Source organism: Hippichthys cyanospilos, chromosome 17 (assembly GCF_059441005.1).
Source record: "Hippichthys cyanospilos isolate Australia breed blue-spotted pipefish chromosome 17, RoL_Hcya_1.0, whole genome shotgun sequence".
Lineage (NCBI taxonomy): Eukaryota > Metazoa > Chordata > Actinopteri > Syngnathiformes > Syngnathidae > Hippichthys > Hippichthys cyanospilos.
The window spans coordinates 3,679,804-3,823,982 of NC_142385.1; the positions used below are offsets into that span (position 1 = coordinate 3,679,804).

Sequence of the window (144,179 nt, forward strand, 5' to 3'; positions counted from 1 at the left end):
CTAGAGGATGGTGACCTAGAGGACAGCTTCCCGCTTACCAGCTGGACCTGATGTCCGTACACACACAGGAAAACACACAAACAATTACAACACACAAAAGCAAACACACAAGTTGTATAGATAGATAGATAGCCTTTATTGTCATTACACCTGCACAAGTACAAGGCAACAAAATGTTGACTTAAGCTCAAATCGTTTACGAAACATACAATACCATGAGGGTGCACCACGCAGGGGCGCTTCAAGGCTTAGAAGAGAAGGTGGAAAGGGGGCATGAGGGTGAGGGAGGAGAAAGAAAACTGTCTTTGGCCATGCCCCAAATAAAGGCATGGCACATGCCTGGAAAAAAAAACCCTCGCACATGCGACAACAAAAAGACAATACCACATATCTCAACATGTAGATGGGTTAGGGGACGAACGGTGGGGGAAGAGTGACCATGACGCAGCAGCCAGGTCCCAGCACTTCCACAACGGCAGTCACATCATGTAGGTGGAAACTAAAAACACTGGGGACGATGAAGGTAGGGGGTTGTGTATGTATAATAACTGTGGATCTGTGTGTGTTCCAGTCCTTGAATGTCCTTGAGCTGCCACTCCAGGCCACCCAACAGTCTTAAGGCCACCTCATTGATGGAAGGGAGAGGAAAGATTTTCGAATCTTGGCAACTTCTTGTCTGGGGGAAAAGAGTCTAGATGGTTGTTTTGGGAGAGGGCCGACAACAATATGATTCATCTTGAGTCCATAGCATGAGACTCTGAATTAGCCAAATTAGCAATAAACTCTTCGATGCTAAATGTCAACTTTTCCATGATGACAACTGTTTTGCTTAAGGATTCAAGAACCGTATCCAGTTTGGAGTTCAGCTCCCTTGCAGCATGAATCTGAGTGTTGATCACTTGCACAATGCCTTCCCAGAAGACTAGTAACCCCCTCTCCAATACGGTGCACCCATCTGGCCAATTTGTCAATACATCAGATATCCACCAAGCCCAATAAGCCTGTTATCAAAATTCCAATAATTTAGATGTCTTCTACATCCTCTATGGATAATATCAACAGACAGACCATCTCCCTTTTGTTCCATAGATCCATTGTTTATCCACCGGCATATGACACGGAAGGGCTAGAAGGCTCCCCCCTGCTTTCTCTTCTCGTTGAGAAAATGTTGTCGAATGAGTCGAGAGCCCAGCTGACCAATTCCTTGGTTAGATTTAAGAGACAAAAAACACTGCAGTTAGGACAGTTTGGACAAAAGACAGCATGGGACAGAGGGCAGAAAAGCAGGGAGATAAGGGTTGTAAGAAGAGCAAAACCTGTCCGCCGGAAGACTGGTTACCAGGATTACTTCACATGTAGAGGTCAGGGATTCTATCCTATTTTTTGCCTTCCTGTGTGGCGTTTGCATGTTTTCCCTGTGCGTGTGGGTTTTCTCGGGGTACTCAGGTTTCTTCCCGAATTTATTTTTTTTCTTATTCTTATAAACACTTTATAAACACTCTAAATTGTCCTTACCTGTGAATGGTTGTTTGTCTTTGTGTACCCCGCGATTGGTTGTCAACCAGCTCAGAATGTAACCCACCTGTTACCCGAAGACTACTGGGATCAGCTCCATTATGCCCATGACCCTCGTGAAGATAAGTGGTTAACCACAGGATTAAGGTTGGATGGATATTCCAAAGTGACTCAGTAACTAAAATCCACCAAGAGCAAGAAAAATCATAACTCAAACAATTTAAACTAATGTGAGGTCATTAAATATTTTTATTTAATAACGTTTTTATCTCATAATTCCTGCACTATAATAACATGCAGTAAGGTAATAAAAATTTACGTCAACAAATGGCAAATCAGAGCACTGAAAGCCATCTCGCATCATGAGTAATTCATTGCTGCCACCAAGTGGTTGGTGAAAAAACACGTCTAGTACAACGATCATTTTAAAAGGTTACAGCAAGGTGTCCAAACTTTTTGCAAAAGGGGCCAGATTTGGTGTGTTAAAAAATGTAGGGGGGCCAACCTTGGCGGGCGTTCTTTACATATAACAGCAATTAATTTAAATACATTTCAGCGAGCCGTTCTGTGTTTCACATTTGCTTTATTTTAATTTCAGCTATCTTAAGCATGTGTTTAAGCATGTGTTTTGGTCAAAATTGAATCGACATTAAATATTGAAATTGAATATTCACTTCAGTTTAACACTTTATGTCATGGTTTGTTGGATTTTGGGTTGTAGGTTAATTTTAGGGTTAACTCGTTTGTAACATTGAACAAAAGTAATTGTACCCTTGGGTGCCAATTACATTTGAAACAAAAAATCTCACCATGGCAGGTTAATATTTATAAAAATTGTGAATACAATAACAAAGAAACGAACAAGTAATAGTCATATCAACAAGTGCAGGGCTCATTTAAAATATGACGTAACTATAAATGTTGGTTATTAATCTGGAGTGAAAGGTTAAAAAAAAAAAAGTTTTCAGACTGATCGCAAATGAAAAATGAGTCGTCCGCATGAATGTGCTGGGTGAAACAGATCTGGAGTGCAGGACAAAGGCCAGCTGTGGCTCTGTGGCAGTAGTATGGATGCGCAAGATGTCTTGTAAGTGGCTCTTTAAGTTCATAACCGAGAATGTCTTCTCACACAAATACGTCGACACAAACAAGCTTAGCATTTTCTTACCAAATGCTCGAATCTCTCGGACTTGTCCTTATCTGTCGGTAAAAGTTGTAAAATATTGTTGCTGTGAGATTGAACTAGCTTCAAGATGTTTGTTCCTCGCTGCGTTCATTACCTGTGATCTTGTCATATAGGTCAGCATGTTTTGTTTGGTAATGTCGCTTCACATTGAAAACTTTAAAAACAGCCACTGTGTCTTTACAAATGAAGCAGACCCAGTTGTTCCGTATTTCAGTGAAGAAATAGTCCAATTTCCACTCATCCTTGAACCGTCGGCCCCCACAGTCAACTTTCGTCTTTTTGATTGATTGAAACTTACCTTAAGGGCTGTGTAAATTCAGTTTCAGGATTTTTGGGTGAAATATATATATATATATATATATATATATATATATATATATATATATATATATAATCTAACCAGAAAGTGTTCAGTGAATTTAAATTTAAAAAAAAAAAAAAAAAAAAATTGGCATTTTTGTTTAACGTGCAATTTTGTCAATAACTATTATGTCCGACATATGCTTGGTTTTGTCAAAACATGTCATGTGTCTTTCAATTTGTTTTGATAAACACAACATTTGACCAACACCTTTTATTTAATTTATTTGTATTTATTTATAGGGGAATCGATTAAGTGTTAAATGTAGTACAGTACTGCAATGTCCAATTAACAGGAAATTGTATGTATGGAAACCATGTGTCCTGTCTTTCCTATACCCACAATCAACTGAACATTAGGGGGGAAAAAAAAAAAATCCTAACAGATGTTCATTCTGTCATTTTCTTCGCCTTTTCGATCACTGCATCTGCTCAGCCAAAACAGAATCCTTCACTCCAGCACTCAGAACAGCAAAGAGGAAAGAGGGTAGGAAAGATCTGAGGTAAAGTGCCACCCTGGGAATGGGGTGTGCCAACAAAACCTCCTTTCGCTTCCTGTTCACCGTACGCATAATCTCATTGGCCAGGACTGCAGGACGGACCCCATGGGTCAGCTGGCTAGCAACATCTATGGAGCAAACACATTAATATCCACGTTCAATTTGGAAGTAATGCAAGTAAAACAATTTGCTGCACAACCATCAACTATGAAATCATTCCTGTTACAGTAGAAATGAAAAAAAAAAAAAAAAACACTTTGCATTTTGATTTTAGACCTACTTGAATGTCCAATACCAATCTCTCTGCCACTGATGTTGTGATGTACTGTAATATTGGGCTACTCTATATAAATTATGAGGTGGTCTCTTTGGGTAAAATGAAAGAAAATGATAAACGGCAACTCTCAGCCACCCAAAAAAAAAAAAAAAATTCTGCCCTTTGTAACAGATGGTCAGTCCTGCTTTGAGTTACAGTGGAACCTCTAAAGTCAGATAACCCCAATTGTAGCTTTCAGCAATTTTTGCTTTAAATAAATCAATACGCAAATGTTCCTAAACCCTTTAAATGAATATTGTTAAATTATAAAAATGCATCAAAAACTGTAACAAATACATATTGGAATTACATTAGTGCATGATCGTCAAAATATATCATGTACAGAACAAAAAATAATTTTAAAAAATTGTTTCTAAACCATTTAAATTAAACAATTGTACTAGTTGACGATATGAATGCAGTTCACTTATTTGCCTTGAGATGGTGCTGGTGTTTTAGTGACATTCAATTTTTACGCTTTAAGTTTACATTTCCAGTGATCCAGGAAGCATTTACAAGTCCACAGGAGCAATAATATTTATTTTGGGGATTATTTTGAGCATGTAAATTTACTTAAGTTTACTTTGGAGTCATGCAAAGAGCTTCCTGTGATGTCATTGTTAAAGCGCTAACAACGTGAACGTCACACGTAACAGGCCTAAGTGAAATGTTACATGTGTTTTTACGTGAATATATACAATGTTGTAGCTAATGTCAATTTTATGTCTGTTAGTTCTACTGCGTAAAGTGTTGGTGGGAAGTGTGGATTTAATGAGTAAAGATTAAAAGTGGTAGACCGTAGTAAACATCAATACAAAAAAAATATTGTCTTGTTTGTGGGCAAGCCGGCATATTAATAAATTATAAAAATGAATCACAAACTAACACATACAGCAGACATCACGGGGATCTAGTTTCATATGCCAACGATGTCGCCTTTTGTATCTTGAATTTTCTTTCATTACCAGAGACAATTTTTCAGCCAAGGCATTTCAAAAACTGAATTTTTCGTTCGTAAGTAAAGGTACCACTGCATTTTGGAAGCTCGACTTGACTATTGCCACTCAGTACCCAGGTTTGGTACTCACATGCAGCCAAGCTGTTTGGTTTCAAGGCAGGCTCCCGGGAAGATGGTGAAACAGTGTCATCAATGAAACAGTGACTGATGGTGCTCACGATGATTCCATACTCCTCCACCTCAGCCCGGAGGCAGTCAAAGAAGGCTTGTACAGCATGCTTAGAGGCGGCATCTTGATTAATGCAAAGAGAAATGACAATGATGATGATTATAATCAGTATAACATTTTTCTTGGTTGTGTTCCTTTGAGTATACATTAACTTAATTTGTCCAATCAGATTTTAGCCTCAAAGTGCGGTCATGCCTGTCTACTCTGTCAAGCCCTTATAGAATCATTAGGGTTGGTAAATATCACTTCAATTACAGTATTATATACAGTATTAGCAATGAGACAATTTGTTGAATTCATCAGATTTCGTTGTTTTCATTACAGTCACGGAGCGCTGGCCCTTGATGGTATCAGGCTCTTTTTGTCTTCTGATTAGGTAAGAGAAAAAACTAACAGCTAATAATATTCATAGCTTTGAGTAAGGTGAATCAATCCCTTAGATTAAATAGATAATTATGTTAATTCTGACTGCACAAGATGATATACAGTATGTGGCATCTGCCATTGTGTACCCCAAATCCACTGCCATACAAATTATGTGAAATGATTTGATTTGCGCATCAATGGCATTTAAAGCATTAGTTTTGTATTGGATATTTGCATCTCCTAGCCAGGTTTGGTTGAAGCAATGCAAGAAGAGATGTTGGATGTCATAGATGTGATTGATACTTGAGTCATCTACATTATGAAGACAGATTAATTGAATTATTTGGTAGTAAAAATGTTTATCAAAACAGAATACGTTCTGAACATTCTTCTTTTGTCTCGATAACTGCTTTGTACAGCTTGGTATTTTCTCAGTAATGTGAGATTATTCCAAACATTTGACTGGTGCTACGTTCATCGCATAATTAATACATGCGTGATGTGTTGCCTTCCTTTTTTTTAGCCTCTCTGCAAGATGCCTGATTAACTGCTTCAAGATGTGTATTACTATTTAATGATGTAGAATTAGTAAGATTGTGATACATCCAACAGGCATCTCATATCATTTCTAACTCACAGGAACTCCTGAATGGGACAGCAAGTCTGCCTTGGATGCTATTGACCAAAATAATTTGTCCTGATCTTCTTGGAATCATCGTGGGAAGAATTCCTGTAACAATTAATTACAATGAATTGAGAGAGCCAATTGAGAACAGCCTCTGTAGTGATAATGAGTTGACGATTTGGTATTAAAATTCTTGAGGAACATGTACCCCACCTTTGGCCAAGGTTGTTGGGCCAAAGTAGTTGACCTCCATGATGTTTCTGTCAAGTTCAGGGGAGATGCTCTGCACTGGAGCCTTGAGCTTAATGCTGCTGTTACAAATCAACACGTCCACACATCCGTAACAGTCCACCACTTCAGCAATCACGTCTTCCATGCTCTCCATATCACTAAAGTCCAGAATTACAAGTTTAGGGGTAAAGGTCTGTGAAGAAACACAATTTGGTTACTTGATATACTGTATCCAAGAAAAAATGATGATCTACTCACCTATTTGTTTTCATTTGTCCATTGAATATTGTCTGTTTTTATCTTGGTGTACTGTTTTTTCCCTGTATTGTTTTTTTCTTAATTTTATTTTGCCTGGTGGACTTTAAGCTTTTCTGTATGATCGCTGTCAAAAAGACATACATGTTTAACCATTCGTATCCTTAATAGTTAAAGCTTGTGAGTACAAGTCTAAAATGTGTGGTATATTTTTTTCTTGTGGGTACAACTCTAAATCTTGTGGGTAAAAAATGTTCCTTGTGACTACAAGTCAAAAGTCTGTCTCAATATTTTCCTTGTGACGAGGAGCAACGAGGAGCCACAATTTCCTTTGAAAAACATTTGGTTTTGATTCACACATAAAAGCTGAATTTGTACACTATTAAAGTCTTTCATGTGTTTGTGTATGTCTTTGTACATTTGAGGGGAGTAAATGTGTTCAATTAAGGTTTGTTCAACTGGTTGTGTATAATCTTAAAATCTGGGCATGGAACCGGTGGATTTCTATAATGCTTTTCAAGATCAAGACATCAATCAATTACATTTTTTTTTCTGTAGAGGATCATATGTTTTGTGCATCAACACGCAGGCCAAAATGTTGTACACTTGTTGGGCCTGGCAAAAAGTGATATGTCAAGAGTTGCCACAAAAAAAAAAGAAAAAAAAAAAAGGTGACTCTGCAACCCCACCTACCTAGAGTAAAAACTAAAACCATCTCGGTACATATGACCGAGAACTACGAAGATTTTTAGGCATATACAGCTTAAGACATCCAAAAAAAGTCTATTGCAGCCATGTACTAAGATGTACAGAACAAGTACCGGTAATTATAAAATTTTAATGTACAATTTTGGCCCATTTTTGGATATTTGCAAGGCTTGTGCTTTTGCCTCCTTGTCCTAGACGGTTATTCCAATCCACTTCAAATTTGGTTTTAGGGCTTGGGGCAAAAATCTTGATGATCCAAAAAAATAAATATGACGGGGGCGGAGCATTGTATTATGAGTTGCTTCGCAACGAGTAACAAAATGCCTAATAAAAGCTTCAAATGCTTCAAAAAAATATATGACAGATACAATCATTTTCCGCATTACTTATAGCATCACATACTGTTAGACAAAAATGTCTTTTTAACAATTTTATGTACTGTGCTAAGCCTTTTAAATCCTGTGTTGAGCCAACATTTGTTTTCTCACATTGGGCTCACTAGATCTAGCATATTGTTCAGAAGGATAGTAGGACGATAATGATTTCAAAACAAGAAGTCGCGTTTTTTCATAAAACGCCACTGCTGTGGTAAAAATATCTAGTACAATACCCCCCCCCCCAAAAAAAAAAAAAACCCTGAACTTTTTCATTTTCAAAAACATATAGTTCTAATGTACAGTTATCCGAACATTGTAGTAACCCAATGTGCCTGGGGCTGTGAGGGCCCTTTATAGCTGCTTGGAGCTCTAGTTTTGAGATTTGAAAGACTACAAAGTGGCTGGATATCTGACCCAACAGGCCATGCCCAGCTAGCGGCGCATTACGAAGTTTGGAAATCCTTTGTTTAAGTGCAAAGATGGTGAAGAACCATTAAAGGAAGACATGCTTATGTCACTCAATCAAAAGTTGTCACGTTAAACCTATCACTGCAGGATATGTGGCTGTTACTCTAAGAAACTGGGCGTATTCCTCCAGGGTCAAATGCAGAGATTTTTAATTGATCAGAAAAGAAAACGAGAACATTGATTTACTTGTCATAAAACATGGAACATACAAAAAGATTGACAAAAAACTACAGTAGATGAATTAATTATAGATATTTTAAAATATGGAGATACATTTCAATCACCTGTTATGTGGACTTCTACCTCAGTCTTTTGGACCTTATGTCTTGCTATTCTAATATTTTCTTTTCTGGCACACTCAATTTGTTTTATTTCTTGTGCTATTTTGTATTTCAGCATTTTGTCACCACTGTGAAAAGTCTTTGTCAATAATATCTATTGTGGCCTGTGTAATCCCATATAAAAAGAAAGCACTGTACTGTATATAGAGGACAACTTGCTATCACACGGGATGTCCTGCCATTGTGTTATTCAGAGTAGGAAGTAGTGATTGGGGAAATGGGGACAGCCGAGAAGATAATGATGAAAACAAGGACATAAGCTCATGTTAATATTGTGCTAATTTTACCTCTGTCTAAAGCCTTGATTTGATATCCTTACAGCTGAAAGTCATTGTATTTCCCAAACGTTCAACAATAGATGCCATTCATTGGATCAGTTCAGAGGTTGGTCAACAACTCACCTCACTGGGGTCAGCGTCATTTGTCAAAGAGTCATAGAGAGACTCTAGTTTATCCCAGTTAGCGCCACACAGGATGAGCCTCGCTCCACCCTTATGGAACAGATGAGCACATTCTGAAAAAAAACAGGTAGTAGTTTTTAAGGAGGTTATTTGAAGAGATTGGTTTAGCTATTTCCATCAGTTAAGTTAAGTTAACATTTAGTTAGGGTTAGTAATTAATTAGTAGTTAATCTAAATGTCACATGATCAGTCAAAGCAAACAGGTGAGTTATGGTCATTACTTGAGCCCTGAGCACACTTTGTGGCACTCAATAGACAAGTTGCAAATTGTGTTTTTTAAGGTATTATTTCTTCATGAAAAATATTAGATATCACACTGAATACAGACAAAAGGAAGAATGTTTTACTACTGAAAGAGGCAAAAGAAGAAACGTGTATCCATTTTATAGTCAGTGGTTAATGATGGTAACAGTCAAGCAGCCGAAGCAAAAAGGCACTCACAGGATTTATTGCTCTTAGTGTGAGATTTCTATGTACATACAGTATGAGACTATTTGAAGCATTAACTTTAAGATGGCGCAAAAGACACTTTATTTTCTGTGTAAAATACACAGTGTATTGTAAATAGAACATAGGGAAAATATGCACTAAAATACAATTCCAAACTGTGCATTTGTCTGAAAGTGTTATTCCATAAGCCTTAAACATGAATAAACTTTAAAGTAAACCTTGAAAATGTCAGTCTAAAAGCAGCTAATTTACCATTTCCCACACCAGACACCGCGTCAGTGATCACCACCACTTTGTTTCGCACTAAAGACTTGGCCATGTATTGCATGACCTCATTGTAGATGTAGTAGACCCCTGCTGCCATGACGATCAGCAAGGGCAAGACCATCACTGAAGGGAGGACCATATTCTGTAGAAAAGAGGAAAGGCACCACTGTGAGAACAAAACATTAGCAACTTGAGAGCACTCCTAATGCCGTGTAGGTTTCTGAATGAGATCCCACTACCTGTGTTTTTAAACCTTTTTTGAGCCAAGGCACATTTTTTTCTCATACCTTAACCCTAATCTCAAGACACACCACCAGACAAAAATGTCACGTCGTGGCATGGCGGCGTGAGGACGCAGAGGGAATGGGGACTCAAAAACGCAGGAGGACGGAGAGGCTGAGCTCAAACAAAAATGCTCTTAATAATAAAACAAGGCAGGAAAAGCAGTAGACAAAAACATGACAAAGTAGCAGAATAAATGAGGAACGGAATATAACTCACGAGACTTAATTTGGATGACGGGGAAGAATGGAGAGCGAGTAGAAGGGAAAAAACACAGGGGACACGAATTGACGAGACCAATGGGGCGAGAAGTACATTAATCCGACGAAGGCAACAGAGGGACGGTGGTTTAAATACATGAAAACTAATTACAGAAAACACACTACAGCTGGACGGGGACAAGAGGCAAGGGAACCGGATTGGCTAACACGTGAGGAGCGGGGGGCACACGGACAACAGGTGGACGAGATAAAACTAACAAGACTGAGAAAAAGGCAGACGCAGGGAAACCAACACGAATGAGTCAAACGAAATAACCAAAAACTACTTAAACTAAATCCAAAAACCCGAAGAACCCAGACAGAACGTGACAAAAAACAATTAAAATGTGAAACTCTGTTGCCTATATTAACAATATAATACAATCATTTTCAACATAATTTTATCAGCAGGAATCTAATAAACACTGTTTAATACGATGTTAAAATCAAGGATATCGTGAGCCCGTGGGTGTTCCACCCCGAGCTTGTCTCAAAGTACTGTGCTGCTATCTGTTGGCAGAAAGTGTTTATGGCATGATTACGCTGCAACACATACCCTCAACGACGTCACACACGTTACCAAAAATAATAAATAAATAAATAAATAAATAAATAAATAAATAAATAAATAAAGACAAGAAGAAAAATTGAATAATTTTATTTTGTTTTCATTTTTCTCAAATTTTCCTTAGGTTTGATTGGGTGCCTGAATGTTAGTTCGTCTCTATGTGCCCTACAAAAAGCTGGCAACCAGTTCAGCGTGTCCACTGCCTACTGCCCATAGACAGCTAAGATAGGCACCAGCCAGCTTGCGACCCTAGTGAGGCAAAGCAGCTCGAGACAATGGATGAATAAAGGTCAAGCGATTAAAAAAGGTGATCTGACTAATTTAAACAACATGGCTTTACATGTGTCACATATATAAATATATATACTGTATACGTGTAAACATATACAGTATATACAAAAGACACACATCTGTCTGTCCATCCATCCATCCATCCATCCATCCATCCATCCATCCATCCATCCATCCCTCTAGTTAACCTGAAAAAGGATTCTGTAGCTCTAGTCAAGCTGAAGGACTCCTATTAGGCCTTTTTGGCATGTGAGGCTTCAGAGACAGTAGGTGCTATCTGTGCAAATGGAATGCAGCTTGCGCGCTGCTGACTTCAACTAAGGATGTTGTGAGCTGGTGAGCAGAATACTTTGAAGACCTCCTCAAAAAGGCCCCTGGGAGGGGGGGTTAAATCCACCCGGAGTTCCTAGAGGCTCTGAATGTTATGGGGCTGTCCTTGAGGATACTCATTTGCAACATTGCATGGACATTGGGGACAGTGCCTCTGGATTGACCGACTGGGGTCATCGTCCCCTTTTTAAGAAGGCGGAACGGAGGGAGTGCTCCAAATATTTAGGGATCACATTCAGCCTCCTCAGTAAGGTCTATTCAGGGGTACTGCAGAGGAAGTTCCATCAGGAAATCAAATCGCAGATTCAGGAGTAGCAGTTTGGTTTTTGTGTCGTCCGTGCAAGAGTGGACAAACACAGCAGGATTTGAGGGTGCACAGAAGTTCACCCAACCAGCCTACATGTGTTTTGTGGACATGAAGAAGCCGTTTCACTGCGTCCACAAAACACATGCATCTTGTTAAATCTATTGCTGCTAATAGTGGAACAGTAAGCTATTAAATGTGAGGGTTCAATTACTTAATTGCTCCCCTTTTTTCATTGTTTGCATGTTATTCTCAATAAAAATATGAAAACCTTTAAATGTTTGGGTAGTTTTAGATAATGCAGACACCGTTTTTACATCTGTGATTTTAGAAACGATTAGGTCACATTTAGTGGTGACTTTATGCAGAAATGTGAGAAATTGCAAAAGGTTCAGATAACTTTTCATGTCACTGTATAGGTTTACAACTAGAAATTGTCTGTGATATGGTATATGATTTGTTAAACAACATTGTATCAATCTAATGTTTTCTTTCAAGGTTTGTGACCTGTAAATCTTATTTTTAAAATTAAGATACACTTGAGTTATTACAGTGTCTTTTTCATGTTATGCCCTTTTGGACGTTCAACCCCCAAATATCCGAACATTACATTTTTTCATGTCAGCCAAGATTTTTAATGTCAGCCATTTTCAAATAATGCCAGTAGACCAGTACTGTTACCATTTAAAGTGAGTTTAAGAAGAACATCTAAATATATTCTGGAGAAGCTCGTGCCCAAGAACGCCCTGCCCTGTGACACCTCCTAAATACTGTCATTGGACTGTCATTGGATAGCAATTTTCTAAAAGCTGGATTAATGCAGTTGTTTTAATTTACTTAATAAACATTGATTTTTTTTTCTTTTTTTTACACATATTAATAGAATATTCATGATGACCTCTGACCATCCATAGTTGGACTGACACATGGTTGGATCCCTGATGAGTTAGACAACTTGTCAAATATATTCATAAGCACCCCAGAGGGGGGGAAAACACATATGCACACAACACACACGCACACACCTGTAATCCTTGTTATTCTCGGTACAGTCACAACTCAGCGGAAGGAGCTAATCCCTCAGTAGGACTGGCTGCAGTTTTGTCCAGCTTTAGTTAGGTAACAGTGGCCCTTCTCTCGCCATGTCCACCATCCATCCGAGTCGTTTGTCTTTCTGACCCACTGGTGTCCAGTAGAGCCTGTTGCTTATAATAGCTACTGCTGTCAGTCATGAATACTCGCATATGTTGCACAGTTATCTAAACTATGTTCCCTTGCTGCCAGTTAGTTCCCCTCCCTAAAAAGAGAACGTGAATTGAACGGAGCTGATTTTAAGTGATCAAGTTATGTTATTTGGATGATAAGATGTTCATTCATTCATTCATGAATACTTACTCTGCTGTAATATTATGTAATATATCCATTCATCCATTATCTTAACTGCTTATCCTCACCAACAGATGTGGCTGCGTTGGAGCCTATCGCAGTTGTCTTTGGGCAGGAGGGCAGGCAACAAATATGACTACTTGCTAGCCAATTGAAGGACACGCAAAGATGGATACCCATGCATGTTAGTGAAGCCCACACAAGGACATGCAACTCACATCTGACCTTCCTGTGTGGTTTTTGCATGGTCTCCCTGAGCCTGCACGGGTTCTTTCCGAGCACTCAGGCTTTCTCCCACACTCCAAAAACATGCAAGGCAAGTGTACAGGACATACTAAAATGTCCTTAGGTGTTATTGGGTGCGTGAATGGTTGTTCGTCTCTGTGTACCCTGCAATTGGCTGGCAACCAGTTCAGGGTGTCCCCCGTCTACTGCCCAAAGGGATAGGCACCGGCGAGCCTGCGTCCCTTGTGAGGATAGGGAGCTCTAAAAAATAATATAATATAATATAATATAATATAATATAATATAATATAATATAATATAATATAATATAATATAATATAATTCTTTGGTGTGATTAGTTCGTCCCTGTGCTCCCTGCTATTTGCTGGCAATCAGTTCAGAGTGTCCCCCGCTGGGCTAGGCACCGACAGGCCAGCGACCCTGGCCGAGGATAAGGGGCTATAGAAAATGGATCTATAACATTATGTATAATGCATAATATAAACTATCATTCTTGATCACGCTGAAAAGACTGTACACTTGCGTCTCTGGATGGCGGCATGGAGCATATCTCGCGAGATTTCCTAGCATTCCAGGCTTTTGAGCCAAGTCGCTCCTCGTCAACCCCCTCCTCTCTGTTTGGGAAAGAAAATAAACCAAGTGCAGCTAGCCAAGCTAGTCATGGAGGCAGACCTTATACACCTATTTTACGACCAATGACTCTTTTTTGGGTGCTCTCTTTGCATGCCGAAGTTTTTTTTATCTTACGGAAAAAGGCAACTGGAGGCTTTGGGATTTTTTGTACGTTGTTTGCCCCCCCCTCCCTTTTTTTTCAAGCTAAGTGAATACGCCTTACGGGACGGAATTTCTTTAGCATTAGCGTATCTGCGAGCTAGCAGGCTGGCTAACAGTTAGCCTGTGTGGAACTTCGCATGGACCAACGCCTGCGACTGGGATAATGTCCTGCTGTCTGACATCCTAAATGCCTTTTATTGTTTTTATTTCACTTCTTTACGTGGGAGTTAGTTGTCGCTTGTGAGAAATTATCACGTCGAAGTTTGATGGTCATAAGGTTGGTTCTAAGTTTGTTTTTGTGGCTTACGCCATCACGGTATTGATTTTTGGAGAGACCCACTGGCGAGCTAACAGGATATTAGCCTCTTGCTCGCTTTGTGAACCATTGACTGAGAAGCATTCATCACTCATTGAGCGATGAGCAGGGTGGTGACTTGATGGAAGCTAATTATTTCTTGGGGGAACGAATTGGATAAAAGCAACCAGATAGAGAATTGTGTGAGAACAACTCATAGTTCAAGTGGAACCCGGTTTTGGTAATTGTTTTTGGAAAATGCATTGGAGCGCCGCGTCGTTTCTAAAGTTGGAGTAGGAGAGACAAGTAAACAGCAGGATTACAATTCCACTGCTGATTTAAGTCACCCAAGACAACATCGGACTGGACGTCTTGAACAAGGTGAAAGACGATGTCTACCGCTAAAGAAAATTCCTGTCGGAAATTCCAAGCGAACTTTTTCAACAAAAGCAAATGTCAAAATTGCTTCAAACCTCGAGAGTTGCATCTGTTGACGGATCAGGATTTAACACAGGTAAGAATTTTTTAACTTTTCGCACCAACTATTATTGTGTGAATGACTTTTTCTTTCAATTAAAATATATTTGTCGCTTCTCTGATCAACATTGGAAAATTATCAGTTACGTAAACCATAATTGAATAACTTAAATGTATCGTTTATCCTTCAGACTATTTCCACACCACATTTTATTAACAATGAGTCCATTTTTAATGGTGTTTATAATAGAAAGGCATGTAGCGAAGTCCTTATTTTTGAACTGCTACCTGGATCTATGGACCAATGTTGCCAAATTAACTAAGGATGGATGAGTTGCACAATCAGCAGTATATCTCTAATTCTCTGTCGATCTCTGTTTCTATTTCTTTTCCATTTGACTCATCAAGGTTTTAACTGGCTTATATTATATTGTAATTTGTGTTGTCAGCGTTGTTGTTCCCAGGGCTTGCAGTATTTATCACCGTCACTGCACATGATCAACTGCCAAAGTTAAATTTGATTCATGGATGATAAAGATTGTAGTTGGATTAGTACTGTGAGTGATTGGGGCGTGATTTGAGCTGGTCTTTTACTCTCTGGTCATTAGTTTAGTCTTTGGATGTGTCTTGTAATTGATCCCAGATGATGAAGCCATACAGGATGAGCTCTTGAAGAAGCTTTAAGAGCTAAAAAGTAATGTTAGCACCCTCTTTTATGTCCAAATGTAAAGCTTGTTCTACGTACAGGAGCAAACACAGTTTATTGCTGTTTAGCATTTTTACATGCCATGTGCTAAATACTTGTTAGAAAGAGGTGGGTTATTTTCATTAGGATTCTTTGAAGTGCATTTCAAAACGTTATCTCATTCTGAGAACGCCTTAAATGAGTCTGTTTTGTCATGGGCGGGGCGTACTCTCATCGCTAATGCTTTTGGTCCATTTTTAGACTTATAAACTGATTGGAAGAGATGATGGTTTGCAAATTTTGTCTTTGTTATGAAAGAATATGGTTCCTGTAAAGGTGTACTTGAGGCAAAGCATATTATTATTTTGTTATTATTTTTTTTTGCAATAATATATTGCAAAAAATGTGACTCACTGGCCTATAGGTTAATATCATATTCAAACCCATATTGCATTCCTGGAGTAGGAATTGAGCATACCCACTCATTCCTTGCTATTGGTGATTATAGATGTCAAAAATTAATTAATGACTCGTAATCATATACATGAAACAAAAACATGAAGTCATGACATCACGTCAAACACATTGGCGCTATTTTCTAACTGCTGAGCTGCAAAAGTACATTTTAAACGAAATATAAGACTGATTGTTTATAATAAAACAGGGTATTATAATCCTTGGGAATCTCTTCAGGATGATTTTTACCTGCGCTGAGCAGTAGCGCGACAAAGCTAAATGCTAATTCAAGTGCTCCACTTTGTCAGTGAAGCATGTCAACTGGCCACTTCAGCTTATAAATTGCAGTGCTTGTCTTCACAATCCTTGTAAAAATATGAATTTTTGCATATTGTTGCGTTCGTTGCTACACAAGGAAGCCCGCGGAAGGACGACTGAGCCGTTATCAAGTACTAACATGAGTAGCAGCTGACAGCATCTTGCGATGACACGCTTGTTAACCGTTTTTATCTATTATGTAAGTTAGTGTTGACCTTTGCATTGCTTACAAAAGTAAGATTTTTTTTTGCATATTGTAACATTCATTGTTAAGGCATGAGAGAAATGCAGATGAAAGACTGTTGGAAATACATTTCATGTAGGATGTAAATGTAGGTCTGTTCTGATGCAATGCCATTACCTAATTGTGTGGCATGAATTGGAGTTACTTTTTTGTGGTCCCTCTTATGCAACAATTTTTTGGACCAACTGGGGATGCTTGACTCAGGACTGTCTGCTACCAAAATAAAGTGCATGACAGTAATCAAGTGGTCTTGCACTAACGGCTTTTTGAGCTAAGATTGCAGCAATTAATATTTATTTTGAACTATCATACTGTAAAATGAAGTAAATTTGTGATCAGATGAGTTTGAGAAACTGGAAGATAAAGGCTCCTAAAAGTTTTATCAGAGTTGATTACACGAAAGGTACTGCTGGTTTGTGTGGCTTCAAAATGTAATGCCTGAGCACATGCAACATCTGGAGTCCAAAAGTTTTCTCTCATATTAACATTGCCTCTCGTTCTCCCATTTCCCTTAGCTTGCACATGCTTACCAATTTTGAATTATTCCCTGATTTTGTCTTCTTTTTTTTTCCCTCTGCTTTCTTTATGTACAGGCTAAACCGATTTATGGTGGATGGTTGTGCTTGGCTCCTGAGGGAACTGATTTTGACAATCCTATGCAGCGATCACGGGTAAGGGCATGCACTGACTGTATCAGATACTAATATATATATATATATATATATATATATATATATATATATATATATATATATATATGTATATATGTATGTGTGTGTGTGTGTGTGTGCCAGGTGTTGGCAATCCAAAATGTCGAAAGAGACTTATTGAACCAAAAAATCTGTGCGGAACTGCGAAGAAAAGTGCCTATATTAGCTATATTATCCTACTATCAAAATTACTAAAGTCAGCTACAATAAAAAGCCTTCATGAATAATCGATTATTTTCTTTGAAGTGCATTTGAGAGAATGACACACCACATAACTGCTATACGATGGTGCTTTAACATTTGACTTCCATTACAATATTAATGTATTGTTTTGTTGCATTGATGAAATCATATAAATACTGTATTTTTCAGACCCAAGCTCAGTGTGACTTATTGCAGATTTTGTATTTATTTATTTATTTATTTAAGTTAGCGTGAATCTGTCACAGTGTAAATCAATTGCTTTGCTCGAAAAGAATTTTAAAAATATAGTATTAAAATATTTTAAAAAATGGATAAATAGAATACGATCTTGTAATAAAGTTTGTGTAAATTTGTGGACAGTACATACGATCGTATAAATGTGTGATTGTTAGGCATGGCACGAGATACAAATCCCACGAGATGAGGTATCTCACAAGACGGAGTCCACGAGAAGAAAATATGATGCGATTTTTGCAAAATTTTCAAAATAAGAAAATGATTCCTAATATAAACTTTCCAATTTCAAAATTAGATATTTTTATTGAGCAGGCTGCAATAAACTCTCCAAAGTTTTTCCATATGCTGCTGCAATAACAAATGATGCAGCTGAACTCTCAGACTACTGTAGTTAAACATGAACCAAAATACAGTGGGCCCCCGTGTTATGAGATTAATCTGTTCCGCGGTTGGCCTTGTAAGGCGAATTCACCATAGGGCAATCCACACCTATGTTAAATAGCTAATGCATTTAGAACCCCTGGGAAAAACATCAAAATTGTACATACATAGTAAAAATTGGGACCAAAATAGTATAGTAAGTGCTATGTATATATAATATACATGAATACCATCAGAAAACATCATAAATCAAAAGTATAGAAAGGATTTATTTACCTTTGAGTAGCACTTGTTATGCCCATATTCCCTGGTAAGGGTAGCCTAGGCTAGGCTAGCTTTGTATTTCTTGATTATCTCCAGCATCATTTCCATATAAATCATCTTCTTACTTCTCTCTTTAACATCACTAGCAATTTTGGGACCCATGGCTAACCATTCAAGTTTGAATTAAGCAGCAAAATGCACTATAAATACGGTTTTGTAACCACTCATAATAGAAAAAAGCTTTACCGTTCCTCCATTTTGAAACGAGTGAGGCCAGCCAATAGCAGACCTGCACTGTAGTGATGCGTTGCATGGAGGCATTGACAGCAACTGAAAATAAGTGCATTTACCTAAAAACACCTGCAGATGGAGACAAAGCAACACAAATACAGCCAAGCCCCTAGGGTCATAAGTTTTTTTTGTCCCAAAGCCAGGAAAATAGCGTAAAGAGGGTACGAAAATAACTCAGTATTCCACATCGCAACATGAAGAAAACGTAAGCCAAGAATGCTGTAACACGGGGGTCCACTGTACAGTGGGCCCCAGCTAAGGATGCTGTTACACGGGGGTCCACTGTACAGTGGGCACCCGTGTTACGATATTAATCTGTTCCGCGGTTGGGGTCCTAAGTCGAATTCGCCGTATGACGGGCAATCCAAACCTATGTTAAATAGCTAATGCATTTAGAACTCCAGGCAAAAACATCAAAATCGTGCATACATACCGAAATTGGTACCATAATAGTATAGTACTTGCCACGTATTTATAATATACATGTATACAATGTGAAAACATCATAAATAAAAAATATAGAAAGGATTAATTTACCTTTGAGTGCCGCTTGTTATCCCAATATTCCCTGATAAGGGTTATCTTAACCCTTTCATCTTTGAATTAAGCCGTAAGATGCACTATAAATACGGTTCTGTAACCATTCACAATCGAACAAAGCTTTACCGTTTTGCCATTTTGAAACAAGTGAGGCTGACCAATAGCAGACCCCCATCTCCGTGAGGAGACGCCGACAAATAGCAGACCTAAAAACGCCTATAGATGGAGACAAAATAACACAAATACAGCCAAGCCCCCAAGGTCATGAGTTGTTTTGGCGCCAATCCGGGAAAATGTCCTAAAGGGCGGATGAAAAAACTCAGTATTCCAGGTCGCAACAGGATAATAATGCAAGTCAGGGACGTTGTAACACGGGGGTCCACTGTACTTCCTTTTCACACGCTGCTTCAAGAAATGTTGGATCTGAGTTCTTTCATCGTTGAACATGAAAAAAAAAAAATGTTTTAAGTGCCAAACATTAAACAAAAAAACAATGCAGGAGTGTCAAACATATGGCCTTGAAATGTGTTTAATCCGGCTTGCAAGATGATTTCTTAAATCATAAAAATGAGCTGGATTTTTTTAATAAATGAAAAACTTTGTTTTATGATTATTAGTAATGTTAATGTTTAATGCAGCTACAGATGGAAAAAAATGTGTGCATCATTTATGGGGAGGTAACGCAGTAGCAATGAACTGTCACTCAATCAATCAAATTTTATTTGTATAGCCCTAAATCACCAAAGTCTCAAAGGGCTTCACAGATAAACAGAGGTCATGTCGAGACTTCTTTCGAAAAAAGAAGTCATACCGAGACATCTTTTCGGTGTAAGGTAAACAACAGCATCCCCTCTCAAACCTCCCAGAAGGGGAAGGAAAAACTCAAAAACCGCAATTAGGGGAAAATCAGAAACCTCCAGAAGGGACCACAGGTGGGAGGAGCCCCTTTCCAGGCACACAGGTTAAAGTGGATGCTGCATGTACCAAATACAGACAAATAGATAAACATTTCAGACAAGTACAGGTAAAAAATATAGATTACATGTCTATATGAATTATGTGCAATGTGCTTATATGTTCACTAAAATAATCAAAGTTATGGTAAAAATATTCCTCATCCATCTTGTATAAATATGATGGTGCTAAACATGCAGGCATTTGGTCTCAAACTCCAGTCCTCGAGGGCCGCAATCCTGCATGTTTTTGATGCTTCTGTCATTAACTCACCTGAATCAAATTGTTAGCTTATCATCAAGCTCTGCAGGAGCTTGAAAATGATGCTAATCATTTGAATCAGGTGTGTTTAAGAGAGCAGTATGGAAAACATGTAGGTTTGCGGCCCTTGAGGACTGGCGTTTGAGACCAACAAAATTGAAAAAAAGTTTTAGATTGAAAAAAAAAAACCACACACACAACTTCCATAATCCAGTGCTCCTTATACGTGATCAAATGATGTTTGTTCAGTCTGCTCGCTTCTTTTACATACTTTCCACCTTCATTTTTTTAGGGGAAAAAACAGTTTTTTTTTGTAAAACAAATGTACCGTGTGTGTGTGTGTGTGTGTATATATATATATATATATATATATATATATATATATATATATATATATATATATATATATAAATTTGTTACATAAAATGCCTTGTAAATTTTTCGTTTTCAAAACATTTTCTTTTTGCTGAGAAAACAGCAACAAAATCAAGGATAAAATGTGCAAATTTAGATTTAAAAGAAGAGCCAGGCTTTTTTTCCAGCTATAGCTGAGCTCTTTCCTAATACTGAATCTTTTCACTCTTTCAGTGCCATGGACAAGGATTTTCGTCATGTAAAATACTTCGTTTGTGTGCCAGTGACAAGAATACAACTACATGTTTTTGTTCTTTTAACGAATGGATAGATGGGACTTGTGGCCAGCCCTCCACTTAATATTAAGCCAATCAAGCACTGTAATAGTGTAGTTATACTTATAGACCAATGGCAGTCCGTGTGTTTCACACTCACGCCTTCAGTGGTGTTCAAATAAATACCCTTCAGAAGCACGCGTACATATTACTGGGTTACACAGGCTATTTTCCGGAGGGAGCATTTAAACGTCAATAAACCCGCATCAGCAATTAAAACTTATCATTATACATGATGCTGCCAAAACATATAATAAGTAATAGTAATTAAAATTATTTTTCCACAAAGTTTTATGAAGTCCACCTAGAGCAGGCAGGCTATAACAAGATCGTACGCTATATTACACATCGGTTTAATATAAGATCATCATTTTATTTCTTGACCATTAATTGAAGATGAATGAAATAAAAATACAAAAACATATTAAAAATGAAAAAAAAAAAAATTAAATGCCTGCACTCACCAAAACAACTGGCCCCCACTTATTTCAATACAAAATCCATTCTTTCTTTCCTCGGTAGGACTTCAATTACTTGCCTGTAGAGTTTCTGTCCGTTTTCATTTTCAATAATAAATCCTTTTCTATTGACATGGAGGTCAATGCTGAAAGTCACGTCTGTGCAATCTACATTTTGCTCTTCTTCAGCTATTGTGGGTTATAAAAAGCATGTAGATTTGATGTATATGCTAAATGTCCACGGGTCGAGATTCGCTGTACCATAAAACATCTTTTCACACCCATTTTCTTCTTTAGTCCTAATGAGTTTAGTGTCACTCTAATGACTTATTTTCAAACAATGGTTACGAAAGAACAGAATAAGGTAAAATCTTAGTTCCTTTTTCTCTGTAAAGAATTGAATCCAATCTTTATACCACCTATGTCTACATAGTCATAACAAGCAATATTTTGTCGACCTTGAAAGATCCATCAAAATGCTCAAAATCGACTGGCACTCTAGGGGTTGCCTTTTCAGATAATGCTTGGCTAAATGCATACAGTTCCTCCTGTTAGATGTTGTGTGTGGTCTTAGATTAAAGCAGAAATTCTTGTCAATCATATAATTTTGAGATAGAAATGGTTTTGAATCGAAAATCGAACCATAAGATAGTCGAAGATTTCCTCCGCTAGTGTTGAAGAAAAACAGTGTTAGCCAACAAAAGCTGACAAACAAAGTATTTTATTGGATACGAAAAGCTGAAGTCATAATCACTAGCAACAAGTTCTAAGAGCATGGGCTTGTTTAGTTAAAATAAACTCCTGATCCAATTTGTATATTAATAAGAATGTAGCTCATATACTTATGTCAACATTTTGATAATCTTTTTTTTTTCTTCCAACAGAAATGGCAACGGAGGTTTTTTGTTTTGTACGAACATGGATGTCTACGCTTTGCCCTGGACGAATCGGTAACTACTAAAACACTCAACTATATAGAGCGCCAAAGAAACATGTTTGACATTTTGTTAATGGAACTGTGGAAAAGGTGGCATAGGTTGCTGCATACTGGCTTCAGGCTTAAGTGTAAGCACTGGGAGCTCACTTTTTTTTGTAAAATAAACACATTTTAAATGTCTAGACTTACCCCTGCAAATAGACCCTGCTAAACAGTTGTCAAGTGTTTAGGAGATTGACTGTGTTTAAAATGAAGACACAGCTTCTTAATAATCAGAATAAACAAATAGGGCTAAGGGCTAATTCTGTTATTCAGTCACATTTGCATGCAGTTGACTACAGTAGTGCATGTCCTGTAAGTTTCCACTGTTTCCAGCGATACCCAGGCTTGTGTGCAATTGTGTTTTCCTCTCATTGTAACAATAATTCCAAAACTAGCAGCGTCATTGTCCTCAAGTCTTTTCATCTATTCCACAAGGCAGGAAAACTGGGTCAGGAAAATGGCTGCTTAGTGTTCTGGACCCCTAAGATAGGAACTATCCAAATCTTCAGCACTCATGTTTAATGGTTTATTTGTTATCAGGGTCATCCGTGATACGCTATGACTCTATGGTCTCTATTCAGGGTAGCTGTGATTGCTTATACCACACCCATTCTCACATAGTGACAAAGTAAGATATATAAAACAAATTTCAATAAATAGACATTATTGACCAAACATGATGAATAATCATGATTAATAATTGTGTTTTCCATATTGACCAAAATAATCGTGTTTATTATTTTGGATATAATCGTGGACATAAAATTGCAGTAATAATATAAATCCTGATGTTTCCTTACCATTACATGGATTTAATATTAATTTTTTCAGGTGTTTAGGTTTATTTTCTAAAGTACATATTTCATATACTGCAGCATATGGGAAAAAATGGAAAAGGAATATTAACGATCATGAAATATCCATCCATTCAGCCATCCATTTTCTGGATTGGTCTATCCTCACTATCGTCCCTTTCACACCAAAAAAGCCTAGGAACTATTGGGCTGTTTGCGTGAACACATTCCCAATTCCAGCAAGTGCTTTGTGACTAGAAGCCAGCTAAAAGTACAGGATGAAAAGGTCCATCTGCTCTAAAGCAATCAGTGGCAGTGGCTCTGTGTTCTTTTCGGGAGCTTCCATCGTGGAGAGGACGCTCGGCGAGATGGGCATGCCAGCTGGAGCGATTTCTGTGTGTTCCGCTTTGAGATGCAGAGCTTTGATAGTGCATGCCGCGGACTCAGCTACAGCTGTCTGCTGTCATCAGTCTGCCTCAGTGTATTCCTGCTGCGTGATTCGGGTTTTTCGTGATCCAACGGCAGTTTGCTTCAACATCGAGAAGTAGAAGGGGGGAAAAGTCGTTTTGGCGACGTGTTTGCCGAAGCCTGCTTTCGGCTAGTGTTTCAGCGTCACTTGGCATGTTCTTTATGACAAAAAGCTACACAAAAGAATATACACGGACTGAGCACTAAATGTTGCGGATTTCTGATCCAGGTCGCCGGGACGTAAATCTCTTTCAGTTGATGCTCTATCCATGTGTTTTTGTTTTGTTTTTTTAAAGCTCCGTGCATCACAATCGCCCTAGCTCATGATGGACATTCAAGTCAGCGACTTGTCTTTTCTTGTAGTTGAAGCAAATTGGAGATGGATGTTGTCTTCTCCATCAATACGCAGTAGAGTCTTTTCCAGCGCACCCATCCAACTATCAATTTTCTCTCGTTCCACGATTTCAAAATATTAAACTGGCCCCAGTGTAAACGAAGCGTAATGGTGGTGATACTGAAACAACACACCACCGAGTTCAACCAACCAATCAACGTTAGTTAGCGCAGCTCGCCCCCCTCGAGCTACTCGGGTAGCTTGCCGAAGACCCTAGTTGCAACTAGGAGCTGAAATGGTTCAGGGTAGAGGCTTAATGGAATCTTCCCTACCCTGGACGATTTTTGATGTGAAGGGAAAGGGGAAGTAAAGCTACCCGGGTAACGCGGAAGAGTTCCTGTGGTGTGAAAGGGGCTTATAGTTCGTGGTTTTGCTAATGCATTTCCCAACTTCTGCGAGGAGTAGGTGGGGGACACCATGAACTGGTTCCCAGCTGTGATGCGGACACTGCACCGGTATGTCGTGGTGAATAGAGAGCTGAGCCGAAAGCCGAAGCTTTCTGTTTACCGGTTGATCTAAGTTCCGGACCTTTACCTATGGTCATGAGCTGTGGGTCGTGACCAAAAGAACAAGATCCCGGGTACAAGCGGCCGAAATTAGTTTCTTCTGCAGGGTTTCCGGGCTCTCCCTTAGAGATATGGTGAGAAGTTTGGTCATCCGGGAGGGACTCTGTGTCGAGCCGCTGCTCCTCTACGTTGAGAGGAGCCAGTTGAGGTGGCTCGGGAATCTGATTTGGGATGCTGAGGGAGGTTTTCCGCGCATGTGTCACTGGGCGGAGGCCTGGGGGATAAATCAGGACACACTGGAGAGACTATGTCTCTTGGCTGGTCCGGGAATGCTTGGGGATCATGCCAGAGGAGCTGGCAAGAATTTAAATCGGTGCGAGACATTGCATTGCTTATCCAGTAGTAGTGTGAATAAAGAAACTTTCAGAGTTTGAGTTTTCGGCATAATTTACTCTAAGCATGGGACGATAATCAAATTGGCGATATATCACGGTTTTAGATTTCACGGTTATTACAAACAATCTGTCCAAGCTGGTATGTTTATGATTTTATTTTATTTATTTTCCTTCTCTCTTGTCATCTACCTTAATGGGTTGCTGGAAATGTAGCTCTTGTTGTGTATCATACATAAGTCCTCCTCTGCTGCAGCAGGTAATTTTCTTCTTTTGTCAGCTACAGCTAACTATCACAGGTAAAGGGCATCAATTAATAGTAAAATGTGACTCTGTCAATTTGCGTTGACTATTTCCCACCTATGCATGCATGCACGCACATACAAACAAACAAACAAGCTCACACATGCTTTCCTGTAGCGGTCAGTATTCGGAGTTAGAGGTGGAGTCATTGGAGATGACAATCATGGTGTTTTTATTGACATTCCAACTCATATCTCAAAACCAGCAACGGGCACTTAAAAGCATGCCATCACTGCTCCTCTACTCAGTCCCTTCAAACTACCGTAACTTTCCCTCTGGAACTCCAGACTGTTGGAAATCTCTTACCTAGTTTTCTTTTATATCATGTTTGATTATGTTCAGATTAGACTTTAATGCAACATCCGGGCTACCGCTGCTTGTATGACCACAGCTGCGTGAGAGTTCAAAGGAAAGGGGGAACTGTTCACTTACTGTACATTGTATAAGGTTTAATCATTTAAGATTTAAGTACACATGTACTGCAGTAGTTCTACATCCAAGGAGTGCAAGTGCATTTATAGTTACCTTGTCTGTCTGGCATGCAAGAAGCCGTCACAGCTGTCTCTCCGGAATACAGTAGAGCTTTTTATTATTTTTTCTCCCCTAAAAATCCGCCAAAGACTGAGGGCGCCAAAATCAAACCGCAAAGTAGCAAGGGATCACTTTAAACAAATGGCGGTCAGTGCATATCACACTTAGGCCTTCAGTGATCAGACCACTCATGCATATACGTACACATTACTGGGCTTTGCAAGTTTTTTTTCAGAGCATTTAAACATCAATAGGCACGCATCATCAATTAAAACTTATCATTCTACGTGCCAAAACTTAGAATAAGTAATAATAATTTCAAATTATTTTTCCACAAAGTTTAATGAAGTCCATGAAAAGCAGGCAAGCTTTAACAAGATTGTACACTAAATTACAAATGGAAATTTAAAATAAGTGTCTCGCCTGGGCATGGTGAGTTGAGAGGACGGAAGGGGACCCAAAAAATGCAAAAAAAAACTGAGAAATATGTGGCTCAAAAAAGGAAGTTTTAACAAGGAAATGAGGCAGGATCAAACCGGGAGCGAAACTGGACAAAGTATTTCCAGACAGATGGACCAAATCAAACGAAAGCGCAGACAATAAAGGCAGATGCGAGTGGAATAGAAACATGAACAAAACTCCACAAACCCATAACAACCAAACCCAACCAAACATGACAATTGAATATGACAAAAACATTAACTCACACAAAACGGCTGTCCAGAAGTTATTTCAGTACAAGATACATTCTTTTTTCCTCAGACTTTCATGACTTGTGTTGCATTTACAATAATAAATCATTTTGTATTGACATGGACGCCAGTGCTCAAGTTGCATCGGTCCATTTTCCGTTTTGCTATTCTTCAGCCATTTTGGGTTTAAAAGAAATAAAGCGTCCGTGGGTCTGGCGTCGATGTACGCTAACGTTAGTTAGTTGAGCAGCATGTTTCTTTTTCTTTAATTCAACTCCTTTCACCGTTAAACATGGTGGCTCAAAATAGCACCGCCTTCCTGCAGTGAGCGTCCAGTTACAGCACGTTCAACATAAGGCTATACGGTTTGTATACGGAGGCTTACAAGTTGCAATTTTTATTTTGTAAAGCTTCAGTATAGCTGAAAAGTAACAAATCTACTTGTCAAATTGAACATTTTGCTGAATAATAAGGGCACTTTTGTCTCAATTTTGTTTTGTTTTGTAAAATGATAAAATTATAAAATGGTAAAATGAACTCAAACCGTATCGCGAGGAAAAGGAAAATACAAACAAAATTTGACCCTAAAATTAAGGGTGAGACTTATATTTGGGAAATTATGGTACCTATTTTTTAGTCAGAAAAAAAGTTTAGTCGTCACTCAAATGGGGGTGTGGTTGCGTTTGGAACCATAGTGATCTGTTACTGTTGTTTCCTCTTAATAAGCACAGACACCTACTAGAGACCGATGGAGAGAAAAGTATTACGCTTATATGCTTTAATTGATCATAGCTTGTTTTACTCATCGTCAGGTTGGAGGAGTGACTAGTTTTCCTTGTCTATTGTTTCAAAATCTTTATCATTTTGTATGTTAAAGGTCATAAAAGTCAATCACATCACCTATTTTTATTTTATACCCAGTTGATAGCAGGATGTGAACCGAAGCAATGGCCTTTTCAAAAACTAGTTCTTTTTTTTCCACCGCGAATGGAAGGAAAGATGCTCTCCTGTTGAAAGCAGCATTCCTCTCCCAATGCCCTTATTTGGTAACCATAGTAAGCCAATGGCCCCGAGATCAGAGTGAGCGAAAAAGGGGTTAGCAGTCTAGCCCCTAGAAACCACAGTAGAAAATGTTAGATATGCCTCAGACGCATTCCACACATGGCCTGCCACAGCAAGCAACTCAGCTGATGATGAAATGTTAATAATACCCTAAGTGTAGCTTATTTACAAATTCAGATAATAAAATGGCCATAAATGGTCTCACAGTTAAAAGCCCCTTTCACACCAAAAAAAGCACAGGAACTATGACTTCCTGGTTGCAGGGTTCCGGGTCGGAGGTTCCTGGTTTTCGGCCCATTGGTTTGCTTTCATACCAAGGGATAGCAGAGGGGGTAGGTTATTGAAATTAGACTGATGACGTGGCAGGAGGGGGTGGGGGTCAAAAAGGTTGACTGACAAGCAGGATGATGAACTAAAGAAGCTGCCAAACTGCATGAGAATGGACCCTAATTAGCTTTTTCTTTATTTGCAGCTGTTGATACTAAGAAATTCATTAACATTATTCGAACTGTGCAATCTGTAAACTTGAGAAGGGGAAGGAGGAAGCGTCTTGGATTCCCTCAGGGTAAAACTGTGATGCCTATTTCTGCTGTCTTCCTACTAAATACCACAAAAAGAGAGGACCAATGCGCATTCAAGTCTTATATTTTTTTCACTCTTTCACGTCAGTCTCGCTCGGCGACTCCACTCCCTCTCTTGCTCGCACGTAACTCAAATGCATTTACTAAGAACACATCTATTCAAAACAGAAAACAAATGTAAATAAATGAAAACACCACACATATTAAATAACATGTTGCACAATCTATCAAGATTACGAGTTGCTGTTGGAGCGAATTCCAGCGGGTGCTTTGTGACTAGAAGCCAGCTAAAAGTACACGATGAAAAGCACCATTTGCACTAGAACAATCGGCGGCGGTGGCTGTGTCTTCTTTTTGGGAGCTTCCATCGAGAATAAGACGCTCGGCGAGACGGGCACCGCCAGCGGGAGCGATTTCCATGTGTTCCCCTGTGAGATGCAGAGCTTTCGGGATAGTGTATGCCGCGCACTCGGCTACAGCTGTGTGCTGTCATACTGTTAAGTTTCCTTCAGTGTATTCCTGCTGCGTGATTCTGGTTTTCCGTGAATCAACGGCAGTTTGCTTCAAAATCGAGAAGTAGAAGGGGGGGGATAAGTCATTTTGCCGACGCGTTTGCCGACGCCCGCTTTCGGCTGGTGTTTCAGCGTCTCTCGGCATGATGTTTATGACTAAGTTATTCAAAAGAATACACGGAACCAGCACTAAATGTAGCGGATTTCTGAACCAGGTCGCCAGGAAGTAATCTCATTCAGTCGATGTTCCGTTTGTGTCTGTGTGTTTTTGTTTGTTGTTGTTTTTTTTTAAAGCTCTGCGCGCCACAAACGTGCTAGCTCATGATGGACATTCTAGTCAGCGACTTGCCTTTTAAAGAAGCAAATTGGAGTTGGATGTCATCTTCACCGTCAATACGCAGTAGAATTAGTTATAGACCATCAATTGTACAATTCATTATTTGGTCACTCTTATCTTTTTGGGGGGCCCTAACTCTATACTTTAGGGAAAGCTACTATCAGTTTGCTGTACAGTACTTTGTCCACTGCATCAGATAAAATATGCAAAGGTTTTCACTACATACTAATTTTGAAGGTTTTTGAGATTTGCCTTTGGCACAGCTGTAAATGTTTCCTGCTGGATTTATCATATATAGAGTTGATACACACTTGAGTTTGAGGGATGCTTGCCTTTTAGTTCATACAAAAAGTGTGGTTGAAAACAAGAAGTGTGGTTGAATAAAAGAAGTGTGGTTGGCTCCCAGATTGACCATTGAGGGCTGGAATGGATTACAAACTCCAGTCCTCATTTATCGATATCGCAATCAGAGCCAATCACATGTCCTGTAGGAATGTCCATCGCCTTTTCAGGACAACTAACTTGTTAGTCTCTGTAATGCAGGGAAACCTTCACAGCGCATCTTTCCGCAATGTAGTTTTATTTTGCCCCCCCCCCTTTCCCCCCCCCAAAAAAAAACACGTAAAACCCTGAAAGACCGAAAGATGAAGCGGCAAGGTGGCGAGGGAAAACTATAAATTGTTTATGAACTTGACTTTGAAACCTAAAAGTGTCCAAATAATCTGAATTACAGCCTATTCAACAGTAAATATTCTCAGATTTGCTTCATCATCCATGAAAGCAGATTCATTATCGTGATGAACGTAAGACATTTACAAACATATGCTTTTAATTTGGAAAGTTGATGATCAATGTTTTAGCCAATTCCATGACATGTTACTGACCAAACAAGTAAATGAGTCATAAAAAGGTATGAGCATTTCCTGCACCATCAATTTGAAAAAAGTTGTTTTTAAAGAGTTAGAAATTCAAACATTATTTAAAATATGATTCATCGATTAGTTAACAAATTAATCTAATATTGAAATAATCACTGGGTCCCGCCATTGTTATCAATATGCTGAGTTTGGTGTTGGTCTGTTGCAAGCATTCAAGAATTTTTTCTATTATGTGGTCTATTGTGAATCGAAGCAACATGGGGGTGACCCCTAAATTTCTCCCAATAGATGTGCTTTCTATTGAGGCTTAATTTCTATAAGGGTATGTTTATCAATAATTTACATGTAGTTGATCCCCAAAAAGTGGATAACATTGCCAATTGGCTATTTGTAATTTATTCATAAGATCAGTGGTACTGTAATTCTTTATGTGGAATGGGACTTCTTTTACAATACTTCCATTACTTTAGTACTTTAGTACAATACTTTAGTAATAACAGCTACTTTTACTTGTAAGTTTGCATCTCAGTGTTTTTGAAATTTAATCTGTGAAAAGGGTGGAACCTAATCCCAAAATGACAGAGCATGCTATTCAGATTGAGTACTACCACACTGTAGCTGGAGACTTAGTTTTACCACACTGAGGGTTTCCATACACATGACAGCCACTGCTACTTATTTTCAGGCTTGACTGTTCCTTTCAAGTGCAGGAAATTCTTCCATACGATCTTTTCAAAAGAGGCGGTGTTTAATTGCCATATTTAGCAGCCCCCGGGGGGTTTCAGGCAGATCTTAAAAAGCTTGATCTGCTTTCAGTGTCCTTAAAAGGAGCTGAAAAGCAACCCAGCACCTGTTTTACATCTGTAGCAACCACAAGCCAACAAAGCCTCATAACAGAGCCACAGGACTTAATGCAGACCCAAAGAAAGTTTGTGGCGGATTGCTGCTATCATCAAAAATATTATTGATATTAACCTATTCTACAAAACATAAATGTGTGAAAACTGTTCACAAATCGGTTTACTGTATCTTTTTGCCAAATATTAAGGATTCTGTGCTGTAGAATGGTTAAAAACAGACTGAAATGAGCTGATGCTCACGTTCACAAAGCAGTTTTATTTTGGCATCCCAGCTTTATTTTCCCTCTTTATTTGCACTGCAGTTTAAATGAATGGTGTGGTTGTCGCGGTAATATGTTGATAAGAGCCACAGATGTGATGTAGCATGACAGCTGCTTATGAAAATGAAAAGACTGATGAAAGCTGTTTTCTGTGATACATTCCCTGACACTGAAGCATGCTTTATTTAAGATCTCACTGTATTTTGTCTAATCACTATTTTCTTGGCCAGTCACCCACTCTTGGCCTATTCTTTCAGCTATTTCTAATTTTGTTCATGTTTTCTTTCATTTTTAGATTATGTAGTAATATATTACTAGCTGTCATTATTATTGGCTTACCCAAACAGTGAACATTTGCACGTCTGTTCTCCTTTAGCCAAGTACACTGCCTCAGGGGACAGTGAACATGAACCTATGCGTGGATGTCGTCGATGCAGAACCGAAGACTGGCCAGAAGAACTCCTTGTGTATAATCACCCCAGAACAGGAGTATTTCATCAGAGGAGAGAATAAAGAGATCATTAATGGGTATGCTATATTTGTTTCTCTGTTAAGAGATGAGGTTTGAAATCACACTGGCCAACCTCCTTTCAGGTGGACTGATCAGCTGATTGTATATCCCCGCACCAACAAACAGAACCAGAAGAAGAAACGAAAGGTGGAGCCAACAACATCTCAGGTAGGCATCCTTACTCTTTATTAGCCTTGATCAATAAATAATTTTTTCGATTTTGATATTTGTTTTTGTTGCGTATGATTAAAAAAATACTAAAATCAATATTTTATATTATATATATATATATATATATATATATATATATATATATTATATATGTATGTATGTATATATATATGTATATATATATATATATATATATATATATATTTATATGTATATATGTGTATATATGTGTGTCTTGCAAAGTAGACTGAAATTGTGTGATTATTCTTTGCACAGCAATAGATTGAAGCAGAAATAATTTTTCAAAGTCAAGTTTATTGTCAATTTCTTCACATGTGCTTAACGTACAAAGGAATCGAAATTGCGTTTCTCACTATCCTCTGCGTTTTACATGTACAATAAGGTGCAAGTGCGCAAGACGAGACGATCCTAAAAACTAGATTCTTATCTATAGTAATGTAATGTGCAGTATGTTAGATCTCCTTTGCCTAGTGTTGCTAAACTAGTAAGTAAAACTAAAAAAAAAATACAAAAATTGATAAAATTAAATAAATTTGAATCAAAAGTCAATTCGGAATTGAATCGGACACCTCAAAATTGAAATCGAATCATGATAAAGATTCCCGCTCCTAATGTTGTCCTTTTTCTGTGCAATTTTTCTGGACTCCATACATTTCTATCAGGACCCTTTATGAATAAATATTTGGTTTTATTTATATATATATATATATATATATATATATAGATATATATATATATATAGATATATATATATATATATATATATATATATATATATATATATATATATATATATATATATATATATAGATAGAAAATTGTAGAAAAGTTCCACACAATGACCATAGATCACACATGGCTTAACCATTTTTCTTTTTTTATTTGACATGTCTCAATACAGGAGCCAGGGCCAGCCAAGGTAGCCGTGACTGGCTCCGGTATCCCAGAGTCAGAGAAAGGTCCAGATTCCAGTTCTATTGTCTGGCAGGAAGAGCTAAACCAAAGAGAAGCTGAAGCGGCTACAGTATGGGGCTCTGCTGAGCTGCCATTAGGATCACCACTGCCACACTCAACAGGCAAAAATAACACCTTTTAAAATGTTGCATGTAATAATGTCCTCTGGCCTAAAGTGGATGACATTTTCACCATTGTTGTATTTGTCAGGGTTGTGTGTTATTAACAGGATTGCTCAAAAATCACATTAATGTCCATAAAACGTCAGATTTCCCACAATGTGAGTGGTCAGTGAACGCTGTGCCCGTGTAACGTTGAATCTGTGCGAAGTAGTTGTTTTGCCTTTTTCTCGTAACGTAGCTCGAGTTCATTTTTCCCTTAAATACCCAAAGTTGCACATCATCCGTGTTCCACCAAGTTTATCATTGTGTGTAGAGTATATGCCAAAGACCACAATGAATAAAATATTCAAATGAAATACCTTTCGGTGTTCTCTCACCACACACAGCTCAATACTTTGGCACTCTTACTTGAATCAGCTGGAGACATCATAACCTTCACATGATCCTCTCCATTTTAGTAATATTCCTGTGTGTGAACGAGGATGGACTCTGACGTTGGTTCCCTTCTTCCATTGAAAATAATTCGATAAGAACCTGCTCAAACACGAGCTGCTGTTAGCTGCAACAGGCACTGGTTGCTAACATCCCATTGACTTCATCTGCCCTCTAGCTCATCCTCTTCCAGTAATCATTGTTAGTAAGAATACAACCGATATAAAAATGTGTGCCGAAACTCGACTTTTGTAGCTGATGGATCAATCTTCCTCGAATGGTGTCAAAAAAAAAAAGGTCATCTTTAAGTTGCCGTTTATAGGACACACCCATGCATTTGGCCTTCATTGGGGAAAAGAAGTGTGTCTTATATTTGAAGAATTACGGTATTTACCTTGATATGAAAGTGTTTTTTTGTTCAAGAACAGTCAGGCATTAGTGTGAATTTTTTTTTATTTGTCCTCTCAGATCTTGCACATTGCAGTATTTTGCACATTGCAGTCTTAGCAGAAGCTGTAGTGATGGCCATGCTTTCTGTGGGTGATGCATGTATAAAGACAGGGCTCATACAATTGTGGTTACAATTGAATTTTGGAATACAAATATCGATGTGTCACTGAATTACACCCATCATGTTACAAAGAGCTTCCAGTTTTTAACACACAACATTTTATTTTTACATTAGGTGTAAAAAAAAATGTTATCAGTGACAAGATTATGGAAAAGATGTATTTTTCTGTTTTCTAGATGAAGGTACATCTGTCAGACAGAGGTCTAATGCTGGCTCGGTGAATGGCGATGAAGTGGATCAGGGAAGCTTGGCCATGCACGGTTCTGTGCTGCAGCCACCCAGCGACCTCCTTTCCCCTACAGGCTCCTGTTCCAGCCTTGGCGGCATACCCCGCTGCTTCTCTCCAGCTCCCAGTGACCCCTTCCCTTCCGGCAGCTCAATGCTGTCTAATGGCTCTCACATCAGTGGCTCTGTCAGCTCTCTGGATTCGGATGCCAGTGGCAGCACAGTTACCAGCACTGAAAGCCACCCAGCCACCCAGAAAGGAAACCACTCATACAATCACCATGACACGCCTCGATCTCGAAGGCTGGAAGCAGAGGCAAGGAAAGCAGAGAAGAGAAGCCGGTTTAGGAGCCCTGACAGGCATGAGGAGGAGGCTGTTCTCAGCCCTGAGAGGAGGTCAGTATCTTCTTTTTCTGTTGGCACCTTTTTATCTGCAGGAACTTTGGGCAACTCGCTAGAAGGAGCGAATATCCCATCCGTCTTTTCTCCATTGCAACACTCAGTTGAATTCAATTGAATGATTGAACAGTTTAAACACAATTTAGAATTTGGTAGGCGTATGGATCAGTAACACTTTGTCTAATTTATTTCAAGTTTTATCACAATTTTTGTATAGTTATGTCCTAAAACACAATCTAATCCCTGTGGCCCTACAAAATTTCCTACAGAGGCTGTTCCGTGTTTTAACTTACTGCATGGCTATTGATTAAACTGTATAATCACAAATAATGAAACTCTTGGCAATGTACTGTAGCGTTTAAAACATTTGTTCCTCAGGTTTCCACTTTTTCCATTGTGGTTAATGCTCATTGCATTTTTTTATCATCTCAAACCAATAGTTCAAACAGTCCTATACTGTAGTTAGTTATGTTATTTTTCTAAATATTTTTGCAATGTTGTTTTGGCATTTTTGAGTCTTGAAGGGGTCTGATATACTGAAAAAAGTATACAACAGCCATTACTGGTTCCCTGTGTGTGTGTGTGTGTTTTCTTTTTTTTTTTTTAATTCAAATATTTCAAACGCATCAGTTTGTTCCGGTCAAGTGAACTTTGTAATTTATATTCCCGGTTGAATGTATTTTTTTACGTTGCTCAAGCTCATCTCTCCAAATGTCATTTGGACCAAAGATGATTATTTTTTTAAATTGTGTTGTTTTTCTCATGTGCAACACTTTAAATTGTCAGGTGCAGCTGTCTCTACACCATTATAGATTTTTGGAGTTGGGGTAGAAGTTTATAGTAGGGGGGGGGGCTTTAAGTTGTGTATTTTGCCTTGTATTTCATAAAAACTACATATGTATGGATAGAGCTCATGCCACTGAACATTGAGTGGTTTAAAGAAAAAAAAAATCATTAAAAATGTTAGTTATCTCGCCCTCAAAAGCAGGTACCACGTTGCTGCAAAAAACGCGAGAAAAAATGCACAAGGGTTAATAACCTTAGTCGCTTTAGCTTATAATCAAGCCTGTCTTTGACTAGACGTAATTTCTAGCCCTCAAATGTGACGTACAGAAGAAGGTACGAAGAAGATCTCCGGTCATATCAGGTCATGGTAGCCGACGTTGGCAGTGACACTACCTGAACGGGATGGGCAGCCACAAAAGGTAGGCTTACTGTATATATTTCTGGTAGACAAATCAGAAAGTTTACATAAAACATTGTTAAATAGTGGCAGTAGAACCCGGTGCCTTGTGTGATCGTGTGTGTGCGTGTGTGTGTGTGTGTGTGTGTGTGTGTGTGTGTACAAAACATTGAAGTTGGCTGCCATGTAGCTGAAAGAGAGCTAAACGTAAGGTAGCAAGCTAGCTTTGGCCCAGTGTTCCCAGTCTGCAGTAATTTAGCTGTGAACAATGTCTCAGAATAGTATATAGAGTATATAGAGTATATAGAGTCTGCTAATGTGTTTTGTCAGAAAACAGCTTGTGTTTGCTAATATTATCTCTTGACAGTCCTTTTATTTGTGACTTGGAAATTTATGGCTAAATTGCTATCAAAAGAAAGAGTAAGTCTATAGTTGCATTTGTCATTTGTCCAGAAGTACAAACAGTTGTTAAGTTTTTGACCCCCTGTCTTCTTGCTTTCAGAGCGCCAGTAATAATTCTATTTGATTTTTGTGCACTTACAGGCCGAGAAAATGGAACACATAACCATGGCGGTGTTTTGTCATTGGGAGAGAAGATTCCTTGCGCTGACCTTAAAGACATTAAAATAGTCACCTAAGGAGCACTTATACACAGTTTCCCTTCGGTTGAAAACTATGTATGCTGATTATTGCACTGACAATAAAACAGGATGTCTTGAGATATTTATATATATATATATATATATATATATATATATATATATATATATATATATATATATATATATATATATATGCTTTTAATCGTTGTACTTATTATGCACTGTGCAAATAAAGTTGCCTTGTCTATCATTCCAAATGTTATCCATTTTTTAAATTCAGCATTATGACCATTTTCAATCTTCAAGATTATTAAAATACAGTAAATACTTTGTTCCAATGGTTTACATAAAATCTTTTTTTTTGTAAGTTAAACTGAAAGAATTATTTCTATTTTGTAATGAATCCAATTTAGTTTAAATTAGGACAAGCAACAATAATGAATTTGCTTTGACTCAGTAACATACCTGAAGGTACAACTTTCAGGTTACGCAATTTTTTTTAAGTTACCATAATATATATATATATATATTTTTTTATCTAATGTTATCTTTTTTTCCAATGTATTATCTGTTGTGGCCACCTGTGGCCTTCTGGTTTTTGTTAAACTGAGTGGAAAATTGGTGTCTTTCATGAAAAATGTAACGTAATCTGGTTTGCTGACATTAAGAAGCGTGTATTTTAGTTTCCCCCCCCTTCAATTTGCCTTTACTAACCGTTGTCTAATGATTCATTTCAACTGAGCCACATTTTGAAACAGCTTAATTTTCCATGAATTGCATGCTGACAGTACATATACCGAGCAAGGAGTAGAGTCTAGACACAAACTATTAAGGTTCACTTAGACCGGAATATAAATGACTGTATGGTTGTTTCTAGTACGTTAAAGTGTAGTACAAGTGTTTTGAACATCTTTTACGTGTGTTTCTCCACACATTTTTGCAGCCTATTCTTTTATCAGCAATTGTGTCATTTACTGTAAGCATGGAATATAAATTCTACCCTGTTTGCTTTCCATTCAGTAATCTGCCTCGCGGCCCCCATACTGTAAGTGGAAAGGTTAAATGTCGCACACCCACGTACACACATTAGACAGCAGCTTTTTAAACAAACCAAAAAGGGGCTTGGGGATCATCATTTACTTCCCTGAGTCAGCTTCCTGCTCAGTTTAACCCATGCTTGGTGAGGTCAGCTCAATTTCGTATATGTCATTTCCCGCAAGCCTTCTTAAAAAAAAAAAAAACAAAAAAAAACACAAAAAACGTAATCAACACCCGAAAACCAATGGGCAGACATAACCCCCGTGTTATTTCTTAACATTCATTTTTTATTTTATATGACAAAACCACCACTCATGATATCGTTAAAAACGTGCTATGTAAATGACAATATGCACACCAGCAAGCCAGCAACTATAGTGAGTACAAGCAGTTACAGAAAAATGGGTAGATGCTTGGATGCCTTCATTTTTCTTTTTAGAAGGTTAGGCTTGTAGTCATATGTACTTTACCAGCATATTTTAGCAAAAGCATGATCATACCTCATCATAGTTCCTGTATAGTTTGCGATTTACATGTAAAGTACATTTTCTTTCACACACAATACACCACACCAAAAATAGTTCATCTTCTATCATTTTTGTGGACCCATCAGTGTTACTTAAATAACTATGTGATGTTATTTTTCCTTGACCCTTTTGAAACTTCTCATATGAATGTTGATTCACAGTCGCTCTGGTGTTATTGAGAAGTTGGAAGCCCTGGAGCTTGAAAATCCAGAGAAAATGGAGGTGGAAGAGTCAGATAGGAGTGGAGCAAGACAAGGCCGCAGTGAGCACAGACGTTTCCAGAGAGAGGTATCATTCTTTGTCCGTATGCGCGTTGTTTGGGCACTAACACTGCTGACATTTTGTGTGTGTGTTTGGGGGGTCAATACTAATACATCTAATATACACCATTTTATTTTCCTATGGTATTTTTTGCCTGTTCTCAACTTGTCTTTTTTGTTTGTGGTTCAAAGATCACCCGCATGTGCTGTATTCATTTCCAGTTTCCATTCTGTGGCAGGATTCCCCTGGTGATTTTGCTTCCTCTTCCCGCCATGGCCCCCTCATGCAACTATACTGTTTTTGATACCTTTGAATAGGTGTCTTTTGTTCTGCCAGATGTTTTCTTCTCATGCACCTAATAGTGTGTGCAGACAAATGTGCTAGGACAGCATGCGCAGATCTGTTATTAATAGTAACAATCTACCTTTGACTTTCTTCTTTTTATGACAATGTTGTAGAGCTGCACAAATAATCAAATTCTAATCGCAATCACAATATTGTCTGCCACAATTAATTTCTCAGCGATATTAACATATGAAAAGCCGGCTGTTGTATGTATGTCAAATCAAGCACTTTGCCTATCAAAAGCCTCTGCTTCGTCACCCTAGTATACAGTATTATTTACCAGTGTGAAATGGAGTTGTTTCCCACCTGTTTCCTAATATACAGTATATAGTGCTAGCTGTCAATTGACTCATTTTGGAAAATCTGATTTGCAAAAGAAAAATTTGAATACATTAGGTTTGAAATGACCAAAAATGACATTTTGACTACTAATGAATAGCAACTTGCTTAAAAGTTGTGCTTTGTTCTAAGGCTTCATTTTTTTCATTGGTTTGCACTTGCCAAGAAAGGTAGATGTGCTGCCCTGTGTTTTTGTAATGTCCTGGGTGAATTTTAAAAATTTTTTTCTTTATTTATTTCAGATTATTATTTGTAAGTATCAAGCCTTGAAACCATGTTTATTTACTGCTTGTTTAAAAAAAGATTCAAGAGTTTTATTGTCATATGCATAGCAATATGACAACGAAGTTCTTATTCTTTTCACTTCCTCGACCAAACAAAAGGGCAATAACTAGACATGTTTGACCAAACAAGATGATTAAATGTGATTTCACTATTGACCAAAATAATCGTATTTATAATATTACTTATACTTTTTGAAATGAACAATTTTTTGCAAATTTACAGGAGTCCCATTTATATTGTATTTATATTTATATTTACATCTTAAGGAAATGCAAGGTATCACATATTTTGAATGTATTGACCTGACAACTTATGTCGTTTGTGCATTTGTACATGCATTGTCCTCAGGGTCAAGGTCTGGATTTCCCCTCTTCGCTGCCGCCTCTTAGGAGAGCCAAGTCCCTTGACCGACGGACTACTGATTCAGTCATGACAGTGAGTGATATCTCTTATTTGTATAGCCCTGAATCACCAAAGTCTCAAAGGGCTTCACAGATGAAAAGAGGTCATGTCGAGACTTCTTTCGAAAAAAGAAGTCATACAGAGACATTTTTTTGGTGTAAGGTACACAACAGCATCCCCTATCAAAGCTCCCAGAAGGGGAAGGAAACTCAAAAAACCCAATTTGAGGAAAATCAGAAACCTTTAGAAGGGACCACAGGTGGGAGGAGCCCCCTTCCAGGCCCACAGGTTGAAGTGGATGCTGCATGTACCAAATACAGACAAATAGGTACACAATATAGATTACAGAAAACATATTGTGCTATATAGTGCAATAATGACTTGACAGCAGGTAAAGCCATTGGGCAGGAACCTTCCCACAGTCCAAACAAGTAGACCGCAGACAGTCGATCTCTTAATCCGCGGTGGTCGATCAGAGCAGGGCCAGATGGGGGCGGTCAAGTCAACCTTCACCATCTAGGTAGCCCCCTCTCTGAGCCGGGAGAAGGGGGCAGGAAAAAGAAGAATAAAGCTGCAGACAGGCCCATTAACTAAATGCTTTCGAGTATAAATGTGTTTTTAGTCTTCCCATTGATTGTGTAAACTAGTCTTCCTAAGATCCCCCCGACCTCTGATTGGCTCTGATTGGCTGGTTTTGTGGCACAAAGGTAACGAGTGAGCAGAACTGAGCGAGCGCAGAGGACGACTCGAGCGAGCGAGAGCTCGATGTTGAGCAAACGCGATGTTGAGCGAGGGAGGGAGGAGTATCGCGAACGAGAGCGAGATGTTGAGCGCGATAATGCTATTGCGAGCGAGCAAAAAGGAATTTTGAGCGAGAAACTTCTTTTCAAGAACTTTTTTTCTGCGCTCAAAATCTGTTTTCGCTCGCTCAGTTTTATTTTCAACGCTCAAATTTTTTTTCCGCGCGTGCGTAATTGTGGCACAAATATAACGCCATAATTTTTAACAAAGTATTGAAAATTGACTGACTGATTCATAATTGTTCCAGGTGTTCCTTGTACAGAGATGGAATGCAAAAAAAAGAAAAGAAAAACAAAGACATTGAATTGCTCAAGACTCCAAATATTCATGGAACTGATTGCATGGCAAAATTTATACAATAGTTTAAACACTAAAAAGCACAGATCTGTGTGAGTTATTAATTTTAGGCCTCTATGCTCAATTCTCCCTTGACAACTATTTAGATGTCTAACTGCCCAAAGCTGTTAATATTTGAGGTTTATACATTCGGGTAATTTTAACTTTCGGTTGACTGCTTAGGAAAGCAAGGGGTGAACATTTGTAACACCGGCTCAACCAGTGTTTTTATCGTCTTTACAACAATTTAGCACTGCAATGTTGATTCACGTAACTCGCATACACACTGGCAGGGAGTAAATGCTTTTGTTCTGAGCAGCAAAATGTTTTGGTATAAACCCCAAGTAAAATATGTGTATGATGCCAAGAACATACTAGCTTGATAAAAAGTATTAAGATAATGAGACTGAGATGAGAGAAATGCAATCAGTAAACAAACATGGATGGACTTTTGTTTTGTGATTACCCACTACTCAAATGTGGCAACTAATTCTAAAAGCCATGTACTTCTGTGTTTCTGTGGTCTTCAGACAAAGCTACTCTTGTTCTGGTAAGCCTTAGGTTTCAGGGTCAAAATAAGTTACTGGCTTTGAGCCATTTTGAAAACACACTTTTTCTTTTTGATTAGGTAACTTTAAATGATTTTGGTGGAAATGTTCTTTGTGGACTTCCTCAGACTACATTGAAACCTTCGCGACACAATACAAAGAAATGACTCATAAAAGCAACAAAATTTGTCCTATGTTGACACTTTTCTTGGGATGAGCTGATGGTTATATTATTTCTATTCCTGTAGTTTATTTCCTTTCTCCTCAAGACTAGTGTTGCTCTGATGTGATGATGGCATGAGGGTATTGCCAAGCGTCCGTCTCTCCCCCTCTTCAGGTTACATGCTCATTCCGCCTCTTCTGTTGCAGATTTTGCTTGTTGTGTATTTTCAATGCTCTCAATTCGTGTGTGTGCTTGCGTGTGCTGTTGGCTGCAGTACCCATAATTGTGTGTGTGTGTATCAGTGTTAAAAGCTACCACATACTTTTCCCCCTGAAACATGTTCTCTTCTTGCTATTAAAGGCATGCAATTGAGAAAATTGAACAACCGGAGGCATAACTTAATATAATAGAACCTTAAATGACAAAATGGCATGCTCCAGGAAGTTGTTTAAACTATTATTTTCTGTTGATAGCAAATAGCCTCTGATGTGGATAGAAATGGGTGGATTGTGATGCTTAATTCATATTTCACAAATTCTATATTAATCAAAATGCCGTCTTCAGATTACTGGGGTTGCATCGAACACTATTGTAAATAATATTTTTTTGACTCGACTTTCCCGTTAAAATCTTGGAAGTGCCATGAATCTGACACTTACTATGGTTTTCAACTTTAAATTTGTGTGTGTGAGGGGGGATAGCGGTCCTTTGTCAATATGTACGTGCATGTGCGTGCGTGTATTTTTAACGTGTTTACCGCATCAGCTTTTGGTGGTCAACAATCACATCTTTGTTGTCTTCCACTGCATACAAACACAGCAGTTTACTCCAGTATCAAGCATTGGATTCTGCATCCCTAGCTGGGCTCTCACAGAGAAAAAACTAATGAGGTAGAAGTTGTACCTGACCATCGGTCCGCGCTGTTTGAGACCACAGGTTTATCCTATTACCCAAAATCAAACAATTGGTCATGTCAACTTCTCCCCCAGCTCAAGTGTGATCTGACTGAGCATGTCTTACCTTCTTTCTTTTTTTTTAATTTAGATACTTCTGAAAAAAGTGCACATTTTAAAATAAGGTTGTTTGTGTATATTTTTGTTTGATTCTTTTTTTTTTTAATGCCCACCTACCTGCAACTGTACATTACAAATGTGTTCACATATGTGTATAATTTCATACCTCAGTTCATTAATAATTGTTATTTTCAATTCTAGCCAGATTTACTGAATTTCAAGAAAGGATGGATGGTCAAGCTGGATGAACAAGGACAGGTAGTTGATTCCCTTGTTTTCATACACATTCAAATAATACACAATAATACATTAAGATCTCTTTTTACAGCCATCTTGAAAACAGTTGGCATTCTGCGGCATTGTTAATGTGTCAGTGTTCCACCCACGAGGTGCGCCCACAAAAGAAGGCTCTGTGTTAACGTGACAATTGGGGTGAAGCTGTTTGAGCCTCGCGTGTACTTTAATTTTCAGTCCTCTTTCCACTGTCCACTTTGTATTGTATTTGTATTGTAGTTTGTAAATTAAACATAATTATTTTAACTGTAAATTCAATATATACACCCCCCTGTGTTTGACCACATAATTACACAATAGCCTGGCCAACATCTTTTTTTTTTGTTTGTTTTCTTGTATCTGCTGTAGTGGAAGAAATCCTGGTTTGTGCTGACAGATCACAGCCTGCGGTACTACAAGGATTCTATAGCAGAGGAGGTGATTATTTTTTTGTTATTCAATTTGCTTTATCCATCTATCTATCTATCTGGGGGTATAATATCTGATATTGATCTCATTTAGGCTTCTGACCTGGACGGCGAGATAGATCTATCAACTTGCTACAATGTCACGGAATGCCAGGCTCAACGAAATTATGGGTTTCAAATACAAGTAAGCTGATTGTCTATATCAAGAATATTGACTCTTTATTCATGTACAGGAATGGTGTTTGTTGTTTTATATTGTTTTTCTAACCTTAAATGTTTTGTTAAAAACTTTTATACTGTAGTTGAATATTTATGCCGTTCCTCATTTACTTTTCATATGTGTACTTGTTTTAAAATGTTTAGACACAGGAGGGGGTTTACATCCTTTCGGCCATGACAGCAGGTATACGTAGAAATTGGATCCAGGCAGTTATGAAGAATGTTAGACCATCTACTGCTCCTGATGTTGCGAGGTGAGTTAATTCCAATTAGTATCATTTATAAATTGAGTTTAAGCATTCTAATGTCTTGTAATGCACATATGGGAGAATTTGATTTATTATGGGCACTCTAAATTAAAGTACATTCTCAATATGTTTTTACTGTTCTTCAGCTCAACAGATGACCATGGTTCTTTTCCTTTGGAGGGGCTGGTGAGACCTGACGTGACCCATGACTCTCCATCATCTGAAACCTCCTCTGTTGAAAGAGAGTCCACTCCCAGAATCATAAAGAGTCGAACACGTGAGCGTAGGCGAGAGGGCCGATCGAAGACATTTGATTGGGCTGAGTTCAGACCTATCGCCCAAGCCCTCGCTCAGCAACGAGCCCAGGAGGCCGAGAGCCTTCAGGCAGACCTTGGAGAGCTTGAACGTAGTCGGCGGAGGGAGGAGAGACGAAAGAGGTATGAGTCTGTGACAAGTTCGTCGATGGAGCACTCATCGCTTAAAGAAGGCGATAGAATGGACGTTCAGAGTGCAAACAGAGAACCTGATTCATCAGGTCCTCAATTTCTAGAAAAGCATCAGAAAGTTGAGGAGGTAATTGAACAACATTGGCGTCAGGTAGAAAAGACGCCGATACGGGAAGAGCGAAGGGTGCCCTTGCCTTTGACAGCTCCCGCCAGAGACACTTTGGAGTTTGAACAGCTGCTGGAAAATTACAAGCTAGGGGTAAGTTGACTGCTTATTATCCCATTTTAGTTCATTGATTCTTAACTGGTCTTGCACAATTTCCCTGCTGTTGCAGAAGTGCGAACAATCTGGAATATCATTCCAGAATAATAAAATGTTTAGTTTTTAAAAAATGCAGTTAATTGCATATTTTTAAACATAGCAGATTTTATGCTATTTTTAAAGTGAAATTTCAGAGCACATTAAGAAACTTGATGATGAACATGAAAAACTACATGTTCAATGTCTATACGGTTTAATAACATCAGTATTAGGGCCCCAAAATTTCCCTACTAGCACACCAATAAGCTCTTCTTTTTAGGGAAGTTCCATTAGCACATCAATCATGTCTTCTTTTATGCGCCACTGATAATCAAATTTGCTTCAACTTAATTTTATTTATATAGCGCCTTTAAACAGTCACTACTGCATACAACATTCTGCGCATGTGTTGGAATTGGTTACCTACACAGTGAAAATAGAAAAGGTAACCAACATCAAACTATAAACAAAAGTATATATAATATCCATCCATCTATTTTTTAGAGCCACTTATCCTCACAAGGGCCGCAGGCGTGCTGGTGCCTATCCCAGCTGACTTTGGGCAGTATTCACCTTGAACTGGTTTCCAGCCAATTGCAGGGCACACAGAGACGAACAACCATTCACGCGTCCAATCGCACCTAAGGACAATTTAGTCTTACTGTCCTCGTACTGTACTGTTCTCACATACTTTTCTGCTACACCAGACTTCCTCATACAATAATACCACAGTTCATCCCTGGGCACCCTGTCATAAGTCTTCTCCAGAATTACAGAGAGACATTGCAGCTCCCTCTGACCTTCTCTGTAGTGCCCTTTTTGGCATAAAGCCATACTGCTGCTCACAAATGCTTACTTCTAGATTAAACAACTCTTTCCCATTACTTCATTGTATGGCTCATCACTATTATTCCTCTGTAGTTACCACAACTCTGCACATCTTCCTTGTTTATTCAAAATGGGTACCGGCACTCTTCTCCTTCATTCCTCGGGAATCTCCTCACTATCTATGGTTCTGTAAAACAACCCAGTCAGAAACTCCACTGCTACTTCTCCAAAGCACTTTCCTACCTCTACAGATTTATCATCAGGGCCAAGTCCTTGCCACTCTTCATCCTCTTCAATGCCCTCCTCCTTCATCCTTATTAATATTTGCTACTTCTTGTTCCACCATAGTCACCTCCTCTGCTCCTCGTTCTCTCCTTTTGCTCATTTATTCACTCTTCAAAGTACTTTTACCATCTTCCCATCCATCTACTGACATCAGTCAGGACCTTTCCATCTATATTTGATCACCCTGACTGCCTGCACTTTCTTTCTTTCTCCACTTTGCCAACTTGTATAGGTCAGTATCGGCGTCCTTACTGTCCAACCTAGCATACAAGTCATTGTAAGCCCTTCGTTTGGCCTTTGCCACCTCTAGTTTCACCTCACGTTGCATCTTCCATGTTGCCTTCTTGCTTTGGTCCTACTGAAGTTTTCCACTACTTCTTAACTAACCCTCTTTTCCCTGTATACATTTCTGTACCTCCTCATTCCATCAACATGTCTTACCTGTTTTCCTTCCAGATAACACACCAAGGACTATCTACCTGTCTCTCCAATCACATTAGCTATAGTTGTCCAGTCAATTGGACTCACCTCTTGGCCATTCAGAGCCCCTCAATTCCTTCCCTCAGGTCATTTTGTCCTCTTTTTTTTGTCTTTGCTTTCTTCATCTTCTTCACCATCAGGGTCATCCTACACACAACCATCCTATGCTGTCTGGCTATCTTTTCACCACCTACCACTACTTTTTACTCACTTATCTCATTAAGAGATTGTATAATTTAGACAAGATGTAGTCAATCTGTGTACTCCTACCTCCACTTCAAAAGATCACCCAAGGTTCATGACTTTCCTGGAAGAACATCATCAGCCATATCCATCCTTTTTGCAAAGTTCTCCACCATTTGACCTTGTATGTTCTTCTGAATACCAAATCTGCCCATCAACCTTTTCATCACCTGTTTCCTGCGCCAACATGTCCATTGACCACCAATAATGATTCTCTCATATCTAGTGATGCTTTGTATCACTTCATCAAGGTCCAACCAGAAATGTTCGTTCTCTTCCGATTCACATCCTACCTGTGGGGCATACCCACTAACAACATTGAACAATACACCTTCTGTTTCTAGCTTTAGACTCATCACTCTATCGGATACTCTTTTAACCTCTAGAACATTCCCACCTAACTCCTCTTTCAAGATATTTCCTACTCAATTTCTCTTCCCATCTACACCATAATAAAATAACTTGGGACCCTGCTTCTAGCCTTGCTGCCTTTCCACCTGGTTTCCTGTACACACAGTAAATTCTCCTTCCTTCTCTGCATCATGTCAACCAACTCTCTGCCTTTTCCTGTCATAGTTCCCACTCTCAAGGTCCCTACTTTTAGCTCTAGGCTCTTAGTGAACATTTTATTGCGGAAACACCTTCCTCCTCCCACAAACAGTAGCTAAATTTCCACTAGCACTTTGTAGATGAACAGCACCAAAGGCGGCCATTGTTAACCTACGCCTCGATTGATCCGTTTGGAAGTCAATTTTGAATTGCCTATTTGATTTGGCAGAAGTTTTACATTGGATGCCCTTCCTGCCATAAACATCTGTATTTATCTGTGCTTCGGACAGGCACAAAAAATACCTGGCTTGTACCGCTTCGCAGCTACATTGTGATGAGTTGCACTATGAATGGACTAAATGTGAAGCGAGGGTGCAAATTAATTAGGTATTTGGTACTTCTCTGTACAGCAGAAACCCAAATATGAATACCAATGTGTTGTTACAAGTAACAATAATGTTCTAATGTTGTTTGACTTTCACCTTAATAATACCTGTTAGTCAGGGGTCACCACTGCAAGTAACTCACATGATATTTTTGGCAGAGTTTTACATGCCTTTCAAAATAATGTTTACATTTTGAGAATTTGTGCATAGCTGCAAAATCAAAACCTTGTATAAAAATATCAAAGTTGACTATACAGTACATCCTTTACAACAATTATATGACAAAACTCCAGAACAAGCAACATTATTTTAATCATACAAGCAAATCAAGAATTTCCTCACTCTCATCTGAACACCAACTGGTTCAGTGCTTGATAGGTCAATTTTATTTTATTTTCCCCAAGAATTTCCTCACTCTCATCTGAACACCAACTGGTTCAATACTGGTTCAGTATCAGTAAATGTCACCTACGTATGCAGTAATAATAGATTTTTTATTTTTTTTTAAATACAAGAGTGTTCTTAATGGTAAACTTGAATGAACTAGATCTTAATAAAAGCCCACTATTCATAGTTTATTCTGCATAATATTGTGTATGAAACTAAGTTTTTCTTTCACTGACTTCTCATGCTGGACAGTTTCTTGTAGTGAACCATCTCACCCAAGTGGCTGACGTCTATTACTGGTATGTTGAGGGAATTTTCTGAGTATACTTCAAATGTTTTCCCTCCTGCTTCTCCAGATAGAAGAACTTAAAGCACAATTGGAAGGCTGTCACCAGCAGCTGCTTGATTCCAACAAGCACAAGCAGGAGCTTGAATTGCAACTACGAATGGCTCTTGAGAGAGAACAGGACATACGAGCAGGTTACATTTCTCCGGTGAGTTTATTTTGATCGTGAAATTGTATTTGTTTTTGTTACATATTTATCATAGATCTTAAGATTGTATACAATTGTTTGCTCTCCATAATGTAACATCCTTTGCATGTGTTAATATGGTAAGAAAAACATTAAACAAAGGGGTACCAATGCGTGCCTTTGCATGAGTTCATTGCATGTAAAAACATTGAGATCTAATTATTACATTGGCTTCTACTTGTAAAGTCTCTTCTCTGTTTCATACTGTAGGCCTATACTACCAAATAATTGAACTCATGTGATAAATGTGCAGCGAAATCATCTTTCAAGTGTGTCAAAGTGATGATGTCGAAAACGTATTGTGTGTGTGTGAATGCACACGTGCGCGTGAGTGTGCGTGAGTGCGCGTGTGAGTGCGTGTGTATGTGTATGTGAGATATATTGTGACAGTAGCCGATATTTAAAACCGATTCCTTTCAAGGAATTAAGAAATATTTCTTGCAGTAAAAGGGACAATTTTTGAATAATGCAGACCTCAAGTCAAGTTTATTTATAAAGCACATTTTAAAAACAACCTCAAAGAGCTGACCATAGTGCTGCACAATTACTAAAATACAAAAAAAGCACAAATATAACAATAAAACAGTGTACAGTTATGTAGAGCATAGTTAGAACAACACTTCATTTAAATTGTTTGGGATCTCTGTCAACACAGAAAAAGGCAGAGTAAAATAACTGTTAAAATAATAGTAAAAATACATGTTATAATAGTAATAATAACTTGGTTAAACAGACATTGAGCTCCAGCTTGCTAGACCTACCTACCTACCTCGAGCCATTTCACATAAAACGCTCCGTAAAAGTAAAATTTGACATTTAGCCACCCGAGGAGGACTCACATTTGATACACAAAGAGAGGCCACTATCGCTGCACATTGCAGTTGCAGTTATTTTTGTGCAGTCATTGATATCCCAATAACCTATGATGGGTCAAAAATACAGCTGAGCACCAATATAATAAATAGTCCCTCTTTTCCAGTGAAATTTAGTTAACCCTAATCTGAATGAAAATACACATCTATGCGGTGTCACTCATATCTGTAGATTTGTCTAACTGCAGGGAGAGATAAGAGTCTGAGTCGCTCAAGATACTGAGGTTGCAGTACTCATCGCTTCTTCTTTTAGGCAGGAAGGAAGAAAATGACCCAAGCAGGACAGACACATTTACTATTAGTAACTATAGGAAGAGATCAGTGTAGACATATGGGAGAATGCGTTGCTTGTCAAGCCACTGTTTATTTTAAAGTAAAACAGACAAACGTTGTGAGAAAGCCAGCCAATGCTTCAGAATAAACTGTGCCATAAATAGAGATGTATGGCACGAATGAGCAACGTATAATGTAAACAGCAAGTTGTTGTTCTGAAATCACATTCACATGGTATTGTTCTGAAAACCTGTTCAACTATCAATTCAGAGTGCAGGACAGATACATTTACTGTTAGTAACTATGGAAAGAGATACGTTTTTTTAAGCTTGTTGGCGCAGAAGTGTAGACATATGGGAAAATGTGCCGCTTGTCAAGACACTGTATTATAGTGTATAGTGTATTATAGACAAGCGTTGTGAGAAAGCCAGCCAATGCTTCAGAATAAACTGTGCTACAACAAGAAATGTATGACATGATTGGCCTTGGTACGCTTTTATTTTGAAGTTCCTCCAAGAAAGCAGTCGTGATGACCGTCTTCTACTTGATAATCTTTTGTTTCCAGAGTGAGCAGCTTATTATTTAAACAGCTGAGGTGTTTTGAAATCACATTCACACAGTATTGTTCTGAAATCATGTTCAACTGTCAATTCGGAGCGCTAAAAAAAAAACATCAAGAGATGACTCTTGGCTGTTTTTTTTTTTTTCAATTTTTATTTTTGACATCTTTTTTCCCCCCTTTTCTTTTAAACCCCCTTTCTCCGCCCCAATTAAAAGGTGCTGTTAAAAGCAGCTTCACTATCAACTGTTAAATGAATCAGTTCAGGCCTCTAATGGTCAATACCAGTGATTGAGTCAATCCTTTGTTTTTCTCCACTGAATAAATGTATTTGAATTAAATGTTGGATTTTTTTTTTTTTTTTTTCACGAAAAAACTATTGAGTTAACTTTGCCATTAGTATGGTTTGAATGAGCTTTTTCCTCTTCAAAATTGAAGAACTCAGGACCTGTCTTTTAAGACAGTGGTCTCCAACCTTTTTATCACCATGGACTGGTCACTACTTGAGATTTTTACTGCGGACCGGGAGGGAAAATTTTACAAAAATGAAAGCAAATTACATTATATTAAGTCAATCATGAAACAGAATTTCTAAAGCTATTAATTTCAAGGGAAATACCTGGCACAAACAAAAATGTGAACGAGCTAAACACATACAGAGCAGCACTATATAACATGATAAGAACTAATATTAGCTAGCATGTTATCCACAGTCACAAGTTGTTGGATCAGCAACCAAACTTATTTTGGCCATATTATCATAGATCAACATTCTTACAAAAAAAATACAACTTAGTGACAGTCATGGGACAGATTTCACAGAGACAAAACAATGTCTGCGTCACCGACTGATTGCTCTCAGAACCACACGATCCTTCTCACTCCAAATATAATATCAGATGTGGCCAGATGCAGCGCCAAAAAACAAAAATCAAGCCAAAAAAAGCACAAATGAATGAACTGTTAGACTAAATCAGTTCAATTATTTCGGGTGCAGTCCACACGGCCCGGTACCAGTTGATCCACAGACCGGTACCGGGCCACAGACTGGTGGTAGGGGACCACTGCTTGAAGACATGAATTCCGATGGAGTTACACTCTCCCAGTCTATACCATTAACTTAATGTGAATGAATAATATCTTGGCTGTTTCTGATTATGTGTGTCATTGTCTATTAACTACATAAATTCTTTTGCAAATATTTTCAGCATGGTTACGCAAAGACCCTACCTTTATGATTCCCTTTCTTGTGTGTCCGTGTGTGTGTGTGTTTGGAGGTTGGGGTGCGTGTGCATGTTAAATGAGTTTTGCCAGACCAAGGCCGGTTCATTCAATTGACGTTGGTCATGGTTGAATATCTAGTCTTATGTAACTGTGGTGCTCTGGAGTTAAAATTGTCAGGAGTTTTAGCGAAAAGTATGAGACACACCATAATGTAAAGCACTGGTTAATCGTGTTGAAGTCTTTGTATGCCTTTCATCTTTTAGTAAACCATCAAACTAAAGAAAACTAATGTCGCATTACTTACCAAATAAAGCAACCTTTATTTATTTCATAAGCATGCTATTGTGACTAACATCTGCCATCAAATCTTTCCTGTTTGATTTTAATTAGCAGACTTACAACCAACAATTGTATGTGCCTTGAATTTTTAATTATACACATTTTAATATTATGATGAAATTCTAATATAAATGACTCATTTTAATGGGAATTAGAGAACATAATAAAAAAAAAAAAAACGATGAATTATCAAATCTTTGTAACTCCCTGCTGTGTGTTAACCAACTGTTTGGTCCCCTTTTCCAAGCTGGAACACCATTTGGGTCTGGAGGCTGATGTGACGCCTCAGATGAAGAGGCCAGAACTGGTTAGTCCTCAAGCACAAAGTTTAACAAAGAAGTACCAGGAGACCAAAGAACTCCTGAAGCTGCAAGAGTTGAAAAAGCGCAATATGCAGGCACAGCTTGGCCTTTCAGTTTCTCACCACCCTCTTAAGGAACCTTATTTTTCTGAACCCCACAAAATGCCCATTCTGGAATGCACTTTGTCTGAACCTGTCCAACAAACAGTTAGTGTTTTACTCCTGGATACTACAGGAGCAGTTGAAGAACTTAATGACTTAACAGCTGGCAAATACCTGACTGTGAAGGAGCTGACACAATTGTTAAAATGCCACACATGTAATCAAGAAACATCAGAGAAACAGCCATTTCAGAAGGTATTGGAGACTTGGAAATGTCAACAGGAGATTGAAAATGAGATGATTAAAAAAAGTTTGGCCCAAGCAGGAGAAACCATCCAGGAATACGAGTCCCGTCTTTTGAACATGGAAGAGTTTGTGGGGAAGGTTCAGAAGCAAAGTCTTAAAAGCCCCTCTGGCCCCCTCTCGAAAATTGATAGCTATTCAGAGACTAAAGCGCAGACTGTTGGAATGCTTGCTCAGAGGATAGAGATTTTAACAAATGAAAATAGTGCATTGAAACAAAAATGCCAGGAGATAGTGAACCAACTGACTGAGGCAGACAGAGAAATAGACAGATTGAAAGCTGAGCTCATCAGCCATCATCTTGTTATGGAAGAGATGAAAAAACTGAAGGGTGACCTGGCTAAAAGCCAGGCTAATGCCATTGAAAGGGAGTATTTTGAGAGAGAGCTGAAAGAGAAATCACTGAGGCTCCATGAAGCTCTGGTTACAATGGAGGATCTTGGCAAGACCCTAAAGGACACTGAGAAGAAACTGCAGTTAAGGGAGGCTACAATGAAAGGTCTAGGATTCCAGGCAGATTATGGGGATGAGGCACTACACCTGGAGCAAGAGCATCTGAAATACCTACTTGAAGTCTCACAAGCAAAGTTATTTGACACTGAGGCAGTTCTCCTTACTACAAAACAACACTGTATTGAACTTGAATCCAGGAACCGTGAATTAATCACACTGCTACAGAAATCAGAAGAGATCAATAAAGACAAGCTTAGAGAAGCAGAAAATCAAATACTGGCACTACAAGAGAAGTTAGAAATGAGGATAAGTGGAGGTGAAAAGACTTTAGATGTTAGTGACAGTGTTCAGGAAGGGGCAAAGCATGTTAATAAAGATTTTTTAAAGCAAGTAGTGGATGAGGTTGAGAAGAGATCAGAGGCAGCTAATCAGATTGCAGACGTGTTATCCAAAATAGAAGTCAATGTAGAAAAAATGCTGAGTAATTTAAAAAGCACTTTATGCCTCAACCAGGGTCTTTTTTGTGTAAGTAAAAAAGACATGACCTTGGTTTTTGAGGCAGAATTCCTGAGCCAAATTTTGAATTCCGCTGAAATAAAACGAGAAGCAAATCATCTTGACACTGGGTGTAATCCAGCACAAGAGATTGCTCACAAGTGCTTGAAGCTCTTGGTAAGTCAGATTTATGCTGATTCAGAAGCTGAGCAAGACAGAATGGCAGAGTCAGATTTCTCACTGATGTATAACTGGCTTGATAATGAAACAAACAGCCTTATTCTTAAAGAGTTAACTGAAACATTAAAGGCAAAGGCAATTTGTTTGGCAAAGATTGCATTGAGGGTTAAGTTGGCCAAAGATGATGACTTTACGTCTTCAGTTCTAGGTAGCTTGTTTGGTCTAAAACAGAAGCAGTCATCTGAGTATCTCCTTGATGCACTTAAAGATGCATGTATGTCATATGTGATTATTAGGCTGCAAGTACAGCATGAAAAAGAGCTTATGAAAAAGCAGACCAAAGTTCAAGTTCATGGTGTTGAGTGTCCAAACTACCAGGAATTAAGAAAGGTTGCTGAAGATCTGCAGACCCAACTGGCTGAGCTTCATACTCAGTTATCTGACTCATCAATAAAAACGTTGTCAAATGTAGACACTTCAATCCATATAGAAGGAGCACCCATTAACTCAGCTGATATAACCTGTGACATAGCATCTGATGAAATGATAGCCAGGCATGAGAAGGAGTTGTGGGAGGTTAAAAACTGCTATCAACAGGAAGCTGACAGATTGAGGAAAGAAATTGCTGAGGCCAGCAAAACACTCTGCCTCCGCTCAGAGGAGAATGCCAGAGAGATTGATTCATTGACAAGCTGCATGGAGGACCTTAAGAAGAAGCATGAGTCGGAACGGAAAATCCTCATTGAGAGGTTTGACGAAGAAATGGAGGACCTAAGGAGTATGATTGCCTTTTCAAACCCCAAAAATGTATCTAAAGCTGAGAAAGATCAGTTACATGGCATTCCTATTCGGACATCCCATCTGAAAGAATGCATCCAGGAGTTGCTGACACAAGTTTCAGCCATGACTGAAGAGATGAAACGTCGTGAAGAACAAGGCGAGATAACCACTCTACGACTGAAATATGAGAAAGACCTGGAAAACTTAAAGGTGGAAGCGTTCGTTGCCCGTACCGTTCGCCATCTGTAATGCCTTGTGTTCTTTTGTGGCATTCCCAGATCCACTTCCTTTGCCAACCCCTACTCGCTCCTTTCCAGCCCCATGCAGCCTACACTTGCTCCTTGTTTTTTATTAACCAGTTTCCTTCTGTGTTGCATGAACAGTAACATCCATTAAGTTTATTCTGTCATTGGCATCATTTTGTTAAGTCAAAAAGTGATTATCTTAAAATGATACAAGGTTTTGCATTATAATAATAGATTAGTTTACCTACTTTAAATCAAAGCATGCCTATTTGAATGCCAGTAGAAAATGAGATGAACCATGTATTTACATGTTTGACCATGACCTGCAGCATATCCACTAATTTCCAGTGGGGGGGGGGGACTGAAATACATTGCACTAAACTTAGAAACTCAGAAAACATTTCCTGGTACACACACTTGTGCAACCACCTTATTTCAGTTATTCTAATTTCTTTCTAAGTTAATTCAGTTGTTTCAAATGATTTGTGTGGGTTTAGCAGGTATTAATGGTGGAAGATATTTTGAAATTATTCATCATAAGTTTTATTTCACAAATATCTGGCATTCAAATATGTGTGTCTTTTAATCTTTTTGTTTTGCTTTTTAATGCTTTCTCGGCTATTTGTATGCTTTAAAGGTAATGGCATTACCCCTGTTCAGGCTGTTAATGGTCTCATATGTTTCCCAATAATTCCAATTAACTGTTGGTGTTTTTAATATCTTAAACTAAATCAACAACATTGTTTCACTAGACTACCATAATTCCCCAAATATAAGACACACCTTAATTTTAGGCTTGAATTCTGAATGTTACCATGTATAAGACGCACCAGCAGTTTGGCAACAGTTGAAAAACTATAGCAAAACAGAACATAGCTCATCTTCTTAAATTCTTCATTTTTTTTGTGGTCATAATCGTAAATTATATCTTTGTTGCGGGTTAGGTGTGTTGCAGATTTCTCACATTATGAGCAGTCAGTGAACTCCTCCCCAGTGTAACATTGTATGTGCTCAAACCAATTGTTTTTCCTATTATTACCATTAATACACGGTTGTGCACTTTCCGCGTTCCACCAGGTTTATGATTGTGTATAGTATACACCAAAAGACCACAATTAATAAAAGTCATATGGCGTACATTTCCGTGTTCCCTAACTGGAGCACTTGGCTGCATTAACTTGCCACTCTTAATTGAACCAGCTGGAGAACTCAGTCTTTACACGACCCTCTCCATTTTTGTAACATTCCTGTGTGTGAACAAATCTGCTCTGTTCTTTTATTGAAAACAATGTCATAACAACCTCAGATAACATGTGATGATGTTAGCTGCAACAGGAACTGGCTGCTAACAGCCACCTGTCCACCCTTTAGCTGGTACCGTTACGGCAATTATTGTAAGAAAGAGTACGGCTGATATATAAATGCATATATGTGTTTCAAAACTTAATGTGACTGACAGAGCAATCTTTCTAAAATGGTGTCAATTAAAATAAATAATGTGTAATCTTTAAGTTACCATTTATAGGACCCACCCATAATTTTGGCCTTCATTTGTAGAAAAAAATGTGTCTTATATTTGGAGAATTACATTATATAATAAACTATAACCATGTTAAAGAGTCAGGCCACCTGACAAAAACACGCTAAAACATGCAAACTGCATCTGTGGTGACCAAAACAAGGAGTGTTACTATAATTACAAATTTCAATTCAATCACTGTGGTCTACAGTATGCAAGGAGCATCCAAAATTCTGTAAAATATAAATATCTAAATAAAACTCTGTAAATAAATTTGACAAATAAAACTTGACTACTTTAAACATTCATCACAAAATTTGCATTTATAAACCACAGTTAAATATAGTATTCCTGCTGATTTATTAGTAGCACCATACACTTAGGCAGCTAATGAAATACTTGTCTTTAGACATTTCTGATGTGGGTTATATGTGTGTTTTCTCGAATATAAATTTGACAATGTTTCTCATTTTTGATTGTAGTTGAAATGTTTACTTTTTGTAAGGGGAAAGAGTATGTTTAACTAGTAAAGATAACTGATAGATGATCATTGAACATATAAACACATTAACGGTGTTTCAAAAAAAAATTGGCTTGCCTAACGGAGTAAAAATACAAAAACCTATCCCTACTCCTTGTTTTCTATACAGTATTTTTTTATTTTATTCATATAAAATAATGTATCACAAAGCAAAACGCACTTCTTTCTCTGAACACATGTACAAGTTAACATTGTGAGTGTGACTCATAAAGACATTTCAAATATATGCCCATATATAATTAAATTCATGAGTCTTATCATGAGTATACCTGAACTTTGTATTTTTGTGTCTATATTTTTAAATTGCTTTTTGAATACAGTAAGTGATTCACATCTTTTCAGTTCTATTTCATAGTTATTCCCTAAATTAACAGCTTTAACAGAACAACACGTGTTTGTTTGTTTTTTTTTTTAACTCACTTGTGTCCCTAAAACGGTAACAACCTTCTCTGAAACCAAATAGCTTCTACATAATGCTACATATACTGCTGTATAAAGTTGGTTATTATATGCTGTGTTGCATTATTTGTTCTGTTTCAGATTTCACTGTTTTGATTGTGATATATTTAACTATGTATTATTTGTTAATAGTACTGAAGGTTTGCTATTGCCTACTCTATACTAACGTTTTTTGCAACAGTATTTTTACAGTTATAATTGGGAATTCGTAAATTTGAATGTTTGAGTCGGTGTTGAAGCTAGTCTGTATATAACTTGGTTAACAAATGCTCTGAAATGTCTCAATAGTGAGTTAATTCCCACTCCATGACCGAGAATGTATCTACTCACACAATACAGTCTGACATGCTTCTAAATAAGGCCTGTGGTTGGTCTGATGTCAGAGCAGGAAGTTTACGTTTGCTTTCGGGAATGATTTTCAGCTTCTCACAGTAGGTTTCTGGAGCTGAGCTCCCAGGAGATTATATTCCTATAAAAACAAACTAGGCCACCATTTCCCCTCTGCAGCTGTAACTGGCTTGGAGAATGAAGAATGGACACGGGCCGATGTGCAGCCACTGACTGAGCTCACAGATTAGTGTCAGTGTATAGAGGAACGGAAGCACTCCAAATGTTTGGTTGGGCTTGTAGAAACTTGCACTGCGACTGCTGTCCAAAGGTTGTTAGTGTGTGAGTGAAATTTGGGCCATATATCCATCTGTTATCTACAGACTATCCAAAGTCGAGCTGCGGGGACGGCAGCTTTAGCAGGGATGCCCAGACTTTTCTCTCCCAGGTCCTTCGTCCAGCTCCTTCGGGGGGTGGGCCCTAGGCGTTCCCAGGCCAGCTGGTAGACATAGTCACTCATGTGTGTCCTTGGTTGTCCCCCGGGGCTTCCTTCAAGTGGGACATGCCTGGAACACTTCACCAGGGAGGCGTCTAGGAGGCATTCTAACCAGATTGCCTGAGCCACCGAGGTTGGCTCCTCTCATTCTGGAGGAGCAGAGACTCAAATCTGAAGACATCCCAGATGACTAAGCTTCTGACCCTATCTCTAAGGGAGAGCCCAGACACCCTTTGGGTGAAACTCATTTCAGCCAACAGCTCATGACCCTAGATGCGGTCTGGAAAATAGAGCGGCTGGTATATAGAGCGCTTCGCCTTTGGGCTTAGTTCTTTCTTTGCCGTGACAGATCGGCACAGAGTTAACACAACAGCAGAAACCTGCATTGCTTGCTCCACCTGTCGATCTCCCACTTCATCCTGCCCTCTCTTGTGAACAAGATGGGTCTTGATACATGAACTCCTCCACTTGGGCCAGGATGTCCTCCATGACCTGGAGAGGGCATCACACCCTTTTACGGCTGAGTACCATAGTCTCAGATTTGGAGATGCTGGTCTTCATTCCAACCACTTTACACTCTTTGACCTGCTCCAGTGAGTTTGAGATCACAGCTTGACAGCTGACAGCACCACATCAGCTGCAAAAATCAGAGATCGAATGCTAAAACCACCCTCAATGCTTCGGCTTCAGGTCGCTTTGGTTCAGGTCTGCCAGATTGGACAGACATCCTCCCCACCATCGAAGCCAACACACCACCAGCTGCGCCCTTCTATTCACCCTAGTGTTCAGTACATGTGGCTGCATATCCAATGATATGACGACAAACTTGATCATCGAACTGTGGCCGAGGGTGTCAGTGCCATGTGATCATATGGACACCCTCATGTTTCAACGTAGTGTTTGCTATGGAACAGTCCGGGGCGAAAGATTCCAAATCCTCACAAGGACTGGTATCAGAACCCAAGGTGTGTTTAGAAGAGAGAGTCTTTGTCTCATAACTTTTCTGCCTCGCACACCACCTTAGACTTCTTCCCTGTTAAAGAAGTGACGTTAAATGTCAACACAGCTATCTTCTGCCGCCAGGGATCAAACTGCTAACGTCTGCACTCCTGGCCGTCGTACAACTCACACGGCCCCTCCCGCAGGTAGTGCATGCATGGTAAGGGGGACCCACATTACATTTTCTGGCTGGCCCCAGGGGGCACGTCTGGCCACCAGGTGCTCGCCAATGAGCCCCAACCCCCAGGCATGACCCCAGAGGGGGGGGGCTCCTGTTTTCTGAGTCTGGGCAAGAAAACGCCATCCAAATTTGTCACTGATCAAGAGGGGTCTGTGAGTAATAGAGGGCCCTATAGCAATAAAAAAATTCTGACTCATAGGCAGAATTAGATGTATAAATATTTGTAGCTACACAAATGACAGAATACAACCTTATTAAACCCTCTTTCATGTCTATGCATTTCTTCATCAAACCTTCATGTGTATCCTGTCATTCCTCTTTACCCTTTTGTGTTCACACAGACTCAACTTGCTCATGGCTAACACGCAGTAGCTTGCAAATTCTTTGCCAGCTAATAAATGGGCCATTCGTCTAGGTCCTTGTGTGTTGAGAGGTTTTTCCTTCTCAGCTCATCTAGTCTAGAGAGCCTGTTGGTCATTTTAGAACTGAGCCATACACTTACTGTTCCTGGATTGTCCTATCATAGGCAACTTGTGAGAGGGGCTTTGCTGCAATGGAAGAGTCTCATCAGAAGGTGATTGATGAGCTCCAGAGAAAACACCAGAGAGAGCTAGAACACCTGCAGGAGGAAAAAGAAAGACTGTTAGCAGAGGAAACTGCAGCCACTATTTCTGGTAAGTCATGTAAAAAATATGCACAATGGAAGGAAATCAGATCACTGTTTTTGAAAGAGACTTTTTTGTTGATCTTAGCAATTGAAGCAATGAAAAATGCTCACCGGAACGAGCTGGAGAAAGAGTTGGACAAGGCGCGTAAGGCCAACAGCAACACAGAGAATGCCGACATGGAGGAGATTCACAGACAGCATGAGTATGTTCCATGCTACTTCAAAAAACAAGATGTCACCAAACTCTTGACTAGACTTTTTTGGGGGGAAAAAAAGGGGGGGGGGGGGGGCTCCCGACAATTTTATTTTCTATATTTAATCACATTTTGCATGAATTGACTAACATACAACATACTGGTTGGAATGCTTAATGCTCAATTCCGATTTTTTTTTTTTTTTTTTTTTAAGAGGTTGTTCACATTTCCAAATAAATGTGACCTGTCTTTGAAAGCTAAATAGCCCAAAACTTGAGGACGGCATGGTTTAGTGGTAGAGTGGTCATCTCCCGGCTGTGGGGTCCATCCCCTGACCATCGTCACCATATGGAATTGTCCATGAGCGAGACACTGAATCCCTAGTTGCTACTGATGATCAAAACTGTTCTGCATACGCAGAGAACATCATGACGTCACAGACAGCGGGCACACTTACAGGTTTACGGAAGTATCTGGCGATGTTGAAATGAGTCATAGTGGAGCCAGAATAAAGTGTTCCCTCGCCACTTTGCACTTCACTTTTCGTGGCCTGCAACACTCCCACACTCAGTCCCAACATGGAGTCTGAAGTAATCTAACAGCCCCAATACACAATCTTGTTCAAATGAAGGCACTTTTGCTCAAAACTAAACCACAGCTCTTCTACATCTGGCACTATATAAGTGTTTTTGCAAGAATGACATGACTTCAGGCTCTGTGCGCTTGAGATTCGTGGAAAATTACATGTGGGGATGGGGTGTGGGCAGATTGAAAAGAGTGACAACACTGATATGGGGCTGGCCCTTCAATAACAGTTCCAATGCAATGTGGGAATGAGCGGGGAGAGGGGTAGTGGTCGCGCTCGGTGCTGTGGCTAGAGTTGAGAGTCGGTGAAAAAAAATCACAGTAAGAATGGACACTTTCATTGATGAACATAACATACTAAATGATAGTCAATATAGATTTAAAAAATAGGTCACAGGCCCTAATATTAATTAGAACTAACAGAAGAAGTTACAAACAATGCAGATAAGAAAAACACTCCATTGGAATTTGTATTGATTTCAAGAAATATATATTTACAGAAAAGACAAAAATATGGGATTGGAGGAAGAAAGAGCAAGAAATAAATGATCACTAAATACTCTAAAATCCAAGATTGTGTTCTTCTGTAAAGGAAATATGAATGTACAAACACTTTATGATGGATAATGAAATTGAGTCCATGTACACACATTTCTGGATGATGAATTCTTTTGGAGACCGCACATCACAAAGGTCAAAACCAAAATTGCTAAGATTGTGTCTTTGATGTACAAATCCAAGATTTGATAAGAAAGCATTATTAAGTTGTAAACACTAAAGTTCAAGGACCTCATACGATTTAAATCAAATCAGTTCTTGTTCAAGATAGACAAGAATTCATTACAGTACTTACAAATATCCCCAAAAGGTTCTGCACAAGAGAAGGAATGTATAACTTGGGGGGGGGGGGGGGGGGACTACTCCTGAACTACACAAAAGAGAATGTATGTGTGTAACTGTGATGTGGTGTAAATCTTTGGATCTGTCTTGATAAAGAAATAAAAGCTGATAAAAATCTGTTACACGATAAAAAGCATTATAAAAATCACTTCTTGCATGTATATGCATTGATTTAACATTTGGTCATTGAGTTTCACTTTTTAGTTGATATTTCACACTAATGTAGTAGCCTAGTAGTAGCCTGTTTCTTCCTTATATGGCATGTTGTATGAAGAAGATGTAAACACAACAACATGATTGATGTAAAAAAAAAAGAAAAAAAACCTGTGTTTGCATTCTAAGTCATTGCTGATGCATATCTAACGTGGCTTAGTTCTTTGTTTGGAAAATGAAGGGTAGGCTATTTTTAAGTTCTTTGAACTTCAACCCCTACTCTTTTAAGGATCAACTGTAAGCTTTTTTTTTTTTTAATGAATAGTAGGGAGGGTTTTACTTAACACATTTCATACTTTATTTACGAGGGAGAGCAAGGGGCAATCCTAAACGAGGGAACCCTGTATATTCAATCAATTAAATTTAAACAGTAAATTAAGGATGGGATGGGTGAGGTTTTATGCTGTCTTCGGCAGTTATACAGTGTACAATCACAGAGCACACGAGATGAACAACCATTCACACCTAAGGACAATTTTGAGTGCTCAATAATAAACATAATAAGAGGTTGCTCAGGTACTGTCCAAAGATCCCTTTTGCTATTGATCAATAACAAACATACTAAGAGGTTGCACAGGTACTGTCCAAAGATCCCATTTGCTATTGAATATTTGGGTTTTGTGCTGATGCCCCAAGTGGAAAAAAATAAAAAGGTGGGTGCGCCAGTGCACGTTATTTTAGATACTTGTAGGTTGAATACCTTGTCTAAATCTAAACGATTTTCATTTTTGTAATGTTTGCGGTGTATCTGCGTTTTCGTCTTGTTAAATTGCAAGTCATTAGGTTATTCTGAAGCAAGAGCCATGGCTGTTATACAAACAACCACAAAAACATTTGACTTTTGTCTTAACTTTGGCTGTGTCGCACATGACTGTCATCTCACTGTGGTGTTGTATTGTGCTTCAGAGAGGAACTGTGTTCGTTCCAACGAGAAATTGAGGTGTTGTCAGAGCAGTATTCTCAGAAGTGCCTAGAAAACGCCCACCTGGCCCAGGCGCTGGAGGCCGAGAGGCAAGCCCTCAGGCAGTGTCAAAGAGAGAATCAAGAGCTCAACGCTCACAACCAGGTGCTGATCACTCACACTAATAGCGTACATGGTATTCATTCACAGATATCCTTGATGAGACACAGCGTCTGCTTTCACTCAACTGGTCTAAGCATGTTTTGTGTCGTTCTTTCAGGAACTTAATAATCGTCTGGCAGCAGAGATCACCAAGATGCGTTCAATGACTTCTGAGGATGGCATAGGAGAGACGAACACAATACAAGGAAAAGAGCTCTACGAGTTGGAAGTATGGTTCTATTTTGCCTTTCAACCAATCTGACAGTAGAAGTTGTTTTTTTTCCAGCGGAGGGAGTCTCACTCCTTTATTTTAGTCACAATTAAATAGTTTTATACCGTATTACAACTATTACTCTTTAAGGGACCTATATCTTGGCATTTTAAAATTTCCACAGTTAATTATATGCATATAAATGATGAAATCTCACCTTTCAAGGAGCGCAAATGTCAAGAAACACAACCGAAGACATACACAGTACTTCGCATTGGGAAACAACTTTCTCGGGGGGTTGGGGGGTGATTTAGAAACAAAAAAAGTTGAGAAACATGTTACATAGACGCGCAAAAACTGAAGTCCCTTATTATCTCCTCGGGGGTATTCAAAGAGTCCAATTTATAGTAATGGATCAAGAGTGTTTAGAGTGAAAAATTAACATTGTGACACGTTCCACGTTAAGCACCTCCAAAAAGTTAGGTTTCCATGATTAAACTGTATTTGCAATTAAATTTTCATTTTTTAAATTAATTATATGTTATTTTTCAAGTGATTTTTGTGTTATTGCAAATGACATTTGCTTTTTCTGGATAAATAAAGGTGAATACAACTTTTTTTAAAAAAAGTTTTTATTTTTTTATTTATTTTTATTATTAAAATGAAGAGGTGTGTAAATTACTGAGAAAAATGTTTCTGAGCAATTTCCCGCCATAGGACGGTGTCCAAGGCCCTTCAAAAAAAAAAAAAAAAAAAACATACAGTAAGGCTGTTTTTTTTCCCCTCGTTATTGCAGAGATGTTTTCTGAAACCATTTTCTGAAACATTTACTTAATTTCAGGAGTAGCGTTCTAATTTTGTGGAGCTTTTTTATTCTCACTTATTTCAGGCACCTGAGGCTAGGGTTTTTGTTTAATAATATGGCATTAACCATCGGTTTTCTTGTTTGTACACTCACACGTTTTACCCTTTAAATTCAAACAGAATATTACAACTAACTGATTCCTTTTCTTGAAGCATAGCTAAATTGTTTAAAATATTAATAATAATAATATAGGTGTGATCAACTGCAGTGCTTCCCATGTAGGGGTACACATATTGCACGATGTTCTGTTATGTATAAGCATTTATATTTTTGTTCCAAGATCACGGTCATGCACATTTTGAGTTAGCGATAAGCTATGGTCATAATTTTTTAATTTATGATTTAATTCATATTTTTTTATAAAAGTTTTGACACCCATCTTTTTAGTGGGTTATCAAATGACAATTGCCCTTTGACTCATTTGCGGGAAGTAGGATCCGGGCAGGCCCACAATGGTGAAAATTCGTGTACAGGTTAACACCTTTTTGTACGCATTCTAGTGACACGAGGGGTGTTTTTTCAACCCTTCAAAAAATTCTTCAAAAATGGCTCAGAAATCTCCAATATGTTTTTTACATGAAAAATATTTACTTAGCCAAAATGAAAGTGTTCACTTAAATGATACACGTTGATGCTGTGGTTCCCATGTGTACTGTACAATGATGCATGAATGCAAGTCTGAATTAATACTTTTATTTTATTCTATCATTATATTATTTCATAATATTCTCCCCAAAAAATATACTCTCCATACATTATGTGCATGCAATATTAGATTGTTAGTTTGATTTTTGGATAAAGTATTCATCTTTGTTCTTATCTTTTTTTTCCAGGTAATGCTGAGGGTGAAGGAATCTGAGGTTCAATACTTAAAACAAGAAATTAACTCCTTGAAAGATGAAGTCCTAGCTGCACAAAGAGTAATAAATGTCTTTAGTTACACTTTCTTTTCAAATAACTTGTCTCTGAAAGGTCTTTTTCAGAATAACTTGTTGCTTGGAACCGCCCGACGTTGTCTTTTCAGGACAAAAAATATGCGACAGACAAGTACAAAGACATCTACACAGAACTAAGCATCGTCAAGGCCAAAGCCGAGCGGGATCTGGGCCGCCTCAGAGACCAGCTGCAGTTGGCTCATGAGGCACTTGGTGAACCATCGCTGGAGGAAGTGGACCGGGCAGGAGGATATGGTAGACCGAAACAAAAAGGCTATTTTGAGTATTTGTGACCCAATCTGGCAAAAGTGTTCACGTTTTGGCAGATAAAGTTCAGCATGAATGACAAATACAGATGGTGTGAACTAGAATATCAATTTTGAAATCTCCAAAAATACCCCCCTTAAGGTCTCTCTTGTAATTTCCAAGCAGCCAAAAGGTTAAAACTGTTGTCAAAGTGTATGGGGGGAAAAAGGAGGTGGGGGGGGGGGATCTATGCGCTCCGTTGTTAATGTGTTTTTATTCAACACATCTCCAAATAAGCTGAAGATCTAACGTCATTTCAAAAATTCTTTATACAAATGCACATAGCAAGTAATAAAAGTTGAAAATACATTGTAATTCGGACACCAACGAATGTAATTAATCGCATCTTCACAAAATATTGTCAATATTGTCTGGGACCGCTTTCTGTAAAGAGTCTGCTTCTGCTTTGACCTCAATGTATTTAAAACAAGTTATGTTACAGAGCAGTGGCACTCCTTTGTTGTGTTTCCATGCAAGCAGAAAACCTCCCTCCGAAGCAGATTGACATATTTTGAGAGTTTTGTGGAAATGTACACCTTTAATGCAACGTCTAATGTGTAATGCAGGTCATTTAATGATGAAATATTATATTATGCCAGTTACAAATAAACTCTGTGGCAGAGTGGCAAGTCCATTTTATGCTTTATAAAATGGAATGAAAATGATCATTAACTTTGGAGAGAAAAAAAAGAGGATCATAATTTTTTTCGATCCTTTCCCAGAATACATACAGGATATAGGTTAAGTGATTTAAGGTGTTCCTGTTGTATTGATTGCAAAAAAACAATTGTGAAGAAAAAAAGTTGAGGTGTCGAAGCATTTGCATTTTCTTTTTTGTAGCCTAATGCTTTTGAGGTATAATATTCACAAACTATTTTCTCACAGGCCACACTAAAGGGTAAATATTCTTTTGACACAAACTTCTTAGATTATTACGATTTTATTTGATTTGGGTATTTTAGTAGCAGTCATCTGCCAGACTTTGCTTGTTTTATTAACAGGCAAACTTTGGTAGATGATGTAATTACTGTATGTTCTAATTGGCTCAGTAGTGTAGAGAGGTGGGGTGAGCAATGGTAAAACAAATCTGTATTTTTTTTTTTAATTGCAACACATTACCTAACTTAAATATACAGTTTTGGCCAAATCGGTAATTGTATTAAGGCAATGACTACCCCCAAATTCTTTATATATAGTGGTAGGCTTTTTTCTTTAAATTAACATTGTTTGTCATTCCCTCCCAGATATCATGAAGTCCAAAAGCAACCCTGACATTCTTAAGATGGCAGCTGCTGCGGCCAAACGTTCAGAACGCACAATGAGGTCAAAGGTGGGTTTCCCCGTTAATGATGACGCCAGGTCCTCATACCACAATTGTGTTGGTTCAGGATTTCTTACGAAAGGGCCTCACCCACCCATTGTGACTGCAGTAAATTGCTCAAAAAGAACTGACAGTGGGTGGGTTCAGCAGCAGTGGTTTTCTGAATTCCTACTGCCATCTACTGGCCAAAGAGGCTTACGACCTGGTCATGTACTCATGTGACTAGGAAAATGTGGAGCCCGGGTTACTTCAAAGGAGTCTAACGAACACTTACTGGTCTGTTTTCCTCCCTCTGTCCTCAGTCTGTGAGTCGTGACATGCCTTTGGGACAGTTAGTGTTGCTGAGGACGTGTAGGCCTCCTTTAGGTACGGCGTGCGTTTTGAGTAAACCCTGTCGTTGTCCACCTTCAAAGCACGAGATATATTTGAGTCACCAATGCACATTCCATTTCACATACTCACGATACAGATGCATGGTTTTGAAGGACACTGTTGTGGAAGATTGAATGTGCGTCTGCTGATGATGAGGATGATGATGATAAACGTGTGCGTAATGGCACAATGGTTCTCAAACTTTTGTCAATAATATGAAATATTTTTTCAGCCATTTACCCCCTCCAAAGCATTTTTGAGTTGGGCTTGAAACAGCATGCTGTGCCGTCTGTGTCTGATTTTATCAACAGGAACTACATTTGTTGTGGTATCTTTAGGCACATTTTATCCAGTACCTCCAGAAAATGGATTGTGTAACTTCATCTGTTTTTGTTTTTGACTATCTTTGCGAAAATTGCATCAGTAATGACAATTTGCATTATTTATTATAAAAAAAATATTTGCGCAAACCAACAAAATAAAGCCAAAAATAAAGCATTTGCACAGAAGCCACTAAAATCACAATTTGCTTTATAGACCAGTTGAGCAGTGCACGGGAACAGTGCATTTTAATAAAAATATTTGAATAATTAATCATTATTCGAATATTTTTATTAAAATGCACTGTTCCTGTCACATTTCAAAGCATTAAATTTGCTGATACCTCCAGAAACCCTGCTAAAATATCATGTTTCCCAAAGTGAACTTCATATACATCAGGGGTAATAACCTGTTCTCTCATTGGAGAACTACTGCAATCGCAGATGTGCATCTTGAGAATGATATGTCAACTGTAGACCCTAAACTAACTCAAATAGTTTATTGTTTGGGTTCGTTCACTACATTGATAGCAAAGCAACAGAACAACCACCTTGTTTTTTGCTGACTGAGCTACAACTTGGGAGGATTATATTAAACTTGCTTAAAAAGCTTCAAACAAGTTGATTTTCCATTTGTAAAAAGGACAGTGATCAATTGTTTTTTGCTGACAGCTACAACTTGGGAGGATTATATTAAACTTGCTTAAAAAGCTTCAAACAAGTTGATTTTCCATTTGTAAAAAGGACAGTGATCAAACTAGTGCACAGTTGCTATCAATATAATCCCATTTAAGTCATTTGAAATGCATAGTTTTCTCCAAAGATTTTTGTGCAATTAAAGCTTCTACAAGCTCTAACTTACCAATATATAGGCTCAACTGTACTTAAGAGGGGTAAAACCTTTGCATTATCGTGGCAAACAGGTTTGCTGTACACATTGCACCATACACATGTCTTAAAAGTTATTGTATGCACTATTAACATCTGTTCTTTGAATCCCGACAGAGTCTAAAGGAAGGACTGACACCTGAGCAGAGACTCCACCTGTTCGAAAATAAGGACACTAAGGAGTTCTAAATGTGACATGTCACCTCCTGACACCTTGCTGCATGCTTAAAGGTCCACTATTTTAGCTCTGTAATTGCCTATTTGGTAACACTACACACACTGGTCACAAAACCAACATTTATTATTAAAGGACACATGGTATGAAGTTCAGATTTCATGTTTAGCATTCCATGCACTTGAGTTAACTGTGACAATTTTTGGATTTTTTTTTTTCCCTGTCATTGTCCTACTGTAAATATTGTTTTTTAATTGATCTTCTGCCACACGTACACTAAAACTATGACTGTGTAAGCTACTGTTTTAACTCCTAGACTGTTGCAAGCCAAGAATGTGATGTCCAAACGGACCGGTATTTTTGGCGACTAATACATGCATGAATGTAGGAATGGCTCTGGCGTTCAAGTCTGCATGTGAAATGCTCTGTTGGTCTGTCGGTGTTCCAGCTCTGATGAAAGTGGGAAGAAAAGTACACATTTGCATTATCAAACGATAATTGACCATGTTGCTCCATCGCCTGACTTCAAGGTGACATCTTATTATCTGCCATCCTTGGATTGATGCCCTTGCAAAGACTGCAGCTGAATGCACATGGATGAGGTTCTCTGACTATAATTTATATATATTAAATTTTATAGAGGTTTTTCTCTCTCTTGCTGAATTCATCATTCCACCTTCTTAGAAGTTGGTGGTGATTGTGCTTTTGTTCAGTGACAGTCTATTTATTTAAATGGTTGGGAGTTCTTTCACATTCCCCTTCCTCTGTACTCTAATTTTGTAAATATAAACCAAATACTGTACACATATTCACCAACTGATTACAGGTTTATTAGCATTAAATATTTTTGCACCCATTGTGTTGTGCTGTTGGCCTTTTTTTTCTGGATTTACTTTTTAACCTTTTCCTTCAGCTGCTGAGAGTTCAAATGTTATGTTTATCCGTAGCCACTCTATTTGGGTTGGCGGTGCTTTAACTTTTGCAGACTGTAGTCATTCGTCAATGTCTTATTCAATATTTTACAACTATATGTACTGAAGCAGATACAAAAGATATAAAGAGAAAAATTGTAATCACCCTAACTCATAGTTAACTCAAAAGAAGAGTCTTGACATTTAGATATTTATTTATTTGTACATTTAGACTTACGGTGCTTATTTAAATTTAAATCATTTTCTTTGTCTTTGTCGTATGAGTTAACGCGATACCTACAATTCACAAGTTTTGTTGTTTTTTTTACAGAAAATAAAGGTCAGTGTATTGTGGTTTTTATACGTAATATCTGGATCGGGTGCAAGTTTTAAAAACATCCATCACATGTACACGGTTTCTGCTGAAACGTGCAGCTAGTTGTATTTTATTGTGGAGGGTATGTCAGGAAATTGGAATATATGCATTATGAAATAACTTGACACTGCGGTTGTCAAGTGTTCAAGGAAAGTCTATAGTCATAATTTGTAATTTGGGGCATTCAATAATTGTGCTCGGATAAAAGGGATCTTAAAGATGTCGGGTGTTCGTGTTTAACGTCGCCGTGGAAAACGCGACGATCATCCCACCTGGGTAAGTTTGAGCAGCTTCCTCAGTTCAACGTATTACCTCCGTTCCGTCTTTGTTTCACCCAGGCAGGCCTTGCCCTGATACGTGCATGCTCTTAAACACGTTGCCAAACTATAACGAAAATTAACTGACAACTTAATAAACGACGTGTGTCGTTGGGTTTGTACATCACCAAGAAGTAAAATGTGTTAATGTTACACACATTTCTAAACCTGTTGTAATTCGGGAAACGCATTTAGCAGTGAAATCCCATCGGACGAGCGAATTATTAAGAACCCTTTGCCGTTCTTCACGTCACATAAGTTATTAGACCGTGATTTAACGTTGAACGGTTTCACAATAAAAGTTGGCACTTTAAAAGAATATTAAAGCTCTGTTGTCAGCACACATCGCCGAAATGTTTATCGGTTGTTTGTCACCCCCGTTTCCAAAACACTGATGTATACTTGTCTTTTTTTTTCTTTCAAACGAAATAAAAACAGACAATTAGCAGTCGTAGTTCAGCCTAGCCGGGCCTAGCTAGCTAGCTAATGCCAACGGTAGCTAACCTTCAGCCATCAAGTTTGCATACTTAACCTGTCAACGTTGTTGGTAAAGTTTGCAGTCGCTTCCCAGACAATCCTCTCTTTAAGCTGTGTAGTTCCCTGTTAACATTCAATGACGTTTCGGAAGAAAACGCAAAACGTATACTTTTATCATAATGGAATGTGAACGTTATTCTTTTGCGCGTCACTTTAACGTTTAAGACTTAAGTTCTTGCTTTATCAATACATTTGTATTTTGAACTATGGGAACATGCAACTTAACGTAGGTTGATTTAAAATTGGAATTGCAAAGGAAGGCCGAAAAGAAAGTAATTTTAGTATTGCCGTGTGTCAAGTTTATAGAAAGAAAGGATGGGTTTTAGTGACTGGACTTAAACATCTTGGTACTGAAATTCCCTCAAAAAGTTAATTGATAACACAACTTGGTGTGTTTGCAGTTGTTATGGAGCAACCACCGGGGAGCTTGGATGATCTTCAACCTCAGGACCTCTCCACTTCAAGCATCCCCAGTGTGGTTGACCTGACCAGGAAAGACAGTTTGAATGTCATGTCATGCGGTGTCCACTTCCCGGTCCACAGCACAGACTGGCACCCAAATTCTAGATTACTCTCCTCAGAGACCACTTCCTCTAATTCCCCACAACAATCGGCGGATCAAATTCAACCAGACAATGCCTTGTCCCACACCACAGTGACCCTATCCTATGTGAGCAGGTCTCACATTTACTCAGCATCTCAGTCTATAACTGGTTTGCCACCTATCAGCAAGCTCTCTCTTCTCCCTTGTGAGGCTGAGAAGGGGCTTGCGGAGTCAGCCTATACATTGAACCAGCATTACTTGGAACATATTGACACAGCAGTGGACCTCGACAGCAAGGCTTACTCTATAGCTCCAGAGGTTGATGACGTTTGTCAACCTCAAGAACTTTGTGAATTAAATGGCGCAGTATGTTTAAGCACGACTCTCAGAGAGGAGCTCAACATAGCCGGAAGGGTGGATACTCACGAAAGATTGGAGAATGGCCACAATGACAGCTGGTCAAGTTTACATATGGTTTCTGAATTGTCATCAGAGACTGACACAACTGTCCTAAGTAACGATGAGGGGAAGGAAAGCTCCAAGATAAAATTACCTGAAAAGGAGGAGCCAGTCGTGGCTGCAATAGAACTGTGCTCACTATCCAGGGATAGTAAAAGCCCCCCAGAAGATCCCGTTTCTCTCTCTACTACCTCACGGGGTGATGTCGATGTATTCAAGCTGTCCCAGGTCTCTAGCTCACTAAGCGAGGACAACTCTTTTCATGCGGATGAGGTTGCATGGGATGACTCAGTAACAAAAGGGGGCATTCAGCTCAGGTCTGGTAGTGGTGACACTTCCACAAGTTTTGATTTAGGTGAAGAAAACTCCCAGCCTGTCCATTCTAGAGGACCAGAACTAGAGCCTATAATTGACTTGACAGAAGGTGTTTGTTTGTCAGCAATTTCAGAGGACAAACCCAAAACTCTGAAGCCTGAATTGAACGGCAAGGTCAGTGCAAACCAAGGAATTGTAAAGGAAAGGAAGCTGCCTTTGCGCTCAAATAGAGGGGTTCGCTTAGAATCAATAGTTATGAATATAACTTCAAACAGTTATAAAGTATCAGGATTCAAGGACACTAATGTGGTTGCTTCCACATTGACTCGGGATTCTCATGCAACAAATCTAAAGAGGAGTGACACCTTGTCCAATGGGAAAAAGAGGACCAGAGCAAAAGCAAAAAAAAAAGCAGTTACTCAGCCTAAAAAATGTAAAGCCCATAGCATTAAAACACATCAAAGCAAAAGTACTACCTCTGATTGTGTTAATAATTCTAAAAAAACGGACAGCAAAAGTCCTAAGTTTACAAAGGTCGTGCCAGACAATGTACCTTACCCTGGACATTTGCCACAGGTGAGTCCTGTGAGGTCAAAGAGGAGACTCTGTTCCGTATCAAGTAATGCATTTAAGAACTCAAATGAAGCGCGACAGCTACTTGTAAATGCTGAGTCATTATTGGAAAAAAATAAAGCAAGATATACCCCAACACCTAAAGCATCTCCAAAGAAAATCCCACAATCTGATAAAGGTTTGCAAACATCGTCAACAGCCAAGACAAAAGTGGCTCGCTCTTCCAAGAGAAGACGCAAAAAACACATGACAAGACCATTTTCTTCCATCTTCGCGCCAAAGGAGCCTGAGATCAGACTGAAATATGTCCACTACAAGGAGGTAAAAAAGGACTTAAGGTTTGATAATTTCTCCCCGTTCATTTGCATACAGCGCCAGCTGTCATCGACTTCAATATGCACTGTAGTGAACTACCCAGAAGATGTCCGGACACAGCCCAAAAACGGCCAGCGGGAAATGCATGATCATCACAATAGCTTTATTTCTGGCACTGTACCCAGCAGTTCCTGTCTCCAGCTTGGCCGGGCATCTACTCAGGGTGAGCATCAGGGCTCCCTCATCTGTTGCCTGTGCGGACTCTCTGCCAATGCCATGGACATGGGGGATCTCCATGGTCCCTACTACCCTAAAGGATACCGGGTATCTGGCCCCAAAACGTCAACAATAACGGCCGGCATTAAAGATGACCAGGATGATAGTGATTCAGATTCTTCGTCTTGTAGTGTTGGGGGCAGGGGAGGGAAACTGGATATTATAGCCTCAGCTAAGAGCCAAGGCAATCAGAGGTGGCAGAAGGGCCTCCGGCCAAGCCGCCAGAGGACTGCTGACAACACCGGCAGCCCTGCAGCAAAACATTCTCGCTCAGAAATGTGGCCATCAGATGTGGAGGATTGGTACAGCCCCCCGGTGCTGCCCATGGAGCCCTGTGAGTACTGGCTCCACGAAGACTGTGGCATCTGGTCAGCTGGCGTGTTTTTGGTGAAGGGCAGACTCTATGGCCTGGAAGAAACTGTCAAAGTGGCCCAAAAGACGGTAAAAAAAAAAAAAAAGTGAAAATATGTTCTATGCAGCCTTACTCGTCTAAACAGTGTTTCCTTGTTTTTCTCAGTTAATGGTTCTAATCCATTCCTGCCCTCATTTGTCGATATTGCGCCAGGCGCCAATCACGCGTCTTGTAGGATTGCCCGTGGCATGTGTCTTTACAGTCAACTTGTTGTTTTGGCATGCAGGAAACCTCCACAGTACTTTTTTTTTTCCCCCGCAGTATACCTTTTATCTTTTTTTACGGAGAAAAAAAAGCAAAGCACTGAAGGTGCAAAAGATAAAGCATGAAGTGGCGAGGGAACACTATTCCGATTAATACTGCATGGCAAAATCCACCCATTTTCATTCATCTCCGGGGTGACCCATTTTACCATTTCCTGTGGACTAAAAATGCAAATTTTCTAAGGACCCCCTTTCTAAATGTTTGCATAAATAACCAAACAAAATGATTTAAGCCAAACATAATTGCCCTTTTTATTCAGTAACATACTCAATTTGACAAGTATATTGGTTACATTTCAGCTATACTGAAGTTTGAAAAATATATAAAAATAGTGAGAAACGCAATTTTGGTTCCTTTGTATGTTAAGTACATGTGAAGAAATTGACAATAAAATTGACTTTGACTTGACTTTGCCTTAAAAAAACAGGCATCATTATAAAATAAAGTGCTGCTTTAACTTAGCTGGCTTCATCGCCTCGTTAGCAAGCAATTGTAGACACAAAACGCATTTTGAGGATTTTCAAAATTGTTCAATTTTAAAAAAATATAAAATAAACTGGTTGAAATGATTGCTTTATTAAAGAGTCATGAATACTTTCACAATTTAATATAAAATGAAATGAAATAAATATATATTTTTGATCAATAACTCAATGTCCTGTCCTTGCTTTGCTAGATGTTACAATGGCTTCTATCTGGGCAGACACACAGCAAACAGCACATGAGTGTAACTCCTCTTTAATTTAGTTGTGTCAGTAGTACAGCTACTAGCAAGTCCCATATGCAAAAAGTTTATAATATTTTATATATATATATATATATATATATATATATATATATATATATATATATACACACACACACATATGATGTAATATATACGGTGGCCCCCCATATTAGTTGGGCTCGTAAGGCAAATTCACCAAATGGCGGGCAATCCAAACCAATGTTTGAACCCAAGGTAAAAACATAAAAATTGTGCATACATATTAAAAATTGATACCCAAATAGTATAGGAAGTGCTATTTATATATAATATACATGTATACAGCCATATATAAAATGCCCATATTCTCTAGTAAGGGTTCCTTAGGCTAGCTTCAAATTTCTTGATTATCTCCAGCTTCGTTTCCAAATAAATCATCTCACTTCCCTCTTTAACATCACTAGCAATCTTAGGACCCATGGCTAACCCATTTAAAGTTTCAATTAAGCAGTAAAATGCACTATAAATACGGTTTTGTAACCACTCATGAAAGAACAAAGCTTTACCATTCCGACCAGCATCTCCGTGAGAAGATACCGACCAATAGCAGTCCAGCATTGTATTGATAAGTTGCAGGGACGGCTGAAGACAAAAGTACAGCCAATCCCCTAGGGTCATGACAGTTGTTTTTGTTGCAAAGCCAGGAAAATACCACAAAGAGGGGATGAAAAAACTCAATATTCCACATACCAACATGAAAAAAGCATAAGCCAGGGACTTTGGAACGGTAAATATTATAACTGAATTACAAATTATATTTCTTTCAAGACGAAATGTTAATTAGATGCAAACGAGTATGATTATCAATTCAAAACATTTGCATATGCTGATATTTACCAAAACAAAATGCCAACGAGCTAAACACAAGGCAACACTATGTAACATACTGAAGATAAAATTAACATTAGCTAGCATGATATCTACAGTCACAAGTTGGACCAACAAACAACTTATCTGGGGCATAATAGCATAAATGACAACATTCCAAGAAAGAAAACAACTCAGTCACTCATGGGCCAGATCTCACAAAGAGAAGGAACAACACGCGCACTGACAGCAACATCTCCCAACTAAAGCCTGTCCGTCCCCACCACCAAATGCACTACTAACAGTGGTAACAGATGTTACCAAAAAAGAAAGTCAAACAAGGCACAAATCTGTAACTGTTTAAAGATCAAATAAATCAGTTCCAAAACACCAAAATTATTTGACAGACCCCACTTTGTGAACCACTGGTTTAATCAATCTGTTGGTCAACTAAGGAGATGTGCTAATGAAAACCTTTGTTTGCATGTGCAGATGTGCTGTGCCTGTTCTGCCCCAGGTGCAACGTTGGGCTGCTTCTTCAAAGGTTGTCCCAGTAAATACCACTACAGGTGTGCTCTGCAAGCAGGTAAGCGCACAACATTTGTTATTCGGGAGAGGAAGGGGACTCTTCGAGTGCATGCCCTAAAACAAAAGAATCACAAGACTCCATTTTGGGCTAGGATTCCCTTTCTCAGCACTAGGTGTGTCAAACTTATGGCAGGTTCTCAGCCCGCAAAGATGATTTTGTGAAGCATAAAAAAATGTTTGCAGTCCTTAATCAATAGAAAAAAAATATTACTTCTACAACCGATATTCAGATAAGCATTGCAACTTAGAAGCTGAAATGACCACTTGTGCGAAATCGCATGCTGATCGCTTCAGTGACCGAAAGTGCAACACTACACTAGCATTAATGTTAGTACTAGCATCAAGCTTTGTTATGCTGCTGTTCGTCGCAGGAAGAATCTTTTGATCGCACCAAAGAGATTCGCAATGGCTAGGTGTCACCATTTGGGCCATTGCCAGAGATTCGGCTTTGGTCAGTGTTATATTATAAACTATCACTCATTTTTTTCTTTTTAAATGTACCTATTACCAGCCCAGAAGTTAGCCCACAGCGCTTCTGTATTCGGTAAATAAGGTGCATGGTCTTGGCATAGTCACAGCTGTATGAGCTATATGAGAGTGATTACTAAGTTGTCTTGTGCTACGAGTGGCTATTCAGAAGTCTGACGGCAGAGGGGAAGAAAGAGTTTCAGAGTCTGCTAGATGGGTATTTTACACCTCTGTACCGCCGGCCTTATGGGAGGAGAGTGATTCCCGTGTTGGGAATGGGTATGGTTCCGAGTGATGGACGCAGCTCTCCTGTGGACTCCGCTAGATGGGTATTTTACACCTCTGTACCGCCGGCCTAAAGGGAGGAGAGTGATTCCCGTGTTGGGAATGGGTATGGTTCCGAGTGATGGACGCAGCTCTCCTGTGGACTCTGAGATGGTAGATGCTCTGCAGGGAAGGTAGTTAAGATGCAGTACCACACAGTGATGCAGCTGGTTAGGATGGACTCAACAATGCAGCTGTAGAAGCTCCTGAGGACCCTTGGTGACATACCAAACCTCCTTAGCCTCCAAAGAAAGTACAGGTGCTGCTGAGCCTTCCTCACCAGCTGTGTGGTGTTCAATGTCCAGGCGAGGTCCTCCCAAGATGTGGACGTCCAGGTATTTAAAGCTGCCTGCCCTCTCCACTTCCCGACCTTGGATAAGCAGATGAGTCCTCCTCTCTTTCCTCATGTCCACGATCATCTCTTTGGTCTTGTCTGTTTTGTGGGTGAGGTTGTTGTCCTCACACCACTCCACCAGTCTGGCCAGCATCATCCTGTATGCTGCTTCGTCACCCCTGACGATGCGTCCCATCACAGTGGTGTCATCTGCAAACCTCAGAATGACGTCCTCGTGAGAAGTCACACAGTCATGAGTGAACAGGGTGTTGAGAGCTGGGCTGAGGATGCACTCCTGTGGTGTTCCTGGGTTGGTGATGATGTGATTTATGACCAAATGGAAGAAACGCTTAATAACATTTCCATTGACTTCGTGCAATTTAAGTAAAATCGTTTTCTTGGGATATATACATATAAATGACAGTATGTCAGGACAGCTTTTTTTTTTAACACTCCTAGCCTCAACAATTAGGAAAAACAAAAAAAAAGATGATTTTTTTAGCAGTAAAGTTTCATGCTATTACCAGAGCACCCATAGTGGCAAATACTTCTATCGGACCTTGCCGTCTCAGCCTATCAGTCAATATTGTTGAACATTTCTTGGACGGTTCGAGCTCATTAAGTCAAAATGTCTTTGCCTTGTTCTACAGGTTGAATGTTAATAAATAGAATCCTATCATGTCGTGTGTGTGTGTGTGTGTGGGGGGGGTGTGTGTGTGTGTGTGTGTGTTGTGGGGGTGTGTGGGTGTGTGTGTGCGTGCGTATGTGCGTGCGCTATGTCAACAATTTTGCATTCCCTTGTAACCTAATTGTTTGTTTAAAAATAAATAAACAATGCTAATTAAACTACACTACTAGAAAAAATTGTAAGTGAACTAATGGGGAAAAATCTTTTTGTAATATACTTTAATAAAGAATAGAATTTTGTCCAATTATTCAATTAATCAATGGAATATTTGATTTAATAATCAATTTTATACATTTGCTAATGACAGTCCAATCTACATGTTATTATGGTCAAGGATGCGATTTTTGATTCTGCAGTTGAAGACGAAACCACTGTCACTGGGACGGAATGTTTTTGTCTCACACCCACTTCATGTTCCGTGGGTGCGTTTGTCTACTGCTGGCACTGTGCATGTGTGGGCCAACTCGTTTCACTTTCTTTTCTGGTCTCCACAGACTGTGTCCTGATCGAAGAAAACTTCTCCATGAAGTGTAAAAAGCACAAGGTCAGTGCAAAAGAACGCTTGATACAATGATCCATTGCCGTCTTTTCCGTGTTTTACATCTTGAAGTTAGATACATTCATGTGACTCTTTGTGTCATATCCTAGAACAAGACATTCAAAGCCCCAGTGGGGATGCACAGTGATCCAAGGAGGAAAAGACCATCTTGGTGAGTGAAATGCTTGACTGTGTGTGCTTTAAACTTCTGCAATATACTTTGATCAAAAACTGCATCGTGTAACATATATATTTTTTATTATTACTGTTATGTTTGACAAGATATTTACAGTTTAGGATTGTGCCGTCAATTTATCTACAAAATTCAGAGAACGAGAAAAAAAATTACCTTGTCAAGTAAAAAAATGAAATTATTATATTCTGAGATGGGGCTGCAATGTAATCTGGAAAAAATGAAAGGCTGTGCTTACTTTTGGATGCACTATGTATAATTTAGGAAGTTCTGTGGTAGTGAATTTGCAATGACTTGCTAGCAGGCATATTCTCAAAAAGCCACGTGAAAGACCTCTATATTAATACAAACAAATGGATGGGGAAAAAAAAAATGCAAAGAATTCCTGGTCCAGAAGTCATTTTTTCATAATGCCCCACTGGATTGCAAAAATAGCCAGCATGTTATTTTTGCTTGTTCTTGTTTGTTCACAATTGTTTGTCTGAGCAGGTAAAGAACTCAGTGATCATTATCATCATCCCAAATTATAGCATATGTGTCACTTATTTTAAAGATCTTTTAAAATAATACCAACACTTTCAGAAGCATTTAACACAAACCCTATTCCAATAAAATTGGGACCATGTTAAAGAATGCAATACTTTTTTTTCAACTTTATCCAAATACACTACAAAGACCAAATATTTTAACTCTTTCAGTGCCAAGGGTTATTGGAAAAGGCAACCTTTAAAGTGCCTCATGTATTTAGCATTTTCACTCAACTTTCAAGGCTGACAGAATATTGTGTGCTATAGAAACATGGATGGTATCATGAAACATTGATTTCCATTCCTTACTTACCGCGGTTGGGCTCGTAAGGCGAATTCACCGTATGGCTGGCAATCCAAACCTATGTTAAAAAGCTAATGCGTTTAGCACCCCAGGTAAAAACATCAAAATCGTACATATATATTACTTCCAAATGCACTTTGGTCAAGCGCCACCTTATTGCCTATTTGTTGTTAACAACGAGGCTGCGTGGATCATTTTTCCAGCGGACTTTGACCCATTATGAAAAGGAAAATACGGCTTGACTTGTCGGTTCAAGACAAAAATGCAAGAACAATTGCATGGCACGCGTGAATGTCAGCAGGTGGGGGGAGAAACACAGCAAAGAGCAACCCGTCCACACACTGATCTCGCCACACCTCACTTGAGTAAAGAAGGCTTCAGCAAATCATCTCCGCAGACCTCCATTTCAAACAAATTGGACGGGTTCCAAGTTGGCTACCCGTAGAAGAGTAACAAGAATGTTTGCGCAAAAGACAAGCAGGAAGCAGAGGGCATCTGGGATTTAAATGGGAGGAGCTACTTGGCGTGTCAGAAAGTGATGAGGGCTTTTCGGTGAATTCACATTTAGCTGTGTCAAGAAAATAAAGCAAAGATAGTTCAAATTGTTTTATTGTTGTAACATTAGTTTTATTTGTGTCTAGGCGCGCATGCATATCCTTGCACTAGTATCGTTTCTGCCCCCCATAACCGCAACAGTATGTTATTCGATATACGAGGAAGAAATGCATGTAAAAGTAGAGTAATTTCATCATTTTAATTGCACACACTATGTGTTCTGATTGAACAGCAGAAGCCAGTCAGTGGTAGACTCATACGCGTGTTTTTGTAAAATTCACCCAAACTGAAGTAAAAAAGGGCGGGCCAACCTCATGGAGAAATACCGTAATAATTGAGCCTAGGCTGATTTCAATCAGAAATGTCTTCATTGTAGGCTAGATTATTACTGCGCTATGAATTGTTTAGTCAAAGTTTCTCTGTTATATCTTGTAGACATTCATGTGTCAAGTCACGTGGGGACTGGCTCGCTTTCTGGACTGGCACCCTTGTTATGAACATCTCTCACCCATGAACCTTAACTCCTCTTTTCTGGTTTGACTCACAACTCCCTGATTTGTAGAAATTATTTATATGGATTTGTTTTCTACAAAAAACAATATATTTAATTTAAAAACAGATTTTGTAGTGATTTGATATTGTTTTTATTTATTTATGAATCATGCCATTTTGCTTCTTTTTCAAGAGTGTTTTTAAGTTATTGGTGAAACCAGTTCATGATTTAACCAAGTAGCTGCGGCAGATGAAGTGGTGAAGAGGGAAGCCCCATAAGGTACTTACTACAAATATATGCATTCGATGGGTTTTGTTTTGTTTTGTTTTGTTTTGTTTTGTTTCGTTTTGTTTTGCACCTCTTGTGTCTGCATCTGTGGGCTTTGTAGGAAGCACTTTGCAGTGGCTGCAGTATTCATAGACCAAATTTCCATCTTCCCTTTAGATGGGAGGCAGCAGCTCTTAGGCTGGATTTACACTGCATGTTTCAAGTGTCAATTCACAAAATAATCACGTATGTGTGTGTATGTGTGTGTGTGTGTGTGTGTGTATATATATATATATATATATATATATATATATATATATATATATATAAGTGTGCTGCTTTTCAGTTGTATCCAAGAGGTTGGGGCAGCCCTGGTCCACTAAATAGTTTAGAAAATTTTAATATTTGTATTAGTTACGTATTGTTGACTTCAGTGTGGCTACTATCCAGTGTTTGAAGTTGTGGAGTTACAATTTATTCATCTGCGCATGCGGATTGTTTTTCCTGTTCTGTAAGTGTTAAACATTCATGTTGGTCATTTGTCATTAAGTTGAAATGTATATTAAATAGAGAGTTAAATAAAACGAAAATTCTGTAGCCATTCGATTGGAATTGGGCAATTGGGCCTACAGTGTAAATTCCAGCCTTAGTTACCAGAATAATATATTTTGCCTCTTTTATTTGTTTTTTCTTTGGCTCAAAGCACTTTTGGAGCATGACAGCTTGGCTTCTTTTTTTGAGATGTCATGGATTGTGAATAATTGGGGTAGAGTGGGGCAACATCAAAAGTCCAGTATTAAAATATTCTGAATCTCCCCATATACATGAAAAAAAATATTAATCGACGTTGATTGAGATTTCAAAATGCTGCTCTTGAGCCAGCATAGTTTGATTTATTGATCTTAAGAGATGCAGTGCGGTACCTCACAAGCCTTATCCGACAACGTGCAGCGCACGCGCACAATTTGCAATGCAGAGACAAATCGAATCTGCTGGGGGCAGCGTTGTGCTGTGTGAGAGACAGTACATTTGAAGAGTTCACTGGAGGTCACAACTCGCCATAAAAAGAGCTTTCATTCGTGCCATTTTTCACCACTTTAGTTTGCATACGTTGTTTTTCAAGCTATCACAAGTCATTTGTTTTAGTTTGTATTGTATAAAACAGCTCTTAATGATTTATAATATGTGTGTGTTCATCTCAGGGCTGAATGTACTTATTTTTGTGGGTTTATTGGACAGGAATTATTAAAGCCTTCTATTTCCGGTCCAGACATTCCAACACCCCCTTGTATTTGTTGTTGTTTGAGTTAAACAATGGATTGTCGTGATGCCCCCACTGTCACTTTTTTACATCCTTGCTCTCCTCTTGTAGCAACGGAGGGCATTTGAGTGTCCAAAAATAAATATTTTATACCAATAAACAGGTTGTGTTTGTTTGTTTTTTTTCAAACCACCATATGCAATAAACTTAAAATTTGTACGGTTAAGTTATTTTTAACCCTGTTGGCGGTAATAGTGTGAAACTCTTTGTTGTATCCAACAGGCTTGGACCATAGATGTAAATATGGATCATTAAACAGTCAAAAACTAATGTAGTATCTGAGAGTGTCCCAAAAACTAGTCTTGGGCTATTCCTGGATTTTTCGTTGGTGACTAATTTCTGCACTTCTCCAGTTCACAGCATGCAGCAATGCGGAGATATCAAGCTCAAGATCAGTGGTTCTCCGTTTTTAGTGATGTAGCCCCTGTGAAATATCTTTTCAGCCCAAGTACCTTATTAACCTGTGCAAATAATTTTTGGGTTAAAATAAAAATAAAATAAAACATACCATCAGTGTCTGACTTATTAAACTTTAGACCCTTTCAAACTTCATTTGTATTGGTCCACAAAAAAGTAATCAACCTGAAGTGTCCTCTTTTGGATCATAGAGGAAATCTGTTACCAAAAAATAATTATAAGTATTGTTCAACCAAAAAAAAAAAAAATCCATATTAAGTGTCAGACCTGGTCTCAAAAAAAAATAATGTTAAATATTTGTCCACAGAAAAATATTGAACATAAAGCATCCTGTTTTGGGGTAGACATCTGTTCACAAAAATAAATTAACATTATTAATTAATATTTGTCCACAAAAAACAACATAAAATGTCAGACCTGTTATCAAAAAGAAATAATTATGAATACATATGTGTTCAACTTAAAATGTCCTCTTTTGGGATAATAGTAGAGATGTGGTCAAAAAAAATATATCATTAACTTGAGGTAACAAGAGGTGGAACTTGACAAGTTGAGGCTAACCATTCTAGTATGGAGGAGAATCTGTCTTTTTACAAAAATGAATTTGAATAACCTGCTGAACATAAAATTTGTTTTGTGAACTTATATTTTCCTGAAACAATTCTATAATCATTTTTAAACGATTTTTGCATGTTTTATTTAAAATCTCAAGTACCTCCTGAATTCCTTCAAGTACCCCACAGCAACAGAGTGACATGGATGAGAATGAGAAGATGTCTGAGGAGGAAAATGACGTGAAGTATCAGACACGTCTGATGATGAGGTCACCTTTGCCTGGATGCCTACATTGGTCGTCGACGTCTTTCGGGAGTGTACAGATCTAGCAGCAAGGCCACTGCTAGTTTTTGGGATGCATCGACGGGCAGGAATATTTTCCAGGCAACAACTGTGCTTCAGAAATTTCAAATACAATCAAGAGTACTCAAGAGAGATACCAGAGGAAAATATGACAAGCTTGCTCCTATCTGGGATCCCTGGGGGGGGGGATGCGAGACATCTACTCATGTTCAACCCAGGGCCAGAAGTAACTGCAGATGAACGTTTTCTTCCTTTCTGTAGAAAATGCCCCTTCCGGCAGTAGCTTGTGATTCAAAAAAACAGCTATGCATGGATACTTCAGATTTACAACGGCAAATTTGCAAGTGGGGTTCCTAAGAAGAAGAAATAACATGGAAATTGTGTGGTCCTCGATATGACTAGAAGATCGCAGGGTCACAACATCACTTGTGGCAAATATTTTACAACCTTAGACAATAATTTCCAAAGAGGAAAATAACCACAAGCAACCTTGTTTTGTCCTTTTCATTGAAATAAATATAAATTGGTCAAAATTGACTGTAACACTGTAGATGTGACTAAAACAAATAATATAAACATTAACAACCCCCTCCCCCAAACAGTTTAGAGGTTTGTTTTATTACACCTCACCAATAGCCAGGTAAGGTAACATAGCAACCTTTGATATTTCTATAATTGTTTTGTGATTCATTTCATATTTTTATATTTAAAATGATGGGTAGGTTGTCACAACAAAATATTAACCCCCTTTTTTTTTTACGACTCCTAACAAGGTAACCAACCATATAGTAAGAGACAAATTGGATAATAAACAATTGTTTTAGGGTATTTTGTTGGTTATTTAAGACATTGGTCAAAACGAGCTAGGTTAACGAGTTTATTGATTAACAATAAAGTTAGGCAGTTCAACAATGTCTGGCTCGTGAAGAGTATGCAGTCCGGAAACACATGTCAACAATCGACCCACATCTGGAATTGTGAGCCAATTATTCTCCGAGCCAATTGAACTGTAACTGGCACAAATTTAGCAGCAAATACACTCATCATCATAGTTCTCATAGTGCGAATGGTACTTTCAGGGCTCGTTCTAACAATGATGCTTCCCTTAATGCGCTGTGTAGGTTCAGATTGTCTGGGAGGGGGTCTCTTCAGCGTAGCGCTCACCACTTGCCCAAAATGTGACCATAGCTTTAACCGTATACGATGGTGACATATCCAATGTCGTCTTCAGACGAGGGATGTGTATTCACTCAGGTTACCAGGCATCTGAGTTATTATGCTAAGCTAATTATGAATATTTAATCATGTAGTTTTTTGTTTTATATTCCACATCAACAATATAATATTTTGGAGAAAAATATTCGCCATCAAACCAACAGCGCCCTTGAGAATGAATCAAGCAGAAAATAGATCACTTAAATGAGAAATTTATTGACTAAATCTGACTTAATAGGAAGACAGTTGTATTGCAGAGACATATTGGAGTGCTTTGTGGCCATCTACTCACAAAAAGTCACAAAAATAATAGCACAGGGAAATATGCCACTGGACACAGACTGAAGCTTAACTACTGTGCATTCTGAGAATGATGGAATGATGCATTTGGGAGGATGGTCAGAGGCAACTGTACAGATCTCTTATTTCCAGTATGGTGCGGATCATCTCGTCATCCACCTTTAAACTTGTACGCTTTAGTTGAGTTAAAAAAAAAAGTCACTACTTCATCTAATCCAACACCATGTAAGTTCTAAAAACGATTGAACACTGTTTGTATTTCTGCCAATATTGATGTCAGGGACTTCCAGTTTGACGGCTAGTTGGAGTAGTCGCGTTTCTCGGCGCTCGTGATTTTGATATCTATTCACAAACTATCGCCATTGTGGTGCTAAATTCGGTAAATCTGTAACGTCCAGCAGAAGTACAAGGAATCAGGAATAAAAGACGGGACATTGACGCGGCTAACGAAAGGCCACATTGGAAGAGCACAGACCATTGCTCTCCACTAAATTTAGCGCATCCACTGATCACCTGGAAACAAAATTGGATCATATCCAATGTACGATTAACAGCCATGAGCAACGGATTGTGTCCCTGGAGACCTTGTCTACAAGTACAGAAATGCGAGATTTGGCCGCTAAACTCAGAGCTAAGCTAATCAACTTGGAAAGCAGAAGACACCGCAATAACATTCGCCTGTTGGGGGTGGCAGTAGACGTGGAGTGGCCAAGGCCAACAGATTTTTTTTTTTCCTTCTAAACTTCTAAACTACTTGGTGTGGACACTTTGAATACAGCTCCAGAGCTCGATTGCACTCGACGTACGCTGAATGCTAAACCAGGCCCAAACGCTAAACCTCGGGCACTTATTTGCTTCCACCGCTATAAGACCCGCAAGCTGGTTGTGCGTAAGGCTCGGGAGACGGGAGGAAAGCTGAACTACAAGGACGCCCCCATCCACATCGTCGAGGATTACTAGCCAAGTGTTGGCTCAACGATCTGCTTACCGCGAGGTCATGAAGGAATTTTAAAGTATGGGACTCGGGCCACAACTTTGCTACCCGGCTAAACTCTTCATCATGAGCGACGGAGGCACCCGGAGGCCGCTGACTTCTCCCGTGGAGACGAGGAGCTACATTGCCCTATCCTAAGCACGGGTTCTCTGGGGAGCTAAAACAATTAGACCCATATGCTGTATCCAGCGAGTAAAGTAAGACATTAGATCTCTGCCTACAGTATTTCTTATCTTAAAATATATAATCCTGCCATTTCTTGCATCCATATGAACCCTCAATTGCACGGGGATGGACACTTCTATTTTATCATTTACTATATTTGTTTTATTTTTTTCTATGCCCACACACAATTCCGCTGTGACCATCTTGTTTTAAATAAGAGTCCCTTGTAATCTTACCATTATTGATATTGATCTCACGTGGACCTGCAATTTCTAGTATGGTAGGGTGTCACCCGGGGATTCCACCTACTGCGTTGCGGCTTTCGCAATAACTGCACACCCGCGCCCACTGCGTGTGTCACAGATTTCTTGGAAAGTCAAACTGCGTATCTGTGGGGATCATCAACCCGTGCGATTCAAAACATTTTCTAAACTTTGGGAAAGACACCAAGCTCCGTTTGTGGTAAGTTTGCCTGGGTAACACTCCATTGCATGTGCAAACATTAAAAAGGGTTTCTCGGGTCTCGGAAGGCGACTCTTCCCATTCACTAAAACAGCATAAAACCACAGAACAGCGCATGGTCAAATCTCTTTTTTTTTTCTCTTTCATCGCGACTCTGGTTCTCTCCCTCCTCTCTTGGCACACGCCCCAATTAACAAGAGGAAAGTGTTTGTTCCTTTTTGTCTCGACAACAAAGACATTTTAGGGGTGTTAAAGGGCATTTATAATCTAAACGTCTTGGAGATTTTAACCATGGTAGAATGCTTCTTCATCAAATATTCCTCCAAAGAAATGTTTTGCGTCACCTATTCTTGCTCATTGCATCATTTTCAAGCTCCTGCCGACCTTACTAATAAGCTAATTATTTGAATCAGTTGTGTTGGGGAGAGAAAAATTGAAAACATGCTGGATAGCGGCCCTCGAGGGCTGGAACCCGACACCTATGCTTTAAGGGAACCGGGCATCTTACCATTGCTCTCCACAATATAGTATAGTAAATATGAGATATAGTAATCTCATATTTAAGAAGAAATGGACTCGATATTGTGCCAAAGGTGGTATAATTAGACATAGTTCTATGATTGATCTGTATGACCTGCAGAATGTTGAAAATACCATGATACAGGCCCTCGCTCTCCACAGATGCTCACTGCCGAAAACAAACAAGAAACCTAAGCATTGGTTATTGTCGGAAAACTTCAATCTTCAGCAAAATTAACATTTCCCAAGCCGCTATCCCACCCAGGGGACTAACATTTTTGACTGTTAGCAAAACTCGCAAAAATGTGTAATCACTTCAGAATTTGTTCAAGGCCGCGAATGTTCACAAATTGTTCACCAAACATTGAGCAAGTTTTTTTTTTCTTGCCACAAGAAAATTTTGATCTCAAGCACACATCTGGCAAAACATTTTGTGACCTTGAAAACACCTTAACGATCCCGCAATGTTGAATTTCTTTGCTACATACAGTAAGATTGGGACTTTACCAGGTAACATTAAGCTTTTGTACTAAGTGGCCACAAAGAGGAAGATGTTTTACATCGATAAAATCTCAAATATTGACATATTTGCAATGGGGGACATGGGCATAGATGAATTTAGGTGACAAGTGATCGCAGTTTTTGACATCAAGCAGAATGACACTTTTAATCCTTTACTGGGCACAGCTGCCCTTTCGCCCAATATTCTTGACAGGCAAAAACGGCCTTTATTAGCACATGTTTTACTATTTTTATGTCCTAAACAGACAAGAAGTTTCAGGATTTTAGAGAAATTCAAGCAATGTCTGCTACGGACGCTTTCGGACTTGCTTGTTAAGACTATTGGGGCAAAAGCGGACGCTATGCACAGTAAAGGGTTAAACTCAGTCACTGCCAGCCCAGTTAAAATTGCACGTAATTTGCTGTAGCTAGCAGTCAATGAATTAAACGGAGGGGGAACCTTGAAAGTCTTTGAAGCCCAAACAATTAGGGCAATAGTTTTATAATTTTCCAAGGTTCAAATGGTCTTTTGTAAAGATGCGGGGATACATCCTTTGGGGAAAATCCCAAATGTCCATACAATCCAAAATATTGGGGCGAGTATTGTAATATTTTCAGTGGTTGAATTGAGTATGAATCGAGATGCACATAATAGTTTTGGAATGGACTGATCAATGTTTTCAGGCATTAAGCTACGGTAAGCTTTTTTACATGAAGCTTCTTTGACAGTCCCATTAATGTAACGTTTTTGTTGATTGGTAAGCAAGTGGTTTAAAGATGTGAAATGAACTGGCTCTTGCTCAGATTTTTGGGGTGACCACGATTACTTGTTAATATTTATTTGAAGTCACTGTCACAAGTTCTCAGGTTCTGATGAGATAATACTCTTCTTAATGTGGTCATGTGAGCAAGTGTAAAGTGCTGCAGCGGCAGTAAACAACGTCGCAGCTGCGTGATGGGGAAAACAGCGCATCCACAGTGTCCTTGTCTCTCCTTTGTCCTTTTGTTCCAAGTCCAATGAGGTCAGAGATTGTCACGACATACATTTTTTGCATACTTGCTGGCTGATCTGGGAGCAGCTGGGATGACGACGGTGACGATAATCCAAGCGTGTTGCTTGAGTCTACTCATATAGTTTTGACCATTAGCTTTAGCTCAGTTTCATGCAGATGTATGGGGAAAGACACAAAAAGGCTCACTCCAAAAGCAGTGTTTAGTGTCTTTTTCTTTTTTAAAAGGTTGCATTTCACAAATTATAACATTTTATGCCATTTAAAAAAAACTTCCATGCCACTATGTTACTTTAAAGTGACCATTTAGAAGCTCCTAAAATCATTTATTTCACTACTCTTGTGAGCGCTATCTAGTCATGCTTGGCTTTTTTTTTTTGTTCCACTTATTGAAAGTGTTATGAGTACAATACATTAATACAAACATACTAAAACACACTGAATAGAAACTAATGTTCATCTTTTTTTGTTTTTCTTTTGTTTTTGATTTAGCCCTAAAACATCAATAGATCATGACAGCCCCTCTTAGACGTGATGCAAAAATTGTGCTACGTCAAGAGATTCCAATTTTTTCCCCTCCTTTGTTTGTAAAGTTGCTGAGCTAGTCATCATGCATTATTAAGGTGATAAGTGACTTTTTTTCCTGGGGTTCGGGGTTAATATAAATGAAAATGTCTATTGTTGGTGGGATAACAGAAGAGTGAGTAGAAAGTGTGTGAAGTAGATACATTAAAAGCACAGAGTTCTAATCTGTCCATCCATGAACAACCAATCACACTCACAATTCCACCTTTTAGAGTGTTCAATAAACCTACCATGCATGATTTGGGGAGGAAACCGGAGTACAGGGAAAAACACACAGAGGCACGGGGAAAACATGCAACCTCCACACAAGTAGGCCTGAAGCCGGAAGCAAAGCCGCAACCTCGGCACCGTGAGTTAGATGTGCTAACCGGTCATCTACTGTGGCACCTCAAAACCATGACACTACAGCCAATAAATGATCAGAGGTGGGCAACTTACTTTTTATTTTTTTGCTGGTCTGACATTTGTCATTCATCAGAGCCCCGCCCCTTTTTCGTCATCATCAGTCCATTTTTTTGCAAGCCAGACGAAATTGTAATCATCCGTCAGTCCGTCTGTGTCTTTTTGCCCAACCTTCCACCACCACTAGAGGGCGACATTTGACTTTTTTTTTCTGGTCCGTCATTCTTCAGGCGCTGAACGACTTCTGTCTGCACTCTTACTCATTTTTTGTGTTTTAGTATTTGTTAACACAATGTCTGTGGTTCTACAGTTACACTGGGATTGACACACAACACAGTAATATAAGGCTAACACGAAAACAAAGTCGGCTAAGGGGTTTAACCCTAGGCCATAATACCCAATCATGTTTATTATCCCGCATCTCAGGGAATGCAGGGGACGAGAGTGCAAATAGCAATCATGTCCACTGGATGGCATGATATGACACTCAAAAGGTGGATGTCGGTCCACATCCCAGAATGCTCTTATCAGCAAGGAACCTGAAACCAGGACTAAGAAAGGGAGCATCTACAAATAAATCCCCGGTAAGGTCAGCTGTATTGTAGCTGTCAATATCAAGTTGTGAATTGAACCAATGCGGTTTATTAATTGAACTGAACATATTTCTCCACTGTTGCTACAGTAAATTGACTGTTGTCACATTGACAGCATGTTGATTTTAGTTTGTACTATAATGATCCACCCAGACAGCAGATGAACATCCAAGTAAGGTGAATTATTTTTCAGTAAGCAAAAAGGGGCATGGTGGGCCAACCATTACAATGACAGATAAAAATTCAAATTCTAATTTTAAATTGCCTTTTTTTTTCTTTTTTTTCTTAGCATTTTTATCATTTGTCGGTCTGTTGGCAAAATGCGTATCTGGCCGCGACGGACTGACGGACAGTCCGTCAGTACTGACGAAGTGCCCACCTCTGTAAACGATTGAATTAGAAATTGAATCCGGAAACTACCTACTGATTGGTTAAAAAAGAAAGGAAACACACAATGACCTTCTTCGTTAAAGTATGTCTTGTTTCATGACTTAATATAGTTCAAGCATTTTCTACTTGAAGGTGTCAGTAAACCACTGAAGATGTCATGTTCCATCCTGGCTTTCTTTTTTTTTTTTTTGCTTTGTACAAAATATTGCTATAGGAACAACGTTTTGGTCTGCTGTTGTATTTTCCAGCTTCGTAGAGCTCTTGTGTCATGTGCTTCCACAACAACGACGACGGTGTTCAGTGTCTTGTTCTCCATGCCTGCACATCAAATGTTCATGGGTGGATGAGTGGTAGAAGAAGAGCACACCGGTGAAACGGGATTAACGTAGAAAATGTCAAGGAAGCGCTCAGACGCATATCTCAATCGGTGTGGCCACGAGCATGCGGCCCCCTGGCGAGCCGTTCTCCCGCGGCATCCTCTCATAGCTGTTGGTCGACGACACCGAGCTATTGGTGGACACAGACACAAAATGGTGGCCAGTGCCCAATTCCATTGTGGTGCCCTTGGTGGCGCCACTGCTGCGCTCGGCGGCCACGGGCGACACTGGGGCTAGGGGGGACAGAGTCTGCTGCTTCATCCGCTCCACTAGGAGTTCCTCGTCTTCCTCCCCGGATGAAGATGAGGACATGTTGTCATTCACCTCCCCTCGCATGCTTCCCCCGCCGCCGCTGACCCTTTCCCCGCCTCCATTGCCATTGTTGTTGTTCTCGCCGTCGAGCATCCACGAGTGGCTGAAGTATCCGAACACCTCTTTGACAGAGCAGCGGCGCTCCTGTTCCACTGAGAGCAAGCGGCGGAACATGCGCAGAGCCTGCTCTGTGAAGCGTCTCCATTGGGAAGGCACCGTGTTTGTTCTCCTCCTCTGCCAGCGGATGAACTCCTGGTAGAAGGAGTCGGAGGCCAGCGCCTTCTCCCATGGGAAATTGCCAGTCAGCATGCAAAAGAGAAGCACGCCGAAGGCCCACACGTCAGTGCTGTAGTCCACGCAGAAACCCTCATGGCGAGACACATCGCACAGCTCAGGGGCCGTGTATGGGATGGTGCCACTGACCTGAAGACACGGAACAAAACAGATAATTCAGACAAAAAAAGTCAGTAATTTCCGAAGTTCCAACCTCACTAGAGAATCTTTTTATTACTTACTCGTTTCACGGGCGATCCGGCACGACGGGTCATGCCGAAGTCGGACAGCTTCACTTTGCGACACTCCCGATCAAAAATAAGAATGTTTTCAGGCTTTATGTCCCTGTGGACCAGCTTCTTACAGTGCAAGTAGTCCAAAGCAATGGCTACCTGGTGTACACAGCGCTTTGCCACAGCTTCAGGGAGACCAACCTGAAAGAGTTGAAAGAGGAACATCCTTGAGTACATACAGCACTGGTCGACATGGTGTTCAAAAGTCAAGGTACAATATAGAGTTATGTTCTCTTTTGTGTTGTCCTATGCTCATCCATCCATCCACCCATCACATTTCTTCTCCTATCTGAGGCAACAGCTTGACCAGGGAAGCTGAGAGCTCCTTCTCTTCCTGCCGTTATGTCCAGGTCTTCCAGAGAAATTTGAAGGTGTTCCGGGGCCAGCTGGAAAACAAAGTTCCTCCTGTGTGTTTTCTCCAGTGTGTCATGGGTCATCCCTGGAGCCACCTCTGGTCCATGTCCAGAAAACCTCACCAGGGAGGTGATTGGGAGGAATCCTAACCAAGATGTCTGAACTAGCTCATCTGGCTATTCTCAATGAAGAGGAGCAGCACCTCGATTTTAAGTTCCTCAATTCTGAGTCCCTCCCAAATGACCCAATGTCTCACCCTAGCTCTAAGATATAGCACAGACACCTACGTGGAGAAAAGTCTTTTCGGCCGTTTGTATCTTGCATCTTGTTGTTTCGGTCACAACCCACAGCTTGCGACCATATATGAGTGTCGGAAAAGCTACCGGTAAATTGAGAGCTTCGACCGACCAATACAGAATCCTGAAGACACTGTGGCAATCTGCCTTTCGATATCCTGCTCCATCCTCTCCTCACTCATGAGCATGACCCCAAGATACTTGAACACCTCCATTTGAGGCAGGATCTCATCCCTAACCTGAAGAGGGCACTACTCTTTTCTGAATGACAACCATGGTCATGGATTTGGAGGCACCGATTTTTATCTCAACCGCTTCACACCCAGTTACGAATTACTTTGAGTTGGATATTGCAGCTTGATGAGGTTAAGAGTACCACTTTATCTGTGAAAAACAAGGATACGATAGCAGCCACCAAATCAAGCTCCCTCCATGCCTTGGCTGTACCTAGATATGCTGCCTGTAAGGGTTATGAACCGTATTGGTGACAAAGGGCAACCTCAGCTGAGTCTATACCTCACAGAAAAAAAAGATGTCAAAGCGAAACAAAGTCTGGCATCTGCCATCAGGGACTGAATAGCTCATATTAGGATTTGTTCAATCACTCAGATCCTTGATGCAGAATTGCCCATTAATAACAGTTGGTTTAGCCATTCATTTTTCCATCCAGGGACTGAATAGCTCATATCAGGATTTGTTCAATCACTCAGATCCTTGATGCAGAGTGGCCATTACAGTAATAACAGATGGTTCAGCCATTTATTTTTCCATCTGCTTATCCTCACTAGGATCGCAGGTGTGCTGGAGCCTATGCCAGCTATCTTTGGGCAGTAGGCGGGGGACAACTTGAACTGGTTGGCAACCAATCCCAAGGCACTAATAGATGAAAAACCATTCACACTTTCAAATACACCTAAGGGTAATTTGTAGTGTCCAATCTACCTTCCATACATGTTTTTCTGAACGTGGGAGAAAAACCATGCAGGTATGGAGTTAGGGTTTTTCTGTGAACGTGTGTTCCACACAGGAAGCCTGAAATGAATCCACAAAGCCTTTATACTATGAGGCGGACTTGCTAAGCATTCTTTCACCATGCCACCCATAATAACATTTGTTATTCATGAATTTGATTAATGTCCTTTTAGTGGTTAGAAACAATGTTGATGGACTACCTGTGGAGGAATGATGTCAAATAGGTCCCCTGCAAGTGCGTACTCCTGCGCAAAGACATAGTAGTCATCTGTTTCGAATGCTATACCAAACATGTTGATAATGAAAGGGCAAGGAGACAGGTAGAGCGAGATGCTGTACTCTCGCAGAAACGACTTCAGCTTGGTTGTCTTCTTCTTCAAGAACTTAAGTGCCATTTTTGTACCTTTGTGGGAATAAATAAAAACAATAATTAGTTCTTGCAGTCGATGTGAGTATTCAAGAGGATTCCTCACCTCTGATCTTGTGGATGACCAGGTCCACCTTGCCATATGTGCCCTTGCCCAGCTCTCTAATAACTTCATAGTACTTGTTCACTTCTACCTTCTCCAGGTTCTGAGCTGTGATTAGCTGCAGCTCATCCAGGATGTCCATGTTAGCTCGTGACGTCAGTGGAGAAGAACTCATGCTGTTGACTGGGGTCAGGGGGACTCGGCAAGAGGACAGTGTCAGAGCTGGATTCCAAGGCAGTTCAAGAGCAGCAGCAGCTATCAGCTGAGATTACTGTAGAAACATGAGAAGATTGAAATTATGGTATTTTTAACTGAATGTTTAACAAGCATGAGAAACCTTTTTGACTTTGAACTACTAAGTGAGTTGATGTCAATCCAACCAAGTGACAGCTTGTTACCCCCAAAAGCTTGATGTTGGAGCACTAGTGCACGGGTCCTTTTGGAGTTAGGGACCCCTTTACAAAGCAAATTTTCCATGGTCCCCTATTACAAACGTTTGCGGGGGGGGGGGGGGGGGGGGGGGGGGGGGGAGCCTAACATAAGTACCCTTTTTATTCAGCAACATGTATATTTGGTATTTTGGAAAATAGAAATTGCAAATTGCATACCTCCTTTATAACAAAGCGGGTCAATTTCCCCCAAATAAAAAAAAAAAAATGCCACTTTAACTTTGCTAGCTTCATCGCCTCATTAGCAAGCAATTGTAGGCATGAAATGCATTTTGACACATTTCAAAATTCTCATTTTTAAAAGTATTTGAAGCCACTTAGACTGATTTATTGAAGAGTCACAAAGACTTTCACAATTGAATATAAAATAAAATGAACACTGAATACATTTTTTATCAATAACCCAATGTTCTGTCCTTCCTAGATGTGCTTTTATCTAAGTAGATAGTAAGCAGCAAATGAGTATAGCTCTTCTTTAATTTAGTTGTGTCAATAGTACAGCACAACACTTGCATATGCCAACATTTACCAAAAGGAAATACCCAGCACAAACAAAAATGCTAACAACACATAAAAAAACACATAAAAGGCAATACTATATACATTTTATCTACAGTCACAAGTTGGCCCGACAAACAACTAATTTGGGGGATATCAGCATCAATGCAAACATTCCAACAGAGAACTGCCCTCAACTGAAGCCACTCCGTCCTTCCCCACCACAAAATGCACTATCAACAATGGCCAGAGGTGGCACCAAAATAGAAAGCCAAACAAGGCACAAATCCGTAACTGTTAAAAGATAAACTAAATCAATTCCGAATCACCCAAATTATTTCACGGACCCCCTGCATCAGGCCACTGAATCCTGGGGGTCCGCGGACCCCACTTTGAGAACCACTGTACTATTGAATGTCCAGGTACAACTTCAAATGAGTGCATTTACAGGGAGAAGCATCTAATGGACAGTAAAGAATTATTATGACATTTCTAATTGCTAAAAATACTTGGAATCAAGCCAGCTAATGCAGAATGGTGTCTTGACATTTAGATTCTAGAACTGTGTCCTGTCCAAGGTTGATTCTCATATTATGTTCCTATTATTTTCACAATTGCTAGAGCCTCCTTTTCTGTCCTTTCTGATTATAGAGCTGTGCCTCAGGACTCAAAATTGGGACCTTTGTTGTTCTGCATGTAGCAGTCATTCTCATGGTAAGAGCCAATGGTAAGAGCCAATGGGGAGCCAACAAACAAAAATGCTGCTTTCATTTTTCAACTGATAATGTAGTTATTTCTCTTTTCAAATTGTTGGTCACTAAAGGGCAAGTGAGATGCTGCTTGTAGTTTGTATTATTGTTCATCACTGATGCAAGGCAATGAATACTGTACAGTACTTCCTTACACAATAAAGTTGATATTTTTTTTTTCATGGCTTGTTGAACTAGGGTTGTAAACAGCATTGGCAGCAGGCGAAAGCCTTTAATCCCCAAGATTCAGAATAGTTGATAAGTAACGTCACTTGAGTAAAAAACATTCCAAGTAAGGTGATCAGCAAATCATCTTTGAAGACCTCCATTTCAAAAAAATTGGATGGGTCCCAAGATGACTACTCATGGAAGAGTAACCAGGATGTTTGAACAATTGAGGAAAAGATAGGAGAGGACGCCTGGAGTTAAACAGGAGTCAGATGTTGATGATGACTTTTAGGGATTTTGGACAAATTAATATTCAGCTGTATCAAAATATAAAGCATTGAAACTTCAACTCATTTTATTGTTGCAATATTAGTTTCAGCCTTTGCATCTAGGCGCACATTGCCTGGCACTTGTTTTGTGTCCCCTCTCCTCCCTAACCACAATAGTATGTTATTCAATATACAATGAACAAATGCGTCTAATAGTACCGTCATTTTGTCAAAACACACACCATGCATACCATTATAATTGCCATGATCAGGTCAGTCAGGGGTAAACTTATACTTGCATTTTTGTAAAATTCACACATTGAAGTAAAAAAGGGAGCGGGTCAGTCGACTTATAAGCGAGGTTGACTTGAGAAATACGGTAGGTCCCAAAGGAACCGCTTATGAAATTTTTCAAGGACGCAGCCTTGAATAATGCGGTGGTCGCTGTGTACACACACAGACAGTGCTCTGCTAATGTGGGAGTGACAATGAGGTGGAGATTGTGGAAACCGGTTTTTGATTAAAACAAACAAAAAAAAAAAAAGTGCGTACCATACACTATGTCCTGCTGCTCAGGGTAATAATCCACCCCAAAAAAATTATGTGCACCTCTGCTTCTATCTACCTGATGCGGCGCGCCAAGTACCTAGAAAATAAAAAGCTTTGAAATTAGTCATGTCGGTGAGTCTGTATTTCATAACAGACCAGAAAATACTTTCCTGACATTGTAGTATAATGTTTGCATACTACATTCAACTGTAGTGACCTAGAAGCCAGTTGCACCTTGCAGAGGAAACAATTCTACGACTGACTTGCATGAATGCATTGGAATCATGGGTAGTTGGAAAAGTAAGACTGCCTGAGGGCAAGTCACACTAGGCCAGTTCAATCATAGAATGCTTCAGTAAGGTTCTTCATTCCCCGCTGCTCAGCGTTGCGCTCATCTGCGCTTCAGCACGTTCAAGTGTCACAGGGAGACACAAATGCAGCGCTACATTAAATGTTTTGAGTCATTTTAGTATAATGTGTTTTTGTAACACCCTAAAGTGAGCATGAGCATCAACAAACAAGTGGTAGTTTTTAAAAATTCTTTTATTTACAAACGGCGCGAGTTTTGTAAGCTTAGTTGACAAACTCAGGATTGCGACTTTTTGAGAGGTCATTGTGTCATTTCAATCATACGATGATTAAATTGGACCTAAAACCTAAAGCAATTATTTTGATACCTGTTTAATCTGTCAAATACCTTGTCGTTTAATTGATGAACTGGATGAGTTTTACTTGTTCATTTGTTGAGAGAATACCATGACATAGCTTGGATTGATAGTGCAGAAAATGCAAAACAAATGACTTCAGATTCAGTCTTTAATGTAAAAGAGATAAAAATAGTAAAAGCAAATGTTTTGTTTTTGTTCAACACCATTCTGCTTACATGGGGGATGAACAAAAAGCAGATAATTACTTTTGAGAGGCTGAAATTCTGGGGATTTGGAATGTTTTTAATCAAACTAAGTCATGAAAGGATTATTGAAATGATTGTTTAATCATTTGTTAATTGATTACTTGTCGATTAATCACTGCAGCCCCAATTGTGCAAATGGACAGTGCAGACAGTGGACAGATTATTCGTGATTCAGTTAGGAATTTGGTTCATAACAGGTCTGTAAAGGCACAAAAATGATCCTTCCTTTCCAATGTAAAAGTTGGAAAATTATTTATTTGGCTAAACACCAAGTCTGCTTTTTTGAAGGACTGCAAAAGCGATTAGCAAAAGGAGGCCAACGAGGACATGTGAACGCAATCACACTAACAAGACACTGACACAAGGGAAAGAGAAACATGAACAAAACTCAAACAACCCAGAACAGGAAAAGACAAGTCAAAACCCAACAAAAGCCCAAAGCAGAAAACCCAGATATGTGAGTACATTGCATGGAGTGTGGAGGAAAAAAAATTAAGTTCAGATGACGGATAAAAATACAATAAAAATACATAATCATGTTCTTGTTCAATGTTTTGGTGTATGTTTACAGGGGAATAATTTAAATGTGCTCCTTTTGTGTGGTCAATGTTAAGAATTATATGCACAAGAAAGACAGGTTTATAATTTATTTTGAATCACTGACATAAAAAACAAACAAAAAAACTATATCTCACGACGACTGAGGCTGAGTTATAGAGACATGATGTGATAGCAATAAAAACAGTAATCCAAGCTTCTACACAAACTCCACCGTGAAGACCAAACTAAATGTATGTAGCTATTAATGTAGGTATTAACACGTACTCTCATGCTGTGAGAACGGCAGAAATTCTCAACAGCATTACATGAAGTTGACCTCACCTGCGTGTGAATTAGGCAGCGTCCAGCCCTGAATGACGACATTTGGAATAAAATGTTGTAATAATGTCTCATTGGGACACAATTCCTCACAGTTAAAGGTCAAGAAATATTGTCACACTATTTCTTTCATGTAATCGCTAACAAAACGGGAATCCTCGCCCCATCTTTGCTTGTGAAAGACTTAGCCTTTTGAGCATGCTCCTTTTAAACCCTATCATGAGATTCACCTGTTTTTAATTAACCTCTTTGGCAGTCGAATGATCGAAAGAGGTGTTCTTTGAGCATTCGTCAAGTCTTCTTGTCTTTTTTCGGCCCTCTCCCAGCATTTTTGACAGCGGCAGGCATCAAATAAATCCCATTTGCAAGCATTTAGGAGTGAACACATGGTGAGGTTTTGACAATCTATAGTCATTTTTAGCCTCCTAGTGTTTTCTTTTCATGCTTTTTGTTAGACATATCAATGGCCCAAATCGGTTTGAAATGAGGGGTTTTAAACACGAACATCGTTTTCATTTTACAAGACGTCCCAACTTAATTGGAAGTGGGTTTGTATAATACAACATGGACCAAAAAAATGCCTGCTCATTGGGAATCTCTTTGGGGCGATAGAAGCAGTAGAACAATCAAGCTGGATGGTAACGCTAATGTGAACACTAGTGTTCCACTTACTGTCACTGAAGCGATCAATCAATCAATCAATCAATTGCACAAGTGTGGCAACTGGTCACTTCTGCTTGTAAGTTGCACTGCTTATCTGGACATCGCTTGTAATAGGAAGAATTTTTGTCTATTGATTGACAGTGGACTAATTGGTTCGATCCTGTTTTTTTTTTTTTTTTATGTGCCACCAAATCATCTTGCAGGCTGGATTAAAACTTGTATAATTGTAATGGAGGATTTATGTTTGCAGCACTTTATTTAGACATAAAATCTAATGTTATAATAGACATTTTGGAGAACAAATTGCTCTTTAATCCATGGACGTCAATTTAATTCAATAGTTGTGTTTGTATATTGAAGGTTAGCAAATGTTGCAAACGCTATCACCTACAGTGTGATACTCAACTTATTAGATGCTGATTATATGGCGTGAAGGCTGAAGACATTTAAAAAGCCACACTTAATGTGTATGCGCACACACACACCTACACGCATGCACGCCACAAAGACACACACTCACACACACTTTAAAAGCTGTGTCGCAGTTATCCTGTTGGTTGCCTTGAGATGCACATCCTATACATACATGCAGATGGATTAAAATGGAAACACACACACACACAAATATGTTTGTATGGCTACAGTATACTTGTGATGACATCCATAATGCGTTTAGCTCCTAACCCTTAACCATGAGAAATTATGGCCTAAACCTAACCCTTACCCAAACCTCAACCCCAATTCAAAACTACGCTCTGAAAGCAAGCCTTGACCCTCAACTGAACAAGTGAGGACCGGCTTAAATGTCCTCACTTGACCAATATGTCCTCACTATGTCAGTAGAAAACTCAAATCAATTCTCACAAGTATCGCTCTACAGAAACACACACACAGAACATTTATTGCATAACCGGAAGCAGCCGAGAACAGCTTGTCACTCTAAACAGTTCTAATATTCATACTGCTGGCCCATGATTCATCAGCACATATCCCCTGCCATGAAACACACACTTTCGATATCCAGCTGCTCTCTCATCCTTTCCAATAAATACAATATGACAAAAGGGGGAGCAGCTGCAAATTGCAGAGTAAGGTAACAACCTTGGAAAAAAGCAGAAGGACCTTGTCATCATCTGCTTCCAAAGACTTCGGTTCCACTGTGGGATTGTTACCTTTGAGTATGATGATGTACGCAGGAAGAGCATGTGACACACTGAGGAATTCATCAGTTTGGGTGATAAATGACCACCCAATAAGAATCTTTGTCCTTGTCTCCCTCCAAAATACAAGTGTGTATTTTTCTCTCTGGAATCAAGCGTTTGATGTAGTGTTGCAGCTGCCACACCATGTGTGGCCGGGTGTGTGTGCATGTGTTGGCGTATGAAAAGTGTGATGACAAATTTAAAGAATACCTCTAACTTTGTCCTCAAAATAACTGTCAAATCTTCTCTAATAACAAAGCCACATATGCCCCTGCAAAGTCACTCTTAAAAAGCTTTGTCTCTATCTTTTGTGTAGTACAGTCCTCCTATTTGATGGTGTTCTTTATTGTCAGAAAATAAATAAACATTCAATACATACTACTCCATGTGTCTTGAATGTAAATGCTTTTAAATCCAGGTTGAGAAACGATGCTCTCGGGTCATCATGCATGTCTTAAAATGCCAAATCAAACAATAGTTTTCTAAAGTAACTAAAGCTCATAAATGTTAAGCTTTCACGTATCTTTAGTTTAAATCAAAAACAGGAGGTGTAGAGTGCTCACAGCATGGTAGATCCCAGGAAAAAGGCTTTGTTTTTGTCATGTGGAATGTAATTGCAATACAGTAATAATTTTCATCTGCTTATGTGGATGACAGCTCTATCTTCTTCGAATGGTGTTAAATTAAAAAAAACAACAACTCAGTTTTAAGTTTCTGTTTATAGGACGCACCCATACTTTTGGCCTTCATTTTCGGGGAAAAAAAAGTGTGTCTTATATTCAGGGAATTACAGTAGGGGAAATACTAATTGAATTGAAAATAATTCTCAATAATAATTTAAACGTTAGACACGCTTCATTTAACCTTGTCCAAATCAATTAAGCATATCAACATTAGCTATTTTCTTTCAAATGGACAAATGTTTCTATCAATAAAGATAGAGCTGTACTTCCATCATTGTCAACATGTTCGTGTAAAAAGACAAACTAATCCTTACATTGTTGTGAAAAGCAACACCATAATGCCACTGTACACCCGGGATTGATCACCAAGCAATCCCAAGGCACATACTGTAGACCAGTGAATCTCCACCGAGATGTACCCCCTGTCAAACCTAGTGCAAACCAGCGCAAAGCATTTTTGAGTAAAAAAAACAAACCAAAAAAAAAAAAAAAGTTGAAAAAATGCCATCAGTGTCTGGTTTATTAAAATTTAGACCCATTCAAGTATCATTTGTATTGGGCCACAAAAAATAATCAACCTAAAATGTCCTGTTTGTTTTGGATCATAGAAGAAATCTATCATTTAAAATAAAAAAAATAAAAAATACTTGGAAATAAGGCCATTAACTTGACAGGTAACGAGAGGTGGCACATAACGAGTTGGGTCAAATTATTCTACTGTAGTGTGGGGGAGAATCTGGCTTTTTACAATTATGAAATTGAATAATCTACTGAACATAAAATTTGTTTTATGAATGTCTATTTTCCTGAAACAATTAATTCAATAATTATTTATAAGATCTTTTTTTCCAGGTTTGTTTGATTTAAATTCTCGAGTACCCCCTGAAATTCCTTCAAGACCCCCATTTGAGAACCACTGTTATAGACAAACAATTTACCCACACATTTACAGAACCTTTACAGAAACTCTTAGAAACATTTACAGAAACTCTCCAACATTATAAAAAGACAGACAATGCCTTTGTGAGGACTGCCGGTTCAAAAGAGTGCCTGCACATCAAGGGGCCACTTCAAACAAGTTATCATCTGCTTATAAAGCATCCTGATCCCAAACATTGTCCGATTGCACACAAAAAAGCAATTTTCCATCTGGCAGCTGAACGTTCAGCTGGAATGTAATATAGTCCTTTGCAACCCACAACCATGTTAGTACCCTTAGAGATATCTACCACAGACATATAGAAAATAGAGAGGCCCCATATCTTCTTTGAAATAAAAGTCCAGTAGAAGATTAGAAAATAAAACAGGCGTCATATCACACAAAACTTTTGGTCTTTACGTTTTAACGTGGCTATTTTTTGCTCTCACATCAACTACATCAAAGATGGTGAATTTGATCATCTGGTTTCGTCAGACAAAAGTAGGTCAATATGTACAAATTTATTTATCGCTCTTTATTCATAACTGAGCTGTAAATATGGCTCAAATATAATCAGCATCTTTGTTACTCAACTGACATTCAAAGGAGTCGGCAATTTAAATAAAATTGCTATTTTTTTTTTTGTTGTTGATGAAATTGACAGCATAAGCAGGAGGTAGTACATGAGTGAAATAAACAGAGGAAAAAATATCCATCTTTGTCCTCAAATTTAATTTTTAATTACCTACCGGGCCCGAGGTAAAATATTCAAAGATGTCAATCACATTGAAATTTGAAATCAGGCTAATGATGAGAAGTTTTCAATTTGACCTTTAAATGACATTTATTACATAACTACCTGAAAGAGAAGGACAGACCAACTGTCCTCAAATAGTTCTGATGGGCTATGTTTATTTGTGCACAATGCTACTGTATGTAAGGACAGAAAAAGAAATCCAATGAAGCACATTAGATTTCTGATGTATCAAACCGCTGACAACTACGAAGAAAGCCAGGAGCTATTATTATTGTGTCTGAAAAGTTTTGTTATTTTTTTTAACTGCCTTAAAGGTGAAGTATATCTAAATCTAAGTCAAGCAAAATCCCAATACAGTTTTACTTCATTCCGACCTCACATCTCTGCACAAAGAAACACACCTATCACAAATGCATAGCGCCAGACAATAGTATGGAGGACCAAAAGTTCCAAATTCAATAAATAAATGAAACATTAAATAAAAGTGTCATTAATTATTTAAATTTTGAATTAATTAAACAAATAAATATGTTATCAAATGTGGTGTTAGTTCATTAAGTTACCAAATTTTAATTATATAGCTATTTGATTATTTCACTTTTTGTGATGCAGCGTTTCATGAATTAATTTGATCTGTCAAAGTTTCCCGTCAAAGTTTGATGGGTGGGTCCCAACACCTGATTGGTTACCCTGCTCTTCAAGCCAAGACAGAACAACCAATGTGGAGTATCGTATTTCTCTGAGTACAAGTTGAGTTTTTTTTTAACCGACATATTGGGGGGGTCAACTTATAACCGCATAACTCAAAACAGACCAATTTTTTTTCCCCACACATCTGTGTTTGAATAACATTCGATCAAATGCAAAATAAGTACTATTATGTCATTTACAAGGCTTTTAATGATTAAATACAGTACACCACTAATTTGTTATAGTATGTATTCGTTTTACAGCGTTTGAACAGAACATCACAAAAATGCACTTTCGTCAAGCGCCACTCAACAGGGCTGCGTGGAGAATTTTTTGGCGGACTTTGACACATTATGAAAAGGAAAAGACGGCTTGAATTGTCTCCTGCAGCCCTTGAACATGCGCCCAAAAAAAACGGAATGGATGTCGGCAGATGGGGAGGGGGAACCAAAGGACATTCTGATTTCAGAGCAGTCGTCAACTGGGAAAAGAATGTCCCAAGTAAGATAATCTGCAAATCATCTCTGAAGACCTCCATTTAACATTAACAAATTGGACGGGTCCCAAGAGAAGACGAGGAGATAGTAGAGGACGTCCAGGTGTTAAATGGGAGGAGCTATTTGGCTTTTCAGATAGTGATGATAACTTTTAAAGCTTTTCGACAAATTCATATTCAGCTTCGTCCGAAAAATAAAGCATTGGAATGTCAAATAATTTTATTGTTGTAACATTAGTTTCAGCATTTGCATCAATGCACACATTGTCCCGTTTCCGCCCCGGCCCATAACAGCACAGTATGTTATTCGATATACGATAAAGGAATGCATCTAAAAGTACCATCGTTTGGTCATTTTAATAACACACACCATGTGTTTTTTTTTGGGCAGCCGGATCTTTGTAACCACTAAAGTCAGGGGTAGAATTATAGTCGTGTTTTTCAAATTCACCCAAATTGAAGTAAAAAAAAAGGAGGGGTCAATATATAAGCGCGGTTGACTTGTTCCTCAGAGGAAACAGTACTTTTTTGGACACTTTTGGGTCAATGTTGTCAATGGCAAGTGCAGAAATACCTCAACTTCAATACATTCCTCCACTTTCGATTGCATCAAATAGTTTTGTGCAGGCCCTGCTTTCACATTCTCAGCAAGGTCTAAAACATCTCTACCTAACTCGCTCAGAAGCTCACAAAACTCATTTGTCATCGTAGTCGCCGTGTTTCCAACCACTTCACGCCAAAGCATTGGATTGGACAAGATTTGAGCTAAACAGGCTTTGACAAGCGAGTTTGACCGATGAATGAATTCATGAAACACTCCGCCAACAGGCGGTGTTTAATAAATTCATTGTATCTGTCAACCTCTTCCGTCAAAGTTCGATGGGCAGTTCCTAACACCTGATTGGCTACCCTGCTCTAGCTTGGCTTGAAGCGATGGTATGGATGACTCTCTTGTAGGGAATTACAGTATCTGTCAAGAGACTTTACAAGGTTATCTGAGTGTGTGGCAATTGCTTGCATGGGTACAGAGAAGTCTCCAATTCCACATGCGTCTTACTTACACAGTCATCCAGAAGGGCATAGTTTGCAAAGTCGTGTTTCTCTGTTCGTCATTTCTATTTTGAAACACCTTCAAGTTTTCTCCACCACCCTGCTGCTCAAACGAGAATAAACTCATAATTCCTGAAGTCATCGGCATGACAATGTTGGTGCTTTTGCACAAACAGGGCGAATTCCACACACATGGCAAGAATACTATTCAACACCTGTCCTCGGGATAACAATCAAACATTGGAATGATACAGAAGCACCTCGAATTCCAGTCCATGTCTTTGCACAGCTCACTGACGACGCAGTGTTTCGGAGCACTATTTTCGGGGCACTTGCATAGTTCACACATTCCACTAAACTTCTTAGTACTTCTGCCATTTTTGGAGGCAAGGTTTTTGTTGCAAACGTTGCAAATGCCTGTGCAGAACACAATGCGTAACAATGGTGCGTTCAACGCAGCCGGTTTTACGAGTGTTTCACCAATGGCGATAGTATTGGTTTGTTTAATAGGTACAATTCCAAGAGCAGTCAGAGTAGCTTTTTCATCCAATCTGGCTTTCTTCAGCTTGAATTTGGCTAGCGTTGTGTTCTTGTATTCTCCATCTCCGTGCTGTTTCAAAAAGTCTTCCTTCGGTTTTGCTGGACGCGTCATCACAAATTGACACGATGAATCGGTTGTGTCTTGACAAAAAAGGGGATATTTTAGGTTTAATATTTTTCTGTGGAGAAATATTTATTCATATTTATTTCTTTTTAGAACAGGTCTGACACTTTGTTGATTATTTTTTGTGGACAAATATTTCATATTAATTAATTAACAATTTCTTTTTTTGAACAGATCCCTCTACTGTAACAGGATGGTTTATGTCATGTCACAAATACTCGTTCATACATATAAACTTCATTTGTATCAGTCCACAAAAAAATAACCAACCCAAAGTATCCTCTTTTGCATCAAAGAAGAAATCTGTTCTCGAAAAAGAAATATTAATAATACTATTAATATATATATATATATATATATATATATATATATATATATATATATATATATATATATTATTATTTTTTTTTTTGAGAACAGGTCTGACACTTTATATTGATTATTTAAAATACTTAAAAATAGTATTATTAATATTTCTTTTTCGAGAACAGATTTCTTCTTTGATGCAAAAGAGGATACTTTGGGTTGGTTATTTTTTTGTGGACTGATACAAATGAAGTTTGAAAGTTTAATTAATCAGACACTGCTCGCATGTTTTAAGCTATTCTATTTTTAACCCGAAAATGCTTTGCACTGGTTACGGGTTACTTAAAACATATATCAAGTGAAAAAAGGTTAAGAACCACCGCTCTAAGCAGCCTCACAAATCTAAACAAGGTATTCTGATTAATATTTCGAAACGTTTTCATTCATCACAGAAGGAGGCCATTTTGTCACTTGTGTCAATTGTGACATCAAATCTTCTCAGGGATCAAGTAACAACCAATCAATTCCTAGTTTGTGAATGTCCTATGACCAACACAGCTGATCTGTAATTGGTAGTTACAGAAGCTCCGAGCAACTGTGATGATGTCATTTTCAGTTGACAAGTGCCAAAATGGCTGCCCCCAGAAAGAGTTAAAAATGGCCAGACTTTGCTACTTAATTCACATTTCACCAATGCAATATTAATCAGAATGCTGTGTTTAGAATAGCACATAGAATAACTCAACCGTATAGTTAAACAATGGTCTGTCTTTGCCGGTCTGAGTGTATAATAGTAAGATAAACAGTATATAAAGCTACATATCATCATAATGATCACATCCCAGATGAACAGTTTGCAAGAGTACACGATGATGACATCTGTCTGTATTTTGAGAAGAGTACCAACAATAGCGTGCGTTGCCAGCCATAATGCCTGCCAGCATCTTCTTGGCTTTTGTGTTTGTGTCCCACTGTGAGCTGTGACTCATCATGCTGGAGTGTATCTGCTTTTTAATATCCACCAAATGTCAGACTTTAATCTCACTTTGATCAGCTGCACATGTTGCGCACTCACACGCATCACCTGGCCCAATCAATACATCGAGCATGCGTCGGGTTCCGAATACAATCATTCATTACAATTCACTCTTACATGCTTGATGATTTATTATTTGATTTTTGTGGCTCTTATAATTTCATAGAAATGGTTTATTTCAAATATTGTTCTATTTTTATTCTGAATTAAACATTAAAATACTATATATATATATATATATATATATATATATATATATATATATATATATATATATATATATATATATATATATATATATTCATATTCATTTATGTATGTGTTCCAACACTTAAAAAAAACGGAATCAAATAATTTAAAAAAGGCTAATATTGTGGTGATTTGGACAATTTTAGGTTAAAAATGTATGTAAATGAAAAATATTTTTCAATTAATTTTATAATCAATTACAGTGGCCCCCTGCCATACAAAATTAATCTGTTCCGGAGTTGGGATCGCAAGGCGAAATCGTCGTATGGCAGACAACAGAAACCTATGGTAATTAGTAATGCATATAAAATCCCAAATAAAAACATCAAAATGTTTTACAGGTATACCTATTAAAAATTAGTAACAAAGTTGTAGCATGTGTACCGAATGCACAAAGTATAGTTAGTACTATAGTAATTGCTACTTATATATAATATACACATATATAATTAAATAACATCGTAAATAAAAATATATAAAGGAAAAATGAAATTGTATTTACCTTTGGAGTGGCATGACTTGAGCAATTTATGGCCATAATCCCTTGAAAGGGTAGCCTAGCCTTCTTTGTGTTTCTTGATTACCTCCAGCTTGGTTTCCATACTAATAATCTTCTTACTTCTGCCTTTAACATCCCTAGCAATCTTGGAACCCATGGCTAACCAACTAAAGTTTGAGTTAAGCACTAAAAAGTAAAATAAATACCATATTGTAGGCACACACATGGGATCAAGTTTTAAGCATACCGGGACACCGTGACACTGACCAATAGCAGACCACTATCTTAGTGATGCCAACAAATAGCAGACAGGCATCTTAGTGACGCCGTGACAGCGACCGATAGCAAACCAGCATTTTAGTGACGTAAGCCAGGAACGCCGTAACCTGGGGGTCCACTGTAGTTATCCATTATTCAGTTAACTGTTACATCTCTACCTATGAATATCATTTTTACCCCCATCTACCCATTACCCAATTTAAAAAAAAAATTCTGGAGTTTTCAAACATATTTAAAGGGGCCCACCATCCATTCAACTGAGCTACTTATCCCCACGAGGGTCGCAGGTGTGCTGGAGCCTATACGAGCTGTTTTCGACACCTTGAACTGGTTTCCTGCCAATCGCATGGCACACAGAGACAACCATTCACACACCCAGTCACACCTAAGGGCAATTTGGCGTGTCCAATAAACCTATCATGTATGATTTGGGGAATATGGGAGGAAGCCAGTGTGCCAGGAGAGAACCCACGCAGGCACGGGGAGAACACACAAACTCCACACACGAAGGCCGGAGTCGCAATCAAACCCATGTCCTTTATACTATGAAGCGGACCTGCTAACCTATCTTCCATCGTGTTGCCCGGAAAGGGGGCCTCTCATGAAAACTCTAATTTTGGGAGCTTTTAATCATGTTACAATGTTAATTAGTCACCCTAACCACCACCAAAGTGTTATTTTTCTTCCTTGACTCATCTCCGATAATTCTTGCGTGATGCTACACTCTTAGTGCCGGCTCCGCTTGAGCAGATAAAAAGGATTTGCATTTTGCTCAATGATGTCAGGATGTTGAGATAGGCCCTCGTACCACGCCCGTGCAGACCAAACACACACCCACATCGACCTAGAAGTCATGCCTCTTTTTCGTTTTAGCACCGCAGCTGGGAGAAGGGAGGGATTTTGCACCGAGTCGGCCAAGTAAACAACAACATCTTATTTATTCGTTACAAAGTTTTACTGTAGAAAATATCCAAGTGGTTAAATGTGTGAATGTGAGTTTGTTTTGCCTTCCCAAAGATGAAACTCTTCACAAGAATTGGTTGGAATTCCTTTTTTGGTATCACACACAACCAGCAGGCATTTTTGACTGTCATTAAAGTGCATGTTGAATCTTGACCAATACAAGAGTGTATTTGCCATGAAATTAAAAATGAAAGCTGGTGCAAATTCCACGATCACTAAAATTGTAGCATGTGTGATGATGAATCGCATATTATTGCTGTGTAGAGACTGCTTCTTAATGTGGCATTTTTATCCTGCTTCTAAGTTCTTATGATGAGCCCATATGTTTTTATAGCCCAAGGCTATGTTAGCTTTTTTCATTTTTATTGTTTCATGGGTGGTCCCCTTCAGTGGGGGTGTTGTTTGAGTAAACCAGATGTTTCACTTCCAGGTTCAATATCTTGCTACCAAAGAAACTCATATATCATAAGAAATGAAATCGCTGATGTTAGCAAAGGTAAGATTTCACTCTGATTTGCAAATATTTCATAGTAAAAAACTGGAAATACCATAATGTGGCTCCTTGAAGTTGAACAATGGCTCTATGACCTCAAAATAGTTTTGGGTGAAAGGATTGATGCACTTTACCTGTGATTATTACTTTATCTGATGCATGTTTTGCTCTATGCTGAAATTGTTGACAATAAACTGAGGAGTAGCTCTAAATGATTATTGGATTATCGACAGCTGTCATTAAATTTGATAATATATTTTTGGATTATTCCTAAAAGAAGGCTGATGTTCTATTATTTTTTGAAATCATAAAAAAACAAACAAAAAAAAACATATACAGACCGGACCTTTTGAGTTGAGTTTTCGAGGGAATAATTCCATTCTGCTTTGTTGTTCCCCTCAGCAATCAGCCACAACGCTCCCCACCTGCAGTGTGTCCTCAGACTGCACTGACTCAGAGGAAACAGAGCTGAATGATACACACACAAACACACACATACGCACAATGCTGCAGACACCTGGCTACCCCCACATTCAGGGCGATGGAGCGCTTGACATCAATGACAAAAGAAGACGGGTCATCTTTTGTGCCGCCGATGCTCAGATTTGAGCCAAATATAATCACAAGAATTTGCCTAGCGCAAACAAGGCTTCGGATGCTCACCATTGAATAAATGCCCATGATGCTGCGGAGTCCTCCCTGGCGATGCGTCCGAACGGCTGGTAAACAAGGTAGACTGCGGTGAGGCCGCATACTAGAAAGAAGGGCGAGCCCGAGCCGACGTCCACGTCCACCGAGCAGCTGGGAGCGTCAGCATCCGCGATAGCCTCCTCCGCCGGCTTCTCCCAGTCCTATTGTCTCCGCATCGCTCTGTCCTCCAGGAGGAGAGGGGGGAGGGAGTGAAGGGAGGCTACAATGGGAAGGGGTAGCTCCGCCCCTTCGGCCAAGCATTAGCCAATGGCAGCAAGGCACAGCCGGGGCGCAGCGGCTGCTGCCTGTCTCCGTACAGAATAACTCTGACATTGTGCGATTCAGCTTTCTTTTATTGTCACAGCTTGTGAGAAAAGCACAATATATTTACCCAGGCATGTACATATTTCATCATTGTTTTTTAATGAGAGCAACCAATTCAAATATAGTGGTGAGCAGATCTGATGGTTTTAACAAGACGCAGGAGCTAGAGCTAGATCACTAGATGAGGCCACAAAAGCAAATCAAGCTTCCAGAATTCTTGCTAAAATCAATACCAAAATTTTAAATTGCAGCATGTACTGAATAATAATGATTTTGGCAAATGTTTTTTTCCTATCTAACCCTGTCTTAAAATAAGTTTGATAACCGTTTGGAATTGGTAAGCGCAACTTGGCTTTTTGACCAAAGTGAGTTTAATACTATCAGAATCGCTGACGTATAATTACAATATAAATGATAATACAGTATTTGTTCCATTGAATTTTGTTAATTTATTTTGTTTTCCTCTATTTAGTAATACTCGTATTAGCTTTTTGTTTTCATTTAAAAAAGAAAAAAAAAGGGAGATTTGGGGAACGTAGAATGTGTTCCAACTATAGTGGAAATATACTCCTCGGCCTCCCTGGTAAGATCTATTCAGGGGTGCTTGAGAGGAGGGTCTGTCAGAAAGCCGTACCTTGGTATCAGGAGGAGTAGTGTAGTGTTCAAAATGGTCCACATTTTCGGCAGTAAGTTGAATTTGTTTCCAGTGAGGGTCATGGACAGAATCTCTAGGTGTAGCCAAAGCGTTGAGGGGGTCCGGTTTGGGAGCTTCAGCAATACATCTCTGCTATTTGCGGATGATACGGTGCTGTTGGCTTCTTCAGACCATGACCTCCAACTCTCAAGGGAGCGTTTTGCAGCCGAGTGTGAAGCAGTATCAGCACCTCCAAATCTGAGACCGTGTTCCTCAGTCAAAAAAGGTTGGGGTGCCCTCTTTGGGGTCCTGTCCCATGTGGAGAAGTTTAAGTATTCCACACCAGAGGTTTTGCCAGATGACAGCTCGCCCTTCTTTTCTTTTAAATAGTTAATTAAAAAAGACCTAAAACATGCCATCAATATTTGATTTATTAAACTTGAGAACCCTTCAAACTTTATTTGTATTGGTCCACAGAAAACAATCAACACAAAATGTCCTCTTTTGGAATGACAGTAGAGATCTGTTCACAAAAAATAAATCATTAGCTTCATTATTAATAAATATCTGTCCACAAAAGAAATGTACATAGTGTCAGACCTGTTCTCAAAAAGAAATAATTATAAATATATGTCCGCAGAAAAATATTCAGCATTAAGCATCCTGTTTTGTGATTACAGTAGAGATCACGTCACAAAAATAAATAATTAACTTAATTATTAATAACTATTTAACCACAAAAAATAATCAACAAAAGAGATAATTATAAATATTTGTCCACAGAAAAATATCCAACTTAAAGTGTCCTCTTTTGGATCATCGTAACAGTCTTTTTACAAAGATAAATTATTAATTTGACAGCTAATTTGGTACATGACAAGTTGGTTCAAAGCATTCTATTATGCGAGAGAATCTGGGCTTTTAAAATAATGAAAATGAATAATCACCTCAACATAAGTTGTTTTATGAATTTATATTTTCCTGAAACTTTTAATTATTTCAATATTTTTCCTGTATTTTTTAATGTTTATTTGCCTTCAAGTACCTTCAGGGGTACCGCCATTTAAGAACCTCGTGCCTGGGGTTTCCTGGTGCCAAGTGTACATATGGACCCCGTTTGAACATAGTGTTCGTTAAGGACAATCCGTGACGAGCACAAAAATCCAGTAACAAAGCAGAGCTTGGGTTCAGTTTCCCGTTCCTCTCAGTCGCACCTCTCCAGGTCTCACGGTCATTGTCCACATGAGGTTTGAAGTCCACCAGCTGAATGAAGTAGTCCAGGAAGGAACGCTCTCAAGCACATTCACTAGGACTCCAAAAAGGGTCAGTACTCTGAACTGCTGTTTGGTGCATGAGCAAAACCTACAGTCAGGACCCCGCCTCCCACCTGAAGGTGGAGAGATGCTACCTTCTCAAAAATAAAAAAAAATTGAAAAAAGCAAAATAGTACATTATGCGGTACTGTATTCATCAAATAACTAAGTAATATTAGTTAATAACTATGTTAAGAATTCTTTAAGCGTTAGAGTTTGTGACGTTTGTATATCTTATTTTGAAATGCTTGCTTTTAATTTGTCGTGTCGCGTTGTATTTCCGTTTCCTGTTTTTACGTTCTCTGTGCGTCATTCGGTAGTGAATGACAACGTAAGCTCATATTTATACTTTCTATTTATGTTTAGTATGCGATGAGTGTTTTTTCTGTTTTTGTGTTCGTTTGTGTAGAGGTTGCACTTTATAGTTAGTAGTTGTTGTTAGTTGTTGCTAACCTGCTAATGTCGGCTAAAAATATAGTAAATTCATAGATTCAAGTTCGGCAAGTATTTATATGTTAGTTGGCTGACTTTAACATTGTTGTTGATTTATTATTCAACAGATAGTACATGATACACCATACGAGTCTTGGTGCAGCCCTGAGAACAAATTCTCAAAAAACTAAGTAATATTAGTTATTTAAGGAATATACAATAATGTTAATAAGGATAATGTAATGTTAAATAATAGGAGAAAGGAAATAAAATACGCAAAAAATAACCCCCCCCCCCAAAAAAAAAAAAAAAAAAAAAGGATTGTTTCTGGTTACTGCGGCTATATTGGGGCGTACATAGAAATCTAGGAACTGATACCCTACTTCGCGGGTTTCAGACTTCGCGAGGGGTTAACACCCCCCATTACCAGCGAAGTAGGAGGGATAACTGTATTTCTCGACAGGCTTTGTTAGCTATAAGTTGCACTACATACATTCACATGCTCTTTTCATATTTGTCAAATAAAGGATGCCTGAAAATTTTCGATCCTGTGTCATTTGCACCTGTTTTGTCTGGTAGCTGAGGACATGAGCGGTAAATCATACACATCATTTAAGTGTGCATCAAGCCATGGCACATCTTGGAGCCACATTTCAGAAGAAAAAAAATGTTGAGATCAGCCATGGTTGTCAAGGATATGCTAAGAAGTGAAGCACAGAACCTTACATTTTAGTGATTTCTGTTTCACATGTGTAACCTGCAGTTATGTGCATCCTTGTCTATATAGCTTTGTTAATTAAAAAAAAAAAGCTGCAACATGAAGGCGCAGAGTGCTGATTCAATCATATACAAGCATGCCAAGCCTCTCGGCGCCAGTAGTTTTGCCAAATTCTGTCGAAATCATAAAGAACTTCCATCTCTTAACTTCACCAGCGTTGGTGTTTTTGGCGGGAACTAGAGTGTTGACGTAAAATTGCTACAGGCAAACGCAGATTCTCATAATTTGGCAAATCTCCACTTTGGATCTAGATTTTGAGACCTTTGGCTTTCATATATAAGAAAAATAAAAATAAAAACCCAAGCACATATTGCAGACAAACACAAAGAACTGTTTACAAGAACCTCAGCTATGTGTTGACTAGGATTTAATCTGAAAAAAATATATACATTTTTTTTCAAATTATTTCCCATCCCCAATTTGAATGAGTTTAACCAAACATAGGCCACTTGAGAATTGTTTTAGTATGCAATACACCAAAAATACACTACCATGCTTCACTGTAGGGATTGTATTAGCCTGGTGATGAATGATTCTTGGTTTCCTCCAAACATTACACCTGGCATTCACACCAAAGAGTTCAATCTTTGTCTCATCAAATCAGTGAATTCTGTCTCTCATGGCCTGAGAGTCCTTCGGGCGCCGCTTGGCAAATTCCAGACAGGTTGCCACATTCTTTTTACTGAGGAATGGCTTTCGTCTGGCCTTCTATTTTTTTGGTCTTCTATTTTTAATAAATTAAAGAAATGACACATTGTTATACTTATGTGTAGAATTTTTAAGTCAGAGATTTTTTTTTTAATGAAACAATACAATGAGGAAACTGTGAAGCGCTGTGAATACTGTCAGGATGCACTGTAAGTGGATCAGATATGTCAAGATTGCAGCATGCATGACGTCGTCCCATATGTCTGCGACAGCTAAGTTTCAAACTAAACAAGCAGCTGTAGCGACCGTTAAATTAAATATGAGCAAAAGACATCACCTCCCCAACTGCATGAGAGGGATTCCCGGTGTGTGAAGGTGCTATCTGACTACCATATTCTGAAAAGTGAAATTACTACTGAAAAGAAACACCTGCAAGCAACTAGTGCGCTCTGCTTCCACTTGGCTTGACTCAGCAAAATTCACTTAATCTGTCAGTTAGAATCTCATCACACTGCACATGATGGTGCAGGCTTTAAAAAAAAAAAAAAAAAAAACAGGAGACATTGTAGTAACACAGAAAGATTTTATCTAAAAAGATGTACAGATTGAATAGGTGAAACCAAATTTGTTTAAAACACTAATGGACCCCAGTGACATCCGCCAAATGAATTATATATCAAAACACTCCTACACTGTAAGATCAAAAAGTGATTACTCAAAACAAAGAAAACTGTAAAATAATGCACAGAAGATTAAAATATAACATGTAATAAAAGTGCATGTTTGAAGTTTAAATCAGTGCAGCGGAATTGACTTTGGCAGGACAAATAAGAGAGTTTTCCTCATACAAAAATGAAAAGTTCCAGCTTCTTGGTGTGAAGATGCTGTGCCAAGTTTTGAATGCGACACAGGCGGACGTTCTGTGCATCTCCTGCGTTGTACACCCGGAAGATATGGTAGCGTTCTTTCTTAGTCAGCGCGAAGTGCAGCTCGTTGGCCGAGAGCACAATGAACGACCTCTCTTTCTTCTGGGTGGACTTTACCTCCACATATATCACCTCCACCTCCGCATTGCTCTTCTCCTCTCCCGTCGGGCCAAATGTCAGCTCGAAGTCGTATGGCTGCCCACTCTCGCCGCTCTGGTTGCACCAGACCACCCCCGTGGGCCGGCCGGGGTCACCGCTGTCTCTCCAGTGGCAAAGGAAGGAGTTGACCAGTAGCTCCCCCCAATCTCCAATGGCTTTCAAGTCCCTGTGGTCTTCAGTTATAACCACCTAGATGAAAATAGCACCATTTACTATCTGTTTAAGGGCAAATTCAAGATTGACAAAAAAACAAAACATAACATGTCTTCAGTATACAACATAAACAAGGAAATTGCCAATCTAATAGTTTTGAGTTGACAGTATATAAATATTTTTAAACCAACAAACTCTTCAATTAAGAATAAGCAGTTCCACAAAAACGCTTATATCCATCCAGCCATCCATTTTCTGTAGCCGCATCTCCTCACAAGAGTCAAAGGCTTGCTGGTGCCTATGCGAGCTGATTGGGGTAGTAGGTGGGGGACACCCTGAACTGCCACCCAGCCAATCACAGGGCACACAGAGCAAAACAATTATCACACACCCAATTTCACCTAAGGACATTTTAGAATGTCCAGTACGCTTACCATGCATGTTTTGGAGTGTGGGAGAAAGTCGGAGTACCCGGAGAGAACCCACAAGGGCTCGGGGAGAACATGCAAACTCCACATAAGAAGGTTGTAGCCAGTTGGATTTGAGCTCCCTGAACTGTGAGACAGACATGCTAACCACACCACCACTGAGCCGCTCACAAACACGCATATAATAAAATAAAAATAAAAACATTAGGGAAAAAAAAATCAGCAAAAATGTGAAGAAAATCTTTAAAGGGATAGTGTGTAAGATTTAGACCATTTTTTATTACGGACATCAGGAGGTGCTGCATTTACCATTGTCCGTAACTATAGCAAACATGGCCGCCTTCAGAGAAATGCCACCCCATATATAATTTAATGATTACGAGACATATGATTATATTTAAAACATACTGTTAGTCATTTAGAACACGTTCATTTGCAAGTTTTTGTTTTACAATCATTTAATTTATTCCTTTTTAATAAAAAACTGTCAAAATCTTACACACTGTCCCTTTAAAGATTTGAATCGGTAAGCGGTGAATCCAAAAATGAGGTGCTTTCCTATATTATATTTTCTGTCTACATGTGTTGCTGCACCGATTGAGTACAGAAAAAAAAATCAGGAATTTTATTTTTAGGCAAAACGGTGCAGCTCTTTGTGGCATGTACAAAAGGCTGAGTCGCATGTCAGCGGAGTCCACTAAAAGAAATATATTAAAAAAAAAAAAAGTACTGACTGTAGAGGGTCTCTGACAAGTGACGTCCAAGTCTTCAAGTATGGCCTGTGAGGGCTGAAGTTTGTCCCACCTAGGAAAGTCCAGGTTCAAAAGGGGTCTCTGGGTGTCCGCAGCAGGTTGTGAGCCTTTGAACATGGTGGGCCACACCACTGCCTCTGGCACAACACTGGAGGAGACACAAATGGAGGATGGCTCTGAAAAAGTGGAACCGAATATTGGCTTTTGTGGACATAGAGCGTACAGGCTATCTGGAACGGCTTGCTTGTCCGGTGCCTCGATGGACTGCACAGATGGAGCATTCGGAGCTGGTTGGGGTTCAGTGTGGCTCTCCTCTCTCGTCTCCTCTGCGCTCTCTGTGTAGCCAGATGTCAATGTTTCGCTTGGTTGATGCCAGCGCTCTGTTCAAGTCAAGCAAAATGAAAATCTAAGTCTTTTTGTTTTTGGTGGTGATTGTGAACTTTGCATTATTCCTATTGAGATTGGACTTGCATTAAGCTTGCATATCCTCCTTTGGTCAGAAGGATGTACACTGTTCCCTCCCCATCCCCCCATCCATCCTTAATGTCTCACTTGCTATCTATCAAGGCAGATGGAGACTCCACACCAAGTGTTTCTTGCTGATTTTTTTTTTTTCTGTCACTACCATATTTATGCCATGTGGGGTAGTGTTGGCACTCTAAAATGTATGAAGTCCATGAGAGGCCTTAAGATGACATTTTTTGTGACAAGGCACAATAAAAACAGCCACATTTTTGTAAAGAATAAATGGAGCTAAATGGAGCAAAAATGCCCTTGTGTGTGTGTTAACTCTTTCAGTGCTAAACGTTATTGGAAAAGGAAAGCTCTAGAGGGCCAGTATATTTAGCATTTTCACTCAGCTTTCAAGGCCAACAGAATATTGTGTGCTATGTTTATGTAAATATGGGTGCTACCATTGAAGGATTGACTTCCATTCTTCAGTTACACTTGCATGTAGGTAACAGCTATGTTATATGGGTGGAAACACTGCCATCCAATTGTCATAGTTATCACTACAGTGCTCAAATGGCTTATATTAGGTAAGCATTAGTCAAGTGTGTCATCTCCTCTACATAAAAAAAACCCCACCAATAACATGTTTGACCATAATTTTAAGATTTATAAGTGTTATTGTTTTTAAAGACAATAATTCTCATCCATGGCACTGAATGAGTTAAAGGATTCACTCAATTTTGGATCACTCCTGCTCTCATTGGGTGGTGGTCACGCCAGAAACCAATCATGTGTCTTGTAGGAGTGCCCGGGAGCTGATTGACAGATTGACTGTGCTGTCTTCCTCATGACATCTCACACGCTGTGAGGGGGAAGCGCAAGGTGCGGCAGAAGAGCAGTGACCACCAAAAGGAGCGTTGTAAATCTCCTACTTAGATTTCTATAGTAATAAACTAGAATTTCAAATGCAAACTCAGCTTGTTATCATGTTTGTTATCATGTTAATCCGAGAGCAACTGCAGCTCTCTGTGATCCTGACTACAATCATGAGATGAAAACGGGAAGGGATAGCAGTACAGTTACTGTATAAGGTTTAATAATGAAAGATTTATGTAGATACCGCACCTGCATGTTTATTGCAGTAGTTTGACGTCCCAGGAGTGCCCATGGCATGTGCATTTACAGTACAGTCATCTCATCTGTTTGGCATGCAGGGAACCTTCACTTGTTTAGATTCAATGATAATTTGTTCATGTGAGTGTATGTGTGATTTGATTTGAATATGGGTTTGCAGGTAGCAGCAAATGTATGTTTATGCTTTTTAATACAGTGACAGGAACAGTACATCTACATTTTCAAATTAAGTAAAAATTTATTGGAACATACAGTAAAGCAATTTATTGCTAAATTGTACTACAATGACACAGAATTCAATGCAGTGTTCGCTCAATACTTCTTGCTTTTATCTTATGGGCTTCATGTTTTTTTTAATGAAAAAAAAAAAAGCTATATTGCAGAGAAACATGCTGTGAAGGTTTCCCGCATGCCAAACAGACGAGTTGACTGTAATCGCACCTGCCCATGGGCACTCGTCATGAAAATAGGGAAGCAGAACTTACACTCGAAATTCCAATTTATTATAAAAGTATTTGTAACATCTTCCCAACACTCTCTTTCGTCCTCACCGTACTCCTATTCACGTGTGAGATTCACTTGGAGGTAGCTACTGGAAGTCCTATTTTTCAGATTTCACTTTGCAGGGGGTTTTCAACCCCAATTAACCACGAAAATTGAGGGAACACTGTCAAAACTTATTGAGATCCTTTTGCTCCCCAGTCTGGTCTGCGCTTGTGTCCTTTAAAACCAGTTTTGCGACAATCGTATAGTCAGCTTCTCTCTTGCTGCGCTACTTTGTTAGGCTTTTAAGTAGCGCACTGCTGTCACATTTTGTCACGCTCTTACGCTGTGATTCTTCAGGCTTTTTATAGCACAGAGATAAAAGGAGAAGTACAAAAACAAGACGCTGCCAATGAGGGGTAAACATTTTTGAACGTCACTCTCGTTCAAACTTATTTTCAAGTGTATTAAACCTTATTTCCACATACATCCGAAAAAACAGCATTTGTTCCCATAATGCCACTGGACGTTTACAAGAATACTGCCGTAACTCGTGTTGTGGCATAAATGCTGTTTTTAGGTCATTTAGCCTTATGAGTACGTTTGGATGTATTGACAAGTGCATTTGAATGTATTTACTAGTATTTTTGATTGTGTTTTCACGTTATTTTCAATGATTTGTCAGATATATGAATGTAATGTATTTAAATAAATACAAATTTATGAATAAAATATATATATAAAATATATAAATACAAAATGTTTTCCAGTCAAACCTTTACTCCACAGAGAGCAGGAGTTCTCAAACCTATTGAAGACACCCCTTTGAGAAATCATTGCAAATATTTGCGTGAACAAAATAAATAAACCCATAACAACGCGTTATAAAATTTAAAATTTAAGATGTGCCCTATTTATTCAGCAACATATTCAATTTGACAACAAGTATATTTGTTACTTTTCAGCTAAACTGAAGTTTAGAAAATAAAAAATGCGAATTGCATGCCTCCTTATAATAAACCAGGTCAATTTCCAATTATTACAGCATTAAAAAATAAAATGCCGCTTTAGCTTTCTGGCTTCATCACCTCGTTAGCAAGTAATTGTCGACACAAAACGCATTTTGACAAATTTCAAAATTCTTACATTTTAAAATTAGAAGCAGCTCTAGAAAATGGATGAAGTCCATACAATTAATACTTAAGTACATTAAAGACATTAATTTCCAGTTACTTAAGTATTAAATCAATACTTAACTATCTGGGAATGAATGTCTGGACTCTTAAAAAAATGTGAAAACGCGTCCCTGCCATTGAATGAATTACACTGTGGTTGAATTGAATGCTTTCACAATTTAACATGAAATTAACACAAATATATTTTTTATTAAGAACCCAAATGATTTCACGGAATCATGCCTGCAGTCAGGCCGCTGCCCCCAGGGGTTCTGTAATTTTTCTTTGGCGGTGTGCTGTGCCTGATCAGAGTATCACCTGGAGGTTGTGTTGTGCTGGTAGCAGTAGTGACGTTAGACTGGCTTGTGGTTCTCTGAGGTCCCGGTTGGTCTGATGGCCTGCTGGTGGTGGTCTTGAAAGATTTATCACCATCAGTTTCACCGTTGTCAAGTTTCCGTGGAACAAATCGGCCACTGTCTTTGACGGAGACATCTTTCTCCGAGTCTCTGTCCTTGGGCGCGGCGGGAGGCGGCCACATCTTCAAAGCGGCTTCTACTGCGGCCTCATCGGCACGTCCTGCTGTTTAAATGTGAAAAAGGGCATAAGTGCTTTCTGCTGAATGAAAATCAAGATGAATTCATACGGTCTGTGCTTCACACCTGAGTGTTGGCCTCCAGTATTGACAACAGATGCTCGCGGAGGCCAAGAAATTAATGTCTTCTCTCCGTCTTGTTGTGCAGGTCGAGATAATCCCGATGGGGAACTCATGGAAGTTGCACATCTTGATGTGGCTGGAAAATAAGATTTGATTTTGAATAAAGATCAAACACCGGTAGCATCAATTCCACTTTCCCCCATCTTTGAAGTTTGTAAAGGAGCTGCTGCTTTGAATGCACAATGTGAACCAAGCCAAAATGAACATATGTAAGGAAGAACCAGGTATCTATGTGTGCGGTGCTGTGATGCATGACTGAAAATAGGTACAGATATGGGCTGGCTAATTAGGGGGCCGTCTCACAAATAGAACAGGATACGCTGCAGACATAAGAGTTCACCGGTCGTTAGATAAATGAGTTGTCTGCCAGTAGAATTCCATTTCAGGCTGCAGTTACCATGCAAACGTTTCATGCGATCACGAGTGATCTCTTTTGATTCTACCGCATCATTTCGAACACCTTCTAAGGCACATTTTAAATTGACCCTTTAATTTACGTAAGCATCAATGACCTGTTCTTGCCTTGAGATACAAGCTTGATTCATTCCGTTTTTTACTGAAAAAAAATGTAATACTATATTTTAACTACAACAAAAATGATCACTCATTTCAGTGCACATTTTGTTCACCTTGGCCACCTGGGGGGAAGCCAACCATATTAGAGCACCATGTTAGCTGTATATTACAACAGCCTAGTACTCTGGTGGGATTTATATTCATGCAGACCTTAAGTGGGATTCATAGATTTGTTTTTCACAGAAGATAAAGAGTGCAGCATCGGACTGAGTACAGTCCTTCTACAAGTGTTGATGTACCCTTTATGTTCAAATAACTTTTGCGATGTTGTATTAGCCTAAAGATAGAAAAGTAAAGACTAAGCTATGTGTTTGTTTTAACCTTGAAGTCATTAAAAAAAAAATTAAAAAATAAATAAATAAATAAATAAAAAATCACCCGAACAACAGAATGGATCTCAAAAAACTCGTATCTCAATAATGTAACCTTTTCAATCAAACAACATCTATTTATGCTAACACTCAATGTTTTGGAACTGTTTAAGATTTACAGACTCCTGCCTTGTCTTATTTTTTTGGCGCCGCCTCTGGCCGCTGTTGGCGGTGCCTTTGTGATAGGGTGGGGAAGCGTCGTTACAGTTGGGAGCACTTTATGTCGATGCTAAACGTTGTTCTTTACGAGAGCTGGCCCGCGAGTTGTTTTATGCGGTTGAGTGTTATTTATGTTAATATGCCCAAAGTAGGTCATTTATTGGTCCAGCTTGTCACTGTTGATAATATGCTAGCTGATTTTAATTTTCATCAGCATGGTGTTGTTTTGTATGTATTAGCTTGTTAGCATTTTCGTTTATGCTAGGTATTTCCTTGATGATCATGCTCGTTTGCACCTAATTAACTTTCTGTATTGAAGGTAATGTATGAAATCTGCCCTTTGGACTTCATAAAAGTTTGTGGAAATTTATTTGAAATTCTTATTGATTCTTTTAAGTTTGACAACATCACGTATAATGACAAGTTTTAATTGCTGGTGCGGGTTTATTGACATTTAAATACTCCGCACCGTGAGCGCCATGTTGCATCGTGAGAACCATATTGCTCACGCAGCTTGCTCACTCTGGGAACCAAAGATCATCAAGTTGAGTGCTGTCGTGACTAGACTTCAAAATAAAAGCGCAGAGATGCCGTTTATGTCATATGTTACATGTACCATAAGTACATTTTGAAGGATTTGCTGACTTTCTCAAAACGTTTGGTTTTGACTATGATACAGCGGCTTAACAGGCAGCCCAAACGAATAAACAGATCAAGTACCAAAGATGGCACCAACAACCCCCACCCCCAAAGTAGATCCTGAGGCAAAAAAGTTTGGGCAGCCCTGCCTTAGAAGATATGCTTTGAAACGTAACATTTGCACATCTCATGAGCGACATAAGATTAGAGGTTTTAATCATGATCACGATATTGGCTGCCACGATTAAGATGATCCTTTGCGACATTCAAGCACTTTCAGTCATCCCACCACTAGGGGGAAAACAAAAGGTTAAGACTTCATTAAGCTTTAGAAATAGCAAGTGAGCAAATACTTCAAAAGGGTGGCAAGCATGCTTGATTTATGCTTGATGCGGCTCCACGTGTCAAATGAGGTCATTCGGAAACCACACCCTTCCGCGTGGATTCTGCGCAGGCCATGTTTTCCACAACACGTACCTTCTGGAGTTTCTCGCAAGGGGACAAACTATTGCTTATGGAAGTTTGCCGGTACAAACACTTTTATGATTTGGCTCAAAAGGACGACAGTGACTTAAATACTGTAAACAACTCCTGGCGAGCACGCACAATGAGGTGTCTGTTAGGAAAAAAAGCTAGGAAGAATTTTGATGGTTTGAATTTACTGGGATTCTCTATCTCTGTTATAGAGTTGTGTTTTTTGTATGCTGTCGACTCAATTTACTGGCAAAATATCAGCTGACTGCGAGGGAAGGATTAGGGTTAGGCTGCACTGAGTATAAAATGCTGCAAAACCCGTGAGATTCTGTGTCTTCTTTCCGCATGGAGTGTTCACACGTCAAGCAAAAAACAAGCCTTAGCAGCAGCCTAATGATAATAATCGTGATTTCAATATTGACCAAAATAATCGTGATTATTATTTTGGACATAATCGTGCTGCTCAAGGTTAAAGCTGTCTTGACTGTACAACTTGAGTGTTCTGGGGCTGTGAATTGGGTCCTTACTTTTTTCCAGGGACATCGTTGGCTGAAGAGGTTCTGGGACTTCCCACTGTTCCTCCTCACTGGGCAGCTCTCTGATGTCCTCCTTATTTAAGAACCTCTTCAGAGCTGCTGGGTCCTAATTTGGTTAGAATGTATTATTAGTAGAATGGGATCACCTCCATGAATTTAACATCATACGAATTAAATCAGTTTGCACATTCATAAAAACAGAAAATGCAGAGATTGATGTAAATTAGTTAGATTTTTGTGTGAATTAAAAGATGATTTGCTATTTGGTGTGGCCTATGACCAGAACATTTTTCCAGGGTTGGCATTGTTTGAATTTGGAATATTCTGGCTCCAATTCGAGTTCTTTCATTTGATTCAGGTTCCAGACAATTCTAAAATAATTCCATCGTTGCAAATAATTCTAAAAAAAAAAAAAAAAGCAAAGTTATTCTCAAACAAATCGTATGAACTTCTTTGCTCTTCAGTAACTTTCTACTGTTTGTGAACTTTACTAATGCCGCGTTCAGATGGAGCACAAAGAGCAGACGGTTTTGTATTGTATGGCGTTATATTTGTGCCACAATTTGCGATCACGCAAAAAAAAATTGAGCGGAGAAAATAAAACTGAGTGAGCGAAAACAGATTATGAGCGCAGGAAAAAAACCGATTGAAAAGAAGTTGCTATATATATATATATATATATATATATATATATATACACACATATATATATATATATATATATATATATATATATATATATATATATATATATATATATGTGTGTGTGTGTGTGTGTGTGTGTGTGTGTGTTTTGGCACATCCAGGGTGAGGGCTCAATTATTTTAATTAAACATCCAGCTGGGTCATTTTCAGAGTAGGTTATCATTGATTATAATGTGACCCAATTGTGCCAAACAACTGCAACTGCTCCACAAACGAAACACAGATATTAAAGAATATCCGATGGCGTAAGACCATTGATTGTCTAATTTTAACGCTTTGCAAAACCGCTTGCTACTGCATTGTTCTGAAGGGAATGAGAGCAAGTCACTATTTAATGTGAACAGGCCTCCCTCTAGGCCCTTGCTTATTCTGCGCTTCCCTGGAGTCTAGGGAAATCTCCTATTAGTTATAGTTACAGTTATTAATGTGTGTGTGTGTGAGAGAGAGAGAGAGAGAGAGAGAGAGAGAGAGAGAGAGCGAGAGCGAGAAAGAGAGACAAAGAGAGAAAGAAAGAGATAGACAGCGAGATAGAGTAAGAAAGAGAAAGAGAGTGACAGGCTACGAAAGCATGAACAAGCATAGTCAAGTCTCTTTACCCTGAATATGGATTAATGGTCAATGCCTGAGAGGTCACATTTCACTTACTTCGAGTGACGTGATCAAACCACTCAGGAAATTCATCAACTCTTTTCTGTGGCTACTGTCTGTGCAGAACAGTTTTACCAGCTCTCTAAAAGACATGCACAAACAGGGACATTCAAAGGGGACATCTGAAACTTACTTGTAATTCAATCTCTGGAGTTCCTGCTTACACTGTGCCTACTATTTTTCATTCATTTACTCTGGTGGGTTACGTCAGTGTAATGAATCGCATTCGCTGCCTCTTTTATTGTTTATTGTTGGTAGTGTACATTTAGTGAATGTTTCAAAAATCAAATGACAATGCATCCAATTAAAGCCAAAAGGCAAACTTCCAGAAGGAATATGGCTGATATAAAACAACACTAATAAAAATTTAAATTTAAAAATACATAACTAATAACCCTACAGGCATTATTGTTTACAGAATTGATTGTCAAGTAGCGATTTCTTTAAATTATTATTAAATGAGCTGCATGCAATGGACTTTGTGGCATTGCAAACCACTCATGACATGCCCTATAAGAAAACACAGACTCCAGGAAATGGAGTTGTGTTTTTTTTTCTTAGGTATTTTATAATCTGGCCTGCATAGTGGAAGTGTGATTAGCACGTCCGCCTCAGAGTTCAGAGTTCAATTCCAGCTCGCTACAACCTTCCTGTGTGGTTTACATGCGCTCTCTCTTCCCGCGTGGGTTATCATTGGGCACTCCGGCTTCCTCCCACATGCCAAAAACATGCATGGTAGGTGTATAGGACACTCTAAATTGTCCTTAGCTGTGATTGGGTGTGTGAACGGTTGTTGGTCCTTGTGTGCCTCGCAATTGGCTGGCAACCAGTTCAGGGTGTCCCCCCACTTGCTGCCCCTAAACAGCTAGGATAGCAAGCAACCCTTGTATTTTGATAAGCGGCTACAGAAAAGGGATGGATGGATCGATGAAATTTTGATTCTCATTTGGCAATTCCTCTTGTAACCACTGTTGCACCAGATCAAAATTGTGTCAAGCAACATATTGGAAGTGGAGCTAATCTGTGATGGGTTTTATATAAACTGCTGTAGCAGTCCTTAAAATACTGTGATAATGTTTTCCCATCTTACTGGCCTACATATCAATTGAAATTTGCACAATGATGGAATATTCCTCAGTTTTTGAGGGTCTCTATCATGGAAATTCAACATTGTGGAGCTTTAAACAATTTAAGTAGCAATTTTTTTTATTTTTTTACCATAAACACCCCCAGTGTTATATTCCTTCAATGATGTGTTTCTAAGATTTTATTCTGCACTCTCAGCAGCAACCTTACTCGAGCAGATAATAATGAACCTCCGTTCTCATGTCACAGTGGACAAGAAGGCCCTTGTCATTCCTGAATCTTTGTAATGAGCTAATCTTGATATCCCAATAACCAGTAATGAAAATACATCAAAATATATTCAATTACTATCCCCCTTTCACAATGATTTGACTAAAAATGTTTTAGCGATATCACAGATTAGTAAATACAATTTTAGTAAACACCAAAAATCTTCAAAGGTCGGCCTATCCTGCATGATTTTGAGGTTTCTGTTCTCCAAAAAACACCTGATTCAAATGATCAGGTCATAAGAAAAGCGTATAAAGATCCTGATCAATTGAATCAGCTGCATTGGCCGACGTAAACATAAAAAAAAATGTAGGGTAGGCGGCCCTTGAGAACCGGGTTTGGACATGCCTGACTTGGGATTTCAGCACTCATTGCTTCTCCTTTCAGGCATGGAAGAGTAAAGTGACCCATATAGGATAAACACGTTTACTGGGCAGTAACTATGGGACGAGATCGGTTTTGTCTTTTAGCTTGTTGAGCCAGAAGTTAATTGAGACTCGTGGAGAATCTGCTACCTGTCAAGCCACTGTCTTTTGTCAAGAGGCCAAACGTCCCGAGGAAGCCAGATATCAAGTAATGTATGAAACGAACGGTCACGGAATGCTTTTATTTTTAAGTTTCTCTCGGAAGCAAGGCTATGACAGCAATCTGCTACTTGATCATCTTTACCTCTCAACATGAGCAGCATTCAATGCAAACAACAAAGTATTCTCTTTCTTTTCGATTGACGTTCTTTTTTTTTTTTTAAACCTGATTTTGTTTTCATGTAGTGCGATGTAATGCGATTGACTAACAATAGCTAGGTGGGCCCCCAGTTGACACAATTAACACCCCTGGGCAAAATAATACTATGATTAACTGTCGATGGTTTTTTGAAGATGTAAAAAAAAAAAAGCAGAAACTTGTACCTTAGCTCAATACAGTTTCCGAGTAGCTTGCCCAGCACCATATTTAATTGTGTTTGAATTTTTTCATTACATTAGAGAATCTGCCCCCCATGTAGAAGACATACTCCGCTTTAGCTCCCACAGTAACACCATTAGCCCACTGGTAGTTGAGGAGGATTTGTTGTTGCTCATTTGCTTTGGACAGGTTAAAACAGGCTAATTTTGGCAACTGGGATATTTTCAGAAAATCATGTTGCAGACATGTTATTAAAACACCAAGGAACTCTTTCAAAATAAGAAATTAGCATAAATATATCTCAGTTTATGTTCTTTTTAAATATTCTGCTGCAAATCTGTTACTGTTCAATATTCCGTTTTCAGTTGACATAGTAAAAAGAAGATGTTGTGCCATTTTATAGTAATAATAATAATAATAATAATATTAACAGCAAGGTGTGAATAATCAATGAATCATCACACACAAACCTGCAAATGTCCAGCCTGGCTGTGAGATGATCTTTTTGGATGTACAATTCCTTCTTGTCCTTCAACAGACAGATTACATCTGTCATCTCCACCACAGCCTCTTCATAGTCGTCCAAATCCAGCTGGTAGCGGATATACAGTTTACCCACCTGTAAAAAAAAAACGTCAATAAACCCGTGCACCAACTCATGATGTAGACTTTCATTTGAATTTTCAGGGACTCTGACTGACTTGAGCAAATTTAAGTTGCTTGATCTTCTCAGAGATGTTGTCCGCAATCAGTTCTGAATAAATATTTGCTAGCTCCTCATGGTGGAAGAGGAACTTCTGGACATGGGGGATCAGTGATCGCACCATCGCCTGCATGGGTGCACAGGGCCTCCAGCTCTCAGACAAGGCCTCCATCTTGACACACTGAGATAGCAGACGGATGCCGCAGATGTTCATGAATGTCCATCTGTCATTCTCATTGAAGGTGGGAATTGCAGGTTCACTTGGCGCTGCCCTCCCTGGTAGCCAGAAAAATTAGGTCATATTCTTCCATGATGTGCGTTTATTTAGTAACACAGTAACAGACTAGAACTAATGATGCAATTTTGTATGGTAGATAACCACAATAAAGACAAAACCTTAAATTATTTATGATACTTAAATGACACTGTATGCAAACAGGCTTTTTGCATAATCTTTTGTTGTTGTTTTTTTTTTCTTTTCTTGTTAGTTTTATTTTTGCGGTGCAAAGGGAAGTAAAAACTGCATTCTTTCGAGTGCAAGTCAATTGCATGTGTAAGTGGACCCCTGGGTGAATCTGCGATTTTCTCGATGGTAAAATATGGCAATGTGCGGTACGTTTCTTTTGTAGTGTAGTTTCTTTTTCTTGCTATACTGAATGCGTCAAAGTCATCTGGAGAGAAAAGAACCACACAGCCTCATTTTTGACCATAAACAGACAAGATGGTGGCGGATATTTGAGATGTTAGAGGTAAGCAAGACTATATATTATTCTTACGCCTTGTACGTGACATGATATGACTTATTCCGCAATTGAATGAATGTTGTGAAGAAACAGAAGTTTGGAGAAAATTGGTCTGGGTTTAGCTATGCAATTAAAATTCCACCCACTATTTTCATCCCACATTTTTCAACCCACATTTTCATCAGTAAAAAGTAAATATTTTTCTCTAATTAATTTCAAAGCTGAATGTTTTTGTACAAGACCTTTAAAAACACATTTTCAATTTACTTTAGACTGAAAATGAAATCACCCGTGTTCAAGGCTAGGGTAACGACCATTCTTACCTGTTAGTTACCTGTTGGTCATATGACAGCAAGTGGCAAAATTTGTTTTTAAAAGTATTTATTGCATTAAGAAAAATAGTTCAGCCGTCAAGCTAATTGTTGACAAAGTGACAATTTTTTACTGCTGAAATGGCTAAATAAGTGGACAATCCCTCTATCTATTTCAGCCAAATTTGTTCAAATGTGTTTGAAAACTCAAATACTCAACAAGAGTTAAAAAATGTTTGAAATGTTGAAAAAAATCAGCAGCGTACCAGAGAAGCCAGTATTTTTCCTTGGTGCTGCCTTCTTCTCTGCCGGTGGAAGATACAGGAGACAGACTTCCTTGTGAGCTTTAAAGATCTTCTCCAGCTCTTTACTGTCAGCTATCATGGGTTTACTTGCCAAGCTCACCCAGCTCTTGGCCTTGGTGGGAAAAACTCTCTTGTCAGACACCATACCTAGATGACAAAAGTCCAGCCAGTCAAATTTAACAACTAAGATGTTCCATGTTTCTTTATCTTGCTTTAAAAGCAAGTAGTAAAAATAAAAAAAAGAACTTTATACTATACCTCAGTGGATTATTTCTTGTTACTTATTACTTAATGGTGAGAAATAAAACCAAATTCATATTTCACGATGAGGAGTCAAAAAGATCGAATCATTTGCCAGGTGAATCTCTATCCCTGTGAAAATGCCAAGGTACCATCAAACATAGTGACTGGGACCTGATCAAAGGTACCAAAAAGAATTGCTTGTCCAGACCCCTACAGGAAGGTCCATTTAATTGCAGTTGACAACCCTAGAGGCTGTGAGAATCACTGAACAACCATCTTGGGTCAACTTGTCACACTGCAAGAGGTGAGTAACATTGACAAGCAACTCGCCTGGTTGGGGAGGTGTGGGTGTGGGTGTGTGCGTGTGTGTGTGTGTGGCGGGGGGGGGGGGGGTCTGATAACAAAGGCCATTAAGCATATAGACCTTGTCCGTCTAAATGTCTGTAAAGGAAGAAGCAGTCTGCTCCTTTTGTTTGACGCTGGAGATAATCAAGAAATACAAAGGTAGCCTAGCCAAAGCTACCCTTACTTGGGAATATGGGTATAACAAGTGCCACTCAAAGGTAAATAAATCCTTTCTATACTTTTTATCTATGATGTTTTCTGATTTTATATATGTATATTTTATACACGTAACACTATACTATTTTGGTCCCAATTTTTAATATGTATGTACAATTTTGAAGTATTTGTCTGGGGTTCTAAATGCATTAGCTATTTAACATAGGTTTGGATTTGCCCACCATATGGTGAATTCGCCTTATGAGCCCAACCGCGGAACTGATTAATCTCGTTACACGCATTTTTTTTTTTTTTATATATAAAATTATTTGAGATATTCTCTTCTTTTTGTTCTTTTTCCATGTGTTTATGCTCCTTGCAGTGCAGTAGTTTTATGTTAGAGTTTTTAGCCAATTAGAATTTAGGTAACTTGTGTCACTATGCTGTGTGAAATTTGCCTTCGCCAGAAGCCAGGGCATTTGAATCAACACAGCGTGGGCTTCTGCGCGAGCACAGATGAATAAATCAATGGCCCTAATACTTAAAAGACAGCTGCAACAGTTAATTGAGCCATAAGTTTGCTATCTAGAGGCCTTACGTGAACGTGGATGCTCACTACACAAATTCAATGCTATATTGAGCCACCAAGGTTGAAGTAGTTAAATAAAGTTATTGAAAAAAAAACAAGAACAAGAAAAAAACATGTTGCTCATCCATAAGCTAACGGCAACCATGAGGCATAGCATATATCGAAGCCAGACCCGCGGACATTTAGCAGAAAATTCAAGTCTACCTGTTTTTGTTTGTTTTTTTTTGTTTAACACACAATGGTTGAAGGAGAACAGAACTGAAGTTGGACCGACACGACTTTCAGCATTGGCGTCCATGTCAAAATAAAATGATTTATTATTGGAAATGAAACAGATTAAATGGATTTTGTATTGAAAGAAGTGGGACACGCATTTTGGTGAGTCGAGCATTTGATTTTGTTTTTCATTTTTAGCATTTTTTTGTAATTTTATTTTGTTCACATTCAATTAGTGGTAAAGAAATAACATGTTCTAATATTAAAGTGCCATTTGTAATTCAGCATAATCTTGTTAAAGCTTGCCAGCTTTTGGTCTCACGTTCTGTCTGGGTTTTTCCTGTTGTGGCTTTATTTTGTGGGGTTTGACTTATTTTGCTTTTGGGTTCGTGTTGTTTTTCCCTGGCGTCTGTCGTTAGTGTAATTTGGGTCACCTGTCATACTGTAAGTGTGTTCCAGCTCTAGTGTTTCGTGAGTAATAAATCGTTTTATTGAGCCCATCTCATCCTGGCTCCCTGCATTTTGGATCCACCTTCCCACATCCGTCACCAACATGCCACGCCGATATGACACGGTGGACTTCATACAACTTCCATCCATCCATCCATCCATGCATCCACAAATAATTTAAAATTATTATTGATTATTTGAAATCCTGGCAATATCACATATAATGATACGTTTCAATTGCTGATGTGGATTTATTGATGTTTAAATGCCTGTGTAGCCTAGTAATGCGTACATGTGCTTCTGAACGGGGATTTATTTGAGTTGAATCACTGAAGGCCTAAGTGTGAAACGCACGGACCGCCACTGGTATATATGTATGTTATCAAGAAAAACACATTGCGTACACATACATTACACACACGCACACAAACACACTAAGAAACACAAGCAAACAATTCTTTATAAGGTACTACTGTGAAACTTATAACAGCCTTCTACAGTATACAGTATATAATAAAAAGACCAGGAGAGAGCAAAAACACTGAAAGCCCTAGGTGCTCTCTCCCCCTTTTGCAAAACATACTTTTTTTTACTCTGATTATGTACTTTGTTTCCAGTCTCTTTTATTGATAACACTTATACCTAAATGCAAACGAGTAGGTGGGAGAAAAAAAATAACCACTTAAATGCTTTACTCACCTTTCAAAGTGGAAGAGTAGTTGCTATCGATTATGGACTGAGGCGCTTCCTCATGCTCACCAGACACTTGAATTATACACTTGTCAGCTGTCAGACAGTCAGAGAAAATATTTTACATTAAATTTTCTAGGACACATTCCATCTGAGCTATCTTACCAAGAGTGGCGTAGAGCACTGACACATCCTGAAGCACTTCAGCAGTTGGGATGGGAGATGATGAAGCGATGATTTCTAAAAGCGCTACATATTGCCTCATGTTGGGGCTGCAATCCACATTCAGGAGCTGATAAAATACCATTAATATCATCATATTATAAAAATGATCATAGATTTTTGTTCACTACCTATTGAACTCAGTATTAAGCAGCCCTTTTCCCCAACAAAATGTTTTTGTATTGACTCTTTTAAGAAAGTGTTCCAATTGAGAATTGTTTCTTTGTGCTACTTGATGAGAAGCACTGAGTGAGGATGCGGTGGACTTCATTTTTTGCTGGTGTGACTGAAGTTTTGCAAAATTAGATGTATGAGTTGCATTACGATTGGAGACTAGTTCAAGGTGTGCAAAGCCTCTGACCCAAAAGGCAACCCGTAGTAAGGATACAGGAAAGTGATGGCTGGATATGAAGTGCATCGGCAACATATTTTGCCAGTTCATCCAGAAAGTCTTTTTCATCCATTTTTCCTCAGTCATGTCAGGTTATGTTGGGTTTGGTTGTTTTTTGGGTTGTGTGTTTTTTTTTCATGTTCTTAGGTTCATCCTTATGTTCCCTAGCATCTGCCTTTCCTTTCTGTGTCTCGCTAGTTTGATCTTGGATGGATGGATTGTGGTCCAACATATCAGTATCACTGAAATTAGACAAATATGTGTATTATAGTCCAAAGATGTAGAGTAGCTTACTCTGATGAAAAAGTCATTCATGCCTTCCAGTTTGCTATAAAAAGGAGCCAGGAATTTGGGTTCTTCAATGGTACTCTCCGGTCCACATATCAGTGGACTATAGCGCTGGAACATGTGAGTGGGGTCACTCCAGCACACCTCTCTCAGATGGTAGAAGCGTCCTGAACACCAGCCATTGCTTTGCTTGCGGAAAGCCAAAATGTGATTAGTAACAATTAGTGGATTCAAACAATACCTATGTTGATGCTGCCAGTGACATACCCGCGGTCCTCCAGTTGTATAAAGACAGCTGGATTATGCTGGAAGAGCTTCTTTAGGCTTCTCTGGGGACAGTTTGTGTTTAGGTAGGAGTAGATGTTGTGAATGTGCTGAATTGTGGATTTAAAGTTTGCCCCTTCTGACACATTATCAAGGAATTCTTGTGTCTCTGCTGCAGGTTTGATACACCACTCCTTCAGATAGGTAATCAGATCTTCAACTGATACATTTTGTCTTACCCCTAAAAGGCAAACGTTAGATAGAATGACTATTCACAATATCATGCACATTGACGGTGAGAACATGAAAGACATAAGCTATGTAGTCAGATATATAATTGTTTCTGCTTTTCTTTATTGAACTAAAGTAAATGCTGATTCCGATGAATGTGTAATGATCACGATGAACCAGAACCGATTCTTACCTAGGGCTTTACTGAACTCGTTTTGATCCATGTTCACATAATAGACATGTGTCCCAAGCAGGCTGCTGATTTCAGGTGCATTCAAGTAGATGGTGTTTGGACAGAGGTACTTGATCTCTGTGCTTTCACCTTCCTGTGGACGAAGGGCTGGCATCCACTTGAGACGACACAGGAAGTGGTAGAAGGATGACTTGGTCATTCTGATCGGTCGAGTATCTCTGTCAAGCACCTGAGCCGTGAGGTACTGAGAGTAGTGATGGCTGGAACAATGCATGACAAAAGTATTGCATTTGAAATACAATACCAATTAAATACAAAAACATACATACTGTATACTGTACAAAGGATTTCGACAATTTGACTGGTTTAATAAAAAAATTCTGTTTAAGTGATGTTGACATTTAGCCCCAAGCGGCAGATATGACAGAATGAGAAATGAGTAATTGCAATTGATCAAGTGCAACTGACCAGCCAGGTAAATACAAGTTTGTGCATGTATCTTGACAGGCCCTTGAATTTTCAGACAGTAGTAATAATGCTTGAACGACCTTCAAACTACAAACTATGTATATGGTCATTTTATTTTATTATTTTGTCATTATTTTTCATTTTTATTTCTGTTATTGTAATTTATTTTTTAATCAATGTAATATGCTTAGTAAAAATAATAATTATATTTTTTATTTTTATTTTTATTTTATAATTTTAATTTTATTATTATTATTTTAGGACAGTGCTATTGTTTGCCTGCATTCACACATCCCAGATGCATAATTTTTGACGGTGAATGCACACTTCCAAATCAATGTGCGCCCCTCGGACACATGGTATTCCAAAATGGTTGACTACATTCTAAATGCCCATATCTCAGAAACTACTTGATGGATCTTAATGAAACTAACTACACTTTATGTTGAAGGTCATGCATTTTATTGGTTAAATTTACAAAGAAAAGTACAAATATTTGTTGGTTCTATGACAGATTTTCATAAACGTTCAATATGAGTGCCGCCTGTGACTCTGCACACTGCTCCACTGTCTTCTGATATTGATGGCCGTCCTGGCGATTTAGGTATGCGCAAGCAGCCCTTTTCTTGAAATTTATGGTGCCATGTCCTAATTAGTTTTATAGTTGGTGCCTTCTTTGCAAAACTTGTGAAGAAGGCACGATGCACTGTCTTCGGTGACTGTTTCTGAGCATACTCCAACACGCAAAATGCCTTTTCTTTTGAAGTGAACGGCATTTCTTAACCTGAAAAGATAGAACTGGCAAATTGTACACACAAAAACATCAAATGTTTTTACACAAGCTGTCAAAATTTGAGGTAATTCCAATGAAAATTGTCAAAATGATTGGCCTACAAAATGGGGTCAAACATCCTGTGTGTGTGCATATATATATATATATATATATATATATATATATATATATATATATATATATATATTGTGCATATATATATATATATATTGTGCATATATATATATATATATATTGTGCATATATATATATATATATATATATATATATATATATATATATATATATATATATATATATATATATATATATATATATATATATAACATTTATTTTTTTTTCCTTTTGACAGAATGTGACACAGGGACAAACATCCATTACCCTGTGTTCCAGTTGGTCGCCAGCAGATTTATCAAAGCCTTTCTTTGTGCCAGGAGGCTGGAAGCACTCAGCTGGGCCGTGGCCAGAGCATGAAACTCCTCGCATGGGTAGTCGTCAATTACATAGTTCTCCCCAGGATTTTGGTGCCACATTGTGCTTTCCACTGACCATGGACTGGAGTTCTGGAAGTGCATACAAATAAACAGAAAATGTATCATTCAAGGTCTAATTGGACTTTGACATTCATCCACTCTATCTCCTGTACCATGTGCTTCCTCCATGAAGCAGCACACTAAATCTACAAACAATGAGTTGTGGATGCAGTCCAAGCTAAAACAAGCATCTGTAATTACAATCTGCTGACATGTCTTTTTCATCACCTGCTCTTCTCACTCAATCTCAAAACAGCGAGTGATTTCAGGAGTTTTATTGCACCTCTGTCCTCATGTACACTTATTTTTAAAATAATACCACAGTGAGCTAAGGAACATTCATCATCAAGAGTCAGGCTGGCAACTCAGAGGTGATCTTTGGCTTATCCCAGCTGACATTTTAAGGAGGTGGCTCAGGTGGGTAACACTGTGGACTGGTCGCCAGCCAGTTACAAGCCACATAAACAGAAACAAACATTCAGACTCACATTCACTCATAGACAATTTAGAGTCTTCAAGGGTTACCTACCTTGAACCTAACATGCATGTTTTTGAATTGTGGGAAGAAGCTTGAGTACATGGAGAAAGTGAATAAACAGAGCAAGACAACTGCACGAGCCCACTGTGTTGCTCAGACATATGTCATAGGCATAGTAATACTACACAATGAAATTCTTATTCTGTTCTTTTCCCCGAGTAGACTACATTCCACAATCGAGCAAATAACAAAGTAGGCAATGAAACAAAAACAAAAAAACAGTAATAGACCTATAGGGGCAGTAATAATGAACTACTAATAAATGAAAAGGCTTACCTTCTAAGCATATTATGGAAGGGATGGAGTGGAAATATGAGGATTATTGTGCAAATTATCATAAATTGCAAAATATGATGTATTTATCAGCTTTCCTGCACTATGCAGGATTTGTAGGGTGCCGATACAGCATCGTGTCGTTGTGTATTACAAGAAATCGATCTTGGACACATGCTATTTTTTATAAAAATAACAAAGTTGATATTCATAGTTTACTCATATCCATTCATACTTGAACAGACTAAAGTACTGTTCCATCAGAAATTAAGATAGGGATATAACTCATAATCAATACTTTGTCTATCTTTTGGCCCATATCAAATCCACCTTACAATCAATTCTTGGTCCTGACGAATCAAGCAAATGACAAAAGAACCAGGTAATTCTATAGCCCATAATTTTGAGGAAGATTGCCTTAGAGCAGGGGTGGCCAAGTTTGGTCCTCAAGAGCCACAATCCAGACTGTTTTCAATGTATCTCTTCAACCAACACACCTGAGTCAAATCAGCGTCGTTATCAGGATTGTGCAAAGCATGCTGATGAGCTAATCATTTGAATCAGGTGTGTTAGTTGAAGAGACACAATGAAAACAGGCTGGATTGTGGCTCTTGAGGACCGAACTTGGCCACCCCTGCCTTAGAGGTCTGAAAGCCATTTATCCAGAATCGCAGGCGGCTCTTTCATTCTTTTGCTTTGGATCTCTTTGACTTGGAAAATAACGAGCCGTTCATTTAAATTTAAGATAGGCACCAGCAAGCCTGTGAACCGAGTGGATGATGGATGAATGTGTGTTTCAAACGGCTTAAATGAAATTTGAGTGATGTGTTCCTCACCAGTTCTTCAGGTGTGAGTGTTAGTCTTTCTTTTCGGATAATGAGACCATCACTGATACCCAGACTGCTGAACATTTTTCTCCAACCTGCCAGATCATTGTCTGCCTTCAAGTAGTTGGGACTCAGCAGAACCCAGTCGTAACCTGTTTGATGGATGGCAAAGTAAAAAGTAATGGAAAAGGCAATGACAATCACAACAAAAGTAAACACATTAAATAGTATAAATAAAGAAATTGATCAAATACAAAGTTTTGATGTCAAAAGAGTGGAACCTCTAAATTTGAATGTCTATTTACAGCATATTACATAAAAGCATAAACTACGTATTGAGGGATGTACGATGTAGGATAAACAGAAAGATGGCCAAAGATAGAGGTCCCCACTCCCCAACACTGGTATTAATATGTTCATGTTGATCTGTAAAATGTTATGTGAAAACCGGTCGCGCCAAGAAGATTGGGGACTGCTGTTTCAAATAGGGTAGCAAAAGGGTAAGTATGAATAGAGCTTTACTGTCTTAATCTGAAATCTTAATCCTTCAGGTATTTTGACAAAGCAGAAGTGTTCTGAACAACACCTAGAAAGGTGAACTGTTTTAGATTGTGGGAAAGTGTTATGGTCTTTATAATTTAATATTAACTTAAAATACTAACAGAATACACATACTAACATATTTTTGATGGCAACACTTTGACCCTAAAATAAAGAATATAATTTCTTTTACTTTATTGATGAAAATTGTCAAATTAACCTGTGGCCTGGAATGACAGTTGCATAATTTACAATGTAGTTAATAAAATACTAGAGCCTTCTGGCAACAATAGCTTTGTGTAGAATGAGTCTTGTGTGTTTACCAGGCAGTGTTTTTGACAGGTCCATGTTGCCATATTCTTCAGAGAAGTGTATCCTGTCTTGACTCGGACACAGCAGACCCTTGTTGGTGAGGACTGGCATTGCAATGTCTGAATATTCCTGGCTAGAGATGCTGTGGTTCTTGATGAAAACCAGGTAACTCACCACCACCGCCTCTGGCTTTGACTGTGGGTAAAATAATTTAATTTACATCAAAGGGAACGCATTAAAAAAGACACTAGGGATGTAAAATTTCCCCCATATGGAGACAACATTTCAAAGTTCAACATGGCACGACCACTTAGTTATCACACTACCAGGAGGAGGAGGAGGCTCAAATAACCAGCGAATGATGTGGAAGAAAATGAGCCAAAAATGGTCAAAATACTACACAAATGGTAAAAGTGAAATATAAGGCTTGTTGTTGTAAAAGAGAGAGTTTTAATTGAAAACATTTTGTACTCACAGGATTTAGATTTGTAGTCACAAGGAAATACAGTGGGCCCCCGGGTTACGAACTTAATCCGTTCAGCGGCTACGCTCGTATCTCGAATTGCTCGTATAGCGGGCAATCCAGACCCATGTTAATTCGTGAATGCGTGCAACGCGCGCAGAAGCCTTAGGTAAAATCATCACGCTGTATACATATATTAATATTAAGTGACATAATCTACTGTACAGGTGCATTTAACAACAAATACAAAGGAAAAATGACTTTTACCTTTGGAAAGACGTGACTTGTACTGAGATAAGCAGAGATGAGCAGAGATGAATGCTCGAAGTCAATTCGGTAAATCAGATATGCTATTGGTCTTACAGTGTCAAAGTAACTTTTTCAGTCAGGGTTTTCTCTACTTCCTTCCATCCCAACCAGCTGTGCCATCAAGCTAGATAAAGGCGTTCGGCCAATAGCATATCGGCACTTCTGTGATTGACGTGTGACGCCGGCCAATAGCATCTCCGTGAGTGAGACCGGGTGACCTTAATCGACCAATAGCATATTGGCGTCTCCTTGACTGACTGATAATTATTCGCACTTTTTTTTTAAACGGTTGGAATGTATTGACATCTTATTGATTAGAACACATTTAAACCTATGACGATTTTTGTCCTGCAATCGGCACACTTAATTTCATGTCAGCTGTTTTTCCCGACGTGAATTGAGTTGGGTGGAGGCGGAGGGGAGGTTGTGTGTGTTGTATTTACTTGGCACCACACTTATGGCTTGTTCGAGAGTCAGTTCACCGTTGGTTACAACTCACAGAATTGCAAGAATGGCACTGTCCCAATGCATGTCGGGAGGTCGCCGACTAACATGACATGCGGTTTTGTCAAGCAACCATTATATGGCACTGTAATACCAGCCGTAACAGGGAGCAGAGATTAACCTCTTGAATACGGCAACGCATGTAGGCTATTGGTCTTACAGTGTTACAGTAACTCTTTCAGTCATGGTGCAAATCACGGAGATACTAAAACATCATCCTCTTATTTCTTCCTTTACCGCTGCTAGTAATTTTAGAAGCTATGTCTAACAGATAAAGTTTGCAAAGTCTTCAAAACATTCCGTTTTTCACTCATTTTGTCTACTTCCTTCCATCCTGTCCCATCAAGCTAGATAAAGGCGTTCGGCCAATAGCATATCGGCATTTCTGTGATTGACGTGTGACGCCGGCCAATAGCATCTCCGTGAGTGAGACCGGGTGACCTTAATCGACCAATAGCATATTGGCGTCTCCTTGACTGACTGATAATTATTCGCACTTTTTTTTAAACGGTTGGAATGTATTGACAATTAATTAAAAAAAAACACACATTTAAACCAATGACAATTCTTTGTCCTGCAATCGGCACATTTAATTTCATGTCAGCTGTTTTTCCCTTTAGCTGTACAAACACTACACTTAAATGGTAATATATTTAGACACCGTGAGTGAGACAGTCAGTGTGAGATTGTAAGACCAATAGCGTTCACGTTACCGCCATAAGTATCTGTTAATGATTGTAGATGACGCAACTGCTGAATTAGTTGACGCAGTTAGGCGAGAAGATTTTCATATACTCAATGGCTGGTTTGTCGGAATGCTCGCAAGACGAGAGGTTTGCTCGTAAGCGGAGGACAAAAATCTCCCTGATCCACGCTCGTAAGGCGAATTGTTCGCAAATCAGGATGCCGGGGGCTGACTGTACTTAAAACCCATGAAATTTGGATTTGTAGCCACAATTTTGATTCGTAGTCATGAGAAAACATTTCAAACACACAAATTATTACTGTTTCTGATACAAATCGTTAATTACGGATACATATTTTTGACAGTAATCCCACTCCATACTTCTCCAAAATAGTTTGCGGCATGCTATTAATATATTTTTTCTCAGAAATGATGATTATAATTTGTATAGTGATATAATATGTATTAATTCAGACGGATCGCCTTACACTTTTTTCATATTTATGAAAGAAGTACAATGACATCCACATATCGGAGCACAGAATCTGACTGTTTGCAATTTAATCTAATCCCCCAAAGTCATGTTTATGTCACCTGTGCCACAAAATAGACCTCCTTTTAGGTAGTCTAAAAGCTAGTCTACTTTTTGTTTCCAAATTTATCTGATTATCACTTAGTGCTTTTCTCATACAAAATACAGTATCTACCTTCCATTTCTCGTTTTGCAACGTAGGGTAGATGTGCTGTTCCAGTAGCTCTTGCGGCTCAAGGTGATGAACACCCAGTCTTCTCAGCAACTCCTGCACCTGCTGATTTTCCAAAGGTTCCACACAGCTCAGCAGAGATGGGTGAACTATGTTTAGATCCTCGTACAATATGGACAAATGTTCTGTGGAAAAAAACAAACAAACTTATCTTTACTTCCTCAACGTACTGTGGGCATTGTTTTGCTTAGCATACACTTTGTTGCTCGAGTGCCATGTAAATTTGTGCATTAACCGTACAAAAATTGAACAAAATGTCATGATTTCAGAGGACTACCCAAAGACAAGGAAGATTTAAGAAAACTAAAGAAGACCCAAGAATGGAATCTTGAGACACTCTTTCTACTGGTAAGGAAGACTTAAAACACCTGAATAACCAGACATTCTTGTAGCAAGATCAGAACAAGTTGATGGTCCCAGTGTAGGCATGGGATGATAACCGGATTGGCAATGTATCACGGTTTTAAAGGTCACGGTTATTTAAAACCGTCCAAGTCTGTCAAAACTGGTACATTTTTTTCCCCTCCCGTGTCGTCTGCCTTAACATGCAGCTGTGGAGTGTAGCTCTCATTGTGTATCACGTGAGTCCTTCTCTGCTGCAGCAGCCAATTGCATCTATTGTTTTGTCGGCTTCTGTACCACAATAAGTAAGCTACTGCACCTAACTACCGCCGGTAAAGTAGCTAACATGTCGCTAATTTCACAGTGCGTTTTATGTGATATAGCATGAGGTAGGAAGCGAGCAGTCAATCTAAAGTGTGGGTCAAGAAGGCAATAAGTTGATTCATATTCCAATTAATTTGTTCTTAATTTGAAAATTGTTCCAGGCTGTCAAGCCATTAAAAGAGGGTTAAAATGGATTTGCGGATACCCGTAGGAACCTTGGTAAAAACGCACATACCCTCTAAAGTGCCTTGGCGTACCCGATTTGAGAACCACTGGATTAAACCATGCAACTGCTATACACTCAACATAAAACGGCAAATTAAAACTCAATGATGGCTTTTTTTGGGTCTTGAATATCTTTCTTTACACACCAAAAAGATAACATTGCCAACACACTTAGAGAAGGCTCTTCAGTGGCCTACATTCCAAGACTGCCACTTTGTCTCTATCCTGTTGAATATTTTACAAAAGTTCACAGTGATTCACTCTGTGGTCTCTCTGCTATCACACACAACTTTTTATACTTGACTTCCCCTCAAACCCCATGACTTCACATTCACAGCGAATACTGCACTCACTGACCTGGAAACAAAACTTCAGTCATCTCATCTCATGTCTATTTCCATATCCTTCAATGCTGAGTTTATACAGTATATTGAGAAAAGTCAACCATATATCTAAAAGAAAGGCCTGACAATTCTGAGTTCCCTTTAAAGTAAAAAATATTTTGCATCTTTACTGCTATAGTCCTTGCTCAGAGATGCAAAACCAACTCCTCCGTGATGTTTGTGACTCATAAAAAATACATAAGATGAAGTCAAAATGGAAGAGTGCATCTGAGTCAAACAGATGCCTGCCTTTCTAAACCTGATATGTATATGCTGTATTTAGTTATATTGACGCACAAGCCCGGTAGTATTTTTTACTCTTCTATTCTTAGTGCAATGTAAGTGACTGGAAAAACTGCAAATGTGTCATGCATTCACTTCACCTCAGCAAGGGTGATAGTCGTGACTCATAAATTTTATCTTATTATCAACATAATGCCTTCAGTAAAATTGAAAAGAGAAACCTTGGATCAAACTGACATACATTTTGACAGGATTTAATTTGTGCATGGTATACATAGTGTATATTTTATCTCTTATTTCAAGATGTTTGCATGTGCATTTAATGCACAATTTAGAAGTAACAAATGTTACAATTTACCTAAGTAATGAAACATATGACTGACTGGTCTTTTACCCAAAATGCCGATGCTCAGTTACATATTTGGGTTATGTGGCTACATTATTACTGGAGATATACGCAACATGACACCAGAAGAAATAAGAAAACACCATAGGAAACACCATAACAAATGGTGACGCTGAGGAGAAGACAGAAAATCATTTGCAAAAACCCATTTGCAGGGCTGCACGATTATGTCCAAAATAGTAATCACGATTATTTTGGTCCATATTGGAATTACGATTTTTCATCATGTTTGGTCAAACATGTCTATTTATTGCTTTTTTCTTTTTTTTTCTTTTTTAAACAAGCAATATATAAACAAGGCTTCAAGGCTTGATACCTACAAATAATGATAATAAACTAAAATAAATAAAGTAAATTATAGTTCAAACATTCACCCAGGACATGGCAAAAACTTGGCACACAGGGCAACACAGCTCACTTACTTGAGTGCAAACCAATGATAAAAATGAAGCCCACCTAAAACCAGGCACATTTACTTTTAAGCAATTTTTAATCAATTAGAAGTCAAAATGTCATTTTCAAGTATTTAAAACAGAATGTATTCAATTATTTTTGTCAATCGAATTTTTCAAAATGGGTCTCACTTGACAGCTAGCATGGTATGTATTAGGAATCAGGTGAGAAACTCAACGCCATTTCACAGTGTGAAAATAAATAAATTAAGGTGATTAAGAAGCAAAGGATTTAGTCATGCAAATATGTGGGAAACATTGCAATCTTAAGACTTTTTAAGGTGGAATTGAAACCTGATATCTCAACTCAAACTTCAGCGTCTTCCAAGCTTTTTTTTTTTTTTTTTTTTTTTTTTTTTAACAGACCCTTCATCTCTCCCAATTGTGCGTGCTTGCCAGGAGTTGCTTATGGTATTTAGGTCACTATAGTCTTTTTCAGAAGAATGAGGAGTTTGTACCGGCGAACTGCCACAAGCAATAGTTCGTTATCCATGTTTTCCACGAAGTAAAGAAATTCCGGACGTTATGTGTTGCGAAAAATCTGGCTGCGCAGACGCCACGCAGAGGGGCGTGGCTGCTAAAAGGACGTCTATGACACATAGAGCCGCGCGGATCTCGTATTAACCAAGCCTTGCTGCCGTCCTTCTCGACGCTGCTGCAATATTTGCTAACTTGCTATTTCTTAAGCTTAATGAAGTCTTAACCTTGTGTTTGCCCCCTAGTGGTAGGATGACAAAGTGCTTCATTTGACATGTCTAGGTAGTCTGCTTTTCAATTGTTAATATCACAGAGGATCATCTTAATTAAGCATGGCAGCATATATCGTGATCGCGATTAAAATGCGATTAATTGTGCAGCCCTAATTTGCATTTCACAAAAAAAGAAAAAAAGAGCACCTAATGGACTCAGCAGAAACATCAAAACAGCAAAAGTGCCTTCAAACAGCTGTTAGTGCCATCAAAAAACAACCTCCACGTGGCAGGAGTGACATTGTTCACTCATAAACAGAAATACGAAGCTACACCGGCAAATGCTAACCATTTCTTAACAAGGTGAATATACAGGTTAAGGTGGAATTGTGACAAAACGATGAAAAAAGCCTCAAACGTTCTGGGGGAAAAAAAAAAAAAGAGACAAAGATGAACCTTTACAATATTGATGTAACGGCTAAAGCTGGGAGAAAGAAATAACCTGCAAATAACCCTCATCAAGCAAGCTCATCTGAAAAACCCATTGCTTGTAATGGCACCTTCTAGAACAGGCTCATTAATCTTCAATGACTTAACACATGATGGCCGCAGCAAAATGAACTCAGAAGTCTGCAGAATGACTGTTCCTCTCTACCAAACTCACCAAGATATTAGGGGTCATTATCTAACACATTTTCTAACACACTGCTAAAACAACAGATGAGTTCTCCAGGGGAAAAAAACAGAAGGTTTTAGAGTGGACAAGCTCATTTTCAGACGTAAATTCGATAGAACATGTATTTTACCAGTGTCCAACTGATCCATAAACACTACTGAAAGATGTTGTTGTAATATTATGGAAAAGCCAAACAAAAGAGAAACTGCACAATAGATTTTGTGAAAAAATGCATCAAAGATTTGATAGATTCAACAAAAGCAGATAATTTCATCTAGGTAATGAGTTTTAGTTACTTCTGTCAGCTCAAATACTGTACAAATAGGGCACAATTCTAAGGTGTGTATCTTATGCATACTATATGTACTGTACTACAAAGCTTGAAACATTAGGTGATGTGTTTTCACAAAACCAGGCTTATGTCTGCAAAATTTGAAGTATTGTTATATTCTAATTCAACACAAAATTCCCTTTAAAAAGACATGCAATACATGGTGGTAGCTATATCAATGAAGCTACAGCTATTTGAATGTCTAAATTGAAATCCCTAGTTTTGAGAAAAATGCGTTTTGGGCCACATTCATCTTGCAAATATCCACAGCAAGAATTACCTTACGAAATTGATATTGACTCGAAACCTTCAGGAAGTGTTAATGGCATTTTAAAAAATGGAAATTTAACATCTCAACAGATGAAACTGGTCAAAAATTGTTCTTTGGCTTCATCAACAAAAACAACTTTTTCATCCACAACAACTTTTTAATGTTGCTATGTGTGTGTAGTCTTTAATATGAAATTATCGCTATGGGAATTTTGATTAAGGATTTTTGTGTTAATTAAAACATGTTTTGCCACTTGGTGTAGCCTAGTGGTGACCAGAAATTCATATATATATATATATATATATATATATATATATATATATATATATATATATATATATATATATATATAAACTTTATCACTTTGTCATTCACTTTGTCATTTAAAAAAATTCAGAGGCAGCTGTCTAAAATCTGACAGTTTAAATTTCAGTGAAGAAAAAATTGGTGATTCTCAAACAATTTCAATCAATGATTGAATCATCAATTAAAATTTGGTAATTCAATATCAAAAATAAATAATTATTTGGTCTTCTGTGTTTATAATTGTTTTTCACCAAACAAAAACTTTTTTTTTTTTGAATACCAAAATACTTAATTTTCTTGCAGTCTGTTCAATAAAAAGTAAAATTTGAAAATTGAAAAATTCATACTGGGTATTATTTTTTGTTACAAACGTTGACTTG

The 144,179-nt window shown here is 38.7% G+C and overlaps 5 protein-coding genes and 1 long non-coding RNA gene across 14 annotated transcripts in view; 3 read left to right on the plus strand and 3 right to left on the minus strand.

Moving 5' to 3' along the window:
• The first annotated feature begins 2,548 nt into the window (after positions 1–2,548).
• LOC148409258 (uncharacterized) lies at positions 2,549–6,960 on the plus strand. The gene is made up of 4 exons (XR_015868290.1): positions 2,549–2,602; positions 5,234–5,295; positions 5,389–5,440; positions 6,070–6,960. It is a non-coding gene; the product is annotated as an uncharacterized LOC148409258 (long non-coding RNA).
• On the minus strand, positions 3,310–13,358 carry dhrs7cb (dehydrogenase/reductase (SDR family) member 7Cb). Its single transcript, XM_088438155.1, has 7 exons — positions 13,260–13,358; positions 9,599–9,755; positions 8,837–8,949; positions 6,269–6,479; positions 6,068–6,160; positions 4,966–5,127; positions 3,310–3,689 (listed from the first exon to the last, which is right to left on the minus strand). Exons 1-7 carry the CDS (start codon positions 13,278–13,280, stop codon positions 3,481–3,483), a joined length of 966 nt encoding a protein of 321 aa, XP_088294281.1. The 5' UTR covers positions 13,281–13,358; the 3' UTR covers positions 3,310–3,480.
• A 541-nt stretch (positions 13,359–13,899) lies between these two features.
• mpripb (myosin phosphatase Rho interacting protein b) lies at positions 13,900–68,442 on the plus strand. Of its 3 annotated transcripts, none has more exons than XM_088439493.1 (24): positions 13,900–14,863; positions 17,123–17,200; positions 22,403–22,468; positions 31,444–31,595; positions 31,662–31,746; positions 32,672–32,846; positions 34,026–34,470; positions 37,985–38,111; positions 39,402–39,488; positions 42,518–42,574; positions 42,959–43,027; positions 43,112–43,201; positions 43,381–43,490; positions 43,631–44,189; positions 47,746–47,883; positions 51,437–54,013; positions 59,097–59,244; positions 59,323–59,440; positions 62,036–62,195; positions 62,311–62,421; positions 64,102–64,188; positions 64,293–64,458; positions 65,754–65,839; positions 67,528–68,442. In XM_088439493.1, exons 1-24 carry the CDS (start codon positions 14,741–14,743, stop codon positions 67,597–67,599), a joined length of 5,886 nt encoding a protein of 1,961 aa, XP_088295619.1. In that variant the 5' UTR covers positions 13,900–14,740; the 3' UTR covers positions 67,600–68,442. The 3 variants fall into 3 exon arrangements, with proteins under 3 accessions (XP_088295619.1, XP_088295620.1, XP_088295621.1); XM_088439494.1 differs by having other exon boundaries at positions 13,905–14,863; positions 51,437–51,496; XM_088439495.1 differs by lacking the exon at positions 51,437–54,013 and having other exon boundaries at positions 13,906–14,863.
• A 534-nt stretch (positions 68,443–68,976) lies between these two features.
• Positions 68,977–81,157, plus strand: LOC148409261 (uncharacterized). Its single transcript, XM_088439496.1, has 6 exons — positions 68,977–69,148; positions 70,128–72,649; positions 74,950–75,043; positions 77,354–77,403; positions 77,508–77,569; positions 79,412–81,157. Coding segments are annotated over exons 2-6 (2,724 nt in total). The 5' UTR covers positions 68,977–69,148; positions 70,128–70,132; the 3' UTR covers positions 79,413–81,157.
• Positions 81,158–83,743: 2,586 nt separating this feature from the next.
• bsk146 (brain specific kinase 146) lies at positions 83,744–109,103 on the minus strand. 4 transcript variants are annotated; one of them, XM_088439167.1, is made up of 6 exons: positions 108,902–109,103; positions 108,585–108,690; positions 92,819–93,086; positions 92,546–92,748; positions 90,673–90,864; positions 83,744–90,580 (listed from the first exon to the last, which is right to left on the minus strand). In XM_088439167.1, exons 3-6 carry the CDS (start codon positions 92,988–92,990, stop codon positions 89,876–89,878), a joined length of 1,272 nt encoding a protein of 423 aa, XP_088295293.1. In that variant the 5' UTR covers positions 92,991–93,086; positions 108,585–108,690; positions 108,902–109,103; the 3' UTR covers positions 83,744–89,875. The 4 variants fall into 4 exon arrangements, with proteins under 4 accessions (XP_088295293.1, XP_088295291.1, XP_088295292.1 ...); XM_088439165.1 differs by having other exon boundaries at positions 108,585–108,706; XM_088439166.1 differs by having other exon boundaries at positions 108,585–108,787.
• A 4,318-nt stretch (positions 109,104–113,421) lies between these two features.
• Positions 113,422–144,179, minus strand: part of LOC148409263 (uncharacterized) — a 58,753-nt gene continuing 27,995 nt past the window's right edge. For 2 of the 4 annotated variants that reach the window (XM_088438842.1, XM_088438839.1), the window contains 19 exons: positions 139,095–139,276; positions 136,438–136,621; positions 135,584–135,726; positions 133,785–133,966; positions 132,143–132,402; positions 131,722–131,959; positions 131,461–131,638; positions 130,719–130,845; positions 130,563–130,649; positions 127,826–128,011; positions 126,504–126,781; positions 126,273–126,421; positions 123,541–123,625; positions 122,182–122,296; positions 119,380–119,511; positions 119,039–119,296; positions 115,699–115,855; positions 115,458–115,623; positions 113,422–114,331 (listed from right to left, as the gene is read on the minus strand). In XM_088438842.1, coding sequence (XP_088294968.1) covers positions 113,900–114,331; positions 115,458–115,623; positions 115,699–115,855; positions 119,039–119,296; positions 119,380–119,511; positions 122,182–122,296; positions 123,541–123,625; positions 126,273–126,421; positions 126,504–126,781; positions 127,826–128,011; positions 130,563–130,649; positions 130,719–130,845; positions 131,461–131,638; positions 131,722–131,959; positions 132,143–132,402; positions 133,785–133,966; positions 135,584–135,726; positions 136,438–136,621; positions 139,095–139,276 — 3,539 coding nt within the window. In that variant the 3' untranslated portion in view covers positions 113,422–113,899. Of the gene's footprint in view, positions 114,332–115,457; positions 115,624–115,698; positions 115,856–119,038; positions 119,300–119,379; positions 119,512–122,181; positions 122,297–123,540; positions 123,626–126,272; positions 126,422–126,503; positions 126,782–127,825; positions 128,012–130,562; positions 130,650–130,718; positions 130,846–131,460; positions 131,639–131,721; positions 131,960–132,142; positions 132,403–133,784; positions 133,967–135,583; positions 135,727–136,437; positions 136,622–139,094; positions 139,277–144,179 lie in introns of all 4 variants that reach the window. The other 2 variants (XM_088438840.1, XM_088438838.1) reach the window with 1 other exon arrangement.

Coding starts and splice junctions, on each gene's coding strand:
- dhrs7cb (XM_088438155.1), bottom strand. CDS start 13,280: ATGCAAAAACCACACAGGAAG. Junction 8,950..9,598: donor GGTGTCTGGTGTGGGAAATG/GTAAATTAGCTG, acceptor GTTTTTTTTCAG/AATGTGCTCATCTGTTCCAT. Junction 6,161..6,268: donor CCCAACAACCTTGGCCAAAG/GTGGGGTACATG, acceptor TAATTGTTACAG/GAATTCTTCCCACGATGATT.
- LOC148409261 (XM_088439496.1), top strand. CDS start 70,133: ATGGAGCAACCACCGGGGAGCTTGGATGATCTTCAACCTCAGGACCTC. Junction 75,044..77,353: donor CAGGTGTGCTCTGCAAGCAG/GTAAGCGCACAA, acceptor TGGTCTCCACAG/ACTGTGTCCTGATCGAAGAA. Junction 77,404..77,507: donor TGAAGTGTAAAAAGCACAAG/GTCAGTGCAAAA, acceptor GTCATATCCTAG/AACAAGACATTCAAAGCCCC.
- mpripb (XM_088439493.1), top strand. CDS start 14,741: ATGTCTACCGCTAAAGAAAATTCCTGTCGGAAATTCCAAGCGAACTTT. Junction 14,864..17,122: donor CGGATCAGGATTTAACACAG/GTAAGAATTTTT, acceptor CTTTATGTACAG/GCTAAACCGATTTATGGTGG. Junction 34,471..37,984: donor GTTCTCAGCCCTGAGAGGAG/GTCAGTATCTTC, acceptor GTTGATTCACAG/TCGCTCTGGTGTTATTGAGA.
- bsk146 (XM_088439164.1), bottom strand. CDS start 92,990: ATGAGTTCTTCTCCACTGACGTCACGAGCTAACATGGACATCCTGGAT. Junction 92,749..92,818: donor GGTCATCCACAAGATCAGAG/GTGAGGAATCCT, acceptor ATTCCCACAAAG/GTACAAAAATGGCACTTAAG. Junction 90,581..90,672: donor CCGGATCGCCCGTGAAACGA/GTAAGTAATAAA, acceptor CCGTGTCTTCAG/GTCAGTGGCACCATCCCATA.